The sequence below is a fragment of the Hyaena hyaena genome, unplaced genomic scaffold (assembly GCF_003009895.1).
Source record: "Hyaena hyaena isolate Hyena2069 unplaced genomic scaffold, ASM300989v1 scaffold_633, whole genome shotgun sequence".
Taxonomy (NCBI): Eukaryota; Metazoa; Chordata; class Mammalia; order Carnivora; family Hyaenidae; genus Hyaena; species Hyaena hyaena.
Genome location: NW_024081266.1, coordinates 249463 through 393641, shown reverse-complemented (window position 1 = coordinate 393641; position 144179 = coordinate 249463). Strand labels below are relative to the sequence as shown.

The 144179-nt window shown below is 38.2% G+C and overlaps 1 protein-coding gene and 1 long non-coding RNA gene across 3 annotated transcripts; one reads left to right on the top strand and one right to left on the bottom strand.

Moving 5' to 3' along the window:
* Positions 1–53076: 53076 nt before the first annotated feature.
* Positions 53077–57964, bottom strand: LOC120219596. The gene is made up of 3 exons (XR_005525317.1): positions 57780–57964; positions 54857–55009; positions 53077–54419 (listed from the first exon to the last, which is right to left on the bottom strand). It is a non-coding gene; the product is annotated as an uncharacterized LOC120219596 (long non-coding RNA).
* A 32-nt stretch (positions 57965–57996) lies between these two features.
* On the top strand, positions 57997–89434 carry HMGN3 (high mobility group nucleosomal binding domain 3). 2 transcript variants are annotated; one of them, XM_039216417.1, is made up of 6 exons: positions 57997–58268; positions 77629–77679; positions 83943–83972; positions 86724–86774; positions 88304–88397; positions 88952–89434. In XM_039216417.1, the coding sequence occupies exons 1-6, from the start codon at positions 58020–58022 to the stop codon at positions 88963–88965; spliced, it is 489 nt and encodes a 162-aa protein (XP_039072348.1). In that variant the 5' UTR covers positions 57997–58019; the 3' UTR covers positions 88966–89434. The 2 variants fall into 2 exon arrangements, with proteins under 2 accessions (XP_039072348.1, XP_039072347.1); XM_039216416.1 differs by having other exon boundaries at positions 88304–88417.
* Positions 89435–144179: the final 54745 nt, after the last annotated feature.

Below are 144179 nucleotides of genomic sequence, written 5' to 3'. Positions count from 1 at the left end.
TGACTTCAGGTTATGTCATGGTTCATAAGTTCAAGTCCCATATCGGGCTCTGCGTGCTGACTGTGTGAAGTCTGCTAGGGATTCTCTCTTTTTCTCCTCTCCCCCGCCCCCCTCTCTCTGCCCCTTCCCCTGATTGTGCTTTCTGATGCTCTCAAAATAAACTCAAAAAATTATATTTAAAAAAAACTGTTATAGGCATCTTCGTGAAGTACAAGTTAGTAGATGGTCCCTGTTTATGAAGCTATTGTACTTTCTAGAAACTTTAGTCTGAACCTTTATATTTATACATTGCTATTGTTGTATTTGTAGTTGTATATTATATGTATAGTTAATTAGCCAATGTCAAAGCCCATGATGTCCAATTGTTATTCTTTTTAATTTTTTAAAATATTTTTAAGATACAAAGCTCTTGCAGGGGAGGGGCAGAGAGAGAGGGAAACAGGATCCAAAGTGGGCTCTGTGCTGACAGCAAACAGCCCAATGTGGGGCTCCAACTCAAACTAGGAGATCATGACCCGAGCCAAAGTCAGACACTTAGCCAAGTGAGCCCCCCAGACACCCTGTTCTTTAATTTTTTCCCCTAACTGTTATATTCTAAAAACAAAGATGTTCTTAAAATGAGGCTGAATATCTCAGCTTTCTTTTGTAGCAGTTTGGGTTCTCTTAGCCTCTTCAGTCAACAATTACTATTTCTTCAACATTATAGCCTTTGACCTACCAAACACCTGATACCTGCAGACCTGCCCCACCACCTTTTTTTTTTTTTTTTTTTTTGGGGGACCTTTAGCAAAGACTCATACTGGCAGAAGAGGGCCTTTTTCTTAACAGACAAAAAAGCTCTACTTCCTGCTCAGTGGAACTTAATCTACCAGTTAGTTCTTGAAAGAGGAACTGACTAAAACAGTATTAACACAAATTCCCAAGAGCTCAAAGACCTCCCCAAAGGAGAGGCTGACTCAATTTCTGGGTTGCTCTCTGACATAAATTTCTCAGCCATAGGATATTTTAGAGAATTTTACACGATACACTAGAGAACCACATTCCCCTCTCGTATGACCTCAGAGATTCACGTTGTAACATATTATGCATACATTCTATTATGAGTACTAGAAATGAGAAATCTCAAAATGGAAATTTGGGAACTTTCTGGTCTTGCACAAACAGAAAACAAAAAACTGTGGCTGGGCTCTGGTACTGAATTGAGTAATAAAGAAATTACCTCTTACAGGCTGTAGAGGAGAGATGGTTATTTTTATGTGGGTGACTTTTAAGAACTAGTGAATGACTAGACGACTAGGCACCCAAATTCCCAACCTTAAGAATATATTAGGAGTACAGTTTTAAAATTAAAATATAAGTCCACAAATATGTAGCTAAGAACACAAACTCCTAAGATGAGCCAAGAAAAAAATTTACTGATATTTGACTTAGTTAGCTCTTCTTTCTGACAGGAGATTAAAGCTGCCTGTGAGATTTCTTTGACTCTCACTCACTTAATTCATTTAGACATTGCCAGCCAAGCAGTCTACAACAAAGCAGGTCTATTTTAACAAGCTCACTACTGGCTGTTCTAATAAAGAAAAATAATTGAATTGCTGATTTTGATTTCTTAAAATGTATTCAGCATTTGAGTACTTGACTTCGCACACCAAAAAAACATACAAATATTTTTTGCATCATCTCCCCCACGGAATTCACTCTAGGTACTCTTTAGACTAGTGTAGCATTAAAATATCTTCTTTGAGTTTGGTTTATTGTAATTGCACTTTTAAATTAAAACCCTAGAATCTTATTTGGAGCACACCAGTGCAGCACCAGTTCTGAGCACAGAGATCTGCATGAATAAGTGACTACGTTGATGTTAGGCGTATCCATAGTCAGTGGATTTTCTCAAGAGGCAGCTGTGGCAGCAAAGAGGGACTCTGTCAAAGTGGGCAGCATGGAGAGCCACAGCGGCAGGCTGGCGGCCACAGACATGGTTTTATTCAACCCGAACACAGTTTTTTTAAAAAGCTGAACCAACATTTAGAAAACAGAGGATTCCACATAAAAATTCAGACTTGCAATTCCCTTGAAAATGTATAAGAACTAGCCACAGGGAGCCTTATTCCAAATCAGCGGGAGCTGAGTAGCAGCAGCCTCTTCCACTGCTCAGTCTATGCATGTGGACTTCACGAAGCCAGCCTCATTTGTATTCCCTGCCTGACCTTCACCACTTGAGCAGGAGACCACTACAGCAGAGAGTAAAGCAGAAAACAGAATTAGAAGGCATATACTCACATCCCACAGTTGGCACAAAGATAATCTTTGTATTTGTAGATGAGCTTGCTTGCACCCTCTCTACTGATAGGACAGGCTGTGTACATCCACTAAATGACAGCTCTCTACGGCTGGTCTATTGCATAGGAGGCTTGCTCAAGTAACAAATAACACTTTACTATAAGGTGGATTGTCCCTGTGTCTTGTCCAGGGTGGGAGGGGAGAAGCTTGTTACTAAAGTTGTACCTGCAACTTAGAGCTTTAGCTATGTTCTAAGTTGAACCTCACGAATAGGGTCAGGAGGTAGATATTTTGCAGATTAGAAGTCAAGTTAGGCAAGTAAAGCAACATACTTGATGCTAAACAATGACTAATTGTTTGGGCCACTGTTCAAAGCCAGACCTTGTGACCAAAAACAACAAAATGTAAAAACCTGTTTCATCAATTTTACCATATTTTTCAGACCTATTTCCCCTCTATAAAATGCAAAAGTATTAATCATTGGACTCGCAGTGGTATACACTAACCTAATGATATTTATAGAATGTTTGTGTTTCCTTGGCAGAATATTGGCTTATAATGCCACTATTTCAAGCTTAAAAATGTAGACCTGTAAACAGAGCCATTTAACCAACCTCCCAGTGAGCAGTTATCCTTCCCTACATCAGTTTGGCAGCAGCTGTAACAGAAACCAAATTAACAGTGACTCAAACAAAGTAGAAATGTACTACTATAGTCCAGGAGTGAGTCTACAGGCGGCATTGTGGTTCCAAATGATCAGGCCCTAGGTCTTTTACTTATTCCACTGCCCTAGAGTGATATTCTCATCCCCTTGGCATAAGACAGCTTGCCACCACATTTACAACCCCAGCACAGGATGGAGAGGGAAGAGAAAAGCTTACTCTTGAAAAATAGGATCCTGAAGTTGCACACATTATTTTTACTCAAAGCTCATTAACAAGAACTTCAGCTGTGCAGCCACACCTAGATTAAGGGAGTCTAGGGAATATAGTCACTAGCTAAGGATCAATGTACCTAGCTCAAGTAGGTTTTATGGTAGGAGGAAACCATTACTGTGAGACAACTGTATTTCTCGAGCACATCCTTTAAAACTTACAGCAGGTACTACATTGAACCATACTTCTCCCTTCAGAAGTAAAAACACCTCTGTTTCTTACAACCTGACTCTCCCGGTCCTTCCATTTCTGTCTCACTATTAAAGTCCTGAGCCTATTGAAAAGTCCTCCCTAAGTTAGATCTTATATCCACCTTCAACTGCACATTTCTTGCCATTTTTTCAGTGTTTCTCTACCAACTTCACGAATTTTCTTGCACTGTTCTCACTTGAGAATTACGATTCTCCTATGTTTCAACAAGTGTCAATCTTCTTCCAGATTAATTCAAAATACAAATTTCTGATTACCTCCTGTGTGGAGTTAGGATGATCATCTTGGGTGATGAGTGTGTAAATATATATTCAATAGTGTACTATTTTGACTAGAAAAAGACTGTATGTTTACATTTCTTAGTTAGCATCAGGTTTATGGAAGCATTTAACAAGTAGTAATCAGTGATAATAAGGCTCCTCACATTTTAACAGAATCATTGGGCATCCATTAGGCAATCAAAATTGCAACAGTTATCAACAATACTCATTTTGTGAATTTATCTGTAGAATCAATGCAGTCCTAATCAAAATCTCAACAGGATTTTTTGGAGATATTGACAAGCTGATTCTAAAATTCAGATGGAAATGCACAGGACCCATAATAGCAAGGACAATGTGAAAAAGAGCAAAGGGGAAGGACAACCACTACATGATTTCAAGTCTTATCATCAAGATACAGTAATTAAGGCATTGTGGGGTCAAAAATAAACAAAAGTCACGGGAACTGAATAGAGAATCCAGAAATAGACCTATATACATGGACAATGGATTTCAACCAAGGTGTAAAGGCAATTGAGAGGGGAAAAAGTAGTCTTTTCAATATATGATGCTAAAACCACTGAATATGCATGTGAAAAAATAAACTTTCACCAATAACTCACATATGCAAAAAAATCAACTCAAAATGGATCATAGACCTAAATGATCAAAACCATAATTCAAATAACAAATTGATAAATTAGACTTTGTCAAAATTCAAAACTTCTGTTCTTTAAAAGACATAATTAAGAAAATGAAGAGACAAGCCAACAGAGAAAATATTTGCAAATTATCTGGTAAAGCGCTTCTATCTGGAATACATAATGAACCCTCCATTTGTTAATAAAAAAACAACCTAATTTAAAATGGGAATGGGTATGAGAAAGATTTAAACAGACACATCACCAAAATGTAAGTAACATAGTAAATAAGCACATGAAAAAATGCTCAACACTACTGGTCATTAGGGAAACGCATATTAAAGCCACAATGTGATATCATTACAAATTGATAAGAATGGTTAGAATTTAAAAGAATGATCATGTCAAGTGTTAGCAAAGATGTGGGGTAACTGCTGGTTAGAAGGTAAGGTAAGGTGGTACAACCATTTTGGAAATGGTTGGGCAGTTTCTTAAAAAGTTAAGCATACACCTACCACAGGATCCAGCCATTCCACTCTTGAAGACTTTTTCCAAAAGAAATAAAAGCGTACATTCATACAAAAACTTACACATGAGCGTGCATAGCAGATTTGTAATAACCCCAAACCAAAAACAACTCAAATGTCCATGGACAGATGAGTGGCTAAATTGTAGTAGATCCATAAAACAAAAAACTATTCAGCAATATTTTAAAAAAAAAAGTGCTATTGATAGATGCAAAGTATTTGATCAGTTTCAAAATAATTATGCTGAGTAAAAAAAAAATCGAAGAACATATACTATGAATCCATTTGTATAAAATGCAAACGAATTCATAGTGACAAATCAGGTCAGTGGTTGCTTGGAGCAAAGCTGCAGGGAGGGGCTTACTACAAAGGGACAGTTGTTTTGTACTTTTGGTGTACATTATACTAATTTTACACCTTGATACATTACTTTGTGCTCATCACAACAAGTACACTCCTTAATCCCCATCACCTATTTAACCCATGCCTCCACCCACCTCCCCTTTGGTAACCATTAGTTTGTTATCTATAGTTAAGAGTCTCTTACCTAGTTTACCCCTCTCTCTTTTTCCCCTCTGCTTGTTTGTTTTGTTTCTTAAATTCCATAGGAAGAAGGTTTCGAGTGGTGGGAATGTTCTATATAAGACAGTATCACACTGGGCGTCAAAACTCACAGAACTCAATTACCTCTATGATAGTTTAAATTAAAATAAATGATCAATAAATAAATTGCTGGGTCTTTCATGTGCACAATGAAACAAAATCAATTTTTAATAGAAAATAATCTAAAATACTCCTGAATTTTCTCCACTTTTTTCCTTAATGCTGGCCTGTGACAGAATGCCAAAGTATAATTCAGGAAAGGCATATTTCAAGAGTTTAAAAAAGAGAGAGATCCAAGGGTAATGCTCTTGTTTTGAAGAAAATTTCTAATACCTAGAAGAAGTGAGTGGATTGCTTACTTAAGCAATTCCTCAATATTATTTCTTAGAACAATGCTGGTAATAAGCACTAAACATCTGAGAGTTAAATGCAAGTACTCTGAATGCAGACAGTACATATTCCCTATGCAAGATGAGAAGCCTAATCTAGACACATCCAATCTCCATTTCCTTAGAAATAATGGTCCATACCAAAAGACAAATGAACAAGCAAATTCTAGCTCAATAGAACAGTTTTGAAACTCCTAGCAAATTCTCCTTATGATCAAATGCCAATAAACAAAACAGATAAAAGTGATGGATAGGTACTTATTCAGTTAAGCTTAATTTTTCACATTTTAGTAGAAAAATCCATATTATTGCTTACATTTGAGTTACCATCTGGGATCTAGAATTAAGGACTGGTTCAATTATTTAGAAAACATTCACTGAAAACAGCTTATGTCAAACACTATGATAGATGATAGAGATACATCACTGAGCAAGAGAGATTCACAATTTCATCCAGTTACTTCTGGCATAGTTTAGAATCTCTTCAGAAAGCCTAGCCACAGTGATTTTAGCCTTGAAAAGTGTCAAAATAAAAATAGCCAGCTACCAATCTTCATCCCTCTCCCTCTCTTACACACACACACACACACACACACACACACACACACACACACCTATGATTGGGTTATGTCCCAATAAATGCACTATAAGTTGAAAATTCACTTCATACACCTAAACTACCAAACATCACCTGGCTTACACTACCTAAACATGCTCAGAACACTTATGTTGGCCTAGAGTTGGGTTAAGTCATGTAACCCAAAGCCTATTTTATAATAAAGTGTTGAATATGTCATGTAGTTTATTGTATACTGAAAGGGAAAAACAGAATGGTTCCCCTCAGTTGTTTACCCTCCTGATCACAGGCTTGACTGGGAGTTGTGGCACAATGCCCCTGCCCAGCATTAGGAGAGATTATAGACTGCATATCGTTAGCCCAGGAAAAGATCAAAATCCCAGATATGGTTTCTAATGAATGCGTATCACTTTAACACCATTGTAAAATCAAAAACTTGTAAGTTGAACCACTGTAAGTCGTGGACCGCCTGTATATTTATATGCATATAAGCGTTGCCAGATACAATATAGAACTTCTACTGTAACTTGAATTTCAGCTAAATTAGGAGTAAGATTTTAATATAAGTAGGTCTCAAATATTGCATGGACATACCATAAAGTTTAACTTATTGTTTAGCTGATATCCAAATTTAACTGAATATCTTGGTTGTTTTGTGCTAAATCCAGCAATCACTATACATATACATATATGTACATCTATATGTATGTATATATATGCCAATTACCAAAACTATTTTTATTTATTTATTTTCAATTATTTTTTATTTTCTAAAATTTAAATCCAAGTTAGTTAACTTATAGGGTAATAATTTCAGGAATAGAATTTAGTGATTCATCACTTACATAGAACACCCAGTGCTCATCCCAGTAAGTGCCCTCCTTAATGTCCCTTGCCGCTTTAGCCCATTCACCTACCCAGCACCCTGCCAGAAACCCTCAGTTTGTTCTCTGCATTTGAGTCTCTTATGGTTTGTCTCCCTCTTTTATATTACTTATGCTTCCCTTATGTTCATCTGTTTTGTATCTTAAATTCTACATGTGAATGAAATCATAAATTTGACTTACTCTGACTTATTTCACTTAGCCCAATACTCTCTAGTTCTATCCATGTTGTTGCAAATGGCAAGATTTCATTCTTTTTGATGGCAGAGTAATACTCCATTGTATCTATACACCACCTCTTCTTTATCCATTCTTCAGTTGATGGACATTGGCCTCTTTCCATACTTTGATTATTGTTGATAGTGCTGCTATAAACATTGGGGTAAATATGTCCCTTTGAATCAGCACTCCTGTATCCTTTGGATAAAAACCTAGTAGTATAATTGCTGGGTCAGAGGATAGCTCCAGTTTTAATTTTTTGAGCAATCTCCATAGTGTTTTCCAGAGTGGCTGCACCAGTTTGCATTCCCACCAGCAGTGCAAAAGGGTTCCTCTTTCTCCACATCCTCACCAATATCTGTTGTTGCCTGAGATGTTCATTTTAGCAACTTTCAAGGTGTGAGGCGGTATCGCATTGTGGTTTTGATTTATATTTCCCTGATGAGGAGTGATGTTGAACATCTTTTCATGTGTCTGTCAGCCATCTGGATGTCTTCTTTGGATAAGTGTCTATTCATGTCTCTTGCCCATTCCTTCACAGGATTATGTATTTTTAAGGGGTTGAATTTAATAAATTCTTTATAAATTTTGATACAAACCCTTTATCTTATAAGTCATTTGCAAATATTTTCTCCCATTCTGTCAGTTGCCTCCTAATTTTGCTGATTTCCTTCGCCGTGCAGAGAAAACTTTTATCTTGATGAGATCCCAATAGTTTACTTTTGCTTTTGTTTCCTTTGCCTCCTGAGACATGTCGAGTAAGAAGTTGGTGTGGCCGAGGTCAAAAAGATTTTCTGTTTCATCTTCTACGATTTTGAAGGCCTCTTGTCTTAACATTTAGGTCTTTCAGCCATTTTGTGTTGTTTCTGTGTATGGTATAAGAAAGCAGTCCAGGTTTATTCTTCTGCATGTTGCTGTCCAGTTTTCCCAGCACCATTTACTGAAGAGACTGTCTTTATTCCACTGGATATTCTTTCCTGCCTTGGCCATACATTTGTGGATCCATTTCTGGGTTCTCTATTCTGTTCCATTGATCTGAATGCCTGTTCTTGTGCCAGTACCATACTGTCTTGATGATTACAGTTTGTAATGCAGCTTGAATTCCAGAAGTGTGATACCTCCAGCTTTGTTTTTCTTTTTCAGGATCACTTTGGCTATTCGAGGTCTTTTTTGGTTTCATACAAATTTTAGGATTGTTTGTTCTAGCTCTGTGAAGAATGCTGGTGTTATTTTGGTAGGTAGAAGGTTAGGTTGTATATTTGAGACCTTTACTCCTTCTTTAGGAAGGCCTGGAAGGCTATATACTTCCCTCTTATGACTGCCTTTGCTGCATCCCAGAGATTTGGGGCTGTTGGGTTTTCGTTTTCATTTTCATTGGCTTCCATGTACTTTATTTCCTTTTTAATTTCTTGATTAACCCATTCATTCTTTAGTAGGAGGCTCTTTAACCTCCAAGTTCATTGTCTGTCCAAACTTTTCCTCATGGTTGATTTCAAGTTTCATAGTGTTGTGGTCTGAAAATATGCAAAGTCTGATCTTGATCTTTTTGTACTTGTTGAGGGCTGATTTGTGAACCAATATTTTATCTATTCTGGAGAATATTCCATGTGAACTCAAGAAGAATGTGCATTCTGTTGTTTTAGGAGGAAATGTTCTGAATATATCTGTTAAGTCCATCTGGTCCAGTGTGTTATTCAAAGCCATTATTTTCTTGTTGGTTTTCTGCTTAGACGATCTGTCCATTGCTCTAAGTGGGATATTGAAGGCCCCTACTAGTATGGTATTATTAATGAGTTTCTTTGTGTTTGTGATTGAATTGTATTTGGGTTCTTTCACATTGGCAGAATATTTACAATGGTTAGATCTTCTCAGTGGATAGACCCATTAATTATGATATAATGCCTTTTTTCATCTCTTGTTACAAACTTTATTTTAAAATCTAGTTTGTCTGATGTAAGTATGGCTACTACAGCTTTCTATTGATGACCATTAGCATGATAGATGTTTCTCCATCTCCTTACTTTCAGATCTACAGGTGTTTGTAGATCTAAAATGAGTCTCTTGTAAGCAGCATATAGAGAAGTCTTGTTTTCATATCTATTTTGATACCTTATGTCTCTTGATTGGAGCATTAGTCCATTGACATTAGAGTGAGATATGAATTTAGGGCCATTGTGCTGCCTGTTGACTTGGTGTTTCTGGTGATGTTTTCTGGTCCTCTCTAGTCTTTGTTGCTTTTGGTCTTTTTGTTTTGTTTTATCTTTTCTCCACTCAAAGGGACCCCCTTAAGAATTCCTGCAGGGCTGGTATAGTGGTCACAAACTCATTTAGTTTTTATTTGTCTGGGAAGCTACCTCTCCTTATATTTTTTAAAGAGTTTTTATAATGTTTTATTTATTTTTGAGAGAGAGAGAGAGAGAAACAGCATGAGCAGGGGAGGGTCAGAGAGAGAGGGAGACACAGAATCTGAAGCAGGCTCCAGGCTTTGAGCTAGCTGTCAGCACAGACCCCGATGGGGGGCTCAAGCCCATGAACCATGTGATCATGACCTGAGCCAAAGTCAGATGCTTAACCCACTGAGCCACTCAGGTGCCCCCCTACTTATATTTTGAATAACAGACTTGCTGGATAAAGAATTCTTGGCTGCAATCTTTCACCTCGCTTGGTCTCCTCACAGAGGCATTTTATCATCTCCAGGATCAAAACAAGAATGGATTCTTTGGGAGGCAAGATGGCAGAGAAGTAGGGAGTTCCATACTTCTCGCCTGCATCTATCAAACAAAGAAGGGTTGAAGCCAAAAGATGCTGCACCACAAGAGTCTGGGAGGAAAAGAGACAGAGTCCACTAAGAAAGCCTCATAGGTGTGTGATTGCAAACTGGGAAAGATAAAAATGAGCAGAGACATGGAAACACAGAGGGGAGGGAGCCCCCTCTGCAGAGAGACAAAGGGAAAAGAGTGGCTGGCACTGCTCCTAGAACTGTCCCTGGAGAAGAGAAAATACCTTGGCCCAGGACAGAGAGGGATCTTATCATCCCATCTCTAACCGCAGGGCGTTCAGAGAGAGATGCTATCTCTAACTGCAGAGGCTTCTTTGCGCTGGGTGCCCCAGTACCAGAAATTCCCTCTGGTACAGGCTGTATGTAAGGGACTCAGTCGGCATCAGGAGAAGCTGCTCCCCTACTCAATCCCCAGCTAAGAAGAGCCCTGCCTTGGGCTTCTGGGATTACATTTTGGGCAGTATCATTACTGCACATGGAGTAAGAGCTGGAAACAAGGCTGGGGGCACGACATAGAACACAGCCCATCTTGGCTGGACCTGCTGCACAGTGAGACCGGACCCGAAAGAGTGATTTGCAATGCCTGGTTCGAGAAGGGACTGGGGGGCTGCCATTCTTCTCCCCACAACCACCAATGCAGGGCCTCAGGCTGCTGCTGAGGGACCCACAGTGGAGACTAGACCCGCCTACACCAAACCACACCCATCTACATTGCATAGCTGATTCCTTACCAGAGCTGGATATATGCTGCCAAAACAGACAGCCCCTCATCCAAGACCAGCATTGATGCACTGCCATGATTACCTCTGGATCAATTCTTGCTATTCAGATATATCTTCTTTATCTCATTCTTATCTCTTCCCTCCCCTGGGCTGGGAATTCTGGTTATAGGTTGGCTTTAAGAGTCATATCTAATCCTGTCTCTTGATGCATATTCTATACCTTCATGGTTACCTTCTTTTCTCTCTCTCGGAAATAATCAGACATTATAGTTTCTCAGGGTAACATTATCTATGGGTTGGGGGTTGGTTTTCATTCTTTTTTTTTTTTCTCTCTCTCTCTCTCTCCTCATCTACTGCCATATTCTCCTTTTTCTCTATCTGAATTAAGCCTTTTAGTCTATCTGCCTGGTCAAAGTTCAATTTCTCTTTCTCACCACCCCTGTCATGTCTCTCTTTGTATCAGCACCACCTCCACCCTGCTCTTTATTTGTAGCTGGGATTTCTGGTTTTATGCTTTTAAACTGCCCTTTCTCTTTGGTTGTTTTGTTCCCCCTCCCCTTTCAGTTTGCTTGTCTGTTTGATTTGTGTATGTTTGTGTGCTTTTGTTCCCTGTTTGTCTGTTTTCCTTTCCAGGGCTATCTCAAGAAACAAGCCAAAGTACACATGGAGGAGAGTCCCAAATACCACTATGAGTAGGGAAATAAAATGCCCAAAGTCTCAACAAGAGACACCAAGAGACACCATTCACAGAACACTTCCTGAAAGGACAGGCCCTGGACAGTCAATGAGCCTCCTTTAATATAGCAATACTCACAGGTGCAGAGCGCACAACAGCTTTTAAAGCTGAAAAGAGACAGAAAGCTGGCCAAAATGATGAAATGGAAGAGTTCTCCTCTAAAAAAATCTCAGGAAGAAATAATAGCTAAAGAATTGGTCAGAACAGATATAAGCAACATAACTGACCAAGAATTTAGAATAATAGCCATCAAATTAATCACTGGGCTTTAAAAAGGCATGAAAGACATCAGAGAAGCTATTGCTACAAAGACTATGGAGCTTAAAAATAGTTGTGATGAATTTTAAGAGATGCTATAAATGAAGTGCATAACAAAATGGAGGTGGCCACTGCAGAAATTGAAGAGGTAGAGAGGAGAATAGGTGAATTAGAAGACACAATTATAGAAAAAAAGGAAGCTGTGAAAGAGAGATAAACTGTTCCAGGAGCACAAAAGGAGAATTTGAGGACTGAGTGATACAATCAAACGGAACAATATCTATATCATAGGAATTCCTGAAGGAGAAGAGAGAAAGGGGCTGACGGGGTAATTGAACAAATTATAGCTGAGAACTTCCCCAACCTGGGGAAGGAAACACACATTGAAATCCAAGAGGCACAGAGAACTACCTTCAGACATAACTTGAATAGATCTTCTGCATGACATATCATAGTGAAACTGGCAAAATATAAGGACAAAGAGAGAATTGTGAAAGCGGCTAGGGATAGAAGGGCCCTAAACATACAAAGTGAGAACTATCAGAGTAGTGGCAGAGTTATCTACTGAAACTTGGCAGGCCAGAAAGGAATGGCAAGAAATCTTCAATGTGATGAACAGAAAAAATATGCAGCCAGAATCCTCTATCCAGCAAGCCTGTCATTCAGAATAGAAGGAGAGATAAAAGTTTTCACAAATAAACAAAAACTGAAAGAATCCATCACCACTAAACCAGCTCTACAAGAAATTCTAAGGTGGACTCTATGAGAAAATTGTTGCAAGGAACACAAGGTACCAGACACACCACCACAAGCATGAATCCTACAGAGAACACAATGACTCTAAACCCATATATTTCAATAATAACACTGAATGTAAATGGCCTGAATGCTCCCTTCAAAAGACATAGGGTAGCAGAATGGATAAAAAAAAAAAAACCCAAAATCCATCTATTTGCTGTCTACAAGAGATTCATTTTAGACCTGAGGACACCTTCAGATCGGAAGTAAGATGATGGAGAAATATCTATCATGCTACTGGAAGTGAAAAGAAATTCAGAGTAGTCATACTTATATTGGACAAACTGGACTTCAAGTAAAGGCAGTAACAAGAGATGAAGAAGGGCATTATATCATAATTACAGGGTCTATCCATCAGGAAGAGCTAACAATTATAAATGTCTATGCACCGAATATGAAAGCACCCAAATACATAAAACAATCATAAACAGAAATAATGTTATTGATAAGAATGTGCTAATAGCAAGGAACTTTAATACTCCACTTACAGCAATGGATAGACCAACTAGATAGAAAATCGCTAAAGAAACAATGGAATTGAATGACACATTGGACCAGATGGATTTGACAGCTATATTTAGAACTCTACATCCTGAGGCTATGGAATTCACTTTCTTCTCAAGTGCACATGGTACATTCTCCAAGATAGACCACATACTGAGTCATAAAGCAGCCCTCAATAAATATAAAAAATTGAGATCATACCATGCACACTTTCAGATCACAATGCTTTGAAACTTGAAATCAATCACAGGAAAAAGTCTGGAAAACCTCCAGAAACATGGAGGTTAAGGAATACACTACTAAAGAATGAATGGGCCAGTCAGTAATTAGAGAAAAAAAATTTTTAAATATAGGGAAACCAATAAAAATGAAAACAACAATCCAAGCTCTTTGGAATGCAGCAAAAGCAGTCCTAAGAGGAAACTATATTGCAATCCAGGCATATTTCAAGAAACTAGAAAAAGTGCAAGTGCAAAATCTAACAGCACACCGAAAGGAACTAGAAGCAGTGCAGCAAGGACACCCCAAACACAGCAGAAGAAGAGAAATAATAAAGATCAGGACAGAAATAAACAATACAGAATCCAAAAACCGGTTGAACAGATGAAACGAAGAGTTGGTTTTTTGAAAAAATAAACAAAATTGATAAACCTCTAGCCAGGCGCAAAGAGAAAAGAGAGCACCCAAATTGACAAAATCATGAATGAAAATGGACTTATTACAACCAACCCCTCAGAAATACAAGCAATTATCAGGGAATAGTATGAAAAATTATATGCTAAACTGGCCAACCTAGAAGAAATGGACAAATTCCTAAACACACACACACTACCAAAAATCAAACGGGAAGAGATAGAAAACCTGAACAGACCCATAACTAGTGAAGAAATCGAATCAGTTATCAAAAATCTCCCAATAAATAAGAACCCTAGGCCAGATGGCCTCCCTGGGGAATCTACCAGACATTTAAATCACAGCTAAAACCCATTCTTCTCAAGCTGTTCCAAAAAATAGAAATGGAAGGAAAACTTCCAGACTCATTCTACAAAGCCAGCATCACTTTGATTCCCAAACCTGAGAGACCCAGAAAAAAAAAAAAAAAAAGAACTACAGGCCAATATCCTTAATGAATACAGATGCAAAAATCCTCAACAAGATCTTGCTAATCAAATTCAACAGCATATAAAAAGAATTATCCACCAAGATCAAGTGGGATTTATTCCTGGGTTACAGGGCTGGTTCAATATTCACAAAATCAATGTGATACGTCACAGTAACAAAAGATAAAAATCATATGATCCTGTTGATAGATGCAGAAAAAGCATTCAAGAAAATACAGCATCCTTTCTTAATAAAGACCCTCGAAAAAGTCGGGATAGAAGGAACCTACTTAAACATCATAAAAGCCATTTGTGAGAGGCCCACAGCTAAGATCATCCTCAATGGGGAAAAACTGAGAGCTTTCCCCTGGAGATCAGGAACATGACAGGGATGTCCACTCTCACCACTGTTGTTTAACATAGTGCTGGAAGTCCTAGCATCAGCAGTCAGACAACAAAAGGAAATAAAAGGCATCAGAACTGACAAAGAAGAAACCAAGCTTGCACTTTTCAGAGACGACATGATACCTTACATAGAAAACCTGGCAGACTCCACCAGAAGCCTACTAGAACTGATCCATGAATTCAGCAAAGTCGCAGGGTACAAAATCAACGTACAGAAATCAGTTGCATTTTTATACACCAATAATGAAGCAACAGAGAAATCAAGAAACTGATCTCACTCACAACTGCACCAAAAAACCACAAAATACCTAGGAATAAACCTAACCAAGTATACAAGAGATCTGTATGATGAAAACTATAGAAAACTTATGAAGGAAATTGAAGAAGACACAAAAAAATGGAAAAACATTCCATGCTCATGAATCTAAAGAATATTGTTAAAATGTCCTTACTACCCAAAGCAGTCTACACCTTCAACGCAATCCCAATCAGTATTGCACTAGCATTCTTCTCAAAGCTAGAACAAACTATCCTAAAATTTGTGTGGAACCACAGAAGACCCTGAATAGCCAAAGTACTACTGAAGAAGGAAACCAAAACGGGAGGCATCACAATCCCAGACTTTAGCCTCTACTACAAAGCTGTAGTCCTCAAGACAGATGGTATTGGCACAAAAACAGACACATAGACCAATGGAATAGAATAGAAAACCCAGAAGTAGACTCACAAACGTATACTCAATTAATCTTTGACAAAGCAGGGAAAGAGTATCCAATGGAAAAAAGACAGGTTTTTAATAGATGGTATTGGGAGAACTGGACAGCAACATGCAGAAGAAATGAAACTAGATCACTTTGTTACACCATACACAAAAATAAATTCAAAATAGATAAAGGACCTGAATGTGAGAAGGAAACCATCAAAACCCTAGAGGAGAAAGCAGGAAACAACTCCTTGACCACAACCACAGCAATTTGTTACTTGACACATCCCCAAAGACAAGGGACTCAAGAGCAAAAATGAACTATTGGGACCTCATCAAGATAAAAAGCTTCTGCATGGCAAAGGAAACAATCCATAAAACTAATAGACAACCAATGGAATAGGAAAAGATAGTTGCAAATGACCTATCAGATAAAGGGCTAGTATCCAAAATCTATAAGGAACTCACCAAACTCCACACCTGAAAAACAAACAACCCAGTGAAGAAATGGGCAGAAGACATGGAAAGACACTTCTCCAAAGAGGACATCCAGATGGCCAACAGACACCTGAAACAATGCTCAGCATCCCTCATCATCAGGGAAATACAAACCAAAACCACACTGAGATACCACCTCATGCCAGTCAGACGACTATAGATGCTGGTGAAGATGTGGAGAAATGGGCACCCTCCTACACTGTTGGTAGGAATGTAAACTGGTGCAGCTGCTCTGGAAAACAGTGTGGAGATTCCTCAAAAAATTAACAATAGAGCTCCCCTATGACCCAGCAATAGCACTGCTAGGAATTTACCCAAGGGATACAGGGGTGCTGATGCATAGGGGCACATGTACCCCAATGTTCATAGCAGCACTCTCCACAATAGCCAAAACATGGAAAGAACCTAAGTGTCCATCAACTGATGAATGGATCAAGAAGAGGTGGTTTATCTATACAATGGAATACTACATGGCAATGAGAAAGAATGAATCTGGCCATTTGTAGCAACATGGATGGAACTTGAGGGTGTTATGCTGAGCAAAATAAGTCAGGGAGAGAAAGACAGATTCCATATATTTTCACTTCATAGTGGATCAGGAGAAACTGAATGTAGGACCATGGAGGAAAAGGGGAAAAATAGTTGGGGAGAGGGAGGGAGGCAAACCATGAGAGACTCTTGAATACTGAGAACAAACTGAGAGCTTATGGAGGTGGGGGAGAGGAGAAGGGGGGTGATGAGCATGGAGGAGGGCACTTGTGGGGATGAGCACTGGGTGTTATATGGAAACCAACTTGACAATAAACTATTTTAAAAAAGAAAAGAAATGAACGAATAAAAATGTATTAAGATATAAAAATAAAGAAATAAATAAAATAAAATGGAGAAAATTTGTTTTAAAACTTTATAGTTCAAGGAAATAAGCAAAATCAGATAGTATTTAACTTGGTGTGGTCCTTGGGAGCTTTAAACATCACTTGGGAACTTGTTAGCAGTTTGATTTTAGGGCTCCACCCTGGATGCCTAAAGACTCTGGCCTGCAGATAATTCTGATGACACTGAAGCTAAATGATCATCAAGACCATTAGGCTACTTTCTATGAAAATTATTTTCTAATGAAAATGCTTAACACTTAATGATGTAACACCGTGTAATAATAGTCCCATAACTTCAGTCTCACAGAATACAGGAGTCAAAAAAATATTAAGCAAAAATTTTTGGAAATGTAAAGAGAATTGATAAAACTACATTAAAGAGACTTTAACAGAGTTCTTCTAAAATTGGATACACCTACTAGACAAGTCAATAATTTTATTTGATATATGTAGAACTTTAAATCCTTTTTAGAGTATATTTTCTCCCATAGGCTCATGAACATTTTTTAAAAAATCATGTTATTTGGCCAAAGAGAAAAGCTTCACAAATTGAAGTTTCAAAAAATATATATGGAAAAAGATTTTTTCAAGTTATCTTCTTTGATCACATCCCGATAAAATTAAATTATAAAAGCTTCAGCTTTCAGGAAGTTAAGCAATGAATCAAAAAGAAGTAAAAAGTGAAATTACAAACTGTTTAGAAGGCAGTTAGAGAACAGCAAAATCTATACCCTGGATTTGTGGTCTTAAGTGTCTTTATTATTAAAGAGAAAAGCAGAAAAACAAGACTTGTACTCATTTATCAGAAATTAGGAAATGAATAAGAAACAAAGAATTAAAGTAAAAGCTGAAATAAACTAAAAAAGAAACAAACCGAAATAAGGCAGATAAAGGATAAATAAATCCAAAAGTCGAAAAAAAATTGAAGACCAATAAAGCAGATAAACTGTGACCTTGATTAAAGGAGAGAGAGTACATGGTAAGCACACATGGGAGTATACTTGGAAAAATATGCAGGATTAAAAATGAGAAGGAGACAAACCACAGATCCAGGCATGATTAAAAGAATTATAAGAGATTACTGCTTGCAAGTCTATGGCTACAAATTTCAAAACACAGAGGAAGTGAATGATTTCCTAACAAAATATAAATTACTTAAATTGCCAATCACTGCAGAAGATGTCGGGCTGGTGATTAAGAATCTATCATGGATAAAGGCCCAAAGACCAGATGGGTTTAATTTTTAAATAACATATCATTCCAATGTTTAAACATATCCAGGCCATGAAAAAAAGGAGGGGGAAAAATCCTAATTTTATGAAGTCAGATTAATTTTACTTCCAAAGCCTGATATTTTAAAAAATGCTACACCTATCTCACTTAAAATTACAGATACAAAAATTTTGACTAAAATATTAGCAAATAAAACGCAGTTTGCTTCGGTCTTAGGTCCAGATTCACTGGACAGACTCTGAGGTAGAAATATGCACGCCCAAGGTGTTTTGGGATAGTGTTCTCAAGATCACCTTTAGGAAACTGAGTAGTGGCAGCTGCGGTAGGGAGAGAAGTTGAACCGAAGTTCGGTTACAACGTAGATTCAGCCTCACCCGCTGAGCGCTCTGAACCAGCCAGCCATGGAGGGCAGGCTGCTCCCAAGGGAGAAACTCCGCTGAGTGCTGTCAGCAACCCCAACTCTCCATGAGACTCAAGCAACCAGAGTTACAAAGGATACAATATGAACAAGTAGAGTGTATTCCTTTTTTTAAAAAGTTTATTCATTTATTTTGAGAGAGAGTGGGGGAGGGGCACAGAGAGGGGGCGAGAGAGAGGACCCCAAGCAGGCTCCACACTGTCAGCGCAGAGCCGGACCTGGGGCGGGAAATCACTAACGGTCAAATCATGACCTGAGCCAAGTCAAGGTTCAGATGATTAACCAACAGAGCCACCCAGGTGCTCCATTAGAGTGTATTCTTGATTACTATAAGTGTGGTTTGATAGCAAAAAACCTATCATCATCATACTTTGCATCAACAACCTTTTAAAAATTGTGTAAAGATCACACAATTATTAGATACTGGAAAAGCATTTGATAATTTTGTTACTCATCAGCCATTTAGGATACATCTAGTTTTACATATTGCAGATTTGTGAACATACCGTATTCAGATTTATGTGCGTGTAATCTTTTCCTTTCTTGGCTTTTCCTCTACCTCTCCACCCACATCAGCCCCAGTACAGTAAGCAGAAAATAACTATAATATGCTAGCTCTGAGTGGATATAGATTTAAACTTGTCCCAGATTTGTTTCAGGCACAAGCATCCTTGCACTATCAAGTTTACTTTTACATAGATAGGCATGTGTTGGAGAATTTTTATCTATTTAATTAAAGACGTCTATCTCCAGAGCCACTCTCTAGCTGTGCATTGAGCACACCACCAATGGTATTTCCTGGAGTTAATTAACTCTGCCAGGATATAAATAAAAATAAGTAAAAGCAAGAAAAATCTTCAATGTGTGACCATATGTCAAAACAGAAAGCATACATCTTCGTGGAACTATAGGTGTAAAAGTAAATCACCTAGTTGTCAGAGAATTAACTCAGATCCATTAGAAATTCCCAGTCACTATACCATTATCACTATCAAATACTCCCTCAACAAACACCCCCTGACCATAAGAGATTTTTTAAAAAGTCTTATATATGAAAAAATGTGCAGAATCTGGGTCTCTTGCATATATACAACACACATCAAAAATTAATCTGGATCCTTTCCTTTGCAGATTTCATCTGGTGGCTTTATAGGTGAAAAATCTCAATCACAGGAAGGGCATGTAAGACTGAGAGGCACATCTGGGCTCATAGATTGCGAGAACAATAGCTTGTCACCTATAGAATTCACTAATGCTGGAGGCTTAACCACTCTAAGCACAGCTCAGATGCATACTCTCTGAAAGAGGAAGAATGGCTCAGGCTCTGTGTTTGGCTCCCTGATACCTGTTTGCACACGCCCCAGCCCAGGTGTGGATCCTTAGGATCACCAGCTGCAATTAGGAAGCACAACTGCTTTTCCCTGCTTCCCAAGCACAAACCAGGACAATCTCAGACCAAAATGAGCAGAGGCTGCTCATTCCCAGAATAAGTTTTCTAGATATGATTCTAACTACATGTTTTCTGGTCTGTCCAGGGTCAAGATGATTTTTCTCCTTGTAGGCGGAGCTTCGTGGAAATCCTAATGATAATAGCAGTTTTCTTGATAAGTATTTTATCAGGGTCCAATTGAATTTCAAGTTTAATATATGCAAGCTAAAAGTCCTCTTAAAAGATTGATCTCAAAATAGATGTGAGATGCCCATTGTGATCTCAGTACTTTAAATCTGGAGATTAACACTCCTTTTCCTCTGGATAGCAGCTGAATGAGCGCCACTAAGATTTTCTTCTACAGTTTTCCTTTTTCAGTGTTGCTAATTCTAATTCTCCTTCAAATCAGCTCATTCTTTTTTATATATATAAAGCTAAATTCATATCTGTTGGGAAATTTTTAGTATGTTGCTGGTAACTTGATCCTTTTCTTAGTATTGATACAACATGAAAACAGGAAAAAAAACAAACTTAAAACTGAGTCTAGGAATATATAATGTTTTGGATAATATTTTCCTTAAAGGAATTTTAAAAATCAAGAAGAAAAAGCAGGTCTTCCTTTTTTTATTTGGTTGTTTGCTTGTTTTTACATAAAAGAAAGAGCTAGCAAAAGTGGATAGGAACCATTTATTTCAAGCAGTTGAGGTCATCATCCTACTGGACACAGGAATGGACTGGACGGGCCCTCTGGACCCTTTCCCAGCTCTCATACGTGGCTCATGTGTCAAAAGATATTTCTTCACATATCACTCTTCCACTGACAATGAGAACACTTGTGAAACAATGTAAATAATTCTGAAGTGCAACAGATTTCCAATTTTTTATAAGAAACAGATTTTTTTTGTACTTGAGATAATTAATTTCATATTTTCCATTCATTATAGTGCTACTTTCCCAACCCTTTATTTCTTTTCATTTTAATTCTCTACAAATTTCTTGCTGGAAAACTACAATTACATTTAACTACACAGAGGTAGTTAGGTGGTGCATGCATAAATTTCATGTTTTAATGATTCTTTCATCCCTTTGTTAAATCAGAGTAATATGTCTCTATTCAGCTGGTCTAAACCAAGGTCAATTTAGTTAAGTTGTAATGTTAAAACAACCCAAAGCACATTATACTGAATACATCTTGCTAACAACATGATTACTTTTGTCTTTATTCCTGAAAACAAACACAAACCAAAAACAAACAAACAAAAAAAACCACCACACAAGAACAACAACAACAACAAAAGAAAAAACAAAAACCAAAAAACCCACCTCACAATGCCAATCAGAATAATGTTGTGGCACTGAATGAAGGTCTAAGAATCTAGATGGAGGTTTAGCAATAGTGATTGGCAAGCTTCTCAAATGCAATTTGGTGCCGAAATTATAATTGTCGCATGGTCTGGTTTCCACCTGTAGTCCTGCCCTAGGAGTGATTCTGTAGCTATACCTGCACAATCATAGTGCATCAAGGAGTAAGATATTACCAGTCCTGATCACCCAAAACTCAACCAATGGTTGAGTTTTATTTCTTTGCCCAAATTGACTACGTTTCTTTCCACCTGTGTAGATGTTTGTTCATGTTCTTTTCATTCAACATTCATTCCTTTCACCTACCCTACACATAAAAAGGATTTCTTCTTGGTAGCACTGGAATTTGTATACAGGAGGAACTTACGGACAATACTCTGCTTAGAACTGGGAATGGGGAGGAGCAAATATTGTTTTTCTTAGTTGTATGTTAACTGAAGGTGAGTTTGTGGGAGTGCTTACGATTATGGTGGAAGGTGCTGAAGAAAGAGAGACATTACCCAGGTGATAGAAGAGCCACAAATCAGGACTCCTAGAGAGGAATCATGTCACATTTTGAAGTGAGACCACCAGGATAGAACATAACTAAAGTCCAGGGTCACAACCAGGTAAAGGGAAAAGGAATCCACGGAGTATGGTTGATGACAACCACAGGGTTCCATTAAATACCTTTAAATAAGTCACATCCTTTTGCCAGATATTGATTGCCCATTAATGCTACAGCTGAGTACCATCAGGAGCGATTCCAAAATTAAAGTCATCCTGACCCTCAATAGTTAGAAATATACATACTTGAGTTTCTCTGTAACATTTTCCTGAGGATCTGCCAGGAAACTAATGAGTGACTGGGTCCTTCCTCAATTCCTAGTTATGATATGCATACCTTTGTATGGTTTCCAAGGGGTCCACCTCAAGTCATGTCACTTAATTGGCAACACAAAAGAAAGTTTCCAAAGGAAGAGAGAAATGAAGAGAAAATATGCCCTTTCTGTGTCCCTTTTTTATATGGTTTTTCTTCAGGATGATAACTTCACTATAAAGATGCTGAGATTTTGCTGCTTTCCATTCACTTTGCTGGAAGATTTATCTTGCGATGTGTTCACACAGCTGTAACCTGAAAGTATGTCATGTATTCTTACCTGCCTTTCCCTATCTTTTATGAGGCATGGATATAGGGGAACTTGTTCTGGGACTGAAAATCAGAAGAACTAGTTACCAGTCCTACTTCTATGATTTTTTAAGTGCGTAACTTGAAACAAGTCACTTTACAACTCTAAGCTCCATTTATAAAATGGAAGGGTTACTAATTCTCTCATTGTTTTCAACTTGCAGGAGTGGGATGGTACTGGAATCCTGATTAGCAAATAGAATTTTATTCAATAATCCTAACAAATAAAACAGATCAAAGTGGAATTAATTTGAAGTGGGGAAACGGTGGGTGGTATGTGGAGTCCTCTCCACTTCTGCTGCTTTAGCCCCCGAGTCACTTCGCTCAGGAGACTGGGAACCCATCTGAAAAGCACAAATCTAGATGAGCCTTTCCAGATCTCTCCACTCAGATGCAGAACATCTGGCTCAATTTCAATTAGTGTGTATAATGTCAGAGAAAGGAAAGTCAGGAAGTAAAAGCCTTGAAAAATATAAAAATATAAAAGCATGCTTTTTTCCTCACAGCAGAAAATAGACTTCAGATCCCTGTAGGAGTGTTTTTTTTTTTTATTAAATGTTTTTATTTATTTCTAGGAGAGAGAGAGAGACAGCGTGAACAGGGGAGGGTCAGAGAGAGAGGGAGTCACAGACTNAATTTCTTTTTTACTGACAGGAGAGTCTCATTTAGAATATTTTCCATAATGAAAAAGTGGTTTTCCCTAGGGAAGGCCATGTGTGACACTGATTCTAGAATCTTTTTTTTAAAATTTTTTAAAATGTTTTATTTATTTCTGAGAGAGAGACGGTGTGAGCAGGGGGAGGGTCAGAGAGAGAGGGAGATACAGGATCTGAAGCAGGCTCCAGGCTCTGAGCTGGCTGTCAGCACAGAGCCCGACGCGGGGCTCGAACCCACGAACCGTGAGATCATGACCTAAGCGAAAGTCGGACGCTTAACCGACTGAGCCACCCAGGCGCCCCCCCTGTAGGAGTGTTTAATAAGGCTTGATTTCCACTGTTACATCTCCAGGTCATCTTCTGGGTTTGGATCTATGAGGCCAGCTTTAGAGTGGAGACCCTCCTTCAATGCTGAATGCAAGGATGCCCTCTCCCTACAGACTTTGGCTTGCCCGGGTTCCCAAGCCCTCCTCAGTGGAGGAGAGACCCATACAGATAATCCAAGTCTCACCCCCACCTGCCATTCCATCTTGCAGCACCAGAAAGTGTCACCCAGAATCCCAACTAACTCTATACAGTTCCCCTGTGTCTCCACAGGTCCTCTCTACGGCCAGCCAAATAAAGGCCCAGAACAATGTAAGGAAGCTCTGGTACGAAGAAAATAACTGAAAAGGCGATAATTATTCTCATTTCTTGAGCATTAACTATATGCCAGGTATTATACTAAGAGCTTTCTTACTACACATAGTAAACATATGCAGAGGTCTTACTATACATAATAAAACATATCCAAAGCATCCTGCAAGGCAGGTTTTATTATCCCCTCCTCACAAGTGAAGAAATTGAGACTCGAGTTTTTTAAAGTCACAAAGCAACACCACAATGAGCCCCAAGCAACTGTAGTCTCCTTTCCCTGCCACTGAACTATGTTTGGGACGCCAACCTGCTTAGCTAAGGCCCAGAGACCCCGACAGACCCTTGCAGCCTTGGGTGACTGGTCTCCTGGTCTCTTCCATGATGCAGCTGATGGCTGGTCACAGGGAGACCATCAACCAAATATAGGCCATTTATTCAAAAAATGATCTAACATTTAAAGTACCACTAGCTGTTTAGAAAATATTTTAGATCACTGCCTATGATGGAAGGTAATTTACATTATGGAAGCAATCATTTAATCACTGCAATTAGCCAAATGATTACCTATTCAGCTAATTATCTTTTAATTATGTAATTAAAAAATTAAACATTATATTATTCTAGCCAATGCCAAATTCTTTTTCATAATTTCCCAATGAAAAGTATAATTTACTATATGGTACAATGTAATTTCCTACAGAAATTAAGTTTCATTTTATTTTAATTACAGGGTAAATCTTCTTATAACTACCATGACCTGTACATAACCAATGAGAAAACTTGGCCTTTCAGGAAACTGTAGTTCATAAAGGCTAAAACAAAAGCAGTTAGGTTTCTTCAGACTTGTTAAAAGAGTGCTGACTTTCTGGGGCACCTGGGTGGCTCAGTCAGTCAGGTATTGGACTCTTGATATCTGCTCAGGTCGTGATCTCTCAGTCGTGAGATCTAGCCCAGTGATGGGCTATGTGCTGAGCGTGGGGCCTGCTTGGCATTCTCTCTCTTTTCCCTTCCCCCACTTGCGCATAGGGCATGCCCATGCACTCTCTCTCTCTTTCCCCCAAAGTAAATAAATAAACATAAAAAAAAAAGAAAGTGCTGACCTTCCATACAAAAAGATGACAGCATCAACCTACCAGTGGTTCTCAACTAGCTGCACATTCAAACTCTCTGTGGAGCTAAAACAACAAAAAACACCTCACGCCCAGAGGTCACCCCCAGGAGCTCTGACTTAAGTGGCCAGAGGTGAGGCCCACCAGGTTTCTTAAATCTCTGGCGGTGATCCTCATGAGCAGCCAGGGTTGTGAACCACCAAGAAAGTAATTTTAGCTTTTATGCTCCCTGTAGTGGTGTTCATTTGTTTGTTTGGGGGCAGGGAGCGTAGATATTGGTAAACAGTCAAGAACCATTTTGTTAGGCATGTGGGAGCAGTTAGGCAGGGTTTCAAGGATGAATGTAAATGAGCCAAACAACCCAATCTGACTGAAGGCTTATAACCTAAAGAATTAGGAGTTTGCAATTATAGAAAGGCAAGAACACAGGCTACAGGCCAAGATTCTAGATAGCCACACTCAGTTGCTACATAATCCATTATCATTTTTCAGGGACTTGCAAAATGGTCAGATAATTTATCTGCTGTGGGGACTATGCACCTTGAATCCAAAAGTAGAACTTACGTGAGTTAGTAGACTCCTTAAAAAATTCTCAGCCAAAGTAAACCTGGAATAGATTCAATAGCCACAGTTCAGAAAACTGGGATTCCACTCAATTCATTTCAGTATCCAAATACCTACTCCACACCTGCCAGACCCTGGAAATGATGATTCCATGATCACAAGGTTGAATGACAGGTAGTTTCTGCCCCAGAGGGCTCACAGTCTGGTGGTATCCAATACTTTCTGACATTGCCTGGAGGAAGGACGGAGGAGCCTCGGCTACAATGGGTTCAGTTCTGAGTGAAACAATAAGCAGGGTTAGGAGGCTGTCTTCGGACATCAAAGATGTTTCTATGGGGGCAGCTCAATGATCACAGCATTCCACAGGCTAAATAGTTAAGTTAACCTACCCTGGGAGCCCCCAACGCACGTGTGTATGAAACCTGAGCACAGAGCTCAAAAGGAGGAATACATGAGTTTGTTCTTTTTCAAACAGCTTTTTGAAGCCTAACTGACACACAATCAACTGCACATATTTGAAATGTACAATTTGAGAAGTCTGATACCCCTGTGAAACCATTGTTTTAGATAATAAACATCCTCCCATCCCTGAAAGCTTCTTCTTGCACCTTGGTAATCCCTGCCTCTACCCCTCTCTCTGTTCTGAAGCCACCACTTATTTGCTATCATTATTTATATGATTTGTTTGTATTTTTATAATCTCATGTAAATTGACTGATACAGTACATACCACTCTTTTTTGGTCTGCATTATCATGCCACATAATTATTTTGAGATTCACCCAATGTTGATGGAGGGCTGAATAGTTCATTTCTTTTTACTGTTGAATAGTAGTTCATTGTGGACCACAATTTATTTATTTATTCATCTGTTGATGGCTACTTTGAATATTACAAATAAAGCAACTATGAAAATCCACGTTCACATCTTTGTAAGGACAAATGCTTTCTTTGACCTTGAATAAATAAGAGGAAAATGACTAGATCTGTGGTAGGTGTTTAACTTTTTAAGAAACTGACAAACTTTTGTCTATAGTGGTTATACCATTTTACGCTCCCAGCTTTTCATGAGAGTTTCAGTTTCTCTGCACCCTTGCCAACAGTGGACATGGTCAATCTTTTTAATTTTAGCCATTTTAATAGGTGTGCAGTGGTATATAGCATTGTAGTTTTAACATGCACTTCCCCAAGGGCCAATGATGTTGAGTGCCTTTTCATGTGCTTAGTAGCTATCACCAATCTTCTTTGGTGAAACATCTATTCAAATCTTTCACCATTTTTTTATGAGGTTGTTTTTTCTTATTGTTGAGTTTTGAGAGTTCCACATATATATTTGGGACACACATCCTTTATCAGGAATATAATTTTCAAATGTTTTTTCCCAGCTTGTGGATTATCTCTATTTTCTTAATGGTAACGTTTGAAAAGTAAACATTTTTAATTCTGATGAAGTCTAATTTACCAACTTTTTACGGATGATAATTTTGGTGTCACACCACAGTTTTGATTACTACAACTTTAGAATAAATCTTGTAATCAAGTAGTATTAGTCCTCCACCTTTGTTATTTTTAAAAATTGTTTTGGCAATTTCTAAATCCTTTACCTTGATTTGAGACCTTCTTTTTAACATACATGTTTAGTTTTAACATACTGTTTAAAGGTACTCCACAAATTTTGATATGTTTTGTTTTCATTTTCAATCAGTTCAAAACACATTCCCATGTTCTTTGTGATTTCTTCAACCTATAGATTATTGATGACAGACAAGTATCTGCAGATTTTTCACACATCTTTCTGTTATTGACTTCTAATTTAACTCTATTTTAATCAGAGAACATACTTTATGGGACTTGCATACTTTTCAATTTATTGAGACATTTTTATTACCCAGAATATAACACCTTGGTAAAAGTTCTGTGTGCAACTTGAAAAATAAATATCCTGCTTCTGCTGGATTCAGTGATGTATAAATATGCTTTATTGTCCATTTATTATTAAGTTTTGAGATCGGTTATAAAAACTAAGATTTTTTTGCCATCTTTTTAAGAAAAATGTGATATAATGATTTACAAGAAATATATATTTGGTCATTCAGATAATATTTGGTCAGCCCTGAAGAAGGGGGCTGCTTGCCAGGAGGACTGACCATGTGATTAGTAGCTTGGGGCTTTTAGTCCCACTCCCTGATTTCTGGGGAGGAGAGAGGCGTTGGAGGGTGTATCAGCCTATGGCCGATGACCTAGTCAATCATGGCTATGTAATAAGGCTTCCGTAAAAACCTTATTAAGGTTTTTTTAATCTTTTTTTTTTTTGAGGCAGCTCTCATGCATTGGGAACCAGAATGCTTCAGTGTGCCACCAAGCTGGACCCCAAACTCTGCAAGAACAGAAGCTCTTTTGCTAGGGACCTCACTTAGCTATCTGTTTATCTGGCTGTTGATTCATATCTTTCAGTCTGTCCTTTAATAAACTGGTAAATGTAAGTAAGTATTTCCCTGATCTCAGTGAACCACTCTAGCAAATTATTCAAGCCTAGGGAGGAGGTCACTGAGACAACAGCCTGGGGTTTGTGACTGGCATCTGAAGCATGAGGGGTGCATCTCATAGGACTGAATTCTTAACCTGTGGAATCTGATGCTATCTCCAGGGAGATAGTATCAGAATTGAGTTGAATTCTTGGACATCCTGTTGATGTCTGAGAATTGCTTGGCCAACCCCATCACTACATTAGAATGGGGTCCAGGAACCTAAAAGAAAAGAAAAAAGAATTTTTACATTGTGGACTTATGACTCAAGCAGTCAAAGTGCAGAACAATGCATATTCTTATCCATCATCCTATGCATTCCAAATGATGTTGCATTTATCTCTAGGTGATATGATTGTGGGTGGTTCTAATTTTCTTTGTAATGTTTTCTCTCTCTGTTGTTTTTTTTTTTAAACAAAGAGCCTATAGTTTACAATAAGAAGAAAATTTCAAAGTATTTTAAAGAAAAAGTCCTAAGTCACATGAGTATATGTTCATCAATTTTGAAACAAGTTTACCAGCAGATGCTGAATTCATGTCTAACCTTATTCTTCATATAATTCAAAAAAGATTACAAATATTGGAAGATGGTCAACTTCATCCCAAAAACAAATTCACAACCAGAAAAGGCAGGATTTATGCAAATTATTCTTGGCTCTCAGGTGTGGTGATCTTTAAAGCTGGACTCAGAATCTACCATAGCTGGGAAGCATATTAAAAGACACATTGCTTAAGAGTCTTGCTTGAAGCCTTTTTAAAATAAACACACACACAAGCGCGCGCGCACACACACACACACTACGTAAGTCGATGGAGCATCACACTTGTCCCTGCTCTTTTGGAAGCATTCTGCACCACTGATTATGCCCTTGACTCAAATGAGCACAGAGACACTTTTCAGTTAAGACCCTGAGTTACATTAAGTCACCAATCCTGACACAAAATAATTGAAATAAACAAAATAAGGTAAAATTATTTTAATTGACTGGCTATTTCATTCTTCTGTTTATTCACCCTCCTAACAAATTTTTACTGGCTCCTAGCAGTCATTAAGTTAGAAACTAACTCAAGAGATGGTTTTGGCCAATTTCAAGAAAATGTGATACCTGACTAGTTTTCTGCCTGTTAAAACTCTTCTCCGTTTTTTTTTTTTTTTGAGTTATATTCTAGATATCCTCACTTAAAAGGAATCATTAAGCAAATGCAAAACTTAAGAAATACAGATATTAGAATTTCACTCTAAAGAATCACCGGGTCCCACCTTGCCTGCTCCCCAGGTTTCCAATATTTCAATGGCCATGAATTACTCTACAGTGTTAGCTATACTAGCTGCTAGCCACATCTTTGAATCCAGTTTGGCACCCTACTATATGGGTGCTCTGTTGTGCTCAAATAGGGATTAGAAGGAAATTTCTCAAAGAGCTTTTATCTGCTTTGATTCTAAAGAAAATCCCAGTTCTACCATTATACAACTTTTCTCTGAGGCTTAATTTTGTCATCTGAAAATGTATCAGTAGAAGCAGAGGTTCTCAAGGTCACTTCCGGCTCTAACGTTCTCTGACTGGCCCACACTAGGATAAGGTGACAGGTATGAAAGGCCAAGCGTTGCCATCCCTGTTTCTCCTTTTACGCCTCTGCAATCTCTTCTACTTCACCTTCTGTTTTCTCTGTGCTTCAACCAACAGTGCCCAACACCAAGGCTTCTCTCTCCCTCAATATTGGTAATTTTACTAAGGAGTTTAGATTGTGGGACAAAATGTCATTCTCAGACCATTAGAGAGATCATATTCTCTGAGAGCTTGGAACCCCTCAGACTTAGCACAGTTATTTTAAAACTGGCTGAAATTGGCTACACACACTTTCATAGTCCTGACCTTGCAATACTTGTGAGTTTTCCTACAAAAATATTAGCCCATATGTAATCATTTCCTTCCTCTGATGAAGAAGGTTTGTTTTATTTTTAACAAATGTTCTCTTTCACAGCCAATTATACCTTTTCTATTTCCAACTTCCTTTATTTTTTCTCTGCATTTCTTTTTTTTAAAGTCTATTTATTTTGAGAAAGAGACAGAAAGATTCAATACTGTTTTTCCCAAATAAAGATACTCGTATAGGAATATATAGGAATCAATTATTATACAAATTATCTTATATATTATTGTTAGATATTAAATATACATCTGTTTTCAAACATCACAAACTGACCTTGGGACTCTTTTTACACACAAATATGACTATCATGTGGCAAGGTAGAACTTATGATTGGAAACATAAAGATGGAAGGGTATTGTTTGTCCCCCCCCCAAAAAAAAAAACAACACTACACTTCAAAATCACACAATGATTCTGAGTCTAGAGGAGGTATCATAGTTTTCCTAAAAGATCAGAATGATTATCAGTTGGAAATGGATTAGATATGTTTATATTGGCACCAGTGATTACAGTTAGGACAAATGGATTGAAGTTAAGTCATAGTTTTTTAAAGTATAAGTAGTATTTTCATTAACTGTTATATGGAAACTTTTATAGGCTCTTCAAGCATAAGGTATTGGGATTTGAATTTGATGGCTTTCTACTTTGAGGTTCTTTTATTCTACTCCAGAATGATTTAAAGGTGGTAATGAAATCTGTTAGTGTTTGGTGAATTGTTTAATAGCTTGATTTTAGACTGTAACATAAATAAGCTTTCTGATATAAGGGTCAAAGCCTCAAGGAAATAAGAATATTTAAATGAATTCTTAAACAAAATAAGAAATTGGCATTTAGTCTATGTGCTTTAATCTTAATATTTTTGCCTACATAAACATATAGCTTGATATTTAAAGTAAATATGGCTTTATTCACATGTTGCTTGAGAAATTGAAAATGGGTTAAGATTTAGCTTCAGATCTGGATTTGTCTAAGGTACATTATTCAGCAACACAGAGATCTGATTAAAGAGCATAGAGCTGTTCATGGGTGGGCTGGAAATACCAGTTCTTGATAGTTTCTTATTTCAAAAACTGTGCTATAAAAATTAAGCTTCTTAGGTATATATTATATGAGCAATATAGAGCTTTAAAAAGGTTCCTCAGTTAACCTGCCCCATTTTGATGTCCTGTTGTATAAAAGTAAATCTCCTAGACATTAAGAAAATAAACTGACCTTACTAATTAGATAAACAAAATAAATCCTAAAATAGAACCTAAATGCACAAAAATTGCTTAAACAGTAAAACATCAATAGTCAATATTCCCATCACTTCCTCCGTGAAGCTCAAGTAATCACCAAAATCATACAGTGAATTTCCAGCATTTAATTCTTCTGACTTCCAAAAACAGCAGTTTCACACAGTCTAACCTGATATGAAATAGAAATACAAGCAGCAGGTGAATAATTTAAACTAGTTGCTCAGAGTACATTTTCCAGTTGGAAGAAAATTATCATAGGATTGGACATAGTTTCTAGATGCAACATGATCTTTTCAGATTATGACTGAAAGGGGGAAAATGGAAGTTGAAAGTGGTAGTCAGATGATCACCTGGGGAAGAAGAATCAGGTAAGTGAGGAAAGCCAAGCCCCAACAGCAGGTCACTCTGATGTAGGCAATGATCTTGTGATGCAGCTTGTAAGAGAAGGTGGGATAGACCCTAAATGCATATTCAGACAGCTGAGGGCCAAAGGCCCTGAAAGAACCTGGAGCACCTGGGTGGCTCAGTCGATTGGGTGTCCAACTTCAGCTCAAGTCATGATCATGTGGTCTGTGGATTTGGGCCTCAGGTTGGGCTCTGTGCTGACAGGTCATAACTTGGAGCCTGCTTCAGATTCTGTATCTCCCTCTCTCTCTGCTCCTCCCCTGCTTGTGCTCTGTCTCTCTCTCTCAAAAATGAATAAACATTAAAGAAATTTTTTTAATCTGGAAGAACCATAAGAGAAATAAAAGGTCTTCCTGAGGCTATACAATAAAGCGAAGTGATGACTGTTGAGGTTAGTAGGAATACTATTTAACTTACATATCACTTTAATCATTACTTTGAATTTTAAGCTAACACAACTTTATTAAAAGGTTTTTGTAAGAATTAAATGAAATCATGTAAAGGACCTTGCACTGATCACTGCTGGAAAACATCAGTTCACTTCACACTCTCTCTTGGCTTCTCAGATCTTGTTAAGTGAGGGAAAAGTCTTAAGATATAGCCTAGAATGATTACTCAAATAGCCACTAGCAGGTCTGTGTCAAAGGGTGCCATTCAACTGTAAAGATTGCGACACTTGTCTTTACAACACCATGAAAATATTTGTGTTTGCTCTCCTTCCTTCCTCAACCAGCATAAATTCTCAAAAGCAGGAACTTGGCTTCTACCCAACGCTGATCTAAACTGGACTGATGAATGTCACCAATAATCTCCTGGGTTCCAAAATCAATGTAAACTTTGAAACGCTGTGCAGCATTGGCCTCTTCTTGGTGCTTTCTCTTCCCTCCTTCTGTTGCTTCTCTTTCCTGGTTGATTTCTACCTCCTTCCATCTTCATTTTCTCTGGTTTCCCTTTTAAATGTCAATGCTCCCCAGAGCATTTTCACGAGTTTCTCCATGGCTTTCTCCAAACCCCTGACTTCCACCGCTACCTACACATATTCTTGTCACCTGCTCCATCGCTCAGGTTGTCTGCTCCAGCTTCTGGCCTGTAAATCCAACTACCAAATGAGTAGATCCACTTGAGTGTCCCAAAGACACCTCAAATTATACATGGCTTCTAACTCTCCAGTCCTCTGTGTTCCCATGGCACTTTGCGGATGACTTACCTTTGCATTTATTGCACTATACTGGGGTTTAAAGAATATATTATTATCTCATTGAAGACAAAGACTATTTCTTATTCAAATTAGAATTCCTACATCAAAGCACTGGCACATAGTAGGCATATACTAAATATGAGAAAGCAAGTACAAGTCTTGTTACTTTGCTGCCTTTAACCTGACACAGAACATCTCCGCTCTGCCTGGAGCGTTTTCTTCTTTCCTTTAGTCCTTAGTGGGTCTGGGTTATGTTTTGGTTACTCGTTGCTTTGTTTTCAACTTTCTGATTGTTGCTGGGTGATCTCCTTGGGACTCTCTCCTGGTTGCTATGCTTCATACTCTGAGATTTCCATTTGTAGCTAAATGGTCACATTTTTATCAGCCTCTGAAATGGATCAGGGTCTCAGAGAAGCTCAGTTGCAAGAACACACATACCTGTGGGCTGTAACAGGCAGAGAGGGGACTTGGAAGGGGGCTCCTTGTCCCTGCTCAGAGGCATCCTTCGTGTCTTATTTCACTGTTTCCTTCCTCAAAAAGGATTTTGCTGTCTCACTGTTCAACATTCCAGTTTGAATGTATGTTCCATTGGTAATGAATCTATAAACTTAAAAAATAGAGAGATTTGTTAACTTCAGAATAAAATAAGAGAGTTGAAGGTTTTTCTAGCTTTTGTGAGACAGGGTCTTTCTGTTGTTTGTCTATCAAACTTTAAAACAGATATCCTAAAACTCGCCTTTTGCTTGTTTTTAACAGAAGCCTTCTACTGAAATCAGAATTTGGGAGAGACATCTAGATTATCTGCCTTCTACAATCATGTTACAGGATACTTCCTTTATCTGTAAATACTGGGAACTGAGATATTCTGATTAATTGAATACCCTACTTAATCAATCTAAAAATATTTCTCAATCCTGTCCTAGACAACAGGGGAAAATCAGAAGAATGTTAAAATACAGTTGGGTGTGAAAAGTCTAAGACACATGTAATAATTTGTGAACAACTTAATAGTAGCAAACCAGATAAATTCTTAAATGGGCTCCTGAAACAGGCAAAAATACTACTATATCCCACTAGTCAATTTATTCTCCCATTCTCCAAAACGAGTATTCAAGATTTGTTCACTCTCCTCAAAACTCTGATTCACTGCTATGGCTGCCACTGCTGCAACCCCTAACATCATCTACACACCCTGACCTTCCCCCCTTCCATCTACCCTACTCTCAGAGGGCAATCTTAACTCAGACTTCATAGGAGAGAAGAAAACATAGAAACCCTCAGAAACTTCCTCATCCTCCTGATGCCAAATACATCAACCCATACCCATCCTGTTCACTCCATTCTGATAGAATAAGAGTTATTCTTTTCCCACCAACCTCTCCAGGGTGTGATGAAACTGTCCCTCCCTTTCCAGAATTCCTAAATAGCAATATTCTTTCTTATGCTTCTTTTTAATTTCATATTTTCCTCACTGCCTCCATGAGAATTTCCCAACAGTCAGTAAACATCTTCAAGACTTCTTTGCAAAAATGAATTCTCTCAACTATCATTCCCCCACAGGGACTGTGCTGTCTTTCTCTTCCCCTTAACAGGCATATTTTGTAGAAGAGTTATCTACACCTGCAATCTTCACTTCCTCAACTCTCACCCACTCATTAACCCAGTCTGGCTTCTACCCCATCCTTCCATCAGAAGAGCTCTAGCTATGGGTGCCTGGGTGGCTCAGTTGGTTAAGCGTCCGGTCAGGTCATGATCTCGCAGTTCATGAGTTCGAGCCTTGTGCTGGGTTCTGACAGCTCAGAGCTTGGGACCTGCTTCAGATTCTCTCTTTCTCTCTGCCCCTCTGCCATACTCACTCTCTCAAAAATAGATACTAAAAACTTTCTTTAATAAGAGAATTTAAAACATTAAAAAAAAGAGCAGTAGCCAATGTGACTGATGTGCTCCATGTAGCCAAATTCAATAGGTGTCTTCAGATAGCTTTGTCATTGATGATAATAATTCACAGATCTATTTGCTCACATACTCTGCAACCAAACTCCCCACGTCTGAGTCATATCTCTACCACTTGATACTTCTCTGCCTCAGAGAATTTATTGAACCTCTCTAAACTATGATTTCCTCATAAAAATATAAATAAGAATAAATAACCTCAAAGACCTGTACATATCAAATTCATTAATTCTCTCTCACACACATATATAAATTAACTACAATAGAGCCTAGAAATCATTATTATATTCCCTGCTCAAAGCTTTCTTCTGAACCCCAAACTCAAATATTGAATTGCATACTGAACATATTTCCACTTAAATGTCTCAAAGGCAATGTGTTCATTGTCTGTGGTTGCTGTCACAAAGAATCACAAACTTTGCAGTTTTAAAACAACTTAAATTTATTACTTCACAGTTCTAAAGGTGAGATATTTGACATGGGTCTCAATGGGCTAAAATCCAGGTATTGGTGGGTCCGACTTCCTTCCTGGAGACTCAAGAGGGGAGTCTTGTTTCTTTGCCTTTTCCAGTTTCCACTTGAATTCCTTGGCTCATGTCCCTTCTCCCTTTCCAAGACTAGCAACAATGCACCTCTTTCTTCCACTCTCTTCTGCTTCCCTCTTCACTTTTTCTTTAATTTTCACTTTTAAATTTCACTTTTAGACTTTCACAATTTCTTTAAATTTAAATGTAATTCACATATCATAAAATTCACTATTTTAAAGCATAAAATTCAGTAGGTGTTTATATATTTACAAAGTTGTGTGTCATTGCTAATTCCAGAACTTTTCTATCACTCCAAAGACATCTCATACCCCTTAGCAGTCATTCTTCGTTCCTCCTCCCAGCTCCTGGCAACCACTAATTTACTTTGTGTCTCTAGACAGATTTGCCAATTATGGAAATATAAATGGAAACATACAAACTGTAGCCCTCCATGTCTGGTTTCTTTCACTTAGTTCATCCACGTGGTAGCACGTATCAATATTTCAAAGTTCATCCATGTGGTTGCATGTATCAGTACTTCATCCTCTTAATGGCTGAAAAATATTCCATTGTATGGATATACCAAATGTTGTTTATCCACTGATAACAGTTGATGAATATTTGGGGCAAATGTACCTTTTGGCTACTATGAATAATGCTGTTGTGAACATTCATGTACAGGTTTTTGTATGAACATGTGTTTTCAGTTCTCTTGGGGTAAAATCATACTCTAACACTATATTTAACCTTTTAGGGAACTGCAAACAGTTTTCCAAAGTGGCTGAGCCATTTTACATTCCCCTAAGCAGTGTAAGATGATTTCAGTTCCTCCAAATCCTAACACTTGTTATTCTCTCTCTCTTTTTTTTTAATTAATTAGTTTATTTTGAGAGAGAGAGAGAGCATTCGAGGAGCAGAAAGGTGAGAGAGTCCTATGCAGGCTCTGCACTGTAAGCACAGAGCCCCTTGTAGAGCTCAATCTCACAAACTGAGATCATGACCTGAGTTGAAACCAAGAGTCAGATGCTTAACTGACCAAACCACTCAGGTGCCCCTTTCTAAAAATTTCTATAGCCATCCTAATGGCTGTGAAGTAGTATCTCATTGTGGTTTTGATTTCCATTTTCCTAATGACTAATGATGTTGAGTATCTTTTCATACGCTTTTGGGCCATTTATATAACTACTTTGGAGAAATGTCTACTCAAACCTCTTGCCCCATTTTCATTCTTTTTATTGTTGAGTTATAAAGAATATTTTTATATTCTGAGTACTAGATCCATGTCAGATTTATGATAAAAACATTTTCTCCCATACTATGGTTTATCTTTTTACTTTTTTGATAGTGTGCTTTGATGCAAATAAAGTTTTTAATTTTTTTTAAAGATTTTATTTTGGGTGCACCTGGGTGGCTTTGTTGGTTGAGCATCTGACTTCAGCTCAGGTCATGATCTCACAGTTCGTGGGTTTACGCCCCACATCCAGGGGAGCGCGCTTTGGATCCTCTCTCCCCTTCTCTTTGCTCCTCCCCTGCTTGTGGGCTCTCAAAAATACATAAAGCATTTTAAAAAAAGATTTTATTTTTACGTAATCTTTTCACCCAGCATGAGGCTCAAATCTACAACCCTGAGATCAAGAGCTTCTTGCTCTACTGATTGAGCCAGGCAGGCACCCCCAAAAGTTTCTAATTTTGATGAAGTCCTATATAGCTATTTTATCTTTGATTGCTTGTGTTTTGGTGTCATCTAAGAAGCCATTGCCTAATCAAAAGTCATAAATATTTACAGCTCTGTTTTCTTTTAAGAGATTTATAGCTTTGGGGTTCCTGGATGGCTCAGTCGGTTAAGCGTCCAACTTAAGCTCAGTTCATGATCTCACGGTTTGTGGGTTCCAGCCCCACATCAGGTTCTGTGCTGACAGCTCAGAGCCTGGAGCTTCTGTGCTGACAACTCAGACCTATTTCAGATTCTCTGTCTCCCTCTCTCTCTGCTTCTCCCCCACTCATGCTCTGTCTCTCTCTGTCTCAAAAATAAACAAAAAAAAAAAACCTAACAGTTTTATAGTTTCAGAACTTACATGTAGGTCTTTGATTCATTTTGAATTAATGTTTGCATCTTGTGTGAGAAAGGGGTCCAAATTCATTCTTTTGTGTGTGGATCTGAAGTTGTCCGAGCCCTGTTTGTTGAAAAGACCACTTCTCCCCCTGTTTGAATGGTTTTGGCACCCTTGTCCAAAATCAATTGACCACAGACATATGAGTTAATTTCTGGACTCTGATTTTATGCCACTGATCTATATGTTTATATTTATGCCAGTATAGTACTGCTTTGATTACTGTTTTTCTTTTCTTGAAGTAGGGTTTGAAATAAGGAAGTATGTGTCCTTTAACTTTGTTCTTCTTTTTAAAGATTATTTGACTATTTGGAGTTCCTCGTCATTCAATATGAATTTTAGAATCAGCTTGTCCATTTCTGTTAATAAATAAATAAGTAAATAAATAAATGGCAGTTGAAATTTTGATCTGTAGGATCAAACGAGATACTTCTTCACAGCCATTAGGATGCTTATAGAAATTTAAAAAAAAAAGGTGGGGGGAGCTCTTGGGTTGCTGAGTCAGCTAAGCATCTGACTCTTGGTTTCAACTCAGGTCATGATTCACTGTGAGATTGAACCCTGCGTGAGGCTCTATGCTGACAGTGCAAATTTTGCATCTATAGGTTAATTTGGGTGATATTGCCATCTTAACAATATGAAGTCTTCCAATCCATGAGCACTGGTGTCTTTCCATTTAGTTAGGCATCCTTTGATTTCTTTCAGTAACGTCAGAGTTTTAAGAATACGAATTTTGTGCCTCTTTGGCTTAGTTTAATTCCAAAGTATTTTACTTTTGTCTATGCTATTACAAGTGAAATAATTTTCTTAATTTCATTTTTGGAATGTTCGTTCTAATGTATATAACAGCTTTTCTGCAAATAAAGATGGTTTTACTTCTTCCACTCCAATCTGGATTCTTCCCTTACCCCCATTGAATAGAAGTCATAAAAGCAGACATTCTTTGTTGTTCCTGATCTTAGGGGGAAAGCTTTTGGCTTTTTGCCATTAAGTATGATATCAGCTGTGGATTTTTTATAGATGTTTATTAGTTTGAGGATATTCCGTTCTGCCTCTAGTTTATTGAATATTTTTATCATGAAAGAGTACTAGATTTGGTCAAATGCTTTTTCTGCTTCTATTGAAATGACCATGTGAAGGTTTTTTTTTCTTTTATTCTATTATATGGTGTATTTCATTGATTCATTTTTTATGTTAAAACAACCTTGGATTCCTGGAACAAATCCCACTTGGTCGTGCTGTGTAATTCTTTTTATATGTTGCTGGATTTGGTTTACTAGTATTTTGTTGAAGATTCACAGGGATATTGGTCTGTAGTTTTCTTTTCATGTGATGATGTCCTTATCTGGCTTTTGTATCAGGGTAATAGTGGTCTTATAGAATGGGTTAGGAAGGGTTCCTTTCTCTCTAGTTTTTGAAAGAGTTTATGAAAGATTGGTGCTAAGTTTTCTATAAATATTTGGTAGAATTCACCATTGGAGCCAAATGGTCTGGGCTTTTCTGTGATGTAAGGTTTTTGATCACTGATTCAGTCTCCTTGCTTGTTATAGAGCAATACATGTTTTCTATTTCTTCCTGAGGCAGTGTGGTAATTTGTATCTTCATAAGAATTTGTCCATTTTATCTAGTAATCTGTTTGCATATCATTATTCATAGTATTTCATTTTAAGCTTTTTAAATTACTATATGGTTGGTTAAAAAGTTCCCTCTTTCATTCCTAATTTTGGTAATTAAATCTTCTCTTTTTTATCATGATCAATCTAGTTAAATGTCAGTTTTGTTGATCTCTTCAAAAATTAACTTTTAGTTTCTTTGATTTCCTGTGTTATTTTTCTATTCTCTATTTTATTTATTTCAGCTCTAATGATTATTCCACCCCTCTGCTTTCTTTGGGTTTGATTTGCTCTTCTTTGTCTTATATCTTAAGGTAGAAGTTTAGATTATTGATCTGAAATATTCCTTCTTTTCCTCACAGCTTACAGCTATAAATTTCCCTCTGTTTACTGTTTTTTTTCCTATTTCCCATAAGTTTTGGTATGTTGTCCTTTCACTTTCATTCATTTCCAAATACTTTCTAAATTTTATTGTGACTTCTTCTTCGAATCATTGGTTCTTCAGATGTTTTATTTAATTCCTGCATATGCGTGTATTTTCAAAATTCCTTTTTGTTTTTTATTTCTAATTTCCTTAAGTTGTAGTTGAAAGAACATATTTTGTATACTTTCAATCCTTTAAATTTATTGAAATGTGTTTAACATAATTGCCTAACATAATGGTCTATCCTGGTAAATATTCCATGAGCACTTGAGAAGAATATGTATTCTGCTATTGTTGGATGGAGTGTTCTATAGATGTGTCAGGTCTAGTTGTTTACAGTGTTATTCAAATTTATTTCCTGTTGGTCTTCTGTCTACTTTATTATGGCAAGTGAGATATCAAAGTCTTCAAGTATTACTATTACATTGATCATTTCTCTGTTCTATTTTGTCAGCTTTTGCTTCATATATATTGAATCTCTGTTAGGTACATATATGTCTATACTTCTTGTATCTTTCTAGTATATTGACTTTTCATCACTATAATATGTTCACCCTTGTCTCTAGTATTATAAGTTATAAAAATAATTTTTATTTTTAAGTTTATTTTGTTTGATATTACTATAGCCACTACAACTCTCTTTTGGTTACTGTTTACAAGTATCTCATTTGTATCCTTTCACTGATTTTTTAATGTTTATTTATTTATTTAGGAGAGAGAATGAAAGAGAGAGAGAGAGAGAGAAAGTGAGAGAATGAACAGGGAAGGGGCAGAGAGAGCGGGACACAGAGAATCCCAAGCAGGTTCCATGCTGTCAGCACAGAGCCCAACATAGAGCCCAAACTACATGGAGCTCGAACTCATGAACCATGAGATCATGACCTGAGCCAAAATCAAGAGGCAGACACTTAACTGACCAAGCCACCCAGGTGCCCCTCTATCCTTTCACTTTTAACATATTTTTGTCTTTAAAGTGAGTCTCTTAGTCAGCAGACTGTTGGATCATTTTTGTGGTTGTTGTTTTGTTTTTAAATCTATCTGCCAATTTCTCTCCTTTTTCCCCCCAAGAATTTAATCCATTTACACTTAATGTAATTATTTATAAGACAGGGTTTACTATCTATAGTGTGTATTAGGTCTATAGTAACAAATTTTATTCTATTCTATTTTGCAGTTTCTTTTATATTTGTTTTATGTCTTCAGTTCCTCAATCACTGCCTTCCTTTGTGTTAAATAGATACTTTGTAGTGCACTATGTTAATTCTCTTACAGAATTTATCTTTTACTATATATCTTAGTTATTTTCTTAGTGTTTCCCTTAGGGATTACCATTAATATCTTAAGGTCAGCTCATTAACAAACTTATTTCCATCTGTAACTGTAATTCCTTTTTCCTTTTTGCCATATAACATAATTTATTCACAGGTTCTAGAGATTAGGATGTGGAAAGATTGAGGGGACTATTATTCTGCCTACTACAGGCACCTAAAAGTCACCATGTCCAAACCTTCTCATTAAATGTTGCCCACAAATATGCAATCACACACACACACACACACACACACACACACACACACACACAAATTCTACAAAATAAACAAGCAAATGGCAAACTCCTGGTACTCTTCCAGTGCTTCCAGTGTATTTCAGTGTCTGACTGAATCATTTGTTATTGTGTAAACTAGACTTAGGAATTATCTTTCACACATTCCTCTCATTCTCCAAATCCCATTCATCATCAAATCGTAGTGCCTTAACTCCCCTAAATTTTCTGCATTTCTACTTCCATCACCTTAATCTAAATCATGTTTACTAATCTTTTCCTTATTATTATGCCCTCAGAAGCCTTTTTAGGCATTTTTTCCTAATTGCCCCATCCACAAAATGTAAACATAACAAATACACTGTAAAGTTGTAATTTATATATAAAAACAGTAAGTGTATTAAATATAGGAGTTTTTTATTTACTACAGGATTAAGAATGGCTGAGTAAAATTTTCAAGTTAAAAGATAATTTGGAAAGCTGTCAACATTTAACTTAACTTTAAAACTATACTTGCTCAGCAACTCTTTTTTAACAAATACGAAAATTTATTAGCTATTCATTACAAACCAAGTAGTCTGATAAATGTTTTTCAAACATGTCATTTAATCTTTTTTACAATATTTAATTTTTATCAAAGTTGTATATGTACATTGTTTTAAATGTTAAATGTTTTAAATGGAAAATAGCAGTTCTCTACTTTTATCCTTTCCCTTTCCCAATTTACACTAGGTAAATTTTAATTTATATGCTTATGTAAATCATAATGTATCAAATATATGCATATATGCAAATGAGTGATTTATATAAATACATACTATTAATAGACTTGGAATCAAGTTCTTTTTTAATCATTAAATTGTATTTTCCAGCAAAAGTATAACTTTAAAAACTAAAATAATTTCTTAAAAATTATTTTAGTCAACTTTTGACTCTTGCTTGATATTGAAAAATAAAATTTAACTTCATTAGCCACTAGATGTCTTTTCAGATATATTTAAAATTTTTCTTTTCAGTATTTGACAAGATGAATGATGAGTTGATTAACTTCTGTCAACTTGACAATTTACTTTGTTTAAATAACAAAATATAAAATGATTTTATTTAATTCTCAAAGCCCACAGAGCATTAAGATCAAACATAAACAACATTTACAAGGTAGCCAAAAGCAGCCCATACCCATGCTCAGACAATTTTTGCAATAATGAATTCAAGATCAAATAATCCTGCAAGAGAAAGTCCCAAAGTACAGCCATATATTCCCATAGTTATGTAGCACTGATCTTGCATACACTTTGTGTATCATCCATAAATCCAATGCCAATGTTGCTCATGTGATACCTCAAAACAACACTAAAACACAGTGAGAGATATTAAATATTGAGGTATAAGATTTTACCCTTTAGAGCTGAACTCTGGGGGGTCACAAACTATAATAATAATAGTTAAGATTTTTTTCCCCAATGAACCAATTTTTGCCCTGTTGGGAGTGATATCACCCCTAGAAGAGTTCATGGTCTAAACAATTAGCATTTATCACTTGCATTCCTAAAATAATCTCCTAATAGTTCTCAATACCTCCTTTTTGTCTCTCTGATCTGTTCTTTGCAAAGCTGTCAGAATGATTTCCCAAAACAAACTTTGATCACCTCACCTCACCTCCTTCAATGCTTTCAGCAGCTCTCAAGTAGAGCAAAAAGACATAACACTGCCTACAAATTATTCATGATCTGGTCCTAGTTCACATAATCTCCTATAATAACCTCCAACCCTCTCTGCACTCCAGCAATACTGCCCTTTATTTCATTGAACCACCCTCTTGCCACAGGGACTTTGCACTTGCTGTTCTGCCTGGAAGAGTCTTCTCTGCCTTCTTCGCTTATTTAAAGGCTATTTCTTCAGACTTTTGCTTAATCATTCCTTCCTCAAGGGATCATTTTCCATTATCCCCAATGTTACCAAATCCGCCTTTAATAAACGGTAACACCCCCCCTTAAATGACACTCATCAGAGTTGTAATTTTATATTATTTGTTCTGTACGTTCTATAGTCTCTAAGTTTTATGTCTCTTTTTTCCACCAGTATCTTCCCAGTATCTAGCATAAATCTGGCACAAAGTAAGTGCTCAGTAATTTATTGAGTGAACCCATAATTGATGAATTGTGTTTTAAAGAACTCAACAGATTAACTAGTTTGAACAAGTAAAATCAAACGAAAACAAAACAAAAAACACTGAGATCCATACCATAATTGTAAGGAAAGGCTTGATGAAGCAAAATTAAAGCCATAATAACAAATACAGACTATAAAAACAAGAATTGTGAGTCTAGACCTTGAGTCTTCTATTATATTGTATTCCAGAAATCTTAAAGTCCAATTAAGCAAATCGTGTTTGACTGAGAATTGCCATATTGTCACCTTAGAATGCTATCAAATGTACTAAATGCTAAAACTGTTCCAAATATAATAAGTCTTTGAAACTTCAGATCACATCCTGAGGACCTGCAGTGCCTTAGGGACATTGTTGCAAACCACAATTATCACAGCACAACTCAGCAGTCACAGACAACACGAGCTTGCTTTCAGCGATCTGTCAAAAATGCTGCACCAGTATTCTGCCTCCCAGCCTTCTGCTGTGTCTGAGCTGACGACAATGCCCTGGCATACAAGCAGGCATGCAGAAGTAGCTCTTACAAGCCTTAGGGTGTGAAGGCAGCTACTAACCTCTATCCACAAAAAAATGGCCTTAATGCCATTTATGGCACAGCGTTTAATACTGTCAACGCTGAGGACAGCATTAATGTAGTGAAAAGAATGACAGGTTTTAGTCAGAAATTCGGGATTTAGTCCTATCCCCATCATTAACCAGTTGCAAGAGCTTGGAAAATGCACTTGACCCTATTATACTTCTGTAGAATGTTAAACCAGGTAAGTTGTTGAAACATTTCTCTACTAAACTCTCCTGCTAATAATTTTTAACCACGGACCTTGCATTTCAAAATATTAGGTTTAGAATAAGTCATTTAGTGAGCAATAATTGTTTCATTTTTGGTTTTGCTAAAAATTCTGACAAATCTCCAAGGGGGATTAGGAATGGTGGCCACACAGACCGGGGAAGCTATGGGAGGCAGAGGGCAGTGGAGGTGACTGGGCTAGAAGGAGATGTCACTTTCATCAGGTAATTAAGCAACAATTTGATGTCCTGTTTTTATAGAACAAAGACCCATAAAACTGAGCACATTAGGGAGAAAAAAGCCCAGCAAGAGTAGCATTTTGTCAAGGCATTCTGAAATATTGAAAATAGCTCATGACATCCCATTACCTTTGTATTATTCAAAGATCTCAGACTGGGATCTGAGAGCCAGTCATCCCTTATCTATGTAAAATTACATGTAAGAGGTCAAAAAAATTAAATTATGTAATTGAAGGGAAAAATATTTTTCTTGCAAATAGTCACTTTATAAATATTTTCTATCACTGTTTTAAATTTTTTTAATGCTTTTTTATTTCTGAGAGAGAAAGAGAGAGAGAGAGTGGGGGAGGGGCAGAGAGACAGAGGGAGACACAGAATCTGAAGCAGGCTACAGGCTCTGAGCTGTCAGCACAGAGACTGATGTGTGGCTTGAACTCACACACCCTGAGATCATGACTTAAGCTTAAGTCGGACACTTAACCCACTTAGCCATCCAGGTGCCCCTTGTATCACTGTTTTAAATTCATTTACATCATGCATTCTCAGTGGGGCACTGTTGCACCAAACAGGACAAAAATTGTTGTTTGGGGAGTGTTGGAAAATAAAACCCTTAATATTACAGTGGTGTGCAGCTCTCCAAAGTGCAACTCTACTTTATAAAATATTATTCCTTAGTATTTCATTCCTTTTGTTGGTTTTTGGGTTTTGGGTCCTTTGGGTATCACATGAGCAGCATTGACACCGAAGTCATGGAGGGTACCAATGTATTCCAGGTCAGTTCTACAAAGCCATGGCTAATAGAAGGCTGTGAATCGAGGACTTTCTCTTCCTCAATTGTTTGATCTCAAAGTCACATTGCAAGAGGTGGCCTGCACATGGCTCTGGGATGCTTTGGGCCTGGTGGCTATTTATGTTTGTTCCTCATGCTTTTGGGTATGAGTTGGAGTTTAAAAATTAAATAGTTTGTATTTTACTGCTTAATTTGATAAAAATTATTTGATGTATTATTAGTTATGTCAAGTGCTAAAAATAAAAATTTCAACAATATCTGCATGATAAATTAGTAGCTAAATGAAAAGCTGTATTTTCATATCAAGCAAAAGACTAAAGTTTACTAAAAATAATTAAGAAATTATTTTATATTTTTCAATAGTTTTACTTTTGCTGGAAAATAACACTTTTGAATGATTTCTTAAAAAATTAAGCTACATTGCTATCATTATTATATATTCATATATATTGCTAGGATTTGTCCCCTGTCTGGATTTAGTTTCTTTTGGCTTTTTTCTTCTTCATTTAATAGCTCTCTTTTTTAAAATATGATTTTCTTAGCTCATGTAGTTTTTTTCTATTTAAGGATGGAAGTGATTGTCACACTTTCTACATCCTAACTGCAACAGAATTCCAGTTGTTTTAATTTTGTCATTTCAATAAAGGGAAAAAAGTCAATAGTGTACAGGGATTTTATATGTCTGATTTAAACTTTTAAGGAAGGAGGAGTATGTCAACATCTGAAATGAAGATTACTTCTCCGGTCTAAAGAAGACTGACACACTAGGTCATTTACCCTGAATGGGGTCTCAGTACAGGGAGGGAGCCAAAATGAAATTCTTAGAAACGGGCTACAATGCTGGGGGCAATGCTAATTCTCAGACTGTGGGATAAGAACTGTTCAAATTCTTCCTACGTAGAGTTAGTTGCCTCTCACCTTGTAACCAAAATCTCTCATGGTTTCCTTTTAGGGTCAAAAGCAAAAATGAAGCCTCATTAGAGTCTTTTCTCTTTGGTCCAGCAGGAGATGTTAGTCAAAATAGTATAAAATGCGAGACTAGACCAAAGATCTATAGAGGGGTTCTAGTAAATGGAAGAGATGGGTGGGATTTAAGGGATTTCTCTCTTGGACAGAGAGGGAGGTTATTTTTCGTGAAGAGAAAAATGTGCACAGATACTTAGGTGGCCAAAGACACTAGTGTACTAGTTTTCTATTGCTTCTGTAACAAATTATCATGAACAGTGGCTTCAGATAACAAACCTTTATTCTTACAGTGCTATAGGACAGCATGTCTCCCTGGGCTAAGATTAAGGTGTTGGCTGGCCTCCTTTCTGGAGGCTCTAAGGGATAATTTGTTCTTCTGCCTTTTCCAGCTTCTAAAGGCCACCTGCATTCCTTGGCTCATGGTCCCCTTTCTTCAAACCCAGAAGTTGTGGGTTGCGTCTTCTTCACATGGAATTTTTCTGAACCTCCTCCTGGTCACATCTGCCTTCTGACCATAGCCAAGAAAAGTTCTCTGCTTCAAGTTTTTATATTGGGCCCACCTAGATAATCCAAGGATAATCCCTCCATCTTAAGGTCCCTACTGCAAAGTCATTTTTTCCATGAAAAGTAACATATTCATAGGAATATTCTGGGAATTAGGATGTGGATATCTCTGGGGGACAATTATTCTGCCTGCCATAACTAGTTAAACCTCAATATCTATTTTTCTCTTTTCCAAAGTAGAATCTCCATGTTATTTACTGAAAGCAGGGAACATCACTGCTCAGAATGAAGACCATGTTTCCCAGCTTCCTTTAATATGTTTGACGTGACTAAATTCTACCATGGGATATAAGTGGAAGTGCTATATGCAGCTTCTGGAAGCTGCCTTAAAGAAAGAGAGCAATTATCTCCCTTTCTCTTTCATCCTTCCTGCTTGCCAAAATGTACACATAAGGAATAAAGCTGGATCAGTCATCTTGGAAGAGGACACAGAAGCTGCATAATGAGGATGACAGAGTATGAGATAAGAGATGGAATCCCAGTTGGTCATGGAGTTACCATGTCAACCCTGTGGTTTTTAATGTGAAGAAAATTAACTTCTATCTTCCTAGCTTCTGTTATTAGGGGATTTTGATGCTCAGTCAAACATACTCATATCAAATACAGGGTGCAACAACACGGACCATTTGAAGTACACAAAACAGACAAACAGATAAGAAAGGAGACAGGGGGTCTTGGGATTTCTCCAGGCGTTGGCCAGCTACAGAAAAAAATAGTCATGGGCGTGGCCATAGAATACAAAACAAGAACAAATAAAACAGAACAAAACAAAATGAAACAAAACCGTCAAGAAGAAGGTGTAACCAAAGAAACACAACGGAGGTATAAGGTTCAAATACAGCAGCCTTTTCCACTGTAAGAGCCTGTTCATTATTTTTCTCTGCGAACTTTGAAAGAGTCAAATTTTAATTTTGAAAGTGAAAACCTTAACAGTTTTCCCTAGGGGGAGAAAAGAACCCCAAAATCTCAGTGGCTTAAAATAACAAAGGCTTATTTCTCATTCACTGTACATGTTCCATACAGGTCAGCAGGGAGTACTGCTCATTTCAATAATTCAGGGATCCAGGTAAGGGAAGCTCATCTTAATGTGTGCCTCTTTGTTCATGGCAGCAGGAAAAAGACAGTATGGGGAATCATACACTGACTCTTAAAAATGGTGCTCACCATAGCACACTATTCACAATAGCTAGGAGGTGGAGGCAACCCAAATGTCTATTGGCCGATGGATTAATAAATAAACTGTAGTATGCTCAGACAATGGAATATTATTCAACCTTAAAAAGGAAGAAAATCCAGGGCACCTGGCTGCCTCAATCAGCTGAGCGTCTGACTTTGGCTCAGGTCATAATCTCACAGCTTGTGAGTTCAAGCCCCACATGGGGCTCTGTCCTGACAGCTCAGAGCCTAGAGCCTGCTTTGGATTCTGTATCTCCAGTCTCTCTGTCATTCCCTACTCACGCCCTGTCACTCTCTCTCTCTCTACAGTGTAATACTACTTGACAATGAGAAAGAATGAAATCATGCCATTTGCAGCAACATGGATGGAACTGGAAGGCATTATGCTGAGTTAAATAAGTCAGTCAGAGAAAGAGATATTATATGTTTTCACTCACATGTGGATCTTGAGAAACTTAACAGAAGACCATAAGGGAAGGGAGGGGAAAAAATAGTTACAAACAGAGAGGGAGGAAAGCAAACCATAAGAGATCTTTAAATACAGAGAACAAACTGAGGGCTGACAGGGAGATAGGGATGAGGGGAAAATGGGTGATGGGCATTGAGGAGGGCACTTGTTGGGATGAGCACTGGGTGTTGTATGTAAGCGATGAACCACAGGAATCTACCCAAAAAGCCAAGAGCACACTTTACACACTGTATGTTAGCCAAAAAGAAAAATATTTTTTTAATAAAAAAGGAAGAAAATCCTGTCACATACTGTATAACATGGATGAACCTTGAGGACATTACACTAAGTAAAATAGGCAGTCCAGACAAATACTGCACAATTGATTTGATTTATATGAGGTACCTAGAGTAGTCAAATTTCCAGCGACAGAAAGTACAATGGGGGTCACCAAGGGCTGGGCCAGGTGGGGGAGAAAGAGATGTTGTTGTTTAATGACTACAGTTTCAGTTCTGCAAGATGAAAAAACTATGGAGACCTGTTTCATAAGCATGTTCATATGAACACTAATGTAGTGTTCACATTAACACTACAGAATAGTACACTGAAGAAGGGTTATGACTGTAAATTTTGTTATGTGGTCTTTACCACAATAAAAATAAAATGGTGCTCAGAAAAGACAAACGACACTTATGTTCACATTTAATTAGCCAAAGTAAGTTACATAGCTATGCCTAACTTTAAAAGTGGGAGGGAGTGAGGGGCACCTAGGTGGTTCAGTCGTTTGAGTTTCCCACTTTGGTTCAGGTCATAATCTCATGGTTCATGGGTTTGAGCGCCGCATCAGGCTCTGTGCTGACAGCTCAGAGCCTGGAGCCTGATTCAGACTCTGTCTCCCTCTCTGCCTCTTCCCCACTCACATTGTCTCTCTCTCTCTCTCTCTCTCAAAAATAAACAGTTTTTTTAAAATATGAAATGAAATGAAATGAAATGAAATGAAGTGAAGTGAAATGAAATAAAATAAAATAAAATAAAATAAAATAAAATAAAATAAAAGGTAGGAGAGAGAGAAGGATTAATCCCATTAGAAGTAAAGCTGACACAGTTGATGAACAGTACTGATTATTATCACAGTCTCCTCTTCTGGGAGTGAAATATTTCTTTAATTCTCCTTCCTGAAAACAAAATACACTTATTCAGTCCCTTTCCAGTAATGATAATGGGAAAGTCCCCATGATGACATCAAGCTTAAAGCCCAGGATCTCTGGGTGGTGCGTGGTAGCCTTTATATCAGAGAATAACAGCCTCTGCAACAGGTCCATGTGCAGCTCCTCTCGATCCAGGGACCGGCCCTGCCCTGTGGGGCGGAGCAGGATCGGGATGACGTTAATAAATACTCATATAAAAATAGGAAATGGGAAGCACAAGGCAGTCACTGGCCTATTACAATTCTGATACTAGACTGAGCAGAAGTTTCAGGCCTCCGACCCCAAAGGAGAGGAATCTTCCCTGAATAGGCTTCATGCAGGTTTCCTAGGAGGGGCTCCCCTGTCTATTCAACTCCATGGTACTTGGATTTTCCCTTTGGGAGGCTCCTCCTTTTCCACTGCCCTTCTGGGCCTTGTCTCAAGTAGGCAATGAAGAATACATCTGCCTTAGAGATTGAGCAGTTTTCTCAGCACACTTCTCATCCATCGAAGGTAGGGAAACTAGGGTTATTTTAAGTGTCAAACAGCCACAGTGGCATTTAATTCAGGCTGGCGCCTCTTTTAGCAGTAAAACCACCTTCCAAACTTCAACGTGTTTGACTTCTTACTTACTCCCATGTTTCCTTTCTAGACGTATGCCTTTGTCACATTTCTGTGTTCTCCTGCCCCGATGCCTGTCTCCCTCTCTGTCTTCCTGTCTGACTCTATCCCTCTTTCTCTCTTTTCTCTCCCACCCTCCTTCCCTTCCCTTCCCTTCCCTTCCCTTCCTTTCCCTTCCCTTCCCTTCCCTTCCCTGTAGGTTCCTTGAGCCTAGTAGTGAGAACACCTTTCCCCCTGAACCATTTCATGTTATTTTGAATCATTTGGTCCACTTGAAAGGAATTTCAAGCCAGAACACCCTAACCCATGCTCGGTGAATTGATCTTGGCCACAAAGCTGAGTTTTAATAGTTCTTTGTGGCTCAAAGTATCAATTTTATCCTTTAATGTTTGGGTTGAGAAGCAGTTAGTTTGAATCCCTGAATTTGTCGACTCTCTAGTCTCTCCTTTTTATCCTTACAAATGGACCAAAACCTCTCTCTCTCTCTCTCTCTCATATTTTGTCAAATGCAGTTGAAAGCAGCCAGTTAAATGGGAATAATCTCTTCCCTAAAGTTAGGTAAATTAGGTAATACCTTCGAATATACTTCAGTCAACACTTTTGCCAAATGTTTCACCACCAAAAAGCCATCCCTCTAGTCTTCAGCAATGGTTTCTTTGATTCTCTCTGACCAGCTGTTAAGTCAATGCCACATTTTTTAGGCCTTATTTTATTTTTAAAGCAGCACCTAAAGCTCTTAGTTTCTAAGTTCTATGTCATTTTGGAATAAGATAGATAATCCTGTGGTAACAAATCCCCCCCAAATATCAATAGCTTAAATAAAAGGTTTATTTTCACCCATGTCTCATATCCATTGGAGGAGACGTCAAAGGGCTCTGTTCACAGTGGTCACTCAGGGACACACATAGTCTGCATCTCAACATCTGCTTCTATAATCACAGATTCAGTTGGAAGAGAGGGCGCCCCTTAAAGCTGGAAATATGTCATAAGCAGCTCTAAGAGGAATTCTATAGCTCTGAATTCAGATGCAGGGAACAGAACCCATTGTACCTAACTTAAGGAGGAAGAGATACATTCAAGGAGTCAATGGCTCATGAACAGTAGGGAGGACTAAAGAAGTAGACTCGACATTGAACTTTCAGAAAACTCCCCCAAAATCACACCCCAGAACCAGGTCATCAAAGGATCTGTGCTCTTTCTGCAGTCGGGACCCCACTAGTGTCAAGCCTCCATGATAATAAAAATACTTTCTCAGTCAGGAAGCCACTATCGTTCCCCATTCCAGACCACACCACACCTGCTACAGTCTATGTGTACAGAGTGGATGCAGGGAGTCCTGCCCATCGAAACCCACAAAGCCGGTGCCTGAGATCTCTGCTGATATAGTTGCAGGAAAACAGAAAGCAGCAGACACAGCAGACGTAGCCTAGTGTGGCCTCCTCCTAATCTCCACTTGCCAAATTTCATGCTACTGCATCTAATTGGCCAAATCCAAATCACCCCCAAAACCCGAGCTGCAGTGGGCTCTGGGATATGCTTTTTGGAGTCTAGCATCTACAGCACAAGGAGGCCTTCTACAACAAAGATGGAGTTGAACAACAAGCCAAAATATCCTGGCATCAGGCCCTAGTTTAGGGCAGCACATTCTACAGCAACAACAACAAAATTGTTTGTAATGTTTATCTCTGCGTATTTTAAAGTAATTTTAGGAGGTTTACACTAAACATTCATAATCAGGCCCTTAGGGATTCAGGGAAAGTTAAAATTTTTCTGTGTTCTCTTGTATAATCTATGGGGGGTTATAATATACTTTCTTCAAACAAAATATGTTAAGTAATATGCTGCAGGCATACATGCATTCTCATAGTTCACTGTCTCCGATTTTCACACCAATTCTATGAGGTAGTGGATCAGTCAGGGATTATATTCAGCTGCATGTCACAGGCACCCACCTACAGCGGCTGGAACAAGGATGGTGTTTATCTTCCACGCATTAAAAAGTAGTAGAGGGGTACAATCCAGGGCCCGTTCAGAACCCCGGATACCCGTCTTTCTCTTTCATCCTTGACTTGTGGCTCTCATTCCCTTGGACATAAGACAGATGTTCTACTTCTGGACATTATTACCAACTTCCAGGATGGAAGAAAGGGGAGAACAAAGGCAGAAGGTAGCCGTGGGGCTGGGTCTGCCTCTGTCCCTGTTATAGGTGGTGTTTACAGCAGTACCTTGCGACTTTGGCACACATCTCATTCACCGAAACAGTGTCGTGTAACAACCTCTCTCTGCTGGGGAACTGGAGAACTAAAGGTTTTGTTTTGTTTTGGCCGGACCCATTGTTAAAATCAGAATTCTGTCAGTAAGACAGAAGACTGGTGTGAATACTGGGTCAGTAACTAGCAGTGTCCGCCTTGGATAAACATTATCATCATTTTACAACAACAACAACAACAACAGCAGCAACAACAAAACAGAGTTCAAAGAGGTTACATAATTTAATTGCAGCTCAATGACTTGGGATTTTGAGTTCAAGCCTTATGACTCCAAAAATCAGGATTTGGGGATAAGCATTTATGTTAAAAAAAATAGTTAAAACTTCAGAAAAAATCTGACATATATATAAAGAGGTAAAATGGATTATTCAGAAAAAAAATTTTTAAATTTGTTAAAGGGTCCAAAGAGCAGAAGTAGGAATAAGAAAGGGGGAAAGGATGAGATTTTCTGTGAGAATAACACAATTCCATGCTTTAAAGCCAACAACAAAAAGCAGCAACGACTCTGTGTTTAAAAGCAGCCTTAAAGGCTATGCCACGTTTCAGGCTAGTTTTCCACTGCTGGGTAAAAATGTAATGCCTTGAGAATTACGATAGTCATTAACCAAGCTAACCTGAAAAAGCATCTCCAATTGCCATATGGTGTCTTCCAGAATGAATCTCATTTCTCTAAGTCTGGATTTTGTTTATTTGTTTTCACTGAGAAAAGCAAATGGTCTGATCTGCCCTGAAAGGCAGGACCACCATGAATAGTGACAGGAACCGGGCTGTTGGATGTTTCTTGCAAGACGCCAAGGATTCTGAGGTTTAAGGAAATGCAGAAGACATTGGACACGGGTAGCCAAGCTCGCCAGCTTAGAAGGCAGGGTGTGGTCCTGATTGAGAGTGTACGGGCAATGGCAGTAGTCGGTCCTGATTGAGAGTGTACGGGCAATGGCAGGAGTCCACAAGAACGTGTAACTCCATCTGGGAGATCTGCGACAACCCCTAACTAGTCTCTGACACTTTGCAGCTTGTGGCTTTTCCCCAAAGGGGGAGAGATGTATCTTTTCTTTTCTGTGTCCTCACCATGAAGCTTCAGGAATCCCTTCCCTTAACTTTCACCTTCTTCAACATGGCTGGATCTTGGCACCAGACATGCTATGAATCTGGCAGAAAGGGATGGCTGAACAAACGTAGCCCAATCCCTGGTTCTAGCTACTGAGCATGGCTAATTCATCCCCAAATAGTCATCTGGGAGCTACAAAGAGCAAATTAATTACACTCTGATAAGTTTAAGTGGCAGCAACAAGAAGAAGGAGAGGTAGATAACAGAGATTGAAGGACTGGTGGTGGGAAAACTGTGTAGAACACACATAGGGTAAAGAATGTGCACACAGATTAAATTTGATTGAAGGCTGGGAAAAACAAGTTGGTTCCTGTTGGAAGATCACAGAATGCCCTGGCCCCCTCACTGTTAATGCAATTACAAGGTGTGCTTGTACAAGCACTGAAATAACAAAACACTGAAAGGGTGTGGTTCATGGAGCTTTAGGCAGGTTAGGTTCCCTTTGAGGATGTGGGGCCAGGGAATTTAATCTTGTCAGAGGCTCAAGGAGCCGCCTAGAGCACTGCCTGGGAAGACAGGAGGCGGCACTGTTTTAGGGACCTCAGGGTATATATAGTTTTCAATGACCCTTCAGGACCCTTGCAAGTCAAGGAAAGGAGGAGTCAGCATGGAGTGCCAGGCAAAGCTGGAACTGAGGAGAGATGAAGCACAAGCGCAAGGTGAGGCCCAGGGTAGGGAAATTTCACCCACAGAATTGTGCTCCTTCTCTGGAAGCATGTTAAGGAGGCAGTAACCTTTTACATCATTCGAATCTAAGTACTGGCAGTCAACAAACAGATGTTGAGAACTAAGGTCGAGTCTAAAACTCCCAAATTCTAGTATAAGAATCATAAGCGAAACTTGCTTGAAGTGCAGATTTCCCGGTCCAGTTGTGAAAAATTCTGATCCAATAAGTTGGGGCCTGGGTCTGGGAACCTGCATTATCATCAGGCAGCTCCTGGGATTTGGGATTCGTGGCTCTTAGACTGTCCTGGCTACTTTGTAAAATTAAACACAGTCTCTTTCAAAGTTAGCATCCAATCAAACTAGATTTGACTGATAAAAATACAAACAAAATCCAGTATTCCTTTGCTATCTCTGTCAGTTGTTTTCAATGTTGTTTTGTTATACTCCTGAATTCATTCACTTCTGGAATTCTTTGGCTGATTTCCTGAAGAACAATAATTTATTCCAGAATTAGAGTTATCAGAAGCAACAATATATAGAGTCTAGATATTAATTCTCCAGCAATTTGCCATTAATTACAGCAAAACCCTGCCTGTGCCTGCCTGAAAGAGGGAAGAAGTGACAGATCAAAAGGGAGGCAATCCTTTCCCTTTAAAATTTCCTTTCAAGATCTGAAGATTAAGCACTTTTCTTCCAGAGGAAGAAAATTCTGGAACCCCAAAGATCCATAAGATTCATTAACGCTGTGAAGCAGCTTTAAAGTTTTTTCACCAACACCCATCCTAAAAATACATTTCAGGTCACAACCTAAAACACACACACAAACACACACATGCACACAACTATATATGTACATGTGTGGTGTGTATGTTTATGTGGGAATGTATGAAAAATGGAAGCATTTCATAAAACACTACTTACCTTTACCATGTGAAACACTCTGATATTTTCCATACTCTGCCCTTTCTCTTCTTTTCCCCCTCTCCTTCTTTCTCTTTCTTAATGATAGTCATGATACCACCAATGGCTTTGTCCTGCTGTTTGAAAAATGTTGAAGTAGGTTTAGGATTCCAACTGTTTTGAATAGGAAAGAAGCAGAGAGGAATTGGAATTGGAAAAGATGTTTGTTCACTAACTTTTCCTTCTTTCGTCCTTAGGCAGTAACCCCCTTCATTTATCCATTGTCTGTCTTCGCTAAAATAGTTTCATCTTCTAGAGAAGACTTTACTGGCTTAGAAGTCGATGTTTCAAAGCAAGGGAAACACTCAGCAGAATATACTGCCAAACAAATGGGTCTTTACTTCTTACCACATAGACTTTGCCTCCTCATTGTCTTACATGTGGCATGCCTCGTTTCTGCTCAGGTGTCTTTATCTCCTAATCTGGAATTCTAGCTACCCACTAAATCATTCTCTTTGCCTCCTCCTCTTTCCTCCAGAGGTCTGTGCTTATTTTCTCAGGCCTTGGAAGCTACTGAAAGTACAGGGAGAAGCCTCTATTCCCTAGTGTATTGCTCAAGCAGGTGCAATACACTTCAAAGGAAAGAGAATTGATGCTGTTATTCATTTCACAACTAATCTATTATTTTTGTCACTTATAAATGAACTAAGAGGCTCAAATGACCCAAGGCTCCCATGATCAACTTTCTTTATCCAACCAGCAAGTTTTGTTTTCATTGCAGCTATTTCATTATGTGCAGTAAAGCATCCACAATTTTGTTTGTTGTTGTTGATTGTTTAGCCTTGAAAAATATAAACTAAAGAAGCCAACTTTGCACCTACCATCACAGAGGGAAAAATTCACCCTAGACTACCTTTGGTGTGAAACTTTTACATCTCCATAAGGGAAAAAATTTCAGGGGCACCTGGGTGGCTCAGTCGGTTAAGCAGCGGACTTTGGCTCAGGTTATGATCTCATGGCTCGTGGGTTCAAGTCCCGCATCGGGCTCTGCACTGACAGCTCAGAGCTTGGAGCCTGCTTTGGATTCTGTGTGTGTCTCTCTCTGCCCTTTCCCCACTCATGCTGTGTTTCTCTCTGTCTCAAAAATAAATAAACATTAAAAAAAATTTCAACCTGGATTACAAGTGCTACTGAGCATCCTTCCACACATATCTCATTAAAAATGTCTTCACTGGCTTTTTTCTTAATCACCAAGCATTTTGCAAATTAACTCCCTTCCAAGAAAGCTCCATTATATCTTTTATGGTAAAATTATTAACCCCAAGTTTCATCCAATTCTCAAGCAAATAACTGGTTTTATTCGAATTATTTTTAGTATCTTGTGATCCACTGAATGCCTGAAAGCAAGAAATCTATCAGAGACAATTGGGAACATGTCAAAATGACCACTTTGAAAAACTTGGTGATATGAGTATAAAAAATAGTAATAATGGCATAGATTGAAGCATACCAAATACATAAAAATCCCATGAGCTCCTAAAAGTTTTCAAAAAGAAAGTCATTGACCACTTCTGGAGTTTGCTAGGATGCCAATTTGTTATTTTGAAAATTAAGAAAAAATCTAAGCATTAAAATTAATTACTTAATGACACTGTTTAATGCATATTTGCAGCCTCTACATGACCAAAGTGAATTTGGCCATGTTTGTGGTGTAAGACTTCAATACATTTTCCTATGATGAGAACCTTTGCCTTTTAATATGATTATGAAACTAAGCTTGCCTAATTTTGCTTTTTCTATAACTTCAAAAGAATGAAACTATTCATTATGGTCTTTTGTACCTGACGTCTTTCATGTAGCATTTTGTTTGTGGCATTTATTCGTGAAGGAATATTTTATTCCTTTTAATTGCTGAGTAATATTCTATTGGATATGGTTACTATGCTTTGCTTACCCATTCACTAATGCTTTTCCTGTATCTGCTGAAATGATCATATTGATTTTTTTTCCTTTATTCTATTATTATGTTGAATTACACTGATTGGTTTTCAGATGTTGAACCAACTTTGAATTCCTAGGATAAACCTCACTGGTCATGATGTCTTATCGTTTTAAATGTTGTTGGGTTTGATTTACTTAAATTTTGTTCAAGATTTGTATGTCTATATTTATAAGGGATATCAGTCTCTAACTCTTTTTCTTCTGAGGTCTTACACTACTTTTAGTATCAGGATGAAACTAATCACTTAAATAAATTCAGATGTGTTTCTGCAAAGCCTGTTTAATGCCTTGCAGAACTTGGAGAAACATTAAGTTATGTATATTTTAAATATACTTATTTAAGTATGTTTCAAATGTAAAATGATCTGTTGTGACCTTGTTCATTCTTTTTCTAATTTCCATAACAAATATATCCTATGGGACGTTGAGCCTAGTTTGAAGTTGGCTAAATTAAAATAAACATTTAAAAAAAATTTTTTTAAAGGTGCATCCGGGTGGCTCAGTCAGTTAAGCCTCCTGGGACTTCTGCTCAGGTCATGATCTCACCATTCATGTGTTCAAGCCCCCAGTAGGGCTCTGTGTTGACAGCTCAGAGCCTGGAGCCTCCTTCGGATTGTCTCCATCTTTCTGCCCCTCCCCCACTCACGCTCTGTCTCTCTGCCTTTGTCTCAGTCTCACAAATATAAACAAACATTAAACAATTTTTTGAAGTTAGCTGAATTAGTGAGTGATTTGTAATCACAGATTTTAAGATATTAAAGCTAAGTAATTTTAGAGATTACGGTAACTAGATATCTAGAACGGGAAACTGAGACCCTTAGAAATTGCCACACTCTTCCAGAACAGGGTATCTTTCCACTCTTACTGGTCTCCATTCCGTAACATTCATTACAAGCCTTTGTGGGTAGGAAACCTATAAAGCGCCTGCTGAGCATATACTTACCCTATAAAGTTAATGTGTCCATCCTTACTCTTTTTCCTGCCTCTAAAGGCCCACGCTGTTCCTAGTGACACAATCCAAAGAGGGAGCAGCAAAACAATGAAACTCCAGGACCCTGTGGCTTGGAGGTTACTAGTTGAACTGGGCATGCCCAGTCACCAGGCAGATTTTTTTCGATGAAGTGGAAACTACAACAGCGCTTACCGTGTGCGCGGAGGTGGGCGTGCCCTCGTGGAATTTAGAATGTTTCCGCAGCCAATGGGGCCTCGCGGCCGGCTGCCGGGGCTCCTCATTGGAGGAGAGAGGAGGCGAGCGAGTAGAGGGCCCCTGGAGGGAGCCGCGGAGGTGCAGGTCGGAGAGGCCGGGCTACGCCGTGCCCTGCGCGTGAGCAGCTGCAGGGGCAGCGGCAGCATCCGGCGGCGGTGTCTGCAGTTCCACCCCGTTGCTTTACTTTTTAGCTGCACGAACGTAGTCATTATGCCGAAGAGAAAGGTAAGTCCTACCCAAAAAGATTTCAAAGGCCTTCAAATTGTGCTTACAGCAGATCTTGTCATTGCAATGGATCGCGCGGAATGCGCTTGGTAGTAACTCGGTGTTTGCGAATCTTTTTTGCTCCTCCACGCTTGTTTTCAGATGCCTGTTGCAGACGTTCCTCCTTCCCTCCTTCCCTCCCTCCGTCCCCATGGATTTCTGAATGTTACTTTCTCTCCAGCGACGCGGCTCCTCTTCTTTTTTGAACTCCTACTAGCTGGAATGGTTTCCACCTCGAACAACAAGAAGCAAAAGCGCTTTCCATTCCCTCTTCCAGGAGGGGAGTTTCCTCTTTGAAACTGCCGGGTTGTGGAAAAGCAGTGATTGGGGGAAAACAAGTCCATGCATAGAGAGATCGAAAAAAATAAATCAGTCGGGCAGATGTTGGGGTTATTCCCAGGTGGGCCTAGCCCACGGCTGGGCGCGCCGCGTTGGGTCTGAGGCCAAGAGAGAGGGAAAGCCATGTTTAAAATAGCACTCACCCCCCTGCTCGCCTCCGCTGCAGACCCGTATGTACCAACTCCAGTGTCAATCAGGGCTGGGGACGGCGCAGGCGGGGCCGGGCTGCCGGGACCTGCCCGCAGTTCGCGGCGGGAGCGGCGGAGTTAGCCGCGCGCCGGACGGGACGGCGCCAGCGGCGCCCACTCTGGCTGCCCCGGGCGGGGGCCGCCGGGCCCACTCTCATGGCCCAAGCCCACCCTCAGCTGGGAAAGGCGGGGTGCGCGATCTCCTGTGTCCCTCGGCGGTCACCGGGAACTGGGATCATTTTCGTCTCAGCTTCGGTTCCCTTTGGACTATAACGTCCCCTTCCGCGCGGGTCCCGAACACCAAGTATCGCACACCGCGACGCACGTTTGCGTCGGTGCCCGGCTGGGACCCCGTCCTTGCCCCCGGGAGGGTAGCGGAGACTTGCCCCCACCCCGAGAAAGCGGGTGTGTGGCGGCTGTTCCTGAGAAAATGCTTTGCACCCTCCCACCGCCTGCCAGCAGTGTGAGCCAGTGAGTGTATGACATTTGAGGCAAGATTACAAGTAATATTCTGCTTTGTCAATTAAACACTGGACTGATTGGTGTAAGTGAATGCGTTATTTTACAATATCGAAGTGTTAAAAATACAGAAGGTTTTGCTTTCTTATCTACCATTATTAAGAATTTGGTGGAAACTTGTCTCCTCCACTTTTTAGCAAATATAACAAAAGTGGGGTTTTTTCCTTAGAGTTTATCGTGCACATACTATGTGCTTCATATTGTGGGAAGAATTTGACTTGCATTATTTCATTTACTCCTCAGTACACCCCCATCGAACTGAGGCTTAGAGACATGAGCTACCCCACATTTCATCAACCAGTAACTAGTAACAAAGGCTTAATTAGATACTGTAGGTTCAGAGTCCTTACTTTCAAACATTATTCACCTATTCTTTTCATTTAGTGGTGGGTCAAGAGGAATTTAGGAAATGCAGAGATTCCCAGCCCAGAAAATGGATAGCATGTTAAGAGTACTAGTACTTGAGATTCATTATTTAAATTTAATGTTTATGAAAGTATTGTTTTTCTAGCTTTATTTTACTAGAACTAGGATATTTAAGATGATGCCACCATTTTCAGCATTTTATCTGAGGTGTAATGACAGCGCTGGGAGTTTAGTAGAGTCAGATTGTTACAGAGTGAATTGGTGCCATCCCCTTCCCTGAGAATTACTAACAAATTTAAATGAACCATAATTTAGATATGACAAACCCATTATTATAAGGCCCCTGATGTGCTGGAGTCCTTGTTGTTGAAGAGCCAGAATTGGTAAAATCATTACTCTTACCTTCCCTTACTGTCCACCTCTCTTAAGGAAACAGAAGGGAAGAAAAGAAGAACAGAAACTGTCTTTTGGTTATTGTTTTATTTCCCTGGAAGGCAGGGAGCCCCCCCTCCCCCCTCCAAGAAGAAGCCAGCCAGCCATTCTGGGACTAGAGGCAGACCTGTGTACAAGTACCTGAATGTCATCCCTCAGGACATCAGAGTATTCTTCACAGATGGAAAACCTGTCCTTGATTAATAAGAAGGCTCTTCATTTGTACCTGGAGCCAAAAGTTGATACCTGAAAAGAAGCAGCCACAAATTAAACATAGCTAACATGGCCATCCCATCTATCAGTCAAACCTTAGAGCTACCTCATAGAATCCGGGAGTTTGCTTTAGCTTATATTGGAAACCACTCTCTTTAGGTAAAGCCTGCCTGGATGCAAAGAGAAGAACTGAAAACAATCTGTGCCTATCTCTTTGAGATATGTAAAGCTGGGGCAACTGCTAAAGCATTTACATACTACTACACATTATTTTTCTTGACTAAAGGGACTGCCTGTTGTACATTATACTACGTTTTAAGAAAGTGCCCCACAATTTTTTTTTTTTTGCCATGTTGGCACCCCCCTTTTTTTTTTTTTAACTTTTCCCAAAAATCAAGAAAAGTTATTTAATGAACACCTGTTTAGGCTGTTCTGTAGAGTAGGATCTGGAATCCTAGTACTGATGTCGTAGGGATATATAGTTTGCTTTCATGGAGCTTATATTTAATTCATTGAAGGTGATGAGAGTAGCAGGTACAGAACACTCGACTAACGTTAAGATTGTATATACGTGGGGCACCTGAGTGGCTCATTCAGTTGAGTGTCCAGCTTCGGCTCAGGTCATGATCTCACGGTTCGTGGGTTCGAGCCCCACGTCAGGCTCTCTGCTGACAGCTCAGAGCCTGGAGCTGCTTCAGATTCTGTATCTCCCTCTCTCTCTGACCCTCCCATGCCCTCCCATTCTGTCTCTCAAAAATAAATAAACATTAAAAAAAAATTTTTTTTAAAAGACTGTATATATGTGCCAGAATATATAGTATAGGTACAGATTTTAAAAGCTGTAGGACTGACAGGAAAAGAAGGTTCAATTTGGGCTGGTCTGGTACGTGTGGGTAGGACTCAAATATATACAGAGCAAAACAGAGTCATTTTCTGTTATCTGGCATTTCAGTGCCTCTTCTGATTGTATCTCAACCAGGCCTCAGCTATACAACTTGAAAGCCATAATATCCATATTAATATAAAATGTTCTTTTATTTCTTAATCCTATCTTTGTTTTATCTCTCTGTGTGTGATAATTATAGCTATATTAAACCAAGTAGTTTTTTTATAACTGCTGTAGAATTTTTTAAAGCACTCAACAATAAGTTCTTTAGTTAGCGTTAAATCTCTTTCTGAGTTTGTAAAATATGAATAAAGTTGAGTTTCCTATATTTATTACCTAATGGGTGATGGGTCACCCACCACCTATTAATAGTGAGTGGCATAGCAGGGAAAATGATAATATGCATGAATGCAGTGGTGGTGAGATAATGAGTGACTGAGTTCTAGAGTGTTCTGGTCAGACATCTATGAATGCCTACTGCGGTCACGTTGTTATGTGATGATATGATGTTCTACAAAGAGGCATCAGAGCCAGTGAGGCCTAGAGTCATAGCCTGGCATGATTAACAACAGCAAACACATTTTCAAATCCTTATTTTTCAAGTATCTCATCACTAGAACTATTGGAAATATCTAGTGTATCACATCAGAAGTTCTCTAATGAGGCAGTTGTCCATGAATTTGGGGTGTAAACATTAGTGTTTCTTTACACACTTAAAGGCTTAAGGAAGAAAAGGCTGTCTGCCTCTAGCTTTGAAATTTGAAATTAGGTTTTATTGCTTTTCTTAAACTGGCAAGGCCCAATAGGGCTGGGCTTGGCACAGAGGATGCTTATTCATCCAATATTCAAGGTTTCTGATTAATGTTTCAAAAGAATATCACATGTCAAAACAGCAGGGACAGACTCTAGAAATGAAAATACAGATGAATGTGACTATATGAAAATGAATATTTCAGTATGATGAAAAGAAAAACCTATTGTTAACAAAATCTAGAAACTTAAGAAAAACTGGGAAAAAATATTTGTACCATATGTTACTGAAAAAAGTTTGCTAGTTTAAAAATATAAGAGTCTTATGTGTCCTTATGGAAAAGATGTATATCCTTATCAAAAACTAGCAGACCCAAATAGATGAAATGTTTAGATTTGCTAGAAATCAAAGAAATGTATATTATCAAGAATAAGGAGATGTGATTTTTTAAAAAAATAAACAGTCTGGTAAAAAAGATTGGAAGTATCACTGCTAACAGCAGTCAAGCAGTGTGGATGGGAATGTAATTTCCTTTAAAAAAAAAAAAAAGGCTTTATTTGAGGTATGATCTACTCCCCATAATGTCCATTCATCTATGCAAATCATTAATTTTATATACATTTATAGAGTTGTGTAACATTACCATAATTCGGTTTTGAACCATTTCCATCACTGGAGAGAGGTTTCTCAAGTTGTTTAGAGCCAGTCTTTGCTCCCACCCCAGTCCCACCATGAATCTACTGAGATTTGCCTTTTCTGGAAATTTTATATAAAAAGAATGCAACAATATGGAGTCTTTTGTGTCTGGTTTCTTTCAGCATAATGTCGCTGAATTCCATATGCATTGTAGCATGAATCAGTACTTCATTTTTTTCTGTTGCCCAGTGATCTTCCATTGTTCATCCTTTCACAAATGGATGGACATTTGAGTTGTTCCAGTTTTTAGTGCTTATGAATAACGCTGCTGTGAATATTTATATGTAAGTCTTTCATGGGCACATTTTCACTTCTCTTGGGAAGTTTCCTAACTGTAGAACTGGTGGGTGGAATGAAAGTCTGTTTTTAACGTTTTAGGTAACTTCCAAACTGTCTTCCAAAGTGATTGTACATACCATCAATGGATGAGGGTTCCAGTGTCCCAGCATCCTTGGTATCGTCAGTTTTAGTTTAGTTTTTTTTGTTTTTTGTTTTTTTTAGGTTTTAATTTATTTTTAAGAGAGTACAAGTCGGGGAGGGGCAGAGAGAGAAGGGGACAGGATCTGAAGCAGGATCTACACTCACAGCGGTGAGCCTGATGCGAGGCTCAAACTCATGAACCCGAGAGATCAGGACCTGAGCCAAAGGGGGACACTCAACCGACTGAGCCACCCAGGCACCCCTGATGTTGTCAGTTTTTATGCTTATAGCCATTCTAATAAATTTAATTTATATCTTCATAATAACTAAAGATGATGTGCATATTTTTGTGTGCTTAGTAACATAATGTATGTCTTAGGTGAAATGTATATTCAGATATTTTTGCCCATTTTTTAATTGGGTTGTTTGTCTTATTGAGTTGTTAGAGTTCTTTGAATATTCTAGATGCAAGGCCTTTATTAGGTGTGTGATTTGTAGATATTTTCTTCCAATCTGTGGCTTTTTAAAATTTGTCTTAATGATGCCTTTTGAAAAACAAGTTTTTTAATTTTGATAAATCCATTTAGTGTCATGTCTAGTAAATCTTTGCCTAATCCAGAGTCACAGTTATTTTCTCATAGAAGTTTTATAGTTTTAGCTCTTCTATTTAGTTCTGTGATCCAATACTAACTTTGAGTTAGTATTGTAACTAGTGTGAGATAAGGATTAAAACTCTCTCTGTCTCTCTCTCTCTCTTTAAAAATTTTTTGGCATGTTGATAGCCAGTTTTCTCAGCACCAGTTGTTGAAAAGACCATCCATTTGCACTAAATTGCTTAGGTACTCTTGTGGAAAATCGGTTCATCATAAACGTAAAGGTTTCTTTCTGGGCTGTCAGTGATATTCCATTGTCTATATGCCTGTCCTTATAACAGTACCACATTAACTTGCTTACGATGGTTTTATAGTAGGATTTGAAATCTGGTAGTGTCAGTCCTCCAACTTTGTTCTTCTTTCAGAATTGTTTGTGTACTACATTCTTTGCATGTCCATATAAGTTTTAGAATCAGCTCATAAACTGCTCAAAAATACCTCCCTTGACTTTAATAGGGATTGAATTGAATCTCTGAATCATTTGGGGGTAAATAGCCTTTTTAACATACTGAGTTTTCCAGTATGAATATGAAAGGGTCTCTCTACATGTCGTGTGCCAACCAGAAATGCTTACTGAGTTTAATTGAGTTAATATTGATATGGTACCTGTGTTTGAATAACGGCTCTAAAATGGCGTGGCTGTATTTTATTCGTTCCTTCACGCATTCCAATGTTAAACAAACATTTGTTGAGTATCACCTTTATGCAAAATATCACCATGTTGGGATGAATAAGTGAGTTGGGTTTTTTCCCAACCCTTTTTAAAATGAATGAGTAAATGTCCTCATTTTTAAGGACCTTTTAGTCTGATAAGGAAGGTAGGATACATATATAAATATTTGTAATTCATGGCAAGAAATGATAATGAGCCACAAGAAAAGATATAAGCATTCAAAGGATTGGCCAGACCACATGTCCAGAGAAAAATTACTGACAAAAAGTTGTTTGGTTAAAAGGGTAGGAAGTTATAGCTTTTTTTTTTTTTTAATCTCATCAGTGCTAGTTTGTTATTAACGGTGATTTGTCATTGGTTTTTCTGTGAAGTCTTGCTTTCTTTGAAATATGAGGAAGTTAAATTCAAGGTCTGTTAACAGCTGAGATTAGATTGTATGCAGTAACTACCCTCCCTCCTTTGTGCCTTTCTTTTAACTACTCTCTTGTATTTTTATTTTTATTTTTTTACTCTCTTCTGTTTTAAAGGTGGTTGTTGGACAAGCACCATGTGCTTGGGACACATTATTTAATTACCTAATTTAGAATTAACTTTGTAATCTTCCTAAATTGACTTAACCATGAAATACTTGATGCCTCTGATGTTTCTTATATCACATGCATCTAGCACAAGTAGTATAACTATTTGTTGAACAAGTGCATGAGTTAATCATTTCCAAGGGAAGAAAGTAGCAAGTTTAATTATTTCATATGCATGTTGAGGTGGTAGTCCAGTATGGTTCTGATATGTATTGTTTACTAACTTTATGATTTAGGGCACATTATTTTACTTCCCCCTAAACTTCTAAGTTCCTAATTCCCTAAGACTCAGTTTTCTTGTTTATCAAACTGGAATACAAGTATGCTCTACTTCATTGGGTTGTTGGAGGAATTAAATGAGAGGGTGAATGTGGAATACTTAGCATAGCACTTGCCATGTGTATAACATATGGGGTGTTCATTATTGTGATGAACACATTATTGTGATCTTTTTAATTATTCAGAGAACTATAGTGAAATAATAGGCTTATAATAAGCACCATGCTTCCATTTTGTAGGAGGATAAAATGGCACACACAGTGGATAGGGAACAGGTAGATCACACAGTTTAATTAACTGCAGTTACAGAAATAGATTTTCAACATCTGAATGACAAATGTAGTGTTTTTGAGGAACATAACATAAGCTTTAATCTGGTGCATTTTTACAAGGTTGGGTTTTCGCAAAGAAAAAATATGTTTAAAAATATCTCCATATAACATTAAAATTCCCTTGGCAAATCAGTTACCAAGTGATCCTCTTTTCCTATATATTCCACCTAAAACATTGCTTTTGTTTACACCAAAGTTAAATATATTCCACTTTCCTGCAGGGTACAATTTGGAAATGGTGACTGAAATAAACACCATTTAAGCTGTCTGCTTTCTCAGTACCTAGTATGTTGAAATATGATGTTAGTCTCCTGAGTAATTTAAAAATCAGTGTTGAAGATAACAAACCAAATCAAAATGTTGAATTCCTTTTTCACTGGCTGCTTATACATTTCACTGTCTTCTTAGAAGCGTTTGGTCGAATCAAGTATTGGTTCCTGGTCACGGTATTTATTGAGTCTAGTGTTATTATATCTTGTGGACACATTCAGAAACAGGGCCATTTAGACATGCTTAAGGCAAATGCATATTTGATCACACATAAAGTAAATGATACACATATTAAATAGTAGGGAAACAGAATAAACAGTTTTAAATTTCAAAATTGGTTGCAAATTTAATATTTTAAGGGAAGCATAGCAGTAAGAACATATAAATATATTTATTACTATTAAAATTTAAATAGCTACCGTTTATTAAGTGCCTGGATGTACCAGTCGGTAGCTATTACATGCTTTATATTCATTAGGTACCTTAGTTTAAACCAAAGTATGTGAAGCTACTAGAAACAGGGAAACATTGGAAGTATTATTGTGTAATTTCATATTATTTCGTGTTATTCTCGCAACAGTTATGTGAGGCTATTCTCATCTCACAGATATGATAATGACAGCCCCTATAAATAACATTTAGATGGCTTTCTAGAACTCAGGCACTGTTCTGAGCACTTTGCATTAATGAACGGAATCCTCCCAACCACCCAGTAAGGCATGTACTCTTCAAACTGCGGCCTTACAGAAGGCCCCCTTGATAAGAAATGGCCCAGCTGGGATTGCAGTCCTGCCGGTCTGGCTCCAAAGCCTGTGCTTTTAGCCGCCAAGCCCTACGGCCTTTCTCATACATAGAAGAGAATATTGGGATTTAGTAAGATTAAGGAATTCCCCCCAGGTCACACAGCTAGGAGGTGATAGATCCAGGAATTCTAACCAACCCTCTTTACCTAAGAATTTTGCTCATAACCATTACACCACAATATGCCTCATAAATATTTATTTCTAGGAACCTCATATAGTTTTACTTAAACTAAGATGCCCAATGAATGAAACAAGGAAGAATCAAGAGTTATATAAATATGTAAATGTTCCTTTAATTAAAATGTTGTCTTTGTTAAGACATAGGCTGATGGCCATTTTTTCTAGGTGCCAGTACAAGGTACCCAAGAAGTATTTATTATTTATGATCATGCCCTAACGTTGGCCTCAGGGTCCAGGCCTCTGCTTCTGAGAGAGGCACATACATTATCATGAAGCCTTCTGCTATGCCAGTAACTAATAGACTATAGAGTCATATACAAGATATATATGTATATATGCACAATTTCCTCGCTCAAGTATTAATATCTTTGAGTGTTGAGGGTATAAGACTCAATATTTCCTCAAATTACAATAAACTGCTGGATTTACTATTTCCAAGATATATTGTCTTCATTAATTTGTTCTATATAGGATAATAGAGATATTCTCCTGTGATCAGAAACACTTAACTACACTTGCATATTATACAATATATTGAGAGATTGTAACATAAATATTACATTACCATTACTTAAGCATTGGATTTAAAAAATTAGCAAGTGCTTTTGCTTTTGGAACTCTTCAAATAGAATAAAAGCTTTATAATTTGGAAAATCTATTGAACCTAGGACTGAATGGATTTTTATTTCAGAGTTCTGAATTACCAATTAATAATGTTTAATTACAAATTTTTAAAAAAATTTTAATGTTTATTTTTGAGAGACAGACAGACAGAGCACAAAGGGGAGGGGCAGAGAGAGAGGAAGACAAAGAATCTGAAGCAGGCTCCAGGCTCCAAGCTGTCAGCACAGAGCCTGACGTGGGGCTTGAACTCAAGAACTGTGAGATCATGACCTGAGCTAAAATTGGAGGCTCAACTGACCGAGCCACCCAGGTGCCCCACAAAATTTATTTTTAAAAGGTATACTGTAGGGACGCCTAGGTGGCTTAGTCAGTTAAGCGTCCGACTTTCGCTTAGGTCATGATCTCGCGGTTCGTGGGTTCGAGCCCCGCGTCGGGCTCTGTGCTGACTGCCAGCTCAGAGCCTGGAGCCTGTTTCAGTCTGTGACTCCCTCTCTCTCTGACCCTCCCCTGCTCACGCTGTCTCTCTCTCTCTCTCTCCTAGAAATAAATAAAACATTAAAAAAAAATAAAAATAAATAAAAGGTATACTGTAAAGTGATATTATTTTAAAATTATATTTTGATTATGTGACCCCATGCAAAGATAAATACAAAGTCTACCCTGGGTTCCTTATTTATTTTTCTTTTTTTCTCTTTCTCTCTCTTGTGTGTGTGTGTGTAAGCTGTGGATTTTTACAATACTGGACAGAATTCTATTGTGTAGGAAGTCATGAGTATTAAGCATGGTGCATGTAGACAATAAACATACCAAAGATTTGAGGTAATCAAAATGTGAAGCTTCCAAGACTCCTGAAGCTGTACATTCCATACAGTACATTTTTTAAAACTATGTTCTTTCTACTTCTCATTGCTTTCCTTTACCTCTTAATTAAAATTTTTAATTTTATTATCCCCCTTTTTGTGGCCACAGGTCAGTCACATCAGAGCTAGCTGATTAGTTTTGCAGGAATACAAGGAACATCGTAACTGCTTACCATTTGCTAGAAATTAATTCCTACCTGGGCAAATAGGAAAATAGGGTAACCATCTGGAAATATCCGTGGTATAAAAGTTGGAAGACTTGGGTCTAGTGTGGACTCCACCACTCTTTACCAGGGGAAAATCACTTGACTCTTTGAACTTCTACCTTTCGTCTGTAAAATGGGAATCTTAAGGTCGCCCCTGTGTATTCCCACCGTATTGAGAGGGCCAAATACAGCAACAATGTAAAAGTACAGTGAAAAATGTAAAGTGCTGCAAAAATTGATAGAAATGATTTGGTGTTTTATCTTGTTTTAATAGATAAAAATACTTTTATCTGTGTATGTAACCATTTAGAAACCCAGAATAGTACATTTATGTGCATCTCAAGATACAGTATTTTAAATGGGAAATTGTTTATTATTATTCCAATAATTCTCAGCAGAGAAAGGGAATAGGAAACACTCCGCTACATATTATGTGCTCCTTGGCTAGATGTACAGATTAAAATATTTCCTGATCTGAAAACCCTAGCATCCTAGATCTGCACCTAGTTTTGAAATCAGAAAACTAACACAAACCACTCTGAGTGGTGTAGTAATTAAGAGAATGAACTCTGGGAGCACCTGGGTTGTTCATCAGGTAAGCGTCCAATTCTTGATCTCAGCTCAGGTCTTCATCTCAGGATCATGAGTTCAAGGCTTACACAGAGCTTCATGCTGGGCATAGAGCCTACAAGAGAGAGAATGAACTCTGAACCAGCCTACTTGGGTCTGAATCTCAGGTCTTCACTTACAGATGTTTACCAGCTGGGTAATCTTGAGCAAGTTATTTAACTTCTCTGGTCTCAATTCCTCATTTATAAAATGGGCCTGATGCTAGTTTACCAACTTCACAGGATTGTGGTGAGGATTAAAACATGTAAACTGCACATAAGTGCATTATACATTGTTTATTATTGTTATTGTTATTATTATTCCTCTGGTCCCTTGTCTCTTTCACTTGTACTCATGAAGAAATGAAGAAACTTGGGCAGAGGGAAGTGAGATGTGAGCCAGACTGGAATTCAGGCTTCTGACTTCAGCCAGGTGCTTTCCCATTGATACAATACCACCTACATGAAAAATGTAACTCAGGTAGAAGAGGCAAGTCAGACCAAGGAGATGTGTGAAGTACTTAAGACTATTTTATTCAAGATGCCCTTCCATTATTGCATTATATATATTTATGCTAATAAAATTTCACTGAGCATCCTAGAACATGACTTATTTTTTATTTTGGTTATCTTTTGTACCTGAATACAATGTGAGATATTTTTCCTTAGAGTATCCCTCAGAAAAGAGATAGTTGCTATTTATTTCAGTTCATCCAAAGTCTTCTAAAGCAGAGTTTTTAACTCAATTATTTTTGTCTCTAACAACAAAATAAAATTTGGGGAAGACATGCTGGCCTGACATGACATTAATAAATGCATTTGGGTTTATAGAAGTTGATAAAATTAACAAACATCAGCAAAGAAGGAGATAGCAGAGAAATTTAACATTAGTTTGATAATTAATTCTCTTTAAATGATCTGTCAATTGTAAGTATTGGATTTTTAAAGATTATTTTACAAAGCAGTGCAGTATTGGAGGGTCCCAAGCATAGACCTTCAGGATGAGTCAGTCATGCTGATGTTACATAATGATCCTGAGATTTTGAATAAAAATTTTAATGTATGTTCATGTGTCATAGAAATATCTGAATTTGAGAAAACTACCTGTTATTTAAAAATACCTCAAAAATGTCATGGGCATTGTCCCCATTTGGAGGAGAAATTAACACGGTGTTAAATAGTTGAGTTTTGTGTTCATTTTAGCTGAAGAGTGATAGAGTTAGTTATGGGCACGTTTCTCTGGGTGGGTTATTTGGATTTTTTGTCCCAGAATTTCCTCTGCTAACCAGCTCACTATCAGACTGCTTCTTTCCTGTAGCCTTGGGTTTATAACAGAAAACATAAATTAATTTTTAAAGAAATTTTGAATAATAATAAAGAGGTTTTTAAAAAAAAGTATTGGCCAGGTGGCTCAGTAAGACTTCAGATCAGGTCATGATGTCACTGTTCGTGAGCTTGAGCCCCACATCTGTCTCTGCAGTCAGTGCAGAGCCTCCCTCGGATCCTCTGTCCCCCTTTCTCTGCCCATCCCCTGCTCGCACTCTCTCTCAAAACCTAAACTTAAAAAAATACTGGCCAGCAAGTTAGAGAAGAATCACCTCAAAGTATTTTAACCTTTCCTGGGTTAAAAGAAGTGATTATTGGTTTATTTCCACTGTTACATCTGCTCCCCACTTCCCTGCATTAGCGTGGACAGCCAGGAGTTGGGACTGGATTTGGTGTGGCTGCTGGAAAATGGTGACTTGCATACAGAGCGTAGGCTCTCAGGTGGTGCACTTCACTTATAAAGCAATAGCCCTTGTCACTCAGAGTCTTAGAAGAAAATCTCTAAGGGCCGACACCAATCATTAAGACTTTTCAGAACTTTGATATAAGGCCCAGCAACACTTGCTGAGAACCCCAAGCCCTCCCCTTTCTTCTCTTGTGTAGCTTAGAAGCGTGGCACAAGCCGGGCGCCGCCTCACACGCCCGGCCGTCTGCCACACCCTCCATCTCTCTCTCTGCTGTCAGAAGCCCACCAGCTCTTGCCGTTTGAACTGTTCTCAAGCAACTGTTGAAGCCTGTAAGGAATTTCTCATCTTCTCTGGTATCTTCCTGAGTTCGGAGAGAAAAAAAAATTGGCTTCTGACCACCACCACCACCACAACCACCACCACCACCACCACCGGTACCCCTCAGTCCAGAGGTGACTGCTATTTATTGGAAGAGAAACTTGGCAGTTGGGGAATTTTTCCTGTTGAGTCCTTATGGATTGTCCGTGGAATAAAAATTCCAAGTTTCTTTTCTTGGTTTCCTGAAAGGACTTCTGGTCTTGTTTAGTCTTCAGGAGAATGCAGTTGTGCCCTGTCAGTGCATTTTTGTGTCCTCAGGGGCAGGGCTGAGGCATGTCCATGTAAAGAACGGGGATGGAACAGTTGGTCAGCTGCTGAAGGAATCCGTGCTCCCTGCAGCTCTCCTCCTATGCTAGCCCAAGGAGAGCTCTGCATCCCTGTGGTGGTGCTCTTGGCTTCCCATCTTGCCCCACCCCAGCACCTTCACATCAGATGAAGCAATAATAAATGATACGTCTTTTTTAATTTTTTTAATGTTTATTTATTTTTAAGAGAGAGAGACAGAATCCAAGCAGGGAAGGAGCAGACAGAGAGGGAGACACAGAATCCGAAGCATGCTCCAGGCTCTGAGCTGTCAAGAGCCCGACAAGGGGCTTGAACTCACGGACCACAAGATCATGACCTGAGCTGAAGTCAGACACTTAAATGACTGAGCCCAGGCACCCCTGAATATGTCTTGAACAGAAAAGGAAGAGGCAGTATATAAACCAGATTTATAAGCCATTTAAGATGTACAGAAAAGGCTGTGAGTAAACTTAGTCATGGAATTTGTATGAGAGCCCTGTTAAACTAGACTTAATGGAACAAGTTTGCTTCTAATCTTTTTTCCCCTCATTATTGGTAATATTTTTATTTGAGAAAATTTTAAATACAGAAAAATCCAGAAAGTAATATAACATACTCATTTGCCCACCTCTCAAATTCACAAATTTTAATGTTGTCATTTTGCTTCAGGTTTATTTTTAATAAAATAAAATGTTGCAGGTAAAGTTCAAGTTTCCTTAGAAACATCCCCTTAGTCCCCTTCCCTTGTCAGCCTCCCTAGAGGTAACCGTCATCAGGAATTTGTTGTGTATCCTTCCAGTCCATGATTTTATACTTTTGTGGTATATATGTCATATATAAATCCTTTATATTGATTGGTGCATGTTTTAAAATGCATGAGTGTAATTATATGGATATATTATTCTGTTTTTTCCTTCTTGACATTATAATGGGTAGGTATAATTTGTTTAGGTATATTGTGATTACTGATGCGTTTGGACTTTTTCTAATAACTTATTTGGTGGTTTTTTGTTATTTGTTCTTTTCTTTCCTTCCTTATTGTTAAAATTTGCTTGATTCCACTCTTGATTTGGAAGTTTATAGATCCTGTTTCTTATGTTAACAATTTTTATGGCTATCTTTAAATTTTATTTTGTCAAGGTCTAAAATGATTCTGTGACTGTGTCATTCTCCAGAACAAAACAGGACCCTAGCTTGCTTTACCTTCTCATCCGTTCATCATCCTCTCATTTATGAGAGGTTGTTATGGTGTAGAACTATGTGATTCAGTATGGCAGTCACTAGCTTTGTAAGGCAATTACGCACTCTTTAAAAAGAAGAAGCTGAATCTTTTAAATTTTCAATTTTAATCAACTTAAATTCAAAATTTGTATTAGGTTCAGTTATTGGAACAATTTATATATTCTTGGAACAATCCAGATGTGTGAAACTACTATAAACTTGATGAACTCCAAATATAGATCAGGTGAGAACCTAGCATTTGCATGGGGATGTTCTGTTAAGTGTTACGTACCTGCTGCATTTTGGAGATTTGGTGTTAAAACTTTGTGAACTATCTCATTAATGATTTGTAAATTGATTACATGTTGAGGTGATAAAATTTTAGATAGATTCAGTTAAATAAAATACTAAAATTAATTTCATCTGTTTCTTTTACTTTTTTAATGTGGCTCTTGGAATATCTGGAATTACATGTAATATTTCTATAGGGCAGCACTAGTCTAGGATATCTATTGAAACTTCTTTAAACACAAAAAAACAGGCATTATTTACAAGTAATAGTTAATTAGATTTGCCAATATTTTATACAATACTTCTTACATACTTTGCTTTCATCTGAATTCATTTTTCCAATTGCTGAATTTGATTCTTTACCAGCAGTTACTTATTGAAAGGCTCTGCTGATGGCAGTCTCTTAAGTGTTCGTATTCTGAAATGTCTTTATTTTTCCTTTCTTCTTTTTTTTTTTTTTAAGATTATTTGTTTTGAGACAGAGTGAGAGGGAGGAAATGTGAGTGGAGGAGAGGCAGAAAGAGAATTCCAAGCAATGCAGAGTCTGAGGTAGGGCTCAGACTCCAGAATCGTGAGATTATGACCTGAGCCAGAATCAAGAGTCAGACGCTTAACTGACTGAGACACCCAGGCACCTGGATAGAAGGTTCTAGGTTGACAGTTATCCTCAACTACTTGAACATTACTTCATATTTACTTAAACTTGTATTTGCTAGTGAAAGTAATTCTTTGTAGATAATCCATCTTTTAAAACTCTGATAACTTCTGTTTTTTAAATGTTTATTTATTTTGAGAGAAAGAGAGCATACATGCAGGGAAAAGGTAGACAAAGTAGGAGAGAGAGAGAATCCCAAGTAGGTTCCATGCTGTCAGCACAGAGCCCAACACAGGGCTCGATCTCACGGAACACAGGATCATGGCCTGAGCCAAAATCAAAAGTCAGATGCTTAGGGGCGCCTGGGTGGCTTAGTCGGTTAAGCATCCGACTTTCGCTTAGGTCAATGTCTCGCGGTTCGTGGGTTCGAGCCCCGCGTCGTGCTCTGTGCTGACTGCCAGCTCAGAGCCTGGAGCCTGTTTCAGTCTGTGACTCCCTCTCTCTCTGACCCTTCCCTGCTCACGCTGTCCCTCTCTCTCTCTCTCTCCTAGAAATAAATAAAACATTAAAAAAAAAAGTCAGATGCTTAACCGACAGCCCCCAAGCATCCCCAACTCCGATAACTTCTAAGATTTTTCTCACCTTACTACAGTTTTACTACAGCATGTTTCATGGTATCCATTTGTTTTGTTTCCATTTTGTTTCTTGGCATAAGCTTTTAATCTGGAGACTCACGACTTTAATTTGGGAAAATTCTCAGCCTCCATGTCTTTGCCTCAGATACGTGAATGAGACCTTTTTGTTGGACCATGGTTCTTTACTCTCTTGACCGTTCTGAGTTCAAACTGGATTAGCCTAAGTTTGCTCTGTCCTGGGAAATGAGTTGAGAACCCATCCCCCTTGGAATTCTTCAGATCCCATCTTACTCGCCTCATCCTTCCCATCAGCCCACCAGAGGGTTGAAGTACATCTGAGATCTTCGCCGTCGACCGTCAATTCCCATTACCCCCTTTTCTTTGTCTTTATTCCTCACAATCCCTTGGGACAAAATCTTTGGCCTTCTGCTTCAATCCCTTCATACCATGCCCTACTTCCTGTCTCTGGCCTCATGGCTAAGAGTTAATGGTAGACCGGGCATGTGATAAGACAGCCTGAAATGATAAGTCTTTTGAAATAGTATATCTGTTACTCTATGCAACAAAAACAGGTAACAAGGTTACAGGGAGTCTTTATGTGCTAACCTTTAAGGTTCTATTGAACATAATTTGATATTTAATCATTTGGAAGACTCATTAAGATACATGTTTCATGGGGCGCCTGGGTGGCTTAGTCGGTTAAGCGTCCGACTTTCGCTTAGGTCATGATCTCGCGGTTTGTGGGTTCAAGCCCCGTGTCGGGCTCTGTGCTGACTGCCAGCTCAGAGCCTGGAACCTGTTTCAGTCTGTGACTCCCTCTCTCTCTGACCCTCCCCTGCTCATGCTGTCTCTCTCTCTCTCTCCTAGAAATAAATAAAAAACATTTAAAAAAAAAAAAAAGATACATGTTTCATTGCACAACATCTGTATAACAATTCGCCATCTCTGAAATGCTCTAAACATCTCACTTGGTCATAAGCATGACGCTTGGAGTTCAATGTCATCGTCCTCTGTCATTCATGGATGAAGAAACTGAGCCACTGATCAGCTCACTGGCCCAGATCACAACTCCTAGGTAGAGAGCCGACACTCAGGCCCTCATCCTGACCTGCACACATGCTACAGTACCACACTGATCCCAGGATAAAGAGCAGTTGCTTTGTTTTGACTAAATTTGTTACATGCTTGTCAATAGAAAGCCCTTATGGAGAGATTGCCAGAGTAACCAGCTTTGCCTTGAGCTGTAGCTCTTCACATTTCCAGTCTTATGTCCATTTATGTGAAGCCATTAACGTTTTCAGTTATACCTGATTTTTTTATATGGCATCTGTCCAGGTTTCTTTTTTCAGTAATTTGCATCTGACACAGAGATTATTAGGTCAGTGTTTAGAAAGTGATCTCTCGATCATATCGCTGTCACTAATTAACTTCATAGAAGAATCTTGAAAATTTTGTCATTAACATCCGTTTTTAACTTTTTTAAATGTCCGTTAGCATCAGAATAGTTGTGTGCCCACCAATTACAGGTAGATTGAAATCTACCGAGTGGCCTAACCAGGTATGAATGAGAGCCCAGTACTTCTTGACAATGGAGGGTCTGGTTTGTGGCCAGAAAGTCGCGTTTGCAACATGCAATTGAGCAAAGCCAAATAGCCTACCTAGGGACTATCTTCATATGCTCACACTTTGTAAGATTTTGCGGTCTCCAACTTGGCTGGCTAACACAGCAAGATGAGAAGCGGTGTTTCCCTTCATGATACAGAAGGTTCCAGGGAAGAGGGGAAAAGGGTTGTTTGGGAAACAAGAAAGAACTCCATGAATATGGGAAGTCCTAGAGGGAAGTGAACTGACAGACTCTGGATTAAAGGTTTACTGTGCCCTCTGCCTTGAAGAAAAGCTTTTGACTTTCTAAAAGACTTTATATACTTCTAGCCTATGTTTTACATGTTATTTTATAATCTAAACTTTTTAACTTAGCATTATTTTATGTGGGCTTTCTGTATATTCACATAGCCTAACTTATTTTAATCCCGTTGCATTAATAATTACATAGTTTCCTTAAATATTTCTCTGTTATTTACTGATCATGTGAGTTGTTTCGAGTCAGTCCATATTAGAAACAGCACAAATAAAGTGGTATTTTTACAGTCTTTCTTTGTGTCCTGGTTCCAAAATTGGAATTACTAGATCTTTGTATGACTAGTCCGGTGTGTCTTTCTCGTACTGGCAGTTTGTTTTTTGAAAATATCATATTAATTTACCAGCCCCACCAAACAGTAGGTTTTATGATCTTTAAATTTTTTTTTCTCATTTTATCAGCCGAGGCATTACTGCATAGCTGTTTCATTTTGCTAAAGCCAAACATTATGGCAGATGTCAGTTTGCTGTTTTCTCTTGGAAACTCTGTTATTCGTACCGTTTGCCCATTTGTGTCCTAGAGATTGGGTATCACCTTCTTCTACCTCTGTATGGTTTTAAAATGTGTGAAATAGTTTAATATTCTAATTATTTTAGTCATTTTCACCTTGTTTACTGTCTTTAGCCAATAAAAATATATTGGGATCTGCGGCGTGTGTCACATAAATCTAAGCATATTTTTCCCAGAGTTGTATGCCCCCTGTGAAGTAGTCAGGCTTGAGCTGTCACCAGAGCGGGCAGGTGCTGCCCCAGGGGGTCAGACCAAAAGTAGGAAACAAGCTAGCTGGGGTGGCAGGGCATTTGGCTGCCCTGCCAAGGCTGGGAATTTGGTTGATATGCTGGAGTTGATAATGGAAGAATAATAATTCATGACACATTTGTCAAGTCATATCAAGAAGCGGCTAGACATCAAAGCTAGGCAAGTACGGGACAAAAATATGTGCTCTGGCTGGGCTTTCTTAGCACCCTACTCTCATCTTAGAGAAACAGAGTCACTGGAGCATGTGGTGGCTCCCTAGCACCGCCGCCACTGGCTCCTGGGTCTCTGTTCTTTCACTAGTGGTGGACTCATCAACAATCAATGAAAATTGCTTCGGGTGAAGGCCCATTAAAAACAGGGGCTCATATCAGTTCTTGCACCACTCCTGTTTTAAAATTAGAACAGTTATGCAGATAAATCATTTATCTGCATAACTGCTCTGTGTGTGTGTGTGTGTGTGTGTGTATAAAATGTATCCTCTTATAAACTTATGCCCCCCCCCCCCCCGCCCCACAGAAAATATCTGTTGACTTATGTGGTCTGGAGAATTGAAAGAGCTGTTTTTTCAAATCTGTCTCTAATGTGTGCTTTCCAATTTAAATACAATTCACTGAAATATTTTGTTTCTAGTCTCCGGAGAATACAGAGGGCAAGGATGGATCCAAAGTAACTAAACAGGAGGTAAGTGTATCTTTGACTTCCTGTATTTAATTATTTTAACTGGAAATTTTTAAAATATTGTTAGGGTTGTGTGCATCTGAATGAATGCAATTCTGAATAAGGCTGTTGAGGCTACATAAACGAGAGATAAAAGTGTCACTGTGTAGTATTGCTTGGCCTAGGTAAATTTCAGTTGAGATCACTGATGAGACATTTTCCGCTTACTCTGTTGTTTCTGCTTCTACCTGTCCGTCCTGCTGTCTGTTAAAGTAGATGCTGAGAATTCCTTCTGGGCAAAGAGGGAGATAATAGGTAAATTCATCAAGGAGAACAAAGTCTGCCTTTCACAGCAAGAAAATGAAAGACTGTTGATTTAATAAATTCTCTGCTCCAGTGAGTGAATTATACATTTCTTCTTTAATTCTGAATATTTACCTAAAAGGAGTCATCTCTAAAGTCCAAAACTGAGGAAGGACACACGAAATGTTGAAATACTGAACTTTTTTTTTTTAATCAGGAAAATTCTTAGGGCTTGGGATAATTTATTAGGCAACAACTCGAAGAAGCTCTGCATTAAAATACAGAAACCTCCAAAAAACTAAGAAGTCAAGAGAGATGGGTGCATTTGCCCACTGTGGTAATATCATGAACCTCTATAAGGAGATGGATGAAAAAGTAGCAAATTAGAGGCTAACAATGATGCCAGCCATTCACATTTGCACAGAGCTTCACAGCGTGTGGAAAAGCTGCAGCTCTTACCCTTGAACTTATAAACTAGCCGAGGTCACATGAGAGACAGAAACAGTATCTAGTTACAGATTCTTTGATTGAAGGAATCATATTGTGGTTTAATAATTCAGAGGCGTTTGTCATGCATAGCAGAACCCCTCCACAAATTTGTACAAGGAAATTTTTTCTGCCAAATGGAAAACCTTTAACAGAATCTATAACTAAATCAATGTAAAAGCCAAACAAACCAAGCTGCCTGTCACCAAGGCCCCACCATCCACTGACCCAGCATTTAGTGCCTCACAAGAGTTCGAGAGGTGAAGTTTCTGATCTCAGGTCAAGTTACTAAACACATGCTGGAACCAGCCAGAAAATGATAAGTACTTGGATTTTCTTAAAAATGGCAAAAATGTAATTTGTAGGACAGTTGGCTAAGTATAACAGATCTTAATGTTTTTAGATTTGGACACAAAATGCGTTTGGATTTTTCCTTTAAGAACTGCTATTTAAATTGATCTGTCAGTCAGAAAACCTAGAAACCATTACACACAGTAGATCTTGGATCGTGTAAACAGTCTTTCCTAGCCTTCTACACAGAGCAACCAAGCTGGTTAGAATATATGTAAATGATTCTTGCTTATACAGCTGTCTTATGCATATTATTTTAGCCCCAGAATTTTAGCTATTTGTGTTACTTATATATTTTATTATTTTTAATATTTTAGTTTATATTATTATATGTATTACATTGTCACCAACAAAAATCTTCCCTAGAAAACACTCTTTCCCTGTCATTTAAGCTAAGACCAGATTAAAACTCATGATTTGTCTTCAGAACATCAACACAATTGTTTGAAAAGTGAAAAGATCAGCCAGCTGGTGGTTTAGGGTAAGAACTTTCAAAGAGTATATTGATTGATTCTCCCCCCTCCTCAATTGACTGAATTTTCTAGTTACGTCATTGTGTGTGCACAGCCTTGACTGTAGTGAATAGATACCAGTCACAAAGTGGGAACCTGATTAGAAAATCCTCTTCGACTGCCATGATATTTGAAGGGCATAGTGCAGAGCTTAGTTTTTGGACAATAAATGACCACAGTGCATTTAAAGCATTACCCTTGGCAGTTTACAAAGCCCTTTCACATTCGTTGTTTTACCTGATCCGTACAATAACCCTGTAATGAGGGCAGAGCGCATTCAATCCTCAACAGCAACGTATCGTGTACCTATAATGTGCCACGCACTGTTCCGGGCTCGGCAGAATCCACAGGGAGCCAAAGGAGGAAAATCTCTTCCTTCATGGAGCTTCCATTTTAGTGGGGGGAGAAAGAGAGTAAAATAAAATCATCGGATATTTGCTATGAAGAAAAATAAAGCCAGGAAAGGGAATAATGAATATCAGAGAATTGCTATTTTTGGTAACAGATAAACACATTATTTCCAGCTTTCTAGAGGCCACAAGGTCCTGAGAGAAATACATCATTTTCCTCAGGTGTCACAGCTTGTATATTGCAGAACCAGGAAAGATATCTGAGGCCTGATTCAGAGTCCTCTGTCCTCCTGCCGCTTTTGTGGTCATCAGTCATAAAAACATGGTTATCCAGTGCCTTTTCTCTGTCCTCTCCATTCCCCAGCCAAGGCTCTGACCTTTTTCAAAAAAAGTTAATTTCTTTTTGGGTCCTCATTTATCTTTGGAAATTAAAAACAACTTGACTTTTGGCTTTTGTTTGGAAGTACACGTGGTCCCTGACTTGTAATGGTTTGACTTACAATTTTTGGCTTTACTGTGGTGCAAAAGCGATACTTTCGGTAGAAGCCATGCGTCCAGTTTTACTCTTTTCCCAGACTGGCTTTATGTGGCACGGTGCTCCCCTGTGATGCTGGGCACGGCAGTGAGCTGCAGCTCCCAGTCAGCCCTGTGATCAGGAGGGTGAACAACCGACACACTAAAACCCTTCGGCACCCACGCAGCCATTCGGTTTTTCACTTTCAGTCCTGTATCCAATAAATTACATGACATATCCAACACTTTATTATAAAATAGGCTTTATGTTAGATGGCTTTGCCCAACTGTAGGCTAATATACATGTTCTGGGCACATTTAAGGGAGGCTGAGTTCTGATGTTCGGTAGGTTAGGCATATTAAATGCATTTTCAGCTTAAGACAGTTTCAACTTACGATGGGCTTATCAGGATATAACTCCATTGGAAGTTGAGGAAGATGTGTATATAGTCAGGCTTAGAAGTGTTAAGAAATCTATAAAAATAAACATAACTTCAGACTCCACTGGAATGGCACATATGTTTCAAGCAATATTCAGCAAAGTCCAGTGATTCTACTTGAAGCCGGCTACCCCAGTGAACTTTGCCATAGAGAGATTAGACTTCCACGTTCTTTTGCAACGTTGAAGTAAAAGGCTCTGTGTCCTGGAGTAGTCTTCACCAGAATTTGCTCCAACCCTGGGAACGATGAAGTAATCAAATGCTTTTTGAAAAATTTCATTGTGGCCAGCACCTGTACACCAGATTGACAAACCCTCCCATTATTTGTCTTTGTAACTCTTGGTGACATGTCATTCTGAAAGTCTTCTTTCTCCTCTGAGAACCACTTCTGGCCACTTCTGAAGATTCACAATCAACAAATTGGGAGAAATTCTGATTATCTCTCTTTTCGTAGTAACCCTGCCCAAGAGACTGAGTCTCAAATGAATACTTAAAATTCTAGTGCTCTAAGGAGGAAAAAATAGCAGTCTAGTCTGTTATATATCCAATAAATATAGCCCAATCATTTATAGATTTTAAGGCTGTGAAAGCTGATGGAACTTTCCAGGAAGGTGTACACGCTTGCATGCATAAGCATGCTGCTGACTGTGAGTGAAAGGTTCATCTCAGCCTCCACTGTTTGCAGTGAAAAAGAAAAATCTCTTACGATGGTTACTGGAAAGGAAAATTTAAGGAAAGTCCTTTTTTTATAGCATAGAAAGAAGAGCTGGTAAATTTTAGACAGAAAGTTGTAAAATGATTTTACAGTAAAAGATATGCTTTTTAGAGATGGTTGGTTTAGACAGCCTGAAGAGGCAGACCTTGTTTTTGCATGAATTTCCCAGGCTTTTCATTTTCAAACTCTTGTATTGGGCCTGAATTGTAAAAAAAAAAAAAAGGGAGTCCTTCAGATCAGAACAGGTTTTGGGCCCTGCAGAGTGGTGCTTGCTTGGGTTGGAATGTTTCTGGAAACCCCAAAGGGCTCTCTGACATCCGCCTCTTCAGTGTGTCCAGGTGTTCCCATGGAGAAGAAGGGAGCAGCAGCACCAGAGGTGGAAAATCTGTCACATGATTTGGCTTTACTTCAATGAGATTTTCCTCAGGACAACTGCTTGGTGGATAGGAAGGCACTTATGAGTAATAGCTAATATATTGGTCTCTTTTCAGGCCTCAAACTAGATAGTAACCAAGTGGTGGCCTTAGCACACCTCACCTCAAGTTCACACTACTGCACATTTCTGGCGCTTACCCATTCTCTTCACCTCAGCATTTGTCGAAGGCCCCTGCTAGGCACTGGAGCTGCAGAAATGCAAGAGAAAATGGTCTTCTCTTGGTGAGAAGTGCAGGAGGGGCACAGACATGAGATAGATGAAGTGAACAGTGAGGTAAGGCCAAGGCGGTACACATAAGTCGACACCAAGTAGAAGGGGTTCAGTTAAGGACCTTTCACGCCTCTTGAGCGTAGAGGCTGCCATTTTTTCCCTCCAAGGGTACATTTTCTGAGCACTCTTCTGCCGGCTGTGCTTCACTTAGGAGATGGTAACATCATAGTTCTTGAGGCCATGCAGAAGCATCAAAGAATAGCTCTGTTTCGTAATTAGTGGATGATCCTTTGCTCTTCCATGTTCGAAAAGCATCTGAAGAAGCACAAGTTACCCACTTGCTGCCTGGTTTGTTAATACTACCTTTTTTTTGGTGATACCCAGTTCATTGCAATTAACCATCCCGAGAAAGGCAACACAGGATTTGGGCTCTGGGTCCCTGTGACTCATGGATGTGTTATCATGAATGCACCCATCAGTCCACTCATGATAATCCTAGCAGACACCATGGTAGCCTACGGAGCATGTGATACAGGCATGCCTCCCATACTGCATGTCAAGCTGTACATCCTCTTTCCTGGTGCAGTGAATATATCAGGGCCACCACTTCACCGACACAGTCTCCTAGTCTCTGCACATTCTGTTAGCTGGCCTTAAGTCCAGGTCTGATTTTACCTCAGGACTCCAGGGTTAAAATTATTCATGGAGGCTCTGGCCCTTCATTTCCTTCTGCAGTTTAAAGAGAGATGAGTTTAACTTCCTCTGGCTATTTTCAGCGAGAAAGTTCTTAGATGTGAAGATGGCAAATATTTCTTCCAGTTTGGCCTGACCAGCTGACCTATCCTGACCTCAGCATGGCTTCCAGCATTCCATAATTCCTTGCAATTATGGCACAGGTTCCCACTGACCATTTTTGCTGACCGCCTTAAAGAAATTATTTGAAACATTTAAGCTATTGTAAGGAGGCAAAGTCTGCATAAGGCAGCAGGAATTAGGGGAAAGATTTGAGTCCATTTTTTCAGCACGTATTTTTGAGAATCTCCATGCTAGGTGGCACGTATACTATTCTAGCAGAGACAGAGCAGTGAGTAAAACAGACAGAGTATGGAGTGTTTATTTCTGGAACACTTTTCAAGAAAGGCAGTTACACTCTCAGAATGTGAAATCCCTTGGGGAGCCATCTTTTGCTGATGGTAAGTAGAATATCAGTTCTGTATGCTTATTTCTGAAATGCCTAACGTTTTTTGCTATTTTAAATTTTCTTTGCGGCCTCATTTGCTTAATTTGCATCCTTGAAGAGAAAAAGATTTCCTGAAAGATACTAATCTCAACCCGGTTTTTCTAAATGTTCTCAACTTCCAAATTAAAAGGGAAGATTTAGTGAACTTTTTATGCTATCTCAGTCTTTCATTAAACATATGCATTTAGCAGATAAATAAATGCGCTTATTTTGTTACAAGTAAGAGGAAGTATTTCTTGTGAACTCTCTTTAAGATTTATAGTCATTCTCTTTCTAACAGAGTAACAAGTCAGGGAACTCCTATTTTGGTTTCTACACAATTATGTAAGTCTTCTTTTGTATTAATTTGTAAGTTTTAGTTCTATTTGTAAGGAACAAGAGTCAGACTGGAACTAGCTCTTAAAAAGCTCCTTAGCTCTCCTATTTCATTTGTATCACACAAGTAGACTATGGGTTGGAACCTAAATTAATCCTTTCTTTGTCTTACCCACAACACCCTTAATTGGGAGAGGCCGTTTCTTTGACTAGTGTGTCTACCCCTCTTTAGAAAACTTCTTGTTGAGTATTATGGTCCACAGGGCACTTGAAGTATGTTTTACTGTGCTCACCTGGAGAGGGTAATGGAGTCCTACATTATACTCTTTTAACAAAGTAAGATATCAAGAATGAATTTTTAAAAATCAGCTAGGTTGCATATAATAAAATTATATATTTTTCCATTTCCTTTGTAGCCCACCAGAAGGTCTGCCAGATTGTCAGCGGTGAGTACTTTAGAACCCCCTTGTTAGTTCTTATGAATACACATTCCCTCTGTTCAGGACAAAGCAGCAGAAGGAAGATTAAGGTGTTATTTCCCTTGAGTTTTTTTATTTCCTTTTTGGAAATTAACCTGGGTCACAGTCTCTAGCAAATGTGACCAGTGTTGCCAAGCAATTCACTTGATCGGATATGTCAGTGAAAAGTAGCAGCCGGCCCCATTACCAGGAGTACAAAGCCCAGGAAGCTGTTCGATATTTCTAGATCTCTGAAACAAAAGAAGCACATTAGCAAAGACCTACCCTTCTGATTCTACATATGATGTGCTAAAGTGGAGACGAATTCTGATCTCTCTCCACGGCTTATACTTTACTCAGAAACGTGCGGAAAGTTATCGGAATCCATGTGCTTTTAGCCTCATTTCAGAACTAGACAATCTTTGAAAAAGTAATGATTCTACTTTGTTACTCAGAGTCTCCCTCTGTGAAAGGGAGAGACCAGGGTTATGATCCTTAAAGGCTAGGATGGGCAGCAGTGACCAAGCCTTGGCCATGAATGGGCTCCAACCCTTCTCACGAGGCTGTGCTCCTTGCTGGCTCTTGTGCTCCTCCTTCCCGCTCTGCTGATATACCAGCCGTTACTCTGCCACGAGCGGTCAGCGTGGCTCTCTGGTGGAGGATGTTGGTTAAAATAGCTGCAGCCCTTGCTGAGCCCTGAGATGTAGAGGGAAAGCCATTGGCTTGTTGGCTGCCAAGAGCTGCTAGCTTCTTTGGTCTTCAGGGAAGCATGGATTTCATCTCAAACCCCTGTGCCTGGCACAGAATAGGGAATCAATGCAGAAAAGGCTATGAGGGCACTGACAAGTTCCAGAATAGACCCAATTTAGGGTTGGGTAAGGCAGTGTTTCACGAAAGTTCCAACTGAAGGGAGCAATATCAGAGCCACTGGAAAGATGAATGGAGGAGAGGTCTGTCTGCACATAATGCAGTCATGTGCGTACACGGTTAATCCGGATTCTGCCAAAGCCCCCTCAAGATGATGTGCTCTGTCCAATGTTAACTTTCACCGTGAACTTTCATGATTCTGGAGTTATATTTTAACTTTCATTAGGCTTAACTATAGATTGTCCTACAAGCCATTGTATTCTGTGGATCTCTGTCCCATCCAGGGAGTAGACATTATAAGTCAAATAGAAATCAAAATTTAAAATCAAGCTTTTCTTAACACCATGAACCAGCAGTATAAGCACCTTCCACTGAGGTCGTTGCCCGTGGTGCCAACGGTCTCCTGGGTGGCCAGTGGGATCACTGCCTGCAGAATCTTATCTTTTCCTGTCCCATTGAAACACTTGAATGCTGAATGGAGGAGAGGTCTGTCTTTACAGGAAATATAAAAGAAAATTATTTGCTGTAAATTGTGACAACACATATATGTTAATACAATATATCAAAGCCTGGCATTACAAAATTTTTTAAATTCTGAAAACTTAGGAGCCGTTCAAGCTGCTGTATTTGGGGAACAGACCACAGATTCAGGGTGGTAAGAAGCTTAACAAAGACATCCCTCACTTTTCAAACCCAGTTGTCCTTTTTAATTTGAAATGTCCTGTCTTAATAGCCAATCTTCTGGAATTGAACTGTCTACAATTTTACTTTATGCCCCTGATAAACAGAGCCAGATTCAATATGAACCTGAACCACCTACAGTCATTGGGAACAAACATGTATTTTTCTCCAGAGGAGGAGACCCTGGGCAGCGTTTTCTGTTTAAAAGCCATTCTCCCAAGTGTTGGGAGAAATGTACACTTATTTTTTTCTAGCTTGAGGAGAGAAATATTTGCCCTAAAGTAGCTGTAGAAAAGCAGAGGCTTTAACTAGTTATCTTCCCCTGTGTCCCCATGTGTGCCCCCCCGCCCCCCCTTCCCCATTTCAGTGCTCTGAAAAGCAGGTAAGGGCTGAAGCCCTGTATAGAGGGGACCTTGGCCACAGGACAGGCAGTGCTCATGGCAGCAGAGAAGAGAACCAACCACATGAAGCAAGAGAAAAATAATTGCCTAGTGGACTCCTTGGCTAAGTTTAAGAAAAATCTTGAACTTTGGGAGCTAACAATGGACATTTTATTATTACAATTATGTTCTTGATTAAAAAGCTCTATGGGCAAATGAGCCTAGTGTCTGAGTGGGCGAGAGAGTCTTCTCACCTTGAGCTGGCATTGGAGAGGATGCGAAGAGGAAGAAGCCGAAGCTGGGCTACAAAACTTGAAATCGACATTAGAGGTGGAAGGATGTGGAAATGATTTTGAAATACTTCACAGGCAGCGGTCTTCATTACCAGATGAGCTTTGCCTGCGATAGTGCTGTGATTTCTAGACTGTTGGGAAGGCCAGTGTGACTGAATTCATTGAGTCATTTGGCCGAGGGCCTGAGTCATTCCTCTTGCTGCTGTGCTGTGATCAAAGGAAGTACAGAGACATCAGAGCTAGAAGCTTAAACCTGTTCCTGGAGAGCTACTCTGGACTGGGGAATAATGAGTCGGCTTTTAAATCTCACCTGCTGTTCACTTGAGAACCCAGGATGAAAATAGTCACGAAACGCACAGATCTTTATGCTGTTACCTGATGCCAAAAATAGAATGAATTTTTTTTTTTAAATGAACAAAATCGTAGTCAAAATGAACGGGTGTCTTCTGCAGTCTTGTTGCATTCCTTTTGGTCCTGAGGGTTGTCTTTGTCAGTTTTTGTGTAATTTATCTTTGCAGAAACCTGCTCCACCCAAACCTGAACCTAAACCAAGAAAAACATCCGCTAAGGTAGGAGGTGCTTGGTCCCCATCTTTGGTCTTTTAAACAATGAATACGTTGTAATTTTGTATCGAAAAATCCCCCAAGGAAAAATCACATGTAGTGATTCAGGCTAAATGCACTGACTAGGAAACTGTCACCATTGTTACAAAAGGCATAAAGCACAGTTTTATGCTTTCCCAGGAATGTGTTTCCCATTTGGTCTGAGCATGGTCCTGGGAGAAGCCGCCTGTCCAGGAGGGATTGATAGCAGCGTGCGGTTCACATGGTGGCTGGTAAGGCAGGAGGCTGGGCCCTGGTAACGCAGCTGCCAGTGGCTCAGGGGCTTGGGGGAGGGGATCTGACTTCATATAACTAACTGGTCTTAGTGGCTTAGTCTGATGACTGATCATATAATAATTGACAGAAGCCAATAATCAATATCAGCAAACATTTATATGGCTCTTATACTATGCGACACCTTGTTCAACTTGCTTTTCTTATGAAAACCTCACATCAGCCCAATGAGGTGGGTACACATAACCAGTTTTGCAGATAAGGAAACTTGTTCCAAATAGCTTTCTGCACTCTGCCCTTCAGAACATTGTTGTGAATTGTTTGAAACAATGTGTATCTGTGGCAGGAGTAGGTGATTCTGAAGCAGAACTTGCCCCTGTGGCTTAGCCTTAAAATCAGAAACTTTTCAGGGTGCCTGGGTGACTCAGTTGGGCATCTGACCTCCCAGTTTGTGAGCTTGAGCCACGCATCAGACTCTGTGGTGTCCCTTTGGAGCCTGCTTGGAAGTCCCTCTCTCCCTCTCTCTCTTCCCCTCCCCTGCTCGTGCACATGCTCGTTCTCTCTCTCAAAATAAACTTTTTTTAAAAAACTCAGGAACTTTTCTTCACTTGGTGCTTAATTTTCAAGCATTTTCTCAGGCTTCTAGTCACTTAAGTCCCATGTTCCCCTGTGAGGTGTTTCTGTTGCTGGCTTCTTTCCTGGCTTCTGCCTCCTCCATCGCTGCCCACTGCTGGTGCCCTCCACGGTGCCCTTCTCTGTAGTGAGAGGAGGCCCACTGAACAAATACATGAAGAGAATCCCCACCTTTTTCCCAGAGGAGAAAGTCAGTGGATATTCTAAGCAGCCCGTTGTATTTTCTTTTTTCTTTTTTTTTAATGTTTTATTTATTTCTGAGAGAGAGCAAGACAGCATGAGCGGGGTAGGGTCAGAGAGAGAGGGAGACACAGAATCTGAAACAGGCTCCAGGCTCTGAGCTGGCTGTCAGCACAGAGCCCGATGCGGGGCTCAAACCTATGAACCATGAGATCATGACCTGAGCTGAAGTCGGACGCTCAACCGACTGAGCCACCCAGGCGCCCCAGCCCGTTACATTTTCACAGAGACTCAGTGTAACCCACTCGAGGCACTGCCAAATGGGGTTCCTCTCCCCCTGGGAAGCTACCGTGTTGGCCCTGGTTTTGCTTTACCTTGTGTTTGGACGAGGCTGACTGATTTTCACTGACATCACACCCTGTCTAACGTGCCTTGTTTCTCTCTGTTAGAAAGAACCTGGAACAAAGGTTAACAAAGGTGCTAAAGGGAAGAAGGAGGAAAAGCAAGAAGCTGGAAAGGAAGGTACTGCACCATCTGAAAAAGGTGAAACTAAAGCTGAAGAGGTACTTTCCATAAATACCCCCCACTGATTGAATCAGTGTCTTAAAAGAAATTGCTCAATCCTTCAGCCGGTGATAGCACGTTCATAATGACTCTTTTTATTGCCTGTAATGTTATTACAGATCCACATCTCTCGCTCAACTGTTAATGTCTCAACCTCCAGAGGTACCCCACCCAGCACACTGTCAGTAAAGGGGCAGATTGAAACAGTGAGAGTTAAGGGTACAGTAGAAAATTCTGCATGTTTGCAGTGACTAGAATCAGATAGTAGTGTGGTGTTTTTTTATTATGAACAGCGGGAGCTTGCAGGTAAAGCTTCTGTGGTCGTTTGAAAAGCAGAAAGCAGTAAATGCAGCCAAGTGTTTGCCTACTATATTCCTGCCTTGTCTGTTTCACACCCAGAGCTGAAATAGGTTTTGCAATGGAGTTGCTGAAAACCAGATGTTCAGAGTGTGTGTGTTGGTCGGGTGGACTTTCTTTTGGCTGATAGTAGCTTTAATAGTAACTATATCTCCCCCCCTCCTTTCTTTTCACAGGCACAGAAAACTGAATCTGTAGATAACAAGGGAGAATGAATTGCCATGAAAAATTGGGGTTGATTTTATGTACCTCTCGGGGCAACTTTTAAAAGCTATTTTTACCAAGTATTTTGTAAATGCTAATTTTTTAGGATTCTACTAGTTGGCATACAAAAATATATAAGGATGGACATTTTATCTTCTCATAGTCATGCTTTTTGGGAATTTCCATCATCCTCAAGTAAAATAAATATCAGTTTATTATTGAAAGCTATGTGTAAGATTGATTGAGCATTCCATGCACTTGCTTTAGAAATTGGGTCCTGTGGATACTGTGGTGTTTTTACCGTGCATATTTAAATTTTTCACGCAGTTTTTCTAGAGCAATAATCAGTGGTGCTTTTGTACCTAGGTTTTATGTGGTTTTAATGAAACATGGATAGTTGTGGCCACCTGCTGACTATTTGTGGTTTAAAATAAAAGGTTTTCTTGCCTGTGAAATACCTGCCTCTTAGTAGTGTCTTTACTATAAACTTGGGCAGTGTTTCATTTTGTTGCTGCAGAAGATGTAAAGAATATTTCCAGTTCGTGCCATAACGGTATCCCTAATAAGTCAAATAGGATTATTTCTTAATTCTTGGGCCTTTAAAAATGTTATTATTTGAATAAAACCATCGATGAGTGCTAGTGTGGAAGAATTACATCTAAAACACTACCAGAAGTGGTCAGCAATGATCGCCATATAATAAACTTTTAATAAAACACTACTATTTAATAGTTCTTTATAAACAGCATAGAGTTCTGTTAAACCAGAGAAAAACCATAAACTAGTGCTGATCCTTGAAAATCTCTCCCTTTCAAAGTACCACATTTTACTAAAATACTTTCCCATTTGTTGAGGTTATGACAGCCTTGAAAGCACCTTACTCAGCAGGACCATGTGTTAGCCTTGCATCAGCCTAAGAATGGAAGTGACATAGGTAATATTAGAGCTCCCTTCTAGGCGAAGAAATAGGAACGTGGATGTTTATGCCTTACTTCAGGAAAGAGAAAAGCCAGGATGTGAACCTGGTCTTTTGAATTTTAAACACAGCCTGTCTTGGTTTTTTATGCTGCTGTAACAAAATTCTACAGTTCTGGTGTCTTATAAACAGGAGAAACTTATTTCTCTCTGTTTTGGACACTGGAAGTCAAAGATCAGGGTATCAGCATGGTTTGGTAAGGGCCCTCATCTGGGTTGTAGACTTCTCGCTATGTCCTCCCATTGTAGAAGGGGCAGGGGAACTCTCTGGGACCTCTTTCACAAGAATAGTAATCCCCTTCATGAGGGCTCCACCCTTGTGATTTAAGCACCTCCCAAAGGCCCCACTTCCTAATACCATCATCTCTGGTGAGTAGGATTTCAACATAGGAACTTAGGGGGATCACAGACATTCAGACCGTAACAGGGCCCTCTTTCTGGAAGGACCTAGGTCGGCCAAGAACAGAGGAGCTAAAATTTTGTTTTAACTGCTTATTTATTTTTGAGAGAAAGGTGAGTGGAGGAGGGGCAGAGAGAGAGGGAGACAGGATCTGAAGTGGGCTCCCTGCTGTCAGCGCAAAGGCAGACACAGGGCTTGAACCGTGAACCATGAGATCATGACCTGAGCCTAAGTCAGACACTCAACCTACTGAGCCCCCCAGGCGCTCCCCAGAGGAACTACTTTATAAATGTAATTTTTCGGTGTTTCTTTGCATTCCTGAGACGTTTGCAGACTGCATGAGCACCCGAAGAAAGCTGAATTCTAGGGATTCCTCTTAGATGAGGACTTGGATCTTTTAAGATGGAAAGTAGCATCTGCATTGCTCAGAGGCTCTTATAAGGAGGTTGTCGTTCCTCAGGGCCTTAGCATATACTGTGGGGCTCAGAACTTGTGTCAGTGTCCCAAGTCTGTCATTAATCAACTGCATTTACCAACCATATAATATACAGAAGAATCTTGTTCATAGGTGGTTTTTTTTTTTTTTTTGGCTTCTGATTATAAAGTGACCTTAATTTGTGTTAGACAAACCAAATACCACCTTTACCCACTGAAAAATAGCTGGTATCCAGTGAATATGAAAATATTTTCTTTTTAAAATTTTTTAGCGTATATTTATTATTGACTGACAGAGAGAGCGCATGAGCAGGGGAGGAGCAGAGAGAGTGGGAGACACAGAACCTGAAGCAGGGTCCAGGCTCTGAGCTGTCAGCACAGAGCCTGACGCGGGGCTCGAACTCACAAACTGCGAGATCATGACCTGAGCCAAAGTTGGACACTTAACCAACTGAGCCACCCAGGCGCCCCGGAAAATATTTTCAGTGTGCAGTCAGTACACAGTTGAACTATGTTCCTGGCTTGCTTCCAGTTCACAAATGCAGTGTAAACTCCACAGTCTACTTTTTAAACACTAACAAAAGTGCTGCAGGTGATTTTTTTTAAATAGACATAATAATAGTACATAAAGAGAAAAGCCAAAGTCCTCCTTTCCCCCACTTCTGTGTCCTAGACGTAACACTGCACAGCATATTCTCTATGACTGTGTATATCTGTGAACATACATGCACACACACGTACATGCACATATAATTTTTAAATTAGAATATTCTATACATTCTATTTTGAACTTATTCAACCAATAAATTATAGTTGTAGATAAAGATTATTCTAATACCACAGTGCTGCCAGTGATACTGCAGTAAACCTTCTTGTATACAAAGCTTCTGCCTACTTAGATATTTTTACTCAACTAAATTATTTCCTGGAAGTAGGATGTCTGAATCAAAGGGACTGTACATTTGACATTTTGACTACTGCCAGAAGAGTTGTGCCCACCCACATCCATCAACAGCATATAAGTGAGGTCTTTTCTTACCTTTGCCAGCACTCTTATTTTGGCCAGTCTAGTAAATGAAAAATAATGCCTCACTGTTTTAATTTTAGTTTTTTGTTTGTTTTGTTTTGTTTTTAAAGTTTACTTATTTGGAGAGAGAGTGGGGGAGGGACAGACAAAGAGGGAGAGAGAGGATCCCAAGAGACTCTGCGCGTCATGGTGCTCAGTCTCACAAACCATGCATGAGATCCTGACCTGAACTGAAATCAAGAGTTGGATACTTAACTGACTGAGCCACCCAGATGTCCCAAACTTTAGTTTTGTTTTATTTTATTACTAGTAAAACAGAGTTTTTCATATATTTAATGGTCATTTGAATTCTGTGAATGATGATGTTTTTCTACTTTTCTGTTGGGGATCAGTGCGTTTTAATCATTCACACAAAAAGTTATTATTCAAAATGATCGTTGATGCTGTTACTTTTACGCAAACACAAATATCAGGGATTCTGTAGGTCATTGGTACGTGTCTGTTAAAGTTTATGGGTATTACCATTATCACATTAGCAAAATGAGGGTACTGTAGAGCAGACAACTACCAAAATAACTTAAGAGCCCCAGTTTGGCTCCCCAAAATTTGATCTGATGGATACATTGCTATGCATGTGGATATACTGCCTGCAAACAGATGGAAGTCTTGGTCCTACTCATGACTGCCACATTGCTTAGCCTGGCAGTGAATTTATACATGTTAAGAAGCGGCCACCTTCTCCAAAACACCTGTCTGCTGATCTGATGGAAAATCTTAACCCTGTGAATCTACAATCACCTTCAATCATTGGAATCCCCTGTAGTTAAGCAGTGCACTGCCTGTATAATCATACATTCTGTTTCTAATATTCTCCCTGGAGATGGCCCCCTGGATTGCAGTATACGAGTGGGCTTTGAGAGGCAAATGTCCCTGAAATTCCCATTTTTAAGTTCTATGAAAAGATAATCTGAAAGTCAAGATCCATTAGTGTAACAGTAGGTAAACCATCTCATAAAATCTTGAACGTACGTTTACATAATTTAGTAATTTGAAACAAGGTTATGAAACTAAGGTTTTTTTTTCCTGTCCCCAAATTTTAGGGGACTTCACTCTTAGCTCGAGATACAAATGCCATCCCTTTTGCCAATCCTAGCAGGCATAGGGAAGTCATCTCAACTTTTACCTGTCACATATGCTAACATGTCCTCTGAGTGCTTTTCACTTAATCGTGAATTCCAAACTTGTATTACTATTTTCTATTAATTATTTTCTTCAAAACATTGATTTAAAATCTCTCAAGATAAGTTTAATGATTAAGATAATAATAAATAGTGGGGCACCTAGGTGACTCAGTTGTTTAAGTATCTGACTTCGGTTCAGGTCATGATTTCATGATTTGTGGGTTTGAGCCCCTCATCAGGCTCTGTGCTGACAGTTCAGAGCCTGGAGCCTGCTTCAGATTCTGTGTCTCCCTCTCTCTGCCCCTCCCCCACAGACAGAAAGTGCTCTGTCTTTCTCTTTCCTTCAAAAACAAACAAATGTTAAAAAAAAATTTTAAGGAAAATAATAATAAATAATTACAGTTTATTCAATGCCCTGTGACAAATATTTTATGTAAATTAATTTGGGAGAAAACTTGTGATTTTAATGTTTCCATTTCCTAGTAAAAACGAGCCCAGTTTTCCAATGCCGGATACAGTTCAGGCTTATTTAAAACTGCAAAGGGAACTTTATGATTATATGTCTCTCCTTCATGAGAGAAGAGAAAGTCTTTGAAATTCCAGTTTTAAAATGATATTTATATATAAATATCATGACTTTGAATTAAGCGATGGTTTATTAGGTATGACACCAAAAGTACAAGTAAGCAAGTAGAAAAGTGGACAGTATCACAAAAATTTCAAGAGAGAGAACAGCCACAGAATGGGAGAAACCATTTCCAAATCATATATCTGATAAGGGTCTCATATCTAGAATATGTAAGGAACTCTTCTTACTCTTCAAAAACACTTTTTTAAAACAATTTTTAAATGTGCAAAGGATTTAGAAATCGATGTTTCTCCAAAAACGTACATCAATAGCCAATATGCAAATGAAAGGATGCTCAACAGTTAGTTATTAGGAAAATGCAAATCAAAATCATTATTAGATACCATTTTACCTGCGCTAGGATGACTTAAAAAATAGCAAGTGTTGGAGAGGAAGTGAAGAAATTGGAGCCCCTTTTCATTGTTGGTGGGAACATAAGATGATGCAGCCTCTACAAACAACAGTGTGTCATAACAAAATGTTAAGGAGAGTTACCATATGACCCAGCAATTCCACTCTTAGGTCTGTACCCTAAAGAACTGAACACGTGTTCACACAGAAACTAGTACATGAATGTTTATAGCAGTGTTACTTGTAACAACCAATCACTGGAAACAACCCTGATGTCCATTAACTGATGAATGGATAAACAAAATATAGTATATCCACATGATGGAAAATTATTCAGTCACGAAAAGGGCTGCAGTATGTGCTACCACCTTGATAAGCCTTGAAAACACCATGCTAAGTGAAAGAAGGCAATCACCAAAACCCACTGATTATATGATTTCGAGTATATGAAATGTCCAAAATAGGCAAGTTTCATAGTGGATCAAAATAGATAACGTGGTTGCCAGTAACTGGAGGGAGAAGGGAGTGGGGAATAGCGGATAATGGGTATGGAGTTTCTTTTTTGGAGTGATGAAAATGTTCTGGAAGAGTGATAACGGTTGCACAACCATGTAAATACACTAAAGCCACAGATGCGCACACTTAGAAAATGACATTTGCAAGGCTACTGAAAGCACAGGACTTAGAATCAGGAGGTCTGGTTTTAAATCTCAGTGCTATCTCACTAAGCGTGTGAACCCACACAGGTCATTTAACGTCTGCCTCTCGATGTCTCATCCTTAAAATAGAATGAATATCTGTTTGACAAAGCTGTTAGGATCGAATGAGGCAGTCACTGAAATCGTTTAGTGCAGTGCCTAAAATACAGTAGGTTTTCCATAGATGCCAATTGAATTGAAATTGGATGAATACAAATGAGCCGTGTAGGCTTTGATGAGTGTATATCACGTATGATCGTTGTAGGCTGTCAGCCTCTAGTCAGGCTCCTTTGAACAGTACAAAAGAAAGAACTGTGTTCCACTTAGAAGGCAATATATGTAATGGTTAAGCTTATGAACTCTGAAACCAGACTGCCTGGGTTCAAATCCTCTTTGTTAAATACTATCTGTGTGACCATGGACAGATTACTCCGTCTCTCTATCTATCCTCTGTATAACTTAGAGTTCCCATCTGTAAATGGAAAGAAAAGTAATTCCTACTGTATAGGGTGTTATAAGTGTTAATGGTATGTATATATTACATATTTAATGATATATATTCTATAATTATATATAGTATATAATACATATAATTATATAACGTTAATTAACTCATTTAAATCAGTCTCATAAATTCAGATGGTTGAGAAATGGAAACAAGATTTCAAAACAATAACATTATGTTGAACTATGTGAAGTACCTCTCTTCTCTCATGGACCTTCAAAAACGGTGATTTCATATGGTTCAACCTATACTTTCCCTCCGTTTTTTTCCCCCTTTTGGAAACTTGATTAGTGAGTTCATCCTGATCTCTAATAAGTATGTTTACAAGGCAAAGAGCACTCAGGACTGCACTAAGGTCTGTCTTCCAGATTTATCCATTCACCAAAAATATAACGAACATCTAAATGCTGAGCATTTTGCAAGGCATTAGGGATTCAATGGTGAGAAGGTCAGTGTCCCTACTTCTTAAGAAGCTTAGGTTTAGTGGGGAAACCAACATTAATTACTTAGTAACACAGATAAATACATATTTACAGGAGCCATTACAGAATTCCAGTCTCTTCCATGATAAACCCTTCAGTAGTTCTTCTAATGGACTCCATTTTGAGAAAGATACTAGCCACAAACAAGCCCACAAGAAAGTAGTACGGATAACTTACTGAATAGCATTTTTAAAGTATTATTCACCTGGTTGCTATAAAGTACCTGTGAAAAATGACAGTTTGGGCTTGGCATAATAAATGTTCAGTTCTTCCAGAAAATAATTGGTCCTGTACTTCTCATGGCTCTTCCAGGATGTCTTTTGACTTAGAAGACTCCAATCCCACAACTGACTCCTGAAAGTTAAATGACTTGGCAGGTGAAACATTTTTGAGGGACCAGAGGATGGGAGGAAAGTGGCCTAGGAGCTGGAAATCACAGAATTGGATAGACCTTTGTGGACATCAGATGTCCCTTTGCCCTCAGAGCCAAGTCTCTTTTGAATTCTTAAAAAAAAAAAAATCCTTTTTTTTCCCTGCACAATTTTTGAGGTCTTTTAATAGTAGTCTCCAAATCAGGGTAAGGTGATTTAAATATATATATGTACTTTTTTGGATGAAATTCAATTTAAGAAATTGGTAATGAATGATACACTTAAAAACTGGTTTACTGAGCACATGACAAGTGCCAGGAGCTGCAATGAACTAGCAGCTGCTCTGCAGCCACGATGTTCTGAGAACTTTGCTACAAAAGTAATGACAAACCCAAAAAGAGATGTGAGTTTTGGCTTCGGTTTTATGAGATAAGACAGGCCATGGCTATATGCATTTCTGGATATTTTTTTTTACAAGAAGTTGAATACTGGTTCATCAAAACTGAGATAGGTAAAATCCTCCTAAGTCAGCAACTGTTAAAATGTCTACAATGTGCCTGGTAGTGGATAGCAACAAAAGGAAACTTTCCTGATCTTTTCTATCTAAATGAGTTGATTTTCCCTTGCATTTTCATAACACTTTTCTTGGCCTGTATTTTGTACTTATTTTTATTTTGTCTGGTACCATGGAACAGTGCTTCCTTGTCTATTTCTCTAAGTAGAAACAGAGGCAGGGAGCCTTTCATCCTTACATTCTTCATAGCACCTACCTGGTGCTCAGTACATCGTAGTTACTTCATGAATGTTTATTGAAATGTTTAGGTATACTAAATTAAAAGTCAAACTGTTCTCTCTACTTCCAAAGTCCTACTAACCTCAAAGAAAGGCAAACTACAGTACTTCATAAGAGAGGAAAAAAGATCCTAGCATACAATATTAAGTGTTAAATGCGTTCAGCTCAGAACTGTCTTGAGCAGCTGTGGGAAGAGTCAATGGTGGGGAAAGCATGGAGGCTCCTGATTTCCCAAGGAGGCATGGATGAGTCAGAGAGGAGCAGGAGGGCCTCTCAGACAAGGGAACCGTCTTTATAAGGGCTGGAGGCAAGTGTGTAGAATCAAATATGTCTAGAGTAGGTTCATCTCCCAAAACTGTGTTTCGGGTACCTGAGCAAATAGATTCACCATTGCCTGCTTCCATTTCTTCTTAAAATGATTGGGTTGGATTTGATCAATGGCTTGTAAAACCATTTTCAAAGCATAGGATACCAATAATTCTCTCTTGATAGTCGAGAACTGCAGGGGGTATATGACTCACCCTCTTGACCATCACCTCATCCCTTGGGTCAGCTCCTAATGTTCATTGGCTGAACCCATGGAATACAGTTTGAAGACTATTGAACCAAGGGATCTCTGAAGGCCTGGGTGAAAGGATGACTCTTCCCAACTATCAACTGTCACAGTTTTTCCAGAAGGACAAGGATACATGATAAGTAGAATAGAGTGCTGATGGTGGGAAACAGAGAGCACTGAGACTATGGACATAAATCATTCAGCACTGTTCCTAGCACACAGTAGCAAGTCAGGAAGTGTGATGTAAATGTATATGGGAATGTGATATTGTGAGGTAGGAATGTGAGAGCTACATGGTCATGGGAGCACTGAATGGCAATGATCACCAGTGTTTGGATTTGATTCAGCAAGAAACATGGAGCCGCCCTGGATTCTTCTCCTGAGAAGAGACATGATGAGGATGGTGTCCAAGGAAGAGGAGTCGCAATTAACCCATATTTTTCCCTTTAATTAGAATATAGTCTGGATATTGCATTTTACAAAATTATTATTAGTTTCCTAAGGTGTAAAATGGTATTATAGTTATTCTTAGGAAATGTATGCTGAAGTCTTTTAGGGATGAAGCATTGTGATAGATGCAACATTTTCAAATAATTCAGATACGTACATACACGTACGTATACATATATACAAATATCCATCTACATAGATCTAGCAAATATGGCAAAATATTAATTATTGGATCTAGTGGTTTATGTAAGAACTCTTTATATTATTCTGTTCTGTATGCTTGCATATTTTCATAAAAAAGAATTGGACAAGAAGTGTTTTTCTTTGATCTTATAGGAGAAAGAGAACAGTTAATAGTGATAATCACTAATAATATTCATACACATTAGGAGAGTACTTACTTTGTGACAGGCTGTAAAGTAAAAAAAAAAATGACTTAACCCAAAGCTCCTGAGAAGTAAACCTTTAAACTCTTGGAATTTCCCAAGTGATAAGAGTGTTTTTGTTATTTCTGGTAGGCACCTTAGGCCATGAGTATCAGCCCCAACTGGGGTGGCAGGGGTGAGGTGGAAGACTGGAGACTGATGGGCAGTCAATCAATCATCAATCAATGGGCAATCAGTCAATCAAGCCCCAATAAAAACTCTAGACACCAAAGCTCAGGTTAACATCCCAGCTTGGCAGTATTGCATGTGTATTGTCACACATCGATAGCAGAAGGGTAACACACCTGAGAAAAACAGAAGCTTTGCCTTTGAAACTCTGCTAGACTCCACTCAATGTGTCTCTTCCTATTGCCTGTTATGATTTGTATTCTTTCCCTTAATAAATCATAACCATGACCATTAACTCACTTTCAGTGAGTTCTGTGAATCCTTCCAGTTTTATCACATTATCAACCCCAGGAGCGGTTTTGAGAACTCCTTGAACTTGCAGTTGGTCTCAGAAGTGACCAGTCTTGGAGACTGTGTCCTTAGACCTTGTGGTTTAGCGAACACCAGGCTCAGACATTCTCTCCTTAGTATTTTTGTACGAATGTTTAATACTCATAACCTAAACATTAATGAGTTGCAGAAGGACCTGCTATTTGGCCTATTTCACAGATAATGAAACTTAGGAACAAATAACTAATTTGCCCAAGTTTATACAGTGAGTAAATGATGGAACTAGGATTTAAACCGTGGCAGGCTGCTCCAGAGCTAGTGCATCTTATTGATAAGGAAACAAATCTCTATCAGGAATACAAGTGAAAAGAATTCCAGAGTACGTAGGTCCAGGGAGCAATGTAGGTTGAGTTCTGTGTCTTCCGTTCTCTAACCGCAGAAATGTATAATAATAATAATAATGCATCTTCAGAATGAATACCCTGAGGCACAGCAAGACACTGCCCTGAAAAATAGATTCAGTGATGTTTAATACTACACTTTGTTTTGTAAGGCCATTAAGTGGACTAATTAATTTTATAAAGAAGTCCAAGAATTCTAACAGAATGGGCTTTCTCATAAACGTTCCCCTTATCCAAGTAACAAGACCTCCACATTCTCTGATCATTCTAGTTAATAGGAGGCCTGCTGTAAAATTTCAGTGGCATGGAAAAATTGCTTTAAAAGCGAGAGCAGTCCCACACCTCTCTCCACTAATTGATAGTTGACAGTAATCCAAATCTAAATGACATGTGCTTCAGAATTCAAAAATAGGAATGGTAAAAACTTCAATACCCTAAAGAAATAAGATGAGTAAAGAAGACTATCTAACAAGTCGAGCTCCTATAGACTCTTCTTTTGCAAAATTCAAAGTGTTCCAATAGGAAAGGTCTGATTTTTAACAAGCCACAAATTTCAAGACTTTGCAAGCACTTTGGTAATTTTGTAAATCAACTAGCTGAATATGTGTTCAATTTTAATCAAATTGTCACAAAAGCTTCTAGACAAACGGTACTATATAGGTGCAAGCAAAAAGTGTGAATGACTCTCCGCAGTAGTCACCAAAGTTGGGCATTTGTTCTTTGAATATGTGCATCGATGTGTGAACAATGCCCTTACACAGGTTGTGCCATGCTATTCTTCTCTTGCCGCCCCCAAAAAGCCTGGAGGTAAGCAATTCACTAGTGGGGGAAAAAATTAAGCAATGCCAAGAGTACATAAAAACAAAAGAGATCCATGAGATGAAAACCGCTGGTTTTGCTTTATTCTGCTAACTTGAGCCTAATCGCCAAACGAATCTCTTAAGAGGTTTTAGTTTGTGCCTCTCTATGGAATTCCTTAAGTGTCTTATATTTCATCTAAAACATAAAACCCGCAAGTCCAAACACTGTGTCTTGACATTATGCTTTGCTCTGATCTCTACTATCATCATTTTCTGACTTTTTTCAATCATTAAAAAAAATCAATTCTAAAACATGATTACACACTGTTCCAAAGCCTCATGTAGGAAAAACAGAAACAAAACAAAGAAAGGGGAAAAAAAAAAAAAAAACCCACACCACCAAAGGAAAACAGGAAACAGTGTCTCTGTAAAATAAGAATACTAAAAGTGTCTGAAATCATTATTACACTGTATGTTAACTAACTTGTATTTAAATTTTTTACAATGAATTTTTTAAAACTAAAAAAAAAAAAAAAAACCAAAACCCAGGATACAAAAGTGCCTATCTCATAGGAGTGTTGTGAGGATTAAATGAATTAATATTTTTAGAGTGCTTAGGACAGCACCTTGCCCCAAGTAAGCTATATAACTTTGTTTAATACAGTTTTTTAACACAAGCAAAAGAAACTTCTCAGGCACAAGTGGAATGAAGTGAGTGAACATCAGAAACCTGCCTTTGTCCTCCTTGTAAGTAATTTACTACCGTGAGGCAGTTGTGGAGCAGAGAGAATTGAGGGACAGTGGGAGAAATTGTTTCCAGCAAGTCTTAGCTAAGTGTGTTATCCCTTGGTTTATTTGCATTATATGAGTTTTTTGATTCTGCATACTTTGAAGTTTGCCTCAAGGGAAAAAGTGGAATCGGGACTCTTTGTGACTAGAATCTTTGGCCTGGAAGGTTGGCACCTTCAGCTGTTTCTCATGCCAAGCCTTTGAGATTCTGTTCCCGTTCCAAACGCTGACAGGAGCTTCCTTGCAAGTTTTTCTAAAAGAAATGAATGAGACTAAACTCCACCAGATTTCTGCCTTTATGGACCCCTAACTAGCCTAATTAGCTTGGTGAATTAGCAGTATGAAGGCCAGAATGCAGAGTGCAGCAGGCCCTGGCACTGGGGGTGGACACATATGAGGCCCCACAGATCACGAAGCGGGACCAGTCCTGTGGCCCGTGGGGGACACTCAAGAAAGGCCGCCCTGCAAACACCGGAAAAGCTGCTGCCATCTTTTGGCTGATTGCACAGGAACATGGATTTTGAACCATGAGCTATGCAAATTTATACCTACAAAAAGGCTTTGTAATGCCAAACCTGGTGAGCATAAGATATTACATCATTTGTACTTTCGGACTTGGAAAAAAAAAGTGTTAAGGTGGTTCTGAGTAGCTCGTTTCCATGAGGGGGAAATGACTGCTAATGGAAAGTGGCATTAAGCAAGGACAGAAGGGATCCAGGTCAAATGCAAAGAAGTTCCAGGTTTTCTTAGTACACTTGTACGAGACCCAGTCAGAGCCACTCACTTTGCATAATAAATATTTGTTAACGTTCCCTCTATTACACTGTACTAATGCTTATAGATAATATACCCGTAGGCATAATTTTAAAAACTCAATATACTGCTTTAATTGCAAAATGCAGAAGAATTTAAAAGGAAAGTATTTCATAATAAAATTTCTATATGTAAATGTTTGATCATGATTTAACAAGAAGACATAATGGAGTACATAGATGCATAAAATAAGTTTAGGTTTAAGAAAAACAATGCAAATTCAGTGAATTATCAACATACTTCCTTTATACTGGAAACTTTGAAATCAGAGTTAAATACATTTATAGAATGCATAGAATCACTGCAACACAAGAGCTCCAGTCATATCAGAGACACAGAAACTACAAAGGTGCTGCAGTTGGTGATGTAGTGTTCCGAAATGGTGCACGACACTCGTTAAAGCTCCAAACTAAGCACAGTGTTTAATACTGTGGAAAAGGTATTCAGAATATTCAGTGTGTATAGGTTAACACAAAGTTCGATTCTAGGCTTAGAAACTTATGAGCATGATTTCTTTTTTAATCTACATGACGATCTGGAGGGCCTGGGTGGCTGAATTGGTTAAAGGCTAGACTTTGGCTCAGGTCATGATCTCACGGTTCAGGGGTTTGAACCCCGCATCAGGCTTTGTGCTGATAGCTCAGAGCCTGGAGCCTGCTTCATATTCTGTGTCTCCCCCTCTCTCTAACCCTGCCCCACTCGCAGTCTCTCTCTCTCTCAAAAACAAATAAACATTAAAAAAGGTCTACATGTATATGCAGTGGGGACATGAGAACGTCACGAGATATAAGAATGCTATACTCTGTGAGACTGTTCACACACTGCAGGATGTCCAGCATGCTTGGTGTCTGCCCGAGAAATGCCAGTAATTTCCTTCAGACACCCCTCACCCACATCCCTGCTTCTGATCATTGTGACAACTAATAATGACTCCACAAAAGGCCAGAATACCATCTGAGGGCATAGGGTGGCTTCCATTAAGGAACACCACTCTAGAACTGTAGTATCCTCTTGGTGAAGTCAGAATGGGAATGAATCTGGGTATGAAGTCAGGTCCCAAGTGATGGAGCCTCTGCCATTGTTTGAGGGCCTGATGGCATCAAGGTCACAAATATAGTTCCTTTTCTGTGTTTCTCCATTCTACTTTTTAAATTTTAGTGTACTTGATTTTTTTATTTTTTTAAGTTTATCTATTTATTTTGAGAGATAGCCTGCACGCAAGCAGGGGAGAGGCAGAAAGAGAGAGGGAGAGAGAATTCCAAGCAGGCTCTACGCTGTCAGCATAGAGCACGATGTGGGGCCCAATGAGATCATGATCTGAGCCAAAGTTGGAGGCTTAACCAACTGAGCCCAGATGACCCTGTACATTATTTTAATCCAGTGTTTTAAAAATCAAGTAGTATGTAACAGTTACCTGCTATACACTTCTCCGTCAAGCCCTTTCCCCAAAGGCATATACTTTCAGATATTTCGGCTGGTATTATGCATCCATAATTCTAAATAATGTGTTTTTCTCTCCCTTAGGGATTGATGTCTTAAAGCATAATCTTTTAAAATTTATATATAATTATATTATGAGTACATATAATTACATATTTTATATATAACTATATAATTAAATAGAACTATATATATAACAGATTAAATTTTATTATTAAATCTATGTCATATATAATATATATTATTAATTCATAATCATAAATCTTATCTATCGGCTTTCAAATATAAACGTTTATGCCATTTGTACAACATGTATTAAAATTAAGCTACTTTCACATAGTGTCTTATTTTTTTTCTTTCATAGTTTATTGTCAAGTTGGTTTCCATATAACACCTAGTGCTCATCCCAACAATTGCTTCCCTCCATGCCCATCATCCCCTTCCCCTCTACCCACCCCCATCAGCCCTTAATTTGTTCTCAGCATTCAAGAATCTCTCATGGTTTGCCTCCCTCCCTCTCCCCAACTATTTTTCTCCTTGTCCCCCCGCCGCCATGGTCCTCCATTAAGTTCCTCCTAATCCTCCTGTAAGTGAAAGCATATGGTGTCTGTCTTTCTCTGCCTGACTTATTTTGCTCAACATAACACCCTCAAGTTCCATCCATGTTGCTACACATGGCCAGATTTCATTCTTTCTCATGGCCTTCTTTCTCATGGCCATGTAGTATTCCATTGTGTAGATAAACCACATCTTCTTGATCCATTTGTCAGTTGATGGACACTTAGGCTCTTTCCGTGTTTTGGCTATTGTTGAGAGTGCTGCTATGAACATTGGGGTACATGTGCCCCTATGCATCAGCATTTCTGTATCCCTTGGGTAAATTCCTAGCAGTGCTATTGCTGGGTCATAGGGAGTTCTATTGTTAATTTTTTGAGGAATCTCCACACTGTTTTCCAGAGCAGCTGCACTAGTTTACATCGCCACCAACAGTGTAGGAGAGTGCCCATTTATTCACATCCTCAACAGCATCTATAGTCTCCTGATTTGCTCATTTTAGCACTCTCACCAGCATGAAATGGTATCTCAGTGTGGTTTTGATTTGTATTTCCCTGATGATGAGGGACGGTGAGCATCGTTTCATGTGTCTGTTGGCCAGCTGGATGTCCTCTTTGGAGAAGTGTCTGTCCATGTCTTCTGCCCATTTCTCCACTGGATTATTTGTTTTTCAGGTGTGGAGTTTGGTGAGTTCCTTATAGATTTTGGATACTAGCCCTTTATCTGATAAGTAATAATAGTTGTAGGAAGAATCTCTTGAAAGTCCACCTGGTTCTGCTCTTCTACGAGGCATCTAGCAATTCCTCTTTGATGATATGACGGATTATCAGTTGTGCAAGGGTGTCAGTGTAAAAATGAATTATAATTTCCAGGAAAAGCTAATTAAATAAACTCTCTTTCATCCAACAATCATTATCATCATTATCATCATCCTCATCACTTTGACAAACATCTGCCATTCTCAAAAATAAGCCACTCAATTTTCATTAATGATATTGAGTTGTGAAAATTCCTTGTACACAGCAAGTTAATGGCCACTTTAGATTCAAAACAGGGGCTCAATAAAAGGAACAGCAAAGGAAGATAATTCTTGTGGCTCCAATGCAAAGCATGCATTAAAAAGGTAATTTATAAGAAAGGCAGACTGAATGAATTTCTGGTTGAAATAATGAATGTTAAATTAGGCTTTTTAAATCTTAAAGGAAGTTGCAGAGTGACCAAGTGTAATTGTGTTTCACACTTTCTCCTTTTATATTAGCATTTGTTTTAGACTAGCCAGTTATTTATCTTTAGCTGGCTTCTGAAACTAAAGAAATTGATTTAAAAAGAGAGAGCTTGAATAAAATACCTCTGTTCCTGATGCATTTGTATCTCCATCCACAACATCCTCATTGAGAGTCCAAGAATTAGTCACTTGGGGCTATGCCCTTTCAGGACCAGGTGAAATGGCAATTATCAGTGTAATGGGGTCAGCAGAGGGCCAAATAACTTTTCCTGAATTAGCATGTGAGGGGAGTGTAGACAAATTAACTGTGTATGACTATACTCCACTTTAGTTGCTGCTGGTGACACATTGCTGGAGCCAGATTCATCTCTAAAAATGGAACTCTTCAGGGATCCTGTAAGAGTTCATTTCACATTCTTGGTCATTAGTCTGTCTGCATAATAATAAAACTCACAGGTATTTAGTACTTTCATATACTGGGCTTTCCTGCTTTACATTATTTCATTCTCACAATAACCCTAGGAGATACTGATTCCATCAGGATTCAGTACAAAAAAAAAACAAAGGAACCCCTCTAAGTATTTTAAGCAAGGTAGGATTTAAGACAGGGAATTGGGTGTTTACAAAATTATTAGATGGGCGAGAGAAGCAGGTTTTAGATGGGGCCTCCAGAACTGATTCCCAGAGAAATAACAGAACTGGCCAACTGGGAGAGTAGTTACCTTCCAAGTCACTGAAGCTAGTAAATTTACAAACTATGTCCCAGAACAGGAATCCAAATTCAAAACGCTGCTACCACTGCCACAGCTTTTGACACCCAGGCAGCTGGAAAAAGAATCCCGGAGCACTGCTCAGATGAAACCTCACGCCTCCAGGATTTTTCGTGCCAGCAGTAAGATGGCCAAGTGAGATGAGAGGATGGCCTCCTCGTGTCTGCCTTCCAAATTTCAAACAAATCCATCTAAATGACGGGAACTAAACCGCAGCCAAACTCCTAGTTGCAAAAGAGTTTGAGAAATGCAGAATTTTAGCTTTTCAACCTCTGCAAGAGAGGAAGGAGTGAGAAGGGAGGTGGAATATATGATAAGCAAGGTAATCCACATTATTATTCCAGGGGGTACACAATTACCATCTTCATGCTCCCTTTTAATAAATAAGGGAACTGGGGAACAAAGAATTAAGTAAATGGCCTAAGGTAACACCAAGGCAGTCTGCTCCAGAACCTGTGCTCCTAACCATGGGCCTTTACTGCCTCCTTATAGTCAAGCTATGGTCCTTTGTGCACAGAGCTAAACAAAAATTCCAGCAACATTGTTCACCAAATTGAAACTTTTTTTTAATGATAAGAAAAGTTCCCACAGGTAAATAGTAAGGGTACTATTGGATTCTTCCTACTTTAACAATACTAGGCAAAATCCATTTAATCAGATCCAGCACAACTCTTGACTTTTACTTTTTTCAGCACCTCTGACTATTGATTTAGGTACTATTAGATGCTATGAAAATGGCATTCCAGCTTGGAGAACCAGGAATAAACAGGTATCTAACCACAGATGAATCCCCTTTCTTCACTAAATTCAACCCAAAATCTCAGAATCTACTACTACAGGGTAATGAGTGACTTCTTCCAGAGACAATGGAATTAGATCTTTAGAGAGCAAAAGAAAATATCTTTTACCCCCTACCCCAGAGCTGGTGTGGCTGAGAGATTTCCAAATGTTTACCAAGCCCATTTTAATTTCCTCTTGTGCTCCTTTGTCGTTAGGCTGGGGCATGTAAGTTCTGGACTCTAGACGTTGGAAAGTAATGATGCACATTACTTTATAGGCCTGACCATCCTTTCCGTGATGACTAGTCCACGTGCTGATGATGGTGGGATCACAAGATAGAAGGAGCCAGAGCTCCTCACCACACTAGACTATGATGTGAGCAAGCAATACATTTCTATGGTATTAGGCCACTGAGGTCTGGAACTGTTTGTTACAGCAGTTAGACTGACTAATCCAGCTGACCTGGACCTTCTGCTACAGATCTTCTTAACAAAGGCAATAAAGGTCAAGAAGACCTAGCCTGTGGGCAGTGGCACGCCATGTTGGATTTGTAGGGGAGTACCCAAAAGGGTGTTACTCTCTGGATAGCCTTAATTTTATGACATTTTACCTGCTTTCTCCTCATCAACATCAGGCTCTTTTCTCAAAAATTCATTCAAGAATTTCCATACCCTTTGCTTTGTTTTGGCTTCTCAGACCAGGGTAGCAAAGCTGGACACAGAGTTGGAGAGGAAAATAAAAGAGCTAAAATGGAATCAGAGAAAAACGACTCTATGTGATATTGCTGGACCTTTAAAGACCTTCAATAGTGTCATCGCTGGGGAAAGTAGCCCCTTCCATGTGCTGAAATCAGGTAACTGGGATGAGCCCTCTTCCACTTGGGGTGGGAGCAAGAAGCATGGGAGGACAGTAGGGAAACAGAGGACTTGAGCTCCCTTTTCTGAGGACCACTGGTGGTCACAGCATAGGACTGCACTGCTGAGTGTCCCCTTCTGTACACCAAAAACATGTGAATTGGCTAAACCAGATTTCACACCCCCTAAGAAGAAAACCCTAAAGCTCCTTATAAACACCATTTATATACAATAGCAAATACGTTCATTGTACATTAATTTTAGCTGTTCATTAAACCAAATTCCCTGGGGGCATTTTATGTCAGTGCTTTGGAAATTAGTCCTTGTTACCTTATGTAATTGAAAACAATAAAGCTAAGTGCCTGTTATACTCTTCTGTAATTTGAAACAGGGACTCCCAATCTCAGATCCTATCTCCAGGCCCCTCAGTGTCCTCAGAGGTAATGATGGGAATCTGTGCATTATTTTCATTATATCAGAAAATCTTATAGAAATTGAATATTCAACTAAAAGCTGTATGAACTAAATAAAATGTCAATTTTCTATTTTTTGACTGAGATTATATCAGCTTAGTAGAATAATTGATCATCTCAGAAGATAACTGATTGTTGATCACCTCATGCTATCTGGCCACACTGAATAGCAGTCATTTAATGTCTTTGATTAATATAAATGGGTTAATCACCCAATAAGACTTTCATAAAGAGCAATCTTTAAGAAATGGGCTCCCTGTAGGAAAAATTATTAGCAGTTTAAGAATCTAGCCCCAAAATGGAAATGACCCAAATGTCCATCAATGGATGAGTGGATAAGTAAAATATGGTATAGCAATACAATGGAATATTATTCAACAATAAAAAGAATGAAATACTGATATGTACTACAACATAGATGAACCTCAAAAAACATGCTTAGTGAAAGAAACCCATCAAAAAAGACCATTTATTATATGACTCCATTTATATGAAATGTCTATCAGATGCAAATCTATAGAGACAGAAAGTAGATTAGTAGTTACTTAAGACTGAGATGAAGGAGGATAGAAAGTGACTCTTAATAGATATGATTTGGATTATGATTATTAGATTATAGTGATTGCACAGCTCTGTGTATATTCTAAAAGCCACTGTAGACTTAAATGGATGAATTTTATGGCATATAAATTATATCTCAGTAAAGCCATTAAAATTTTTCAGAATCATGAATTGAACTCCATAATTTTCCACTTGACTGAAATGTGCCTAGATTAATGGAATCTTACAGCCTGGGAGTAAAGTTGGGCTCTGGAGAAACAACACAAAAACAAACAATAACTGTATACAGTATCTCCTCTCAACCCCTCTCTCCCCACTTCAGTTGGGTCTTCTCCTGCACCCTGTTCCTTACTCATGGCAGGAAGTCATGAGCTAAGACTGTGGCCCAAGAGAAGCTGTTTCTCCCACTGCATTGTTCCCATAAATGACCCAGAGTTTTACACATTTTCACTTCTATGCAGAGAATACAGACTGTGGCCCTTCAACCACAGCAAAGTCAACCCTTCTCCTTGGCAGTTTTCCCTGTTGTGTCTGCAGCTGGTTTTACCTGGCACTGGATCTGTACACATGACACTTTTCCTTTCACCCCTTTGAGGCATTTAACAAATTCCTACCAAAGCCATCAAGAGGCACAACAGCATTCTCCTAATTATAAGTTGGAAGTTAATTGTAAAAATTTCAGAAAATGTATAAAAGTATAAAAAAGTAAATATGACCACTGGTCATAATGTGAACTTTTTGGTGTATTTCCTTCTATGGTTTCTTATATATATTTATTCTTTTTTCCCCAGCTGAGAACATACTAGACATTTATTTTTGTAGATTATAAGAATCATGTAACTAGTCTCCTTGTCAGTAGCTGTTAAGAAGCCTAGAGTCAAAAGCACAAAATCTTACAACATTCATGTTCTGGATAAAACTCTCTCCTAGTTTAATTTTATGATTTTCTACTTAGATTTTTTTCTGTCCTACTTTCCCTGGTCTCTTATTTCTACATTTAATCTTTTATTATATGCATCTGTATAGACAATTATAAAAGCTTTCCAAAATAAATACTTTTGTCCATCATAATCATTCTTAAGTGTATAGTTTAGTAGTGTATTCACATTATATATTCACATCATAATCTTGCAAAACTGAAACTCTATGTCCATTGAATAACAATTTTCATTTCTCCCTCCCTCTAGGCCCGGGTAATCATCATTCTACTTTCTGTTCCTGTGAATTTGACTACTTTAGATACCTCATATAAGTGGAATCATACTATATTTGTCTTTTTTGTGACTAGTATATTTCACTTAGCATAATGGCCTAAAAGTTCATCCATATTGAAGCATATTGAAGAATTTACTTCCTTTTAAAAGCCAAATAAGATTCTGTTGTATGTATATATTTTTTGTCCATTCATCCATTAATGGACATTTGGCTTTTATTTCTATTATTCTTGGCTATTGGGAATAGCCAAGCTGCTATCAACATGGATGTACCAATATCTCTTTGAGACTCCACTTTTAATTCTTTTGGATATACATCCAGAAGTAGGATTGCTGGGTCATATGGATGTTCTATTTTTAATTTTGAGGAACCACCATACTGTCTTCCAACATGATTGCACCATTATACAATCTCGTCAGTGGTGGACGAGGGATTCAAGTGCCTCACCAACACCTGTTATTTTCTGTTTTTGTTTTTGTTTTGTTTTGATAGTAGTCAACCTAATGAGTGTGAGATGATATCTCATTGTTCTTCTGATTTTCATGCCTCTAACGATTAGTGATGTTGAATACCTTCTTATATGCTGTTGGTGATTAGTATATCATTTTCCTATAAAATGACTATTCACATCCTTTGTCCATTTTTGATCAGATTGGTTTTTGGTTTTGGTTTGTTTTTTGTTTTTGAGGTGTAGGAGTTCTTTGTATATTCTGGATATTAACCCTTTATCAGAGATATGATTTGTAAATAATTTCTCTCATTCCATGGGTTACCTTTTCACTCTAGTGACGTGTCCTTTGATGCACATACGTTTTTAAGTTTGATGTAGTCCCATTTGTCTATTTTTGCTTTTTTTGCCTATGCTTTTGGTGTCATACCCAAGGAATCATTGCCAAATCCAAAGTCATGAAGTTTCTTCCATGTTTCCCTCTTAGGAGTTGTATAGTTTGGAGGGTATTATGTTTAAGTCTTCAATCTATTTTGCGTTAATTTTCATATATGGTATAAGGATTTAACTTCATTCTTTTGAATGTGGATATCCAGTTTTCCCAGAAGCATTTGTTGAAGAGACTGTCCTTTTCCCATTGAATGGTCTTGGCATCCTTGTCAAAGACCATTTATTTGGCCATATACACGAGGGTTTATTTCTGGGCTCTATATCCTATTCCACTTACCTGTATGTTTGTGTTTATGCCAGTACCACACTATTCTGATTACTATCGATTTGTAATATGTTTGGAAATCACAAAGTGTGAGGCCTCCACCAATATTTTTCAAAAATTTTTTGAGTACTTTCAGATTCCACATAATTTTTTTTGAAATAAAAATTCTTTTTTTTCCAAATAGTTTTTGGAGTACTTTCAAATTCCACATAAATTTTAGGATGTTTTCTTCTATTTGTAAAAAAAAGTGCCATTGGGCTTTGATAGAAATTGTATTTAATTTATAAATTGCTTAGGTAGTTGATATCTTAATAATAAATCCATGAACACAGTATATCTTTCCAATTATTTTTCTCTTTTTTAAATTTCTTTCAGCAGTGTTTTGTGGTTTTCAGTGTAAATACCTTTTCTTTTTTTACCTCCTTGATTAGATCTGTTCCTAAGTAGTTTATTCTTTTTGATGCTATTATAAATGGAATCATTTTCTTAATTTATTTTCAGGTCATTATTAGTGTATAGAAATGAAACTGATTTTTGTGTGTTGATTTTGTATCCTAAGACTTTACTAAATTTGTTTATTATTTTCAACAGTTTTTGTAGAATCTTCAGGGTTTTCTACATATAAGAGTAAGTCATGTGTAGATAATTTTATTTCTTCTTTTCTGATGTAGATGCAATAAACAATTTTTAAATAAAATAAATGTGTTCAATGTTATTGAGATATGATTGACATGTAACATTGTATTCACTTTAGGTGTACAATATAATGATTTGACATATGTATATTGAAAGATGATTTCCACAGTGAGTTTAGTTAACAGCCATCACTTCACATAGTAATTTTTTTTCTTGTGATGAGAACTTTTAAGATTTACTTTCTTAGCAACTTTCAAATATACAATATAATATTGTTAACTATAGTCATCACACCATACATTACACAGTCAGAACCTATTTATCTTATAACTGAATGTTTGTACCTTTTGGCACCCCCTACCCATTTCCCCCACACTGCCACCTCTGGCAATCACCAGTGCGGTCTCAGTAGTTCAGGGTTGTTTGTTTTTTGTTTTTTGTCTTTTTTTTTTTTTTTTGAGATTCCACATGCAAATGTATTATACAGTATTTGTCTTTCTCTAACTTATTTCACTTAGCATAATGCCCTCAAAGTCTACCCATATTGTTGCAAATGGCTGGATTCCCTTTTTATGTAGCTGAGTAACGTTTCATTACATATTTATACCACATTTTCTTTTTTCTTAATAATTCTTACTGTTTATTTATTTATTTATTTATTTATTTAGAGAGCTCATGGCAGGGGCAGGGAGAGATAGAAAATCCCAAGCAGGTTCTGCGCTGTCAGTGCAGAACCTGATGTGGGACTTGATCCCACAAACCATCGGATCATGACCTGAGGCAAAATTAATAGTCACATGTGTAACTGACTGAGTTACCCATGCACTCCTATACCAAATTTTCTTTATCCATTCATCTACCAAAGAATACTTAGCTTGTTTCCATGTTTTGACTATTGTAAGTAATGCTGCAATGAGCATGTGGATGCAGATATCTTTTCAAGATAATGATTTAATTTCCTTCAGTCATATCCAGAAGTTGCATTATTGAATCATATTGCAGTTCTATTTTTAATGTTTTGAAGAGTCTTTATACTGTTTTCCAGAGTAGCTACACCAATTTACATTCCCACCAACAGTGCACAAAGGCTCCCTTTTCTTTATAATCTCACCAATACTTATTATCTCTTGTCTTTTTGATAATGGCCTTTCCAACAGGTGTGAGGTGACATCTCATTGTGGTTTTGATTTGCATTTTACTGATGATTACTGATGTTCAGTACCTCTTCATATATCTATTGTATGGAATTGTCTTACTGGAAATACATCCAATTTCCTTATGTGAAAAAATACCTACTCAGTTTTTCTGCCCAGAATAAATTTTTATATACCACATTTCACTATCAAAAGTATTTTCCACATCATTAAAAGTATTTGTAAACTAATAGGCAAACGACGGAATGGGAAAAGATAGTTGCAAATGACATATCAGATAAAGGGCTAGTACCAAAAATCTATAAGGAACTCACCAAACTCCACACCCAAAAAACAAACAATCCAGTGAAGAAATGGGCAGAAGATATGAACAGACACTTCTCCAAAGAGGACATCCAGATGGCCAACAGACACATGAAACAATGCTCAGTGTCCCTCCTCATCAGGAAAATATAAATCAAAACCACACTGAGATACCACCTCATGCCGGTCAGAATGACTAAAATGAGCAAATCAGAGGACTCTAGATGCTGGCAAGGATGTGAAGAAACGGGCACCCTCCTACACTGTTGGTGGGAATGTAAACTGGTACAGCCCCTCTGGAAAACAGTGTGGAGGTTCCTAAGGAAACTAACAACAGTACTCCCCTATGACCCAGCAATAGCACTGCTAGGAATTTACCCAAGGGATACAGGGGTGCTGATGCATAGGGGCACATGTACCTCAATGTTCATAGCAGCACTCTCAACAAGAGCCAAAACATGGAAAGAGCCTAAGTGTCCATCAACTGACGAATGGGTCAAGAAGATGTGGCTTATCTATATGATGGAATACTACATGGCAATGAGAAAGAATGAAATCTGGCCATGTGTAGCAACATGGATGGACCTTGAGGGTGAGCGAAATAAGTCAGACAGCGAAGGACAGCTACCATAGGTTTGCATGTATAGGAGGATTATGAGGAACTTAACGGAGGACTGTGGGGGAGAAAAAGGGGGGAATAGTTGGGGAGAGGGATGGAGGCAAACCATGAGAAACTCTTGAATGCTGAGAACAAACTGAGGACTGATGGGTGTGTGGGGGAGGGGAAGGGGTGATGGGCATCGAGGAGAGCACTTGTGAAGATGAGCACTGGGTGTTATATGGAAACCAACTTGATAATAAACTATTTTTAAAAAAGTAAAATTATCTGTAAACGTGATTTTTAATTGCTGCATGAGTTCATCATCTAGGTGTGTCATATTTACATGACCATTCTTCATTGTTCTATTGTTGGACATTTAGGTTGTTTTGAACTTGTATTATAAGGAGAAATATTTGAAAGCATGTCTTTATGTATAGTTCTTTGGTCACATTTAAAATTTTTTTCTTTATGATAGATTCCTAGAAGTGGTACCACTGAGTTAAAGCTTGTGAATATTAAGACTTTTGACACAGTTTTCTAATTTGGGAAAGCATAACTTTAAAAAACATAATTTAACATACAACATTTGGGTACATTATATCCATCTTTTGAGAATTTACATTTTTAGATGGCACGAAATACATCATATGGGTAGCTTCAAAAACACAAATATGAATTATATTTTTATAACATTTAGCTCTTTTGTTCCTTCCCAAATCATTCCCCTCCTTTGTTGGGGTACTGGGCAGCCAGTACTGAAGAGTGAGTTCTATGGGGCCGGGATGAGGAGGGGTAGCCTACTTGAGGTTGTACAAAGTAGGAAGCAACTATGGGGCCAGTTTTAGACAAAGTTTTGAGAGGACTGATGGTGAGGCTGAGAGTCATTTTTCTGAAGAGATATAGAGCAAGCCTGAGAGGCCTAACCTAGATTAAACAGTGCAGACTTAGTGCAGACTTGTGGTCCAAATGAGGCAGGTATCACAGCTTGGGGGCAATTGGAAAGGTGGGAGATTTGGGACTGTCACAATGATTCAGAGGGTACTACTGGCATTTAATGGGCGGGGGAGAGAAATGCTAAGGATATTGCTTGGCTTGAGACTATTTCCTAAAATGATTTTCTAATGTCAGTATCTCTCCCACTGACACACTGGACTAGTTTTGTGTTGATGCATCTCTAGGGGCTACCCTGTATTTGCTCTTTTAACCATTAAAGACCATAGAAATGTGAAAACTCACATTCAGTGCATTCAGTAAGTGAATAACTTCAATGTCCCTAAATGTGGATCATTAAATATTGGGTACCTTTTTAAAATGTACTCTCCAGTGATTACGGGTTTGTAATAAAAGGACAACTTTTATATTTATTTAAAAACCTATTATAAACTACAAACTTTATATATTAGTCCCTTTGGCTACTGTACCAAATTACCACACACTGAGTAGCTTAAACAAAAATTAATTCTTTCACACTTCTAGAAACCAGACATCTGAAATCAAGGTGCGAGCACTTAAAGGGGCCGCATTACCTCAAAGGCTCTAGGGAATAATACATTCTTTGCCTCTTCCAACTTTTGATATCTGTAGGTATTCCTTGAGTTGCATTAACTTCCTACCAATCTCTGCCTTCAATAACCTTCTCCTCTTTAGTCTATTTTATGTCCCTCTGTTTCACTCTAATAAGGATATTTGTCTTTGGATTTAGGGCCAGCTAGCCAAGCCAAGAGGATTCCTCATGTCAGGATCCTTAACTTAATTAAATATCTGCGACCTTTTATCAAGTAAGGTAACATTCTCAGACTTCAGAGATTATGACATAAGTATCTTTATTGGGGGACCACCGTTTAGTCCACTACTACACTTTACTTCCAGAATCTTTAATTTTAGACCAGTTGTTTGATGGAACATCATATTTCTTGTTTGCAAGTGAAGACATTGAAATTTAGAAAGTGTCCTGGCACTTGAAGAGATGAGATTCACTCCACAGCTCCCTGATGCTTGGATCTGGTGCTGATAGGATCTGCCTCATGCCTAGTCAGACACATGGCATTGTCTTCACTAATCGAAAAGTCAGTCTCATCAGGAACACGACAGGGATGTCCACTCTCACCACTGTTGTTTAACATAGTGCTGGAAGTCCTAGCATCAGCCATCAGACAACAAAAGGAAATCAAAGGCATCAGAATTGGCAAAGAGGAAGTCAAACTTTCACTCTTCGCAGATGACATGATACTCTACATAGAAAACCCGACAGACTCCACCAGAAGCCTACTAGAACTGATCCAAGAATTCAGCCAAGTTGCAGGGTACAAAATCAACGTACAGAAATCGGTTGCATTTTTATACACCAATAATGAAGCAACAGAAAGAGAAATCAAGAAACTGATCCCATTCACAATTGCACAAAAAACCATAAAATACCTCGGAATAAACCTAACCAAGGATACAAGAGATCTGTATGATGAAAACTATAGAAAACTTATGAAGGAAATTGAAGAAGACACAAAGAAATGGAAAAACATTCCATGCTCATGGATAGGAAGAATAAATATAGTTAAGATGTCATTACTACCTAAAGCACTCTACACATTCAATGCAATTCCAATCAAAATTGCACCAGCATACTTCTCAAAACTAGAACAAACTATCCAAAAATTTGTATGGAACCACAAAAGACCCCGAATAGCCAAAGTAATACTGAAAAATAAAACCAAAACGGGAGGTATCACCATCCCAGACTTCAGCCTCTACTACAAAGCTGTCATCCTCAAGACAGTATGGTATTGGCACAAAAACAGACACATAGACCAATGGAACAGAATTGAGAACTCAGAAGTGGACCCAAAAGTATACAGCCAACTGATCTTTGACAAAGCAGGAAAGAATATCCAATGGAAAAAAGACAGCCTTTTTAACAGATGGTGTTGGGAGAACTGGACAGCAACATGCAGAAGAATGAAACTAGATCATTTTCTCACACCATGCACAAAAATCAACTCAAAATGGATAAAGGACCTGAACGTGAGACAGGAAACTATCAACACCCTAGAGGAGAAAGCAGGAAACAACCTCCTTGACCTCCACCGCAGCAACTTCTTACTTGACACATCCCCAAAAGCAAGGGAATCAAGAGCAAAAATAAACTGTTGGGACCTCATCAAGATTAAAAGCTTCTGCACAGCCAAGGAAACAACCCAGAAAATTAATAGGCAACCAACGGAATGGGAAAAGATAGTTGCAAATGACATATCAGATAAAGGGTTAATATCCAGAATCTATAAGGAACTCACCAAACTACACGCCCGAAAAACAAACAACCCAGTGAAGAAATGGGCAGAAGACATGAACAGACACTTCTCCAAAGAGGACATCCAGATGGCCAACAGACACATGAAACGATGCTCAGCATCCCTCCTCATCAGGGAAATACAAATCAAAACCACACTGAGATACCACCTCACGCCAGTCAGAGTGGCTAAAATGAGCAAATCAGAGAACTCTAGATGCTGGCGAGGATGTGGAGAAACGGGCACCCTCCTACACTGTTGGTGGGAATGTAAACTGGTACAGCCCCTCTGGAAAACAGTGTGGAGGTTCCTCAGGAAACTAACAATAGAACTCCCCTATGACCCAGCAATAGCACTGCTAGGAATTTACCCAAGGGATACAGAAATGCTGAGGCATAGGAGCACATGTACCCCAATGTTCATAGCAGCACTCTCCACAATAGCTAAAACATGGAAAGAGCCTAAGTGTCCATCAACAGATGAATGGATCAAGAAGATGTGGTTTATCTATACCATGGAATACTACATGGCAATGAGAAACAATGAAATCTGGCCATGTGTAGCAACATGGATGGACCTTGAGGGTGTTATGCTGAGCGAAATAAGTCAGGCAGAGAAGGACAAATATCATATGTTTGCACGTATAGGAGGATTAGGAGGAACTTGACGGAGGAACAAGGGGGAGAAGAAGGGTGGAAATGGTGGGGGAAAGGGAGAGAGGCAAACCATGAGAGACTCTCGAATGCTGACAAAAACTGAGGACTGATGGATGTGGGGGGAGGGGGAATGGGCATGGAGGAGGACACTTGTGGGGATGAGCACTGAGTGTTATGTGGAAACTAATTTGACAATAAACTATTTGTGTAAAAAAAAAATAAAAATAAAAGCACAATCAGAATAAAAAAAAAAAAGAAAAGAAAAGTCAGTCTCAGACAACAGAGTCCACAGATGGCCATGTACACACCACTAGTCTTGACCTAAAAGAAATAAAATTTTTTTGCTAAAAGAACATTCAGTCTAATATAAGAAAAGATATGGTTAAGCCATTTAAAGGTGTTCTTTCCACAATCAGTTCTGAGTATGCATCAATGTAACCTAAATTTAGATATTCATGCAATGTTCCAAAAGTGCCTTTTTCCATTTTCTTATCCCCTGAAAAAAAGATATATTTCTCTAGCTCAGTCCAACTTATTCTCTCAACATTTGTTGAATACCTACTATAATTTATGATATAACCTCCCTTGAAATCTTGGACATTTTTATTTTAGAGTAAGAATGCATTTGAACTCACACACACATACTAAAGGCACAAAGATAATTCTAGCATTCTCTACATCCTGGGTTATTTTTTAACCTATTTTATTGAATATTAACTTTTTGTTACTTTTGCTTACATTTTGGATATTTTAGATAGCTTTAAGATTTTACATAACTGCCAGTTAAAGTTTTTTTAAATAAAGATTTTTTTTCACAATTCAAATTTAGTAGTCTTTTAAAACAGGGCCACGGAGTACACATTTAGTCAGGCCCATCAAAGCAATTGTAGAAGAAAAAGAATATCATGCTGCCTTCCAAATACAGTGCATTTTTCTACCAAGAATGAGTTTTCAACAGATACGTATTAAGGTATCTTATCATACATAGTCAAAAAAGTTGATGGTTTAAAATCATGGTTTAAAATCATAACACCTTTTAGGGAAAAGATGGATTTCCTGATAACCTTGTTTGTTTAAGGAAATAATGTATTTAATGAACTCACAAACAAATAACATCTGTTATTACTGATTGGGTAAATATAGTGGAAATGCAAAAAATTGAAATGACATTAATTTGGCTATACTGGAAAGCATCCACAAAAGAGACTCCTTAGATGCTTTTAAATGTAAATTGTACCCATCAGGGGAGTTAGCCTCACTTCACATAATGGGTCTTCAGATAAACAAGTAGGGGAAATTTGCACAAATTCTATCGGGGTATAATTAAAAATAATTAGAAAAAACATATGTCTTATGAAATAGCTTTAAGAAAACAGACAGAGATGGATTTTGCATTTTCAGAAGTGATACAGACTTCCTTCCCTATGTACCTGCCAATTTACTTAAAAAAAAAAAAAAGCAAAGGAAGAAAACGAAATACACACACACACACACACACACACACACACACACAGAACTCTCCAGGGAAGAAAAGGCATGTGTTTAATGACTTAATGACTCAGTCCTTGGCAACCTTCAATAAGTATGCTGGTTAATCGCAACCAAAGAGTATAATATGTATACTGCAAATCCAGGAAAATACTAGAGTGGATAGATAGGTGGGTAGATAGATAGACAGATGAACAGATACCTTACTGTGAAATGAAAGAGTAAACAAAATGACAATCATTCTTGGCTTTTGCTACAATAATGAACAATGGCTAAATCTCAGTGCACCTACAAATATTTATTTCTCGCTCACATTACCCAAAGGCTATAGGTCCACCAGGGCTTATGCTGAGTTTGGCTGGGTTCTATGTGTCTTCTCATTCTGGGACCCAGGTAATACTCATAGTAGAGAGCAGAAGTTAAGAGACAGAGCCAAATTACACAAGGACATTGTTCTGCTGGGACACAGCATACTCATCTGCTCATATCCCATTGGCCAAGCAAGTCTGAAGTCAGTAGGGTGAGGAAATATGTTGCATTAAGAGGAAATATGGCATGATGCCTTGATGGCTCAGTCAGTTAAGTGCCCAACTTCGGCTCAGGTCATGATCTCACAGTTTGTGGGTTTGAGCTCCACATCTGGCTCTGTGCTGACAGCTCAGCACTTGGAGCCTGCTTCGAATTCTGTGTGTCTCTCTCTCTGCCCCTCCCCTGCTCACACTCTTTCTCTCTCTGTCTGTTTCTCTATCTCAAAAAATAAATAAACTTTAAAATTTTTTTAAAGGAAATATGACAAAAGTAGAGAGGAATAAACAATTGTGAACAAATAAAATAGTCTATCATACCTAAAATATAGAAAACAGCAAAATAATATGACCAAATGTATTTATTTTAAGGAAATATGATTATTAAACATTTAGGCAATTCAAATAAGAAACTCCTCTAGTCAATGGTGGACCCAAGTTTTATGCGGTCCTAAGTCTATGCATTTTTTGATCCTCTTTAGAAAAATATGATCAAATATTGCTATTACAAAATTAGGGACTTGAAACTTAAGCTTAATTAACATCAAGGTAAATTCAATTTTGTCTTCAATTTATATAATGTAAAAAAACTTAATTTCATTCAACAATAAAATTGTCAACAAGATATATATCCTCTACTTCAAAACCTGTATTGCATAGTTCTTATTTTTTAAGCTGGATTTTTTAAATTTTATTTTTTGTTTTTATTTTTGAGAGAGAAAAAGACAGAATGTAAGTGGGGGAAGGCAGAGAGAGACACAGACATAGAATCCGAAGCAGGCTCCAGGCTCTGAGCTGTCAAAACAGAAAAGCTGAAATTTTTAAAACAATTTTATTGCTTTAAGTTTGTTTGTTTGTTTGTTTGTTTGTTTATCTCTACACCCAACATGGGGCTTGAGTTTACAACCCCAGCATCAAGAATCAAACACTCTTCTGACTAAGCCAGCCAGGTGTCCCCAGCACAGTTCTTTAAAACTGTGTTCCTTAAAAATACTGTAATTTTTAACAGGCAAATAGTGTTTTTTCATTGGGCCTAAGAATACAATATGCTAATCATCTGTCCTCCTGAAGCTACATAGGCCACAGACTAAAAAGAAGGTGGAAATTCTCTGAAGGTTCTCATCTAAAGAAACCCATCTATTTACAGTTTTATTTATTCAAAGAATCCAAATTGGTTGCCATTGTTAAATATATTATGACCATCTCATAGTGCTGTTTTAATGAGTATGTTTAATTTTGGAAAAAAATTTTTGGCCCCCTACCCCAAGAGACAGCTAATGTGTAGCTGCAAGATTGTTACTGAGAACCCATAGTTTTACAGTTAACACAAAAAGCACATTATTTCTTATACATTTTCCACATCTTAGATATTGTTGAGGATGATAAGGGAAATTATAGATAGTATGGTTTTCAACTAAGCAATAAGAAGGATGCAGGGTTAGAGTACTTTGAGGTGTATGGTAGTAGGCCCAGATCCAGTCAGGATGGGTTAAGATCAGGATGAATTGAAAGGTGGAGGCCAGAAAGATAAAGATCATTCTACTCTGCACTTGGTGTGGTAGGCAGGATAGTGGCCCCCTCAGAAACCTATTTCCTGTTCCCCCAAGCCTGTGAATATATTACATGACATGACAAAAGGTACTTTGATTAAGGTTACAGACCTTGAGATGGGGAAATTATCCTGCAATATCCAGATGGGCCCCATCAAATCACAGGAATCCTTAAAAACAGAGACCTTTTCCAAAAGTGGTCAGAGAAAAAGGTATGGTGACAAAAGAGTCAGTGAAATTATGAGAGAGACTCCACCTGCGATGCTAATCTCCAAAAGCAGACACAGCCCTGCTGACACATTGATGTTAATCCGGTGAGACCCTGACTGGACTTTTGACCTACAGAACTGTAAGATAATAAATTTGTGTTGCTTTAATCTACTCAGCACGTGGCGATTTATTACTGCAACAATAAAAAACTAATATGCTTGGCAAAGCCAGGAAGCAGGCCACTTGATGACATATGCAGATGGTATCCTAATTCACCATTGAGAATGCTCTAGGAAGATCCATTCCCTGAAGCTCAGCACTAGGTCCTGGTCTTTGACCCTCCCCCAGGTTTCCAGGGCTCTCCCAGGTACACACACTGCCGCTCTGTCATGGCCCACAGGAATTCTTTCCAACCCAGAAATCCTAGTTTATCTCTTCCAATTTCTTCAGTTTGTTTGTGAAGTGACATTTCAAGATTACTCTTAGTTTGATTATTCTGCATGAGGTAAAGTGGGAAAACACACTTCAGCAACTGCATGGGTCACATTCTTCAGTGTGATCAAGCTGTTTGCAGCGGATCAGGGAAGTGATTTTGAAAATACATTCATTTTCCACTGGTTCAGTGTTTGACAGTTTGGTTTGCTCATATTACTGAAAAAGTATATAAAGTTAAGTTCTTCTGTGGTCTTTAAAACATGGACATATTTGAACTGTAAAACTGCATTCTGATTAAACCCGCTTAAACATTGTTGTAACAAATACAGGTCTGTATTTTTGTTCTCAGCTGGGCATTCTGCTGTGAAAAACAATATCTGCCTAGCTCCAAAGGGGATACTCAGGAAGAAACCATAAGAAGAACCTCTAATTAAACACAAAAGCAAAAAGTGAGTCATTTGGAAAAGTTAGAAAAAGATATAGAATATACGCAAAGGCAAGGGATGGACCAATTCCAAAACATTGTTTAAAATAGTTTGAATAGAAATGGTCATTGACTGGAGGTGAAAAACAGTCACACATAAGCTATTATGAATGATTTTCCTCGCACATAAAATAGGCTAGAAAATGAAATCAAGCAGCAGTGAAGTCGTGATAAATAAATGGACTACACTTACTGAGGAGGAACAGAAGTCCTCATGTAGGAAGGAACTATGAAAGAATAAAACCATTTGCCAAATAATGGACCAGAATGATGAGCTTTGTGTTTATTGATATTATAAAGTTATTACATAATATTTTAATATACTTTAATACATATTCTTTTTCAACACCAAAGGATTTAATGTTGAAAAGAATGTTTACCATCCGCACAGAGCTTAGTTTCTCGATTTCAGCTGTGCATCACTGAACAAACAGAATGTAATATTAATGGAGCATTACTTTGCCCAGAATATTGACTATTTATAATACACAGTTATTAAGAAGAAGCACCAGTACACTGACACTATTTAAATACTAGAGATTGGCAAAAGAGGTTATTTGTGTTTGTAAACTAGAGATATTTATTCATGCCAACTTTCTTTCCAATGTAATCCAAGTAGAAGCAACAAGAGTATATTACGTATTTCCCCTTGAGAGACAGCTAAGTGTAACAAAGAGCACTGGACTTGGTGCCAGGACACCTGGGTTCCAGTCCCCATTCCTCTGCTTTTGGCACTAACAATGCTAGGAGTCCTCCCAGAGCCTATCCTCTACCTGAAAAACAGAGATAATGTTACCTATTTTTTGTCTGATTCACAAAAAGAAGGTAACATGATATACCACGATATGAAACTGCTTTGTAAACTTTAAAGGGTTCATACATCAGGGTCCTTACATGACGCTTAAAATAACATATATAGTATATGAGTCATTGAAATACCAATTTGGCACACATATATAGTGTAACAATTTTTGGTAGAATTTCATCAAAACTTAATCTACTGACAGTTTTATAACTGGTTCATGTTCTTGTCATGAACTTTGGCTGTGTGTGCTTGCACTGATGTCCTTTGCACATGAGTATTCGATAAATAAATGTTGCACTCTCCATAGTTTTGCCTTGAGCTAGCCTTTTACCTTTGTTTCTGAGTTTTTTAACAATTGCTGTTCACAGCCTAATCGTGTCTCCATTAAGGTGCCAGAACAAATGTTAAATTCACTGATTTATTGACCAGCAAATATTAATCACTTATTATGTACATAGCGGGTACAAGGCTTTATTCAGTAAATTCAAAGAAATGAACAGTTTGATTTTTTTTTCCTCTGCAAAACTGACTAGCTCTTTGTCCGATTTAATCAAATCAACCAGTAGGTTTTTGGCTTCCTGTAGACACAGCTTAAATGTCACTTTCTATCTTGAAGCTGCTATTTTGAGAATTGGTGATGTGTAGGTGGAAAACACTTTACTATTTAGAAATAGAGTACTATACAGTAAGGCTTATTAGACAGTAATTTTCACTCTGTAGTTTTTATTTCATTTGCTTTTTATTATGGAAAATTTTAAACATGTACACAAACATAAGGGATAATATAAGGAATTCCCATATACCTAAACTAACTTCAACAATTAACGATTCATGGTCAGGATTGCTTTACCTGGACCCCCACCCAACAGTCCCTTATCCCATATTATTTTGGCATGAATATCAGAGTTTATATAATTTAACCCTCAAGTATTTCAATATGTATATCTAAACATAAGGATATTGAGAAAATAACCGTAATCGCATAATCACACTCAAAATAAAATTAACAGTAATTCCTTAATATCATAAAATATTCAATGTGTGTTCAATAGTGCAGCTGCTTTATAATATTGTCTTTTTTTCTGCAGTTGGTTTCAATCAGTTTTCAAAAGAATCCACCCATTGTGATTGGCTGTGTCTCTTAATTCAATTTAAACTTCAGCTTTCTCTATTTTCCTCCTTGCAATTTGTTTGTTAAATAAACTCGGTCATTTGCCCTGTAGTCTTTTCTACAGATTAGATTTTCTGAGGGCATCCTATAGTATAGTTTAATGTTTTTCAGAGTTCCTTGTTTCCTGAATATGAGTATAGAACCGTGCGGTCTTCTATTTCGATGTGTAGCTTCTTTTTTAAAATAAACTTTTTCTCAGAAGAGTTTGATTTACAGAAAAATGTGAAGATTGAACAGAGTTAACACCCAGTTTCTCCTATTATTAATTTATTTTTTGTTGTTAAGTTTTTTTAATTCCAGTATAGTTAACAAACAGTGTTGTATTAGTTTCAAGTATACAACGTAGTGATTCAATAATTCCATATGTTACTCAGGGCTCATCATGGTAAGGGCACATTTTAATCCCCCTCACCTATTTCACCCATCCCTCTTATCATTAATATCTTAAATTAAGATGATTCATTTGTTCTAATTAATAAGCAAATATGGATACATCATTATTAACTAATATCCATACTTTATTTAGATGCTCTTAGTTCTTAGCTGATGTTCTCTGTCTGTTCCAGGATCTCATCCAGGAACTATATTGTATTTAGTTTTGTCATATCTCCTCAGGCTCCTCTTGGCTATGACAAGTTCCCAGAGTTTCCTTGTTTTTGATGACCTTTATAGTTTTGAGGAGTACTGGCGAATTATTCTGTAGAATGTCCCCCATTTGGGATTTGTTTCATGTCTTTCTCACGATTGATCTGAGACTAAGGGCTTTCAGGAGGAAGACCACAGCGGTAAACTGTCATTTTCATCCTATCACATTAAAGGTGCATACTATACAGATGATTTATCACTGTTGATGTTAACCTTGATCACCTGACTGAGGTAGTATTGGTCAGGCTTCTCCAATATACAGCTACTCTTTTTCTCCTCTCTCCATACAGTCCCCTTTGGAAGGATAGCTCTATGTGAAGCCCTTGTTCATGAATTAGGAAATTATGCTTTGTCTCCTATAGGTGGGATAGTACACAAATTATTTTGAATTCTTCTGTATGGGCAATTTTTTCTACTCCTTTATTTAATTATTATGTATTTATATTGGTATGATTCATGGATATTTATTTTATACTTTGGATACAACCTTATACTACTTTATTTTGTTGCTCAAGTTGTTCCACATTTGACCATTAGGAGCTGGAGCTCTTTTAGTTGGCTCCTGTGTCCCTTTGTCATACCCCATCATTGCAAGTGTGTGTGTGTTGTTGTTTAAGTAATTTTTTTATTTTCTGGCATATAAGATACTCCAGGTTCATCATGTATTTTCCCTGCCTTCATCCTAGAATCAGGATTTCTCCAAGGATCCCTGGTTTCTATTACTAGAGAATGGTATTAGAAACCAAGATCTGGGCACTAATTTTAACAAAATACTTTTAAATCATTCTTTTACTGGCATTTTGTCTATTTCAAAAAACTTTTAAATTATTTTTGTTATGGTTTGTTGTAAAATTTTTATTTTTTTTTATAGTTCCAGTATTCAAAAGTCTGTGGGTGTTGGTAGCATAGTGGTGAAGGTAGCTGCCTTCTAATTTTCAAAATTCACTTTTAGTTTTCTTTAATTTTTAAATTTTTCTTATATAGAGAGGGAGCATGAAAAGTGGAGAGAGATAGAGGGACAGAGAGAGAGAGAATCTCAAGCAGGCTCCATGCTCAGTGTGGAGCCCAATGCAGGGCTCCATCCCAAGACCCTGGGATCATGACCTGAGCTGAAATCAAGAGTCAGATGCTTAACCAACTAAGCCACCTAGGTGACCCAAAAGTCACTTTTAGTCTAAGACTTCTGCCTATATTGAACAGTATTTTTTTTATGCAAGTAAGTTACACATATATTTTGTTTTTTATATCTTACTATTAAATCTAGAGTCTGAAATTTTGAATTTTTCTATATTGTGCCAATTCAATTAGTTCAAGTACCTATTTGGTTAAGTAATGTTAAGTGTCTGTGATCTTCGACTTTTTTTCAACAAATTGACTAAATATTTTGATATAATTATAAAGTAGCTAGAGAAAGTGGATAAAATGGCACATGTCATAAAAAAAGATTATGTTAATTTTGTGGAAATCATACAGTAAAAATTCATTAAAGTAAATCCGTTTAATGTGGACTTTCTGAATAGCTAGGTAAACCAGTCACTAAAATTACCTTGCAAAATTTATGAAGTGTTTGATAAGTGTTTGTTCAGAAAATAAACAAAAAATCAAAAAATTTTAATCTAGTACTAGAAAAATAAAACATCAAAAAGTTTTTTAATACAGTTGAAACACGTTACATTAGTTTCTCTACAACTAATATAGTAGTCACCACAACATAGTGATCCAACTTCTCTATACATTATGCTAAGCTCACCACAAGTGTAGTTACCATGTGTCACCATAAAATACTTAGAAGAATAAAACATTTTCAATAAGTATATTACTTCTATTTTTTCACTTGTATCTTCATAGAATTCATTCAGCTTACCACCTATCAGGCAAGTAGATCTTTCTGTGTTGTTTCCTTCTCTGTAAAATCAGTTATTAAAATAAATTTGCTCATATATGCGTAGAACCTAAGACATACACCACATGCACGTGTAAAATATATGCATATCTACATATGTTGACATACATGTATAATATATCTATATGCACAAAAAATACCCAGAGCCCAGCCCTTCTAAATGTTCAATGATAGTTGTGCTTTTCTTATCTTTAATAGTATTTTTTTCTACATACTTTAATATTACTTTTCCTTATTTTATTAATAGTTAGTAACTTAAACATTTTGATAATTCAGACTGACCTCACCATTCAGTCTATATTAGTGGAATTTTGCTACAGTTAATATATTTTCTCTGAATCAATACTGTAATGGGAATGTTTTGATATATATTAATGGGTTTTTCTCCTTTGCATTTCTTAATGTGTGACCTTTTTTCATTCTGCCCAAGGCATTAGGATTACATTATAGCTGGAATGCAAGAATAAAGAGGATTTCAATATTCAACTTTTAATATCCAAAGCAGGGGTTTTAAGTTTACAGCAAGAAAATAATCCTGAAATTCAGTCTTTGTCAAAAGACTATACAGTTTTCTACTTTTTTTTTTTAGCTCCATGTTGACTTTGTCTATGGAAGTTATAAAGTGACAGGGATAGATAGAATTCAAGATAAGACCTAAGGGAGGGCCTTGTAACTTGGGAATATCATAAAGATGGGAAGGAAGGATCAGGTTATCTCTTTTGGCTTAGGGGAGATTTGCAGCAAAGAGAAGAGAGACAGGGATAGAAAGTAAGATGTAGGCAGAAGCCCTTCTAAAAGGGTAGTACCTTCAATATGTTGGAGAATACTGAAGGCAGAAGGCCTTTGCTTTGCTCCCTCTGGGGAACCTTGGGGGAAGAAGTGATGTGGTGCCCAGCAATGGTGTTTGGTGGAGAGAATTTGTCTAGACAAAAAGTCTGATCTGCTGACTTTCCTGGCCTGTGTGCAGTGAGCAAGAGTATCCAGAAGTTTCTGTGTGTCCTGGTAAGGAAAGCAAAGATCTAGAAGAACCCAGTGGACTAACAAGATCCAGGGGCCAGGCAAAGAGGGAAATGGTCCAGTGGTGGGTGCCTACACAATGACACACAAGGCAAATGGGACTGTCAGCAATCAGCAGTCACAATTTCCAGGGACCAGATCAAGCATTCAACTGCAGAGATCAGTGAGGGTCCACTGAGGTCACCATCTGAATCCAAAGCCCCTTCTCACCACTACTCTCCCCACCTCCACCCCTTCACATGACATCATGACAATATCTTAGACTTGAACAAGGGAGGAGGAAGAGTAAATCTTATATAATTAGCATTTGCCTACAAGAGACCAGCATGCTCAAAAGAGACTGATTAAACCACCAAAAACTCAGTGATAGTGACTCTGTATATTTAAAACACACGCATCATCAAGTAGGTGAAAATAATAAATCAGTTATGAGAAAAATAGTTATTAAGTTTGCAACCCATTATAAATAGGAAAGTTTTGGCAATGACGAATGCCTTCCCTTCCCTGGCACCTATGAGGATCAGATGGGTCAATTGATGAGAAGCAACATTGGAAAGTGAGAGCACTCACTGCGCAGTGATAATGGCAGCTGCACATACTGCCTGGAGCATGATGGATTTGAGACCAGACAAGCAGCGGGTACAACCCAGGTCTAGGCCTGGAGGAAGGGCATAGACAAGAAGGCAAGTTCGAGCCGATTACATACTATCAGGGAAAAGAGACCAGAAGTCAAGAGCTGCAGATTTAGCTGAGAAGCTGTGGGAGGAGAGCCAAAAAGCAGCAAAGAACCAGGTCTGAGTACAACCTCGCTACATGGGGAAGCAACATGGAAGCACATTCTCCAGGAACGACACAGGGCCTAGGACTTTCTGTTATGTTATTTTTTTTAAAAATTTTTAAAGCATTTATTCATTTTTTGAGAGACAGAGAGAGACAGAGCGCAAGACAGGAGGGGCGGAGAGAGAGGGAGACACAGAATCTAAAGCAGGCTCCAGGCTCTGAGCCATCAGCACAGAACCCAACGGGACCGGACTCATGAACGGCGAGATCATTACCTGAGTTGAAGTCAGACGCTTAACCAACTGAGCCACTCTAGGCGTCCCTATCTGATATGTTCCTTAATTAAATGTATGGTGAAAAAGACTGAATATCTAACAGTAGATTCGCTAAAGATCTTCAACAGAGTGTGGCTCCTAGTCCCACGGAGAGACTCGAATTAAAATGAAGAGTCATCTTGTTACGGTAGAGAATTATGGGAAGGTTATGTCATAAAACTAAGTGAAATCAGAATAATTAACTCGTGGGAAATTTTCTCAAAGCTTCCATTTGAGGAAAGAAAGTCTTTTCAAGATTAAGGGGAGAAAACAGATTCAGGAATCGATGTACCATATGTTATTTCGCTCATATTTATGCAAACTATTAGGTGCCAAGTTCTTTGATAAGTAATTAAGAGGTCCTTGCTAACATTCCAGTAGGAGCAGATAAGTCAGTCGACCTTTAAAACAAATGCACAATAATGGGAGAGGTATGAGATAACAGAGGAAGAAAGAGGGAAAGAGAGAAAGTGGCATTTTTCAGTCTGAACTGCCCAGGGTGGCACCTAGTTGATCAAACATCTCAGAGCAGATGTTTTGAGTGCCTACTATGTGCAAGGTTGTACTTGAGGATATAGAGTGAATGTGGAATGCCAAAAGAGGCTTCCCAAAAGGAGATTGCCATGAGAAATCCAAATAGTGTCCTGGAGAAGCAGTGGGATGTTTGGATCTGGGATTCTAAAATGATATCTGGACTGGAGAGGCAAATCAGCATATTTCAAGCTGTGTAACTATTAAAAGATAATGCTCATATTCTTCTCTTTTCTTCCATAGAGCTGTGTGATTTTTATTTTTCAAGCTTATACCATAAAAACAAAGCTTTGAAATATATTTGAAGCATGAATGGAGAATATTATTTTAATATCGAATAAGTACTTGGTAATGTAAAAACAAATCGGTTTGCTAATTTAAAATGTTGGCGCATTCTGTATGACATGTTAACAAATTATAAAATTTGTTATATATTATAACAAATATATTTGTTATTATAAAAACATATAAAATATATGTTTAACTTCATATATTATTCTTTTTACTTGCACAACTGAAATATTTTAATTTTTCTAATTTCTTATTATTGTTTAATTAGAGTCTAACTATAGTTTTTTAAAGTCACAGATCAAATTTTAATCATTTCTTGCAGAATTCCATCCATTTGTGAGGTCTTTCTATTTCAAATTTTTTAGTTTTAAATTTTAATGTTTTCACTGATATGTAATTGACATATAAAACATTGTATAAGTTTAAGGTGTATATGAAATAATTTCTTTACTGTATACCTTTATCCAAACATACCTGAGCACTAAAATTTTGACAGTATTTTGTATTAGTAAATTTGGAAAATAATAGCCTGGTGCACCCATACTTGTGTGGCCGGGGCCTAATTTATAGCTTTGCAGTAAGCTGTGACTTAAACTCAGCAAACTGCTAGACACTTGAAATGTCTTCGATTTGGAAATGTTAATCATTGTCCTTCTCTCAACAGACCTAGTCGGGTTGAAGAGAGGGCTCCAAGCCTTGAGCCCCAACTGAGTGTTTGTCACTTGTGAAAGGTGAGTCTGGGAAACTGTTAGTATGGAAGTGGTATGAAATCAGTATGGAAATACTATTTGGAGTTTCTATTTTAATTCCAGATGCCAGAGACAACTTGAAATTGTTAACCATTGTATAATTGGCAAACCTTAGCTTTTAGATCCACCAGCCATATTCATATGACTCTCTAAAAACCGGGAGAAAGTCCCAAAAGAAAGAGAAGTGGAGGTTAATGGCATATTGAAAGTGTGGCTGGGGTGCCTGGGTGGCTTAGTCAGTTGAGCATCTGACTCTTGATTTTGGCTCAGGTCATGATCTCATGGTTGTGGAACTGAGTCCCACCTCCGGCTCTGTGGTAACAGCACAGAGCCTGCTTGGGATTCTCTCTCCTCTCTAGATAAACAAACAAACAAACAAGCAAACTTTTAAAAAATGTGTGGCTTACTTATCAGAAAGCAGATATTTTGTTTTTACTTCTTACATTGGCTGGGGAAGACTGATTCTTTCCTGACTTCAATTTATTTATTTATTTATATATTTATTTATTTATTAATGTTTTAATTTATCTTTGAGAGAGAGAGAGAGAAAGAGAGAGAATAAGTGGGGGAGGGGCAGAGAGAGGGTGAATCTGAAGCAGGCTCCAGGCTCTGAGCTGTCAGCACAGAGCCTGACATGGGGCTCTAACAAGTAAAAAACGAGATCATGTCCTGAGCCAGAGTTGGAAGCTTAACTGACTGAGCCACCCAGGTGCCCTTCAAATTATTTATTCTATATAGAGTACTAAAAAGATATAGAAACTTATCAAAATATATTTATGGACACAATAATAAAACAACATTTGCAAAGCTATAGTCATATAGATATACATTCAACATCACCCAGCATTTATTGAGCTTTTCCTGGGAATATACTAGATACTGAGAAGAAATACGTAAATAAAATAGAAGACATGGCTTATATACATCAACACTGTTTTTACAGTTAAGACAATTGTTTTATTTAAATCTGACTTCCCTGATGCATTCAATCAGATATATTTGCATGTGAACAGTTAATATGAAATGGAACTTTTAAATCACCCATTTGATTCCATGTAGACTGACAGATTGTTTAAAATTTTTTAATGTTCATTTATTTTTGAAGGGAGGGAGGGGCAGAGAGAGAGACACAGAATCCAAAGCAGGTTCCAGGCACTGAGCTGTCAGCCTAGAGCTTGATGCAAGGCTTGAATCCACAATCTGTGAGATCATGACCTGAGCCGAAGTCGGATGCTTAACCAACTGAGCTACCCAGGCACCCTGACAGACTATTTAAATAATGTTCTCTAATGAAAGTTTTTAGCTTGAATTACCCAGTGTGGTATCTAGTTGATCAAATATCTCATTAGTATATATTTACTGAGGGTCTACCAATTGTATTAGAGGATACAGAGAAACGTACTCCCATCTTGGAGACCTTATACTCTAGCAAGATAATAACAATATATACGTAAACAACAGCCATTTATCCTTCAGGCAGGGCATGATAAGGACCAATGATACAATAGAGAGTGAAAGTCATGGAAGTTCAGAAGAAGGACAGATGTCCATGGGTTTTAGAGTCTAGAGAGAATTCTGAGAGGAAAAAGTTCAGGCTTTAGACTTAAGATTCTCATTATTTAATGAAAGATAATTCTATCGTGACAAAAAGTTATCTCTTACATCATCCCTCAAACACGTTTGTGCTGTGAAGCTCTATTATGAGATTGAGTATGGCATGCTATTTTTTTTTTAATATTTTAGTCCCTAAATTCTTTCACTTACCAATGAAAGCCCAACAACAGCAACAACAAGACCAAAATTATTTGCATGACTATGTATCTCCAGATAACGTAGTCATATAAATTCATCATTATAGAAATGAGTGGTACTAAGAAAACAAAAATCCCTATAATCAAATAAGAAATTTTATAACTCTTAATGATGTTACTACTTAAATATGAGGGGAGGCGGAATGTGACCAGATTGTCTTACAAGAAACGTTAATATATTGTCTGTTAGGTTTTCTTCAAATTCATAAGACCTCATTTCTCACTTAGGAATTATTATGAGTCAGAATTACTATTCTTCATACAAACAAAATAACTACACTTCGCAATTTTCAAAAGAAGTTTTCTTCTTCTGACCTAGGAAGACCCAAGTGGATCAGAATTTCTCCTATTCTAGTTAAGTGTTAATTTCTGGCTAAAGAAAAAGGCTGAATTTGGAGGAGGTTTAGCTCAAGGTTAAAAAAAAAAGAAGAAGCTATATAAAGGAAATGATAGTGTAATTTTAAGAAGAATATTTATAGCTGTGGGTACTAATTTATTCTTTTAAACTGGCTCTGTACTTTGAATTGCTCTAAAATAGACCAACCATACTAAATTTATATTGGATGATTGTTCAGCTGTTAGGTATGTGCAGAGGTGGTATAGCATGGTGGTTAAATGCCCAGACTCCAGAGCCTGACTTGTCTGGGTTCAAATCCTAAACCTGCCTCATTCTCTCCACATTTCCCTAGGCAGGTTGCTTAAATAAACAATCTTTTTCTTAACTGTAAAACGGGAATAATAGCAGTGCCCGTCCCCAAAGCAAATTGGTACATGGAAAGCAATTAAAATTGTGCCTAGCAATGAGCAAGCACGAAGTGTTAGCCATTAATATTACTCTGTTTTTATGAAGTGATAACCTCAGTTGTGTTGTTTCTTTACTCTTCTGTCTAAAACATCTTTCCTGGGATGCCTGGGCGGTTCAGTCGGTTAAGCATCCGGCTTCGGCTCAGGTCATGATCTCACAGTTCCTGGGTTTGAGCCCTGCATCGGGCTCTGTGCTGACAGCTAGCTCAGAGCCTGGAGCCTGCTTCAGATTCTGGGTCTCCCTCTCTCTCTGACCCTCCCCTGCTCACTCTGTATCTCTGTCCATCTCAGAAATAAATAAAAATTTAAAAATAATAATAATAATAAATAAAACATCTTTCCTTTGGGACAACTGGGTGGTTCAGTCGGTTGAGCATCTGACTTCGGCTCAGGTCATGATCTTGCAGTTGATGGGTTCAATCCCTGCATCAGGCTCTGTGCTGACAGCTCAGAGCCTGGAGCCTGCTTCGAATTCTGTGTCTCCTTCTCTTTCTGCCCCTCCCACACTCGTACTCTGTCTCTCCCTGTCTCAAAAATAAGTAAACATTAAAATAATAATAATAATAATAAAATAAATAAATAAAATAAAACATCTTTTCTTTCCCCTCTCCTTCCTCTCTCCCTCTCATCTATTAGACTATCTATCTTTCATTTCATGGCCATTTTCCATTGCCCAGTACGATGTCTTCACAAAGGTGCTCAATAACTATTGAATGAATGAACCAAACTCCTATATATTTTTTAAGCCCCCTCAGAACCATCCCCGGCCCTCTAAGCCTGTTCTGTAGTGTAGAGGGTGCTCTCTTCCTTGCTCCCATAAGCCCTTATGTAGACCCCGTCACTACGGTTAGCACTAGTGGTTAGGTTGATCTGTATATGACTCTTTCTCTTTTTCCTTCAGCCTTCTTCAAATTCATAAGATCTTATTTCTTACTCAAGAATTACTATGAACCAATCAATATCTCTGAACTTCCTGAGGGTGGTAGCTCTTACCCTCATCCCCTAATGTTTGGCACACTGTAGGCCTGGCAAATGATTGATTGAATGTACATGGACAAATGAATGGACTCATCCCAATTCCTCAGCAGGGGCTGGACATTCTCCCACCACTAGTCAATGTCCAGGAACGTAAGCACAGGCCCACGGGTCCTCGGCTAGTGGCCTGACCCTGGGAAAGGGTGGCAGAAACCAATAGCAAAGAGCTCTGCCTGCTATTATCTAACCACAGAAATGAATGCTATAGCTAAAGTTGTATTCTAACACCTTCATTTTACAAATGAAGAAACTAAACCCTAAAAAAAGATTCAATTAGCCAAGATCTCTTAGCATATTAGAGAAACAACTGGGAATGTGATTTAGGTTTCCTGGCTTATTGCCTGTACTTATTCAAGTGCAAAGAAATTTTTCATTTAAGGTTTCCATATTCCATTGAAAGTTTAGTAGTAACAAATGGGTGGAGGACAGAGATAGGATAAATAAGAAATGTCCTTGGGATGCCTGGGTGGCTCAGTCAGTTAAGCATCCAATTCTTGGTTTCGGCAAAGGTCATGATTTCAGTCGTGAAATGGAGCCTCAAGCCTCAAATCAAGCTTCACACTGACAGTGTAGAACCTGCTTGGGATTCTCTCTCTCTCTCTCTCTCTCTCTCTTTCTGCACCTCCTCTGCTCACATTTTCTATCTCTCTCAAAAATAAAAAAAGCCCTGGGTGGCTTAGTTAGTTGAGCAACTGACTCTTGATTTTGACTCAGGTCATGATCTCATGGTTTGTGAGTTCAAGCCCTACATTGGGCTCTGCACTGACAGCAAGGAGTGAGCTTGGGATTCTCTGTCTCCCTCTCTCTCTCTGCCCCACCTCCGCTTGTGCTCAGGAATGCATCTCCTCTCTCTCAAAATAAATAAACTTTTTAAGAATAAATAAATAAATAAATAAACTTAAAAAAAGAAATGTCCTTGTTTTTCTTATTTATTATTCTTTTTTTAAGTTTATTACTGTATTTTGAGAGAGAGAGAGAGAGAGACTGTAAGCAGGGGAGGGGCAGAGAAAGGGAGAGAGAAAGGAAATCCCAAGCAAGCTCCACGCTGTCAGTACAGAGCCTGACACAAGGCTCAAACTCACAAACTGTGAGATCATGACCTAAGCTGAAACCAAGAGTCATACACTTAACTGACTGGGCCACCCAAGCGCCCCCTTATTTATTCTTTTTTTTTTTTTTTTTTTTTTTTACAAATAATTTATTGTCAAGTTGGTTTCCATATAACACCCAGTGCTCATCCCCACAAATGCCCTCCTCCATGCCCATCTCCTCCTCCCCCCTACACCCATCAGTACTTAGTTTGTTCTCAGCATTCAAGAGTCTCTCGTGGTTTGCCTCTCTCCCTCTCCCCCACTATTTTCCCCCTTCTTCTCCCCCATGGTCCTCCATTAAGTTCCTCCTCATCCTACTATACCTGCAAACATATGGTATTTGTCCTTCTCTGCCTGACTTACTTCGCTCAGCATAACACCCTCAAGTCCCATCCATGTTGCTACTCATGGCCAGATTTCATTCTTTCTCATTGCCATGGAGTATTCCATCGTATAGATACACCACATCTTCTTGATCCATTCGTCCGTTGATGGACACTTAGGTCTTGCTGGCTACAATATCCTCCCACATGAATGCTTTAACTGTTAACAATCAAACCCATAGATAGCATTTACAAATCTATGTTATGGTAGTTAGAGTATTCTGTATTTTAGAATCTAAGAACATGTACTACTCTCAACTCTCAGAATCTTTTCCTGGTTTTGGTAACCATGCCTGATTTACCGCTGGAGATCTATGTCTTTCCAATTCCCTGCCTTCTTCGTCATAATTTCAATGAAGTTCTTCAGATTGCCCCAGTCAAGGTGTGACCTTGTGAACTGGGAATCTGGAGAGCAGAATGAAGCTGAGACAGGGTGCAGATTCATTCCAGCAAGCTTTCTGAGGGCAGTATCCACGGATCCTTTTTGCCTAATCCCTGGAACTGTTCTAGGTCTGCCCTTCCTGGGGCTGCTCAGCAGCTTTCCTTTTATTCTGTGAGTCAACCTGTATTCTTCCAACAAATTTCTTTTCTGTTTAATTAGTCAGAGTTTATTTTCATTGCTTGCAATCAAATTCTAGTACTGGCTGAACTTGGACTTGCAAGTTCCACTTTTGCTATGGTTTGTAGGTACAAACCAAATTAGTAGAACAAGAAATAACTAGTAAAGGTATGTGTGTGTGTGCATGCACGCGTGAGAGAAATCTACTAAGCATATAACTGCTTAAGAAAAAATAGATTTTGTGCTACAATATATTCAAAGGACCAACTATGATTTTACCATGCAATTTGTATATGTCTTAAGATGGTCTGGAATTTTAATTATTCAAGTGAGAGTTTTCCTTGAATATTAAAAGTTGTTATAACTCTTTTCTAAAAACATTATGCAATATTACAGGTTTCTCTCTACAGTACACATTTTTAAATTTAGGTCCTTTGTTACCTGACCTGAAATATATGTCCCTTACAATTTAATATTTAAATTAAACTGGTTTATTTATGTAGGTAATAGGAAAACAATAAAACAAATCAAGTTCATAAATTAGAGAAAATAGTATGTAATTGTAGTTTAATTTATTCATATTTATTACACTAAGCTATAAATGCATACATTTTATAAATACATAAACATATGCAAAATTCTGTGTAAATCCAATGTTAATGATTTCACTATGAACTGTAGCTGTTCTTTAATTTTAAATTGCACTTAACAGGTTAAACTAGAAAGTACACAAAACATGTTTATTTTTAAAAGTATTTATGAAAAGTCCTTAAGAATTAAATTATAAGAACAATCGTCTATCTATGTTCCCTCTGAAAAATAATTAGTTTTTGGAAGAATATGACACAAAGGTCTTGAATAAATAATATTCAGGGATTTTTTTCCATCTCTCCTTTAGATTATGAGGTTTTTAAACGTGTAATATATTTAACTCTTTCTCAGGTGAATGTGTTTTGAGGGCTGAATATTCCATCAAGAACTGGAAATAATTCCAAGGGTGTATTTATAATAGTAGCAAAAAAGTACTTAAAAAGTTTACAAAGAGGTCTTTACAATGTCCATAATACACATTTTTATAGTACATGTACACATATTCAAAAGAATTTTCTAATAGCTAATATGTCAGTCTCTCTCTATGCTTGGCATATTCTTCAACTTTAATAAAATGCCTACAGGGGCACCTGGGTGGCTCAGTCAGTTAAGCGTCTGACTTCGGCTCAGGTCATGATCTCATGGTTTGTGAGTTTGAGCCCTATGCCAGGCTCTGTGCTAACAGCTGAGAGCCTGGAACCTGTTTCAGAATCTGTGTCTCCCCCACTCTCTGCCCCTCCCATGCTCACGCTCTGTCTCTCAATAATAAATAAACATTAAAAAAATTTTTTAATGCATATAGCAGCAACACTAATTTTTATTTCTTCCTTAATCCAGGAGCTTAATACATAATATTTACAACTAAGAAGCAGAAAGATAAAAGAGAGACAAAGCCAATACCATCTGTATTGCCTTATCTGGGGTTCCTTTTCATTGCCTTTCACACCCTGACCTGGGTAGAACAAGGCAGAAGCACTGGTCTTCAGCACGGGTTGACACCAAGGTAATGTGTGCATTGTCATTTATCAGGGGTTCTCTGATAACACTTAATATAATGGTCTTTCATGAACTGGCAAAATCTGTAAGAAGGCAATCCTGGTTTCCTCAAATTCTGGGTATTTTGATTTGTGGAAACTGTTAGGACTACGGGTGTGTGTGTGTGTGTGTGTGTGTGTGTGTATTCTCTTTAGTAACCTGTTTGGTATTGCTCTTCTGTGCCAGTTTTCAACAGAGAGGAGGACTTACAAAAATCACTTTTATATTGTTTGTGGGATAGGAGTTTTTACATTAATTTTTTTAAGTTTATTTATTTTTGAGACAGAGAGAGAGAGAGGGAGAGAATGAGTGGGGGAGGAGCAAGAGAGAGGGAGACACAGAATCCATAGCAGGCTCCAGGCTCTGAGCTGTCAGCACAGAGCTCTATCCGGAGCTCGAACTCATGAACCGCGAGATGATGACCTGAGCCCAAGTCATATGCTTAACCAACTGAGCCACCCAAGTGCCCCAGGAATTTTTACATTTAAATGGAAAGTACATTTTAAGAATCAAAAACACATACACCAATACTTAATTCATGATTACACTAGGAGGAGAATGTTTCTGGAGAGGGAAGAACAATAGCCCAGAGGGGAGAAAAAGAAAGGAGATTTTTATTTTTAACTCAAGATTTTTATTTAACTATACTGTTTGGATTTTTAGAACAATCATAGACTACCATTATAATTAAAATTAAATTTTAAATGTTTGAAAAATACTGTTACCATATACTGTAACAAAATCCTATAAAAACTGGAAAAATGTATGTTTTTCATTTGTTCTTATAGCTTTTAAAATTTGACACTAAATGTTTTAAGTTTTTTTAAATTTGAATATAGTTGACACACAATTTTACATTACTTTCGGGTGTTGCTTTTTAATTTTTATTAAGCTTTTACAATTCTTTGTATAGACAAGTAATATAGTAGTATTAATAATGATAATGGTGATAGCAATAGCTTCAATGACTTGTGCTAAGTGTTTCCTCTGCATTGTCTATTTCATTCTTACAAAATCCTACCAGTAGATGCAGAGCTAGGTTCACTGGGGCTTGAAGTTGATAAGGTTTGGGGAAAGATGGATCTTTAAGGAAATAGTACAAAATTACCATGTCCCTTTACAAGGCTTTGGAAAGGGATCTGTGCAGTTCTAGCTAAGCTTGATAGGCTTCCTAATAAATCCATCTCTATTCGTCAATCACATAGTAGTTTCATTACACATAAAGAAACTGAAACCTAGAGAGATAACTCACCTAAAGTTATATACCTAGCAAATGGCCAAACAAGATAATTGCAATATATCATTATTTTAATACAAATCTCTGTATCTCAGTAGTCTATGACCTAAAGTATTTCCAGTGGAGAGTAGGAAAGAGTATTCAACTTCTGCCCAGCTCTCATTACTACAGATCTCTGCTTCCCTTAATGATTTACTCAGTAAGAAGAGTAGAGGAGAAAGAGGGGAAACTGGAGGAAAGCAGGAAAGAGTAGGGAATGGAACAGGAGTGACCAGAAGTTGTGCCTTTGAGAGATGGTTAGAGAAAACAAGCAATGTCCAAATGCATGAACACATGCCTTAAAGATTGTCTATAGGTTATCAAGGGCTTGCTGAAAAAGGCCATGGGAGGCATGAGTTCAAGGGTTCTGAAGATCTGAAGCAACAAGAGTGTTCTTGCTTGAGATACACTGATGGTGACGTACAGGGGTGGGATAGAACGGAAGATGGCTATGTTAGCTAATGGCATTACCATTATCAGGCTAAAGGACAGAAAAGTCAAAAGGGGCCCAGAGTCGTGTTGTTTGAGGACTTTGAGCAGAAGAGAGCTGAAATAGCTAATATAGTGCTCACTCTCCATAAGAAGCAGGAAGATCCCCATTTGGAGATCAGGAGATCTCCCAAATGATGGAAGGAAGGTACATTGGATAATTTCCACCTAACTTGAGGAGTTGCATATTTTCAGTCCAACACAAGGGTTGGGTGATCCTTTAGGACTAGGGATTCCAAGGCAGACTTGAAAGAGCTGCCAGGGAAGTCTGTACCCTCTGATTGCGAGCCATCCTTAGATCTTTCACAAGCCCTTGCGTACAAAGTGCCTTTAACAGAATAAGTACACAGTAAAAGAGTTTGAATGAATCAATCAATAAGTGAAGCTCACCAGAAAGTATAATCTTGAGCTGCGAGAAAAGTAAACTACTTAGGACCCCCAACCTTTCCTTCCCTCTGGCCTCCTATTTCCATCCCCCTTTAGCAAATCCCCTCTAGGAAGTCCCTGCACATGAATAGGATCCCTAAGTAAACTCATAGTCATAGTTTTTCTCTCTAGGCCTATGAAGATGCATAAATAATTCCATAGGAGTGGCAAGACCAAAGGCAGAGAGGTCTTCTGAAATAACCTGGTGTATAGGTATGTACGAATACAGAGCTATTATTTACACTACATTCCCAGAGAATTTGTGTTACTATAAAGTTCTTGGTCGCCATCCTAAACCAGGTACTTGATATTTCTTGACAATCCTACTAGATCTTTCATATTTGCCACAAGCTCCTTTTCGTTCCCACAGCAATCAATCACCAAGTCTCATCAGTGCTAACTTTCAAATCCATTTGAGTTCATACATTCCCAGAGCTCCTCTGGAATTCCAACCACTATCCCTTCTCTATGGATTACAGCACTAAATTCTTAATGTATTTGCCTACATTTCCTACTGTTTCTCTCCTCTCTCCATTCCCATAATCATCTTAGGCTTTTCTTGACTTCTAAAACATGCCACATTCTTTTCCTCCACAACTGTCTACATGTGGTTCTTTTCCCTGAAACACTTTTCCTTTCTACTTTCCATTTAGACAGCATCTACTTCTGCTGCAAGTTTCCAGCTAATCTCTTTGCAAATCATTCCCAGACGTGTATGCCTAGTTCGGTTCCCTTCCTGTATGTTCTATCATAATAGTCAATTTGCTTTATGGTATTTATTTGTTGAATGTATCTTCCCTGCTAGTCTGTAAATTCCTTGAGGTCAGGGACAGTGTGGTCTCTTTCATTCCTGTGCTCTGAGCTCCCGAGTTCCACCCCAGGAATTCACCATCCTCCAAGGTCTCTATTTTTCTTCCTGCTTTTCTCCTTGCCAAAGCCCATGAAATCTTTATCTAGTCTGGGAGAAGTTGAGAAACCTTCTCTTCTTACACAGCCTGCTTTCTTTCAAATATTTTGTCTTTGCCAAGGCCAAACCTTTTGAAACTCAACAGCAAAGAATTGATCTTTGTGTTCTCTGTATTCTGCTGTTTCATCTCTCTGCCAAGATAATAGCAGATGGAATGGTAGACAAGTATGGGGTATAGGAATATCTATGTGGGGGCAGGGATAGCAATCAAATGTTATCTCAACTGTCAGTCCACCTCACATTCTCATCTAGCACCTTACCCAAGAATGACATCTATCCTTCATGACTTCTGGATTCAGTGCCACACTGCTTGGATTCTCCCTTCATGACTAAAGATCTTATTCTCCTGGAAGCTAGAAATTTTGCCTGCTGATAGTCATCAGCTTTTAGCTTTCTCTGGGAATTTCCCTCAACCGTAGCCAGCCTCCTTTCCTAGAACGGAGCCCCTTCCTTTAGCCATCTCATATCCAGTATAAAGGTGGGTCCCCTTTCCCTAACCCAATCTCAGGAATTGGCTGAAGTCTTGTGACTGTATTACAGCCCATCTTCTTGGGCTTATCCTGCCTCCTTCTCTTCCCCTGGAAGTGTCAGTCCCAAGAGCAGTCCAATAAATTTTGTACACAGAGATCTCTGTCTCAGGGTCTTCTTCCCAAGAGACTTGTCTGACAACAATCACCTTTAGACTCCATTTGTCTATGACTATATATATTTTTTTCATCTCTCTCATCTGTCAGTTCTAGAAATCTGAAAAATATGAAGGGAATTTCATGTCACTTAGAGTCTTCCCTCTTTTTTTAATGTATATATATATATAGGAAATTTTAATACATTCTCATATATATACATTGATTGTATATGTATATATAAGTCACATGGAAAACAATTATAGTTTATTTCTGTTAACTTTATTTCAGATACAGTCAATAGGGCTATTGTCGCAAGGAGAGAGAAAAGACAGGAGAGACAAAAATTCTGCACCTTTATCTCTTTCTTGATTGCATTGGAAAGGATTTTATATGCGTGTGTGTATGTGTTTGTGTGTGTGTGAAGAGAGAGAGAGGGAGAGAGAACTTGTAGAATTAAGAATAAGAAAGAAATGTAAATGAAAGTTGCTGGTAATTTTTTAAATATGAATTATAAAATTTCAAACTTCTCTAAAAGCCAAAATAACTCGTCATCTTGAAGAGTAGAGCTGATGTTTGTTAAGCAGATTACAAAATACCATTTGCCAAGACTTTTAGCGTTAATTGCTTCTCACTGGAAAACTGAAGAAAATCAAGTTGAAGAGAAGGTAAGATTAAAAAGACAACATTCATTGTGTTTTTCATGCAAAGGAATAATAATATTACTTTTTCCTGAGAGTCGGAAGATCTTAGAAGTCATATAGTGTCAAGTCTTGGCCAGTGTAAAAATACTTTCTGTGCATTGTTTTATTTTTGCTTAGAACACATAAATATGTTTCTAATGTTAATTTATGTTTTCTTGAAGTTTGATTAATAATCTTTGCTAAATATAAACTTGAGGCCCTGTGCACTACATTGCTTTTTATCATTCTTTGATTGTCTTAATATTGGTGCATTTATGTATCTTTTGTTTAATTTTACCCACGGGAACTATTACATTTAGTTAGCAACGAGTGTCTAAGGGTATACATTGATTTGCCTTGGTTTGCCCTCACACTTATACTACACTTAACCACGTTCATGAGAACCCAGAAGGTTTTCTCTCTTTGCCGAGCAACTACAAAACAGAGGTGGACAGTGTCGGAGTAATGCAGTAGACTAACTCTCCTGAGTATTGATTGCCTCGTTATGAATGGATTAAGCTACCAAGAAGACACCTCTAATTTGTTTCCCTGTGTGTGTATGAGGAACAGGAGCTAGAATGTCCCCCTTGCCAAATAGTTTATTATTATTTTTGCCTCTTTATGAACACTAGAGCAATTCTATTCAGAACACAGAAATTAAAACAAAGTAATAATAATAACCACTCTTTATAAGTGCTTCCTATGTTCTAGGCATCACGCTGAGTGTTTTACATATATTTGCCCCATTTAAGCCTCATAACACTATGAGGTACGTATTTAAAGCCTACATTTTATAAATAAAAACCTGAGGCTCAGAAAGATTTCAATAATTTGCTTAAATTAACATAGTTGTTACCATAAGTCATATCTGATTTTTTTTTAAGCCACTTTTCCAACACTCAGAGATTTTCCCTTCAGGTCTTGACCGACTTCTCCAGAAACAACCTCTGCCCTTACCTCTCCCTCTAGGGGTAAGTAACTCAATTCCATAGCCACTTCTCCCCCCCACACACGACAATGCCCCACACTTCTTCCCTCTGCCAGCTGTCTTCGCCTCATTCTACCATCTCTCGCTACTCAGCGTTTTATCTGTTTGTTATCTTCGAGACCTTGCTAACTGGATGACTAGCTGCCAAATAAAATCGCAGGAGGAAAAGATAAAGCATCTCGTCTTTCTCTCTTAAGCCTTCCCTCTCTTCAACTTCCTTGTTGGTGAGTGTTCAAGTTCTCCAGTTTCCACAGAGCTGAAAATAGCCCACTGTGTGTGGTAGTACGGGTGCCATTTCCTGGGGAATGAAGGCTCCAGTAAGGACAACTGGTGCAGTGAATGTGGGGTCACCCTATCCCTCGCCCCTGCCCCCGCTGCCTCGAGGCTCAGACTTCCGCCAGAATTTGCTCATAGTCACTTTTGGACAGATCAGATCAAAAGGAACTGGTGTGTTTCCTCTCTCAGATGCGAGTGGCATAACTTATCATGGTTTCAGGGACATAGTATGAGTATAATTGTTGAGGTACAAATATAATTCAAGCCTGCCAACCATACCATTGTTCCAACTAGCAGAGAGGCTTGATGCGAAGTAAATGTTAATTGTATTGCTAATGTTTAACAAAGCATAATTACATTCATTGCAAATTGTTGGAGGAAAACCTTTCCTGGTACATACATAATATTTGGGGGGTCATTTTTAAAAGGGGATTACATTTAAAAAAGACCCTGCCAGAACAAAAATAGAAATGAAATGATAAAGAGAAAAAATATATAAATCCATATAAATCCTCAGCAATCTGTTATGAAATAACTTTTTTCAACAAAAAAATAGCTTTATCACCTTTCATTAAGTAACAATCCTTGTGAACTTCTAAAAATTAATCTGATATTAGGGAAGAAAGTAAAAAATTACACAAAACCCCCTGCACTGAGAAAAACAAGTTTTGTAACAATCCTTTCTGCATACACATTTAATCCCAAGTCCATCAGTTCATTTCCCTAGCCACAGGGATTCAGAAATGCAGTCAGTTGAGGCCAATGAGATGTGAGAAGAAACTTGTTGAAAGGTTTTTTTCCTCACTCTTAAGAATAGGTCATGGGGAAAAACGGCTCTTTTTATCCTGGCCATTGTCAAGTATAGATGTCACCTCTAGAAATACTGCTATAGCTTTCTTGATACCGGCTTCAGGAGGAAGCCAATTCAATGTTTATTTATTCTTGTGAGAGAGAGAGAGAATGCACACAGAGAAAGGGCAGAGAGAGGGAATAACAGAATCCAAAGCAGGCTCCAGGCTCCCAGCTCTCAGCTCAGAGCCCAACACGGCTCTTGATC

Coding starts and splice junctions, on each gene's coding strand:
- HMGN3 (XM_039216416.1), top strand. CDS start 58,020: ATGTTTCCGCAGCCAATGGGGCCTCGCGGCCGGCTGCCGGGGCTCCTC. Junction 58,269..77,628: donor TCATTATGCCGAAGAGAAAG/GTAAGTCCTACC, acceptor TTTTGTTTCTAG/TCTCCGGAGAATACAGAGGG. Junction 83,973..86,723: donor GGTCTGCCAGATTGTCAGCG/GTGAGTACTTTA, acceptor TTATCTTTGCAG/AAACCTGCTCCACCCAAACC.